At 36.7% G+C, this 144,179-nt stretch overlaps 7 protein-coding genes and 5 long non-coding RNA genes across 15 annotated transcripts in view; 3 read left to right on the top strand and 9 right to left on the bottom strand.

Annotated features, from left to right (window-relative positions):
• Positions 1-11,612: 11,612 nt before the first annotated feature.
• On the bottom strand, positions 11,613-14,489 carry LOC310731707. The gene is made up of 4 exons (XR_014535280.1): positions 14,325-14,489; positions 13,632-13,829; positions 12,869-13,086; positions 11,613-12,738 (listed from the first exon to the last, which is right to left on the bottom strand). It is a non-coding gene; the product is annotated as an uncharacterized lncRNA (long non-coding RNA).
• A 2,879-nt stretch (positions 14,490-17,368) lies between these two features.
• On the bottom strand, positions 17,369-26,101 carry LOC310730625. The gene is made up of 4 exons (XR_014534869.1): positions 26,014-26,101; positions 24,294-24,491; positions 19,667-19,866; positions 17,369-19,529 (listed from the first exon to the last, which is right to left on the bottom strand). It is a non-coding gene; the product is annotated as an uncharacterized lncRNA (long non-coding RNA).
• A 7,547-nt stretch (positions 26,102-33,648) lies between these two features.
• Positions 33,649-39,877, bottom strand: LOC310731388. The gene is made up of 3 exons (XR_014535177.1): positions 39,738-39,877; positions 34,729-34,929; positions 33,649-34,120 (listed from the first exon to the last, which is right to left on the bottom strand). It is a non-coding gene; the product is annotated as an uncharacterized lncRNA (long non-coding RNA).
• A 10,685-nt stretch (positions 39,878-50,562) lies between these two features.
• Positions 50,563-60,420, bottom strand: LOC310731385. Its single transcript, XR_014535173.1, has 4 exons — positions 60,337-60,420; positions 52,122-52,322; positions 51,727-51,941; positions 50,563-51,586 (listed from the first exon to the last, which is right to left on the bottom strand). It is a non-coding gene; the product is annotated as an uncharacterized lncRNA (long non-coding RNA).
• Positions 60,421-63,396: 2,976 nt separating this feature from the next.
• LOC310731708 (uncharacterized protein) lies at positions 63,397-68,952 on the bottom strand. Its single transcript, XM_083551517.1, has 4 exons — positions 68,846-68,952; positions 64,545-64,745; positions 64,032-64,246; positions 63,397-63,892 (listed from the first exon to the last, which is right to left on the bottom strand). The coding sequence occupies exons 1-4, from the start codon at positions 68,853-68,855 to the stop codon at positions 63,704-63,706; spliced, it is 615 nt and encodes a 204-aa protein (XP_083407643.1). The 5' UTR covers positions 68,856-68,952; the 3' UTR covers positions 63,397-63,703.
• Positions 68,953-78,627: 9,675 nt separating this feature from the next.
• Positions 78,628-81,197, bottom strand: LOC310731383. The gene is made up of 4 exons (XR_014535171.1): positions 81,061-81,197; positions 79,777-79,977; positions 78,955-79,169; positions 78,628-78,809 (listed from the first exon to the last, which is right to left on the bottom strand). It is a non-coding gene; the product is annotated as an uncharacterized lncRNA (long non-coding RNA).
• Positions 81,198-82,724: 1,527 nt separating this feature from the next.
• On the bottom strand, positions 82,725-85,318 carry LOC310731360 (uncharacterized protein). Of its 4 annotated transcripts, XM_083550958.1 has the most exons (8): positions 85,028-85,318; positions 84,758-84,787; positions 84,426-84,455; positions 84,123-84,152; positions 83,896-84,024; positions 83,484-83,547; positions 83,199-83,399; positions 82,725-83,069 (listed from the first exon to the last, which is right to left on the bottom strand). In XM_083550958.1, exons 1-8 carry the CDS (start codon positions 85,151-85,153, stop codon positions 82,849-82,851), a joined length of 831 nt encoding a protein of 276 aa, XP_083407084.1. In that variant the 5' UTR covers positions 85,154-85,318; the 3' UTR covers positions 82,725-82,848. The 4 variants fall into 4 exon arrangements, 1 of the variants encoding a protein (XP_083407084.1); XR_014535157.1 differs by lacking the exons at positions 83,896-84,024; positions 84,123-84,152; positions 84,758-84,787 and having other exon boundaries at positions 85,028-85,289; XR_014535158.1 differs by lacking the exons at positions 83,896-84,024; positions 84,123-84,152; positions 84,758-84,787; positions 85,028-85,318 and having other exon boundaries at positions 84,426-84,748.
• Positions 85,319-86,637: 1,319 nt separating this feature from the next.
• On the top strand, positions 86,638-97,803 carry dnaja2a (DnaJ heat shock protein family (Hsp40) member A2a). Its single transcript, XM_083550259.1, has 9 exons — positions 86,638-88,296; positions 90,503-90,562; positions 90,996-91,222; positions 91,416-91,496; positions 91,964-92,097; positions 92,255-92,451; positions 93,390-93,534; positions 93,620-93,747; positions 96,771-97,803. The coding sequence occupies exons 1-9, from the start codon at positions 88,219-88,221 to the stop codon at positions 96,957-96,959; spliced, it is 1,239 nt and encodes a 412-aa protein (XP_083406385.1). The 5' UTR covers positions 86,638-88,218; the 3' UTR covers positions 96,960-97,803.
• Positions 97,804-100,046: 2,243 nt separating this feature from the next.
• On the bottom strand, positions 100,047-103,043 carry cdca9 (cell division cycle associated 9). Its single transcript, XM_083550260.1, has 10 exons — positions 102,884-103,043; positions 102,650-102,781; positions 102,526-102,566; positions 102,350-102,401; positions 101,418-101,485; positions 101,277-101,326; positions 100,551-100,637; positions 100,398-100,470; positions 100,233-100,319; positions 100,047-100,154 (listed from the first exon to the last, which is right to left on the bottom strand). Exons 1-10 carry the CDS (start codon positions 102,999-103,001, stop codon positions 100,104-100,106), a joined length of 759 nt encoding a protein of 252 aa, XP_083406386.1. The 5' UTR covers positions 103,002-103,043; the 3' UTR covers positions 100,047-100,103.
• A 1,008-nt stretch (positions 103,044-104,051) lies between these two features.
• On the bottom strand, positions 104,052-116,471 carry gpt2 (glutamic pyruvate transaminase (alanine aminotransferase) 2). The gene is made up of 11 exons (XM_083550900.1): positions 115,756-116,471; positions 113,192-113,281; positions 111,792-111,900; positions 111,152-111,285; positions 110,261-110,504; positions 109,643-109,722; positions 109,317-109,453; positions 108,193-108,367; positions 106,792-106,947; positions 106,451-106,563; positions 104,052-105,793 (listed from the first exon to the last, which is right to left on the bottom strand). The coding sequence occupies exons 1-11, from the start codon at positions 116,044-116,046 to the stop codon at positions 105,685-105,687; spliced, it is 1,638 nt and encodes a 545-aa protein (XP_083407026.1). The 5' UTR covers positions 116,047-116,471; the 3' UTR covers positions 104,052-105,684.
• Positions 116,472-119,052: 2,581 nt separating this feature from the next.
• cUnh16orf87 (chromosome Un C16orf87 homolog) lies at positions 119,053-137,360 on the top strand. The gene is made up of 4 exons (XM_083550990.1): positions 119,053-119,485; positions 121,255-121,333; positions 129,002-129,181; positions 134,983-137,360. Exons 1-4 carry the CDS (start codon positions 119,291-119,293, stop codon positions 135,099-135,101), a joined length of 573 nt encoding a protein of 190 aa, XP_083407116.1. The 5' UTR covers positions 119,053-119,290; the 3' UTR covers positions 135,102-137,360.
• Positions 137,361-142,642: 5,282 nt separating this feature from the next.
• mylk3 (myosin light chain kinase 3) overlaps positions 142,643-144,179 on the top strand; it is a 37,595-nt gene continuing 36,058 nt past the window's right edge. The window contains exon 1 of the mRNA XM_083550866.1: positions 142,643-142,852. Within this exon, the coding sequence (XP_083406992.1) occupies positions 142,775-142,852 (78 nt within the window). The 5' untranslated portion in view covers positions 142,643-142,774. The remainder of the gene's footprint in view (positions 142,853-144,179) is intronic.

The following is a 144,179-nucleotide window of genomic DNA, read 5'->3' as shown; positions in this document are numbered from 1 at the left end:
GAGCACTTCCAATTTGTGGATGGTATGTCTTACATGCTCATAGATGGGCTTTGCACATTTAGAGCACACAAAGGAGACTCTGTACTAAAATAAAAGCACTTGAAATCACCACAGAAAGGCTACAGCTGAGTGCCACGTAAACAAATTAGCAAAAAAAAGAGAAGTGAAAATCCTTCATGATTCAGGTATGGTAAAAAGTAACCATGCTGGATGCTGGTTAAAGAGAACAAGTGCAGAAAATGTAATAATAAAGGACACATATAGAAAATGTGGAAATCAGAACCAAATGAAAAGAAGAAAAGAACTTCTACAAAGAGAAATACGAAGGTTAATGAATGCAATTATTTGATGCCTGAAAACTCTGATATGGCAGTCTTTAACATTGAGCTCCATTTCCATTTTCATTCCCATTTTAAAATAAATCGCAAAATGGTCTGGGTGACTCCTAATATTAAAGCAGTAAAATTGAAGATGGAGCTTGACACAGGATCAGCGTATCAAAAATATAATATAATATATAAGATTTACAAAAAAAAATGTTTTGGACAAACTCAAATCAAAATGCTTCGGTAATGCTCACAACCTGTTCAGGTGAGAGCATTACAAGTTTCAAAAACAAAAATTGTGTCTTGGATCTTTATGTACTGTAAAATTTGGACATGAATGTCTCAGGGGCTTCCAGCTCAAGTGGCAGTCCATAAAAGCCATACAAGTTTTACCCAAGGTAACCTTGCGCTCTGTGCAGGACAAACTAGTTCATGTGCTGAAGAAAAGCAAGTTTTCCAAAATGGTATTGGAACACTAAAACACAGAAGGCACACCTTGTACCATATTCGGTGTGTCCGAAGGTGGATGCTGAGCTAAAGCGATTAAAGGACCAAGGGATCCTGTCTAAAGTAGGCTGGACTAACAGGGCTAAACAGTTTCAAATGTCAAGAAAAATACATTTGTATTTAAATTTGCATTTATCAGACACCCTTGTCCAGAGCGACGTACAATAGTGCTTTGACTCTCGAAGCAATAAATAAATATACACTGTAACGTGCAACTTTAGATTGAGCACATCTTTGCATCACTATCAGGTGGGCAGCACCTTTCAAAAATGTATATTTCCCAGGCGTTCCTACAAAAGGAGATGAAAGAATCTAATAAATAGTACCTGACAATAAATAGACTTGTTGTTAGGTTGTTGTCAAATCCAGCGGTATAGATCACCCAAATGGAACCTTTATTGGTCAAAGGTGCTCGAACCCAAAGGGAGAGATTCTGTATTCTCCAAAGTATGATCCACTAGCAGCTTCTGTAACACAATGATGTGTCATCTGGGGCACCAGAGATGTTGTGCCATACAAGCTATAGGCCAAGGTACTCACTGCCTTACGTGAAGTATATTTAGGCAGAGTTAAAAAGAGTACTCAAATATTCTACTCAAGAAATTATATGTTCTCAAGGAACATTTCAAATTCTTTGATCGACCCTAGTGAGGCCTGTTATATTATAGGCCATCTTTGTGGAGAGCAGCACTTTTTATAATGTTGAAAATTCAGTTGTCAGTATGAGAGAATTGTATGTAAAGCACCAAATTTAAACTGCTTTAACACAAGATACACAAATTGAATAAAGTGCAGAGGTGGCAAAAGTACACACATCCTTTACTTAAGTAGAAGTACAGATACTCATGTTTTAAAATACTCGGGTAAAAGTTGAAGTACTGATTAAACTTTTTTACTTAGTAAAGAAGTCTTTTTAAAGTAAAGATGTCTTGGCTCTGACATGTATTTAAGTAAAAAGTAGTTATTACTGCTACCTGTTTTAGCTGTTAACTGGACCTCACATCATGATAGATAGATAGATAGATAGATAGATAGATAGATAGATAGATAGATCGATAGATGTGATAGCCTAGTGGGTTAATGTTAGTATCCCCACAAGGATGAGTTTGAGAGTTTGATTCCTGGTCGAGCTGCTTGCTGTGTTGGTAAATAAAACTTCTGGACCTTGTCCACTCTGAAAACATTTCAATTCTGTCCTTTCTGTGTTGGATTAATTTCTTGATTTCCTGGTTATTTAATAAAAGATAACTCCATCAAAAAAAAGGCACTTCTGTGGTAGCTCAGTGGGTTAAGGCTTGTGCCTGAACATGGTCCTTAATATAGTCCACGCTGGTGATAAGATTTTAAAGCCAGTCCTACATGCCTTCTTTCTTACTGCGCTGGCATGAAACAAAGTATGAACCATCCAAAAAGCACACATGCTTTTCAGCAGCGGTCGCTCAGTGGTTTAAGGCTTGTGCCTCATCTAAACATGCTTCCCAGTCTGATCTCTTCCATGGTTCATTGGGTTAAGGTTGGTGCCTCACTAATGGTAAGGCTCAGGGTTTGAATCCTGCTAGTTTATAGGTTATATTCCTGCTTCCTAAATCTTTCTTTAGCTTTATATTCTTGTGTTGATGGTTTAAAGGTAGATAGACCTGCTCTAAACAACCTTCCTGGCCTGTCTTCCCTGCTGGTTCAGTGGGTTAAATCAAGTTTCTTGCTTCTTGGGGTTCAGGGTTCGAATCCTGCTTTCTGTCTACCAGTCACGATCAGGATTCACTTCCTACATCTTTCTTTAGCGATATATTTTTGTTTTTAATGGGTTGAAAAGAAAGATAGACCTGCTCTAAATAAGCTTCCTAACCTGTCCTCACCAATGGTTCAATGAGTTAGGGTTAGTATCTTGCTGGTGGTGGGGATCATGGTTTGAATCCTGCTTTCTTCCTGTTATTTACAATGTGGGTTCAACTTGTGCTACTTACATCTGTATTCGCCTCCTACATCTTTCTTTACCGTTAAATTCTTGTGTTGGTGGTTTGAAAAGAATGATAGACCTGCTCTAATCAAGCTTCCCATTCAGTTTTTTTCTGATGGCTTAGTGGGTTAAGGCTGGTACGTTGCTAATGTTGGTGGTCAGGGTTCAAACCTGGCTTTCTGTCTGCTAGTCATGAGGTAGGTTAAATTCCTGATTCCTACATCTTCATATTCTTGTTTTGATGGGGTAAAAAGAAAGACATACCTGCTCTAAACATGCTTCTCAGCTTGTCCTTCCTGATAGTTTAGTGGGTTAATGCTGGTCCCTTGCTAATGGTGTGAATCAAGGTTCGAATCCTGCTTGTCCCTGCTAGTCACATTATGATTTTGCTTCCTATGTCTGTCTTTAGCATTATACTTTTGTGTCCTTCCCGATGGTTCAGTGGGTTAAGACTGGTATTTTGCTGTTGGGCTTCAGGGTTCGAATCCTGCTTTCTGTGTTTCTGTCTGGTCTGAATTTCTTGCTTTGAAGCATGAAACAAACGATAACCCCCCCCCCCCCCCCCCCCCCCCAAAAAAAAAAGAAGGTGTGTTGTGGGACTTGATGGCTTTGTGATAAAAAATGCCCGGATATTGCCCCCCTATTTCAGGATACGCCCTCCGAAACCACATCCAACCTTCCACACAGCCATTTCTGACACCTTCCTTACTACCGCCATCGGAACCTTTCACACTCTTAACTTTGAGCCCTGGCCAGGGTTTGAACCGGCAACCTCTCAACCCAGAGGTAAACTCTTCCAATTGAGCCACAGGATTTCCTGCAAGAACCTGATTTTTAGGACCTTTTTTGGTTCTTTTAAAAAAAAATTTAAACAATTTAAAGGAAAGCTAAGGGGTAGGAATTGAACCGGATGAGTCAGATAGCAAGGACCACTTCACTGACTATTACACCAACACAGGAGAAGCAAACAAGCCTTTGCTTATTGGACTCTTGGCTTTCCTATAGTAAGGAGACCAGTGTTTTCTCTTAGATCATGATGGTAGAGGGTCAAAACTTCTCCTTCCTGTACATTCTCTCAGTAACTTGAAGTCTATGAGAAGTGACTCAGGTACAAGAACCACATCTCCAACACCTGCACCACTGATATACCATGATTTGTCAGCAACCAATTTTAATGATATTTCATTGTTCTGTTTTTAAAAACTTCTTATAATGTTCAATATGAAACTAGAGGTACGAAAAGGGAAGTCTTTCATCATAGATCACTAATGGCATTACTTCAAAACTCAAAACTTTATTAGACATGTAAATAAGCAGGAAAGACAGAGACAAAGACAAAGAGACACAGACACAATTAGATAGAGAAAATAGAGAGACAAAGATAGCGAGATATAGCCACTTCCTGTTGGAAGTGTTTATCCCGAGTGACTCTTAATGATCTCATTTACTAAATGGGCAGTGGTGAGTTAAGGGCTTGCTCAGGTGCCCAAAACTGGCAGCTTGGAGTTGTTAAACATGTATCATATGTACAGCATGTGATATATATGTAAGCATATGTACAGTGATTAAATATAAAGGCTATATCAGTGCAGAGACTTGTGGACATCATTTAGAGCCTTTGCTATGTTTCCACACGGACAGTTAATGAGGTGATACCAGAGAAAATGCACCTCTTCAAGTCAAGTCAGGAAGCTTTTATATATATATATATATATATATATATATATATATATATATATATATATATATATATATATATATATATATATATATAAAATTTTAGACATTTTACAGATTTGAATGATGTATTGTTTTTATCTGTACGATTAATAAAGACAGTAATTTAAGTTTGTGTCGCCATTATGAGGGAAAAACCCACAAAACGCCACCCAGAGGGTTAATTGTGAGAATCATGGCGGATTTTGGTGTTTGATTTGAGACTCAGAAATAAAACAAAAGTTTACTAATTAAAAATATTTGTATCTGAAGTTAATTTATTTATTTTATATCTAAGTAAGGAAAGGAAAAAATTTTGTGCCGTTTAAAATAATTTTAATTTTGACAGCCATATATATATATATATATATTAATACAAAACTAATTAAAAATGTTGTAACCTAATGAATGTGTCCAGGCTGAAGATCCACATATAGAACACAAGCAGAGAAAAGATGATGATGATCAGGAATGTGTCTGTTCTCAGTCATGTTTACATCACTGACTCCCTCTGTCTCATCCACATTAACCCCAAACTTCTTACTGCCTTCTGTGGTGAGTGAGGGTCAGGACTTTATACACCAGTGGATTGAACGCGCAATGACAGGAAATCGGTTGTTCGGCAGAAATCGGGACGCAGTGAAAATAAAAAAATAATATTTCACCAAATCATAGGATTAAAACTAAAGTAACGAGTCTGTTTTGAAAATGTAAGAAGTAAAAAGTACAAATATTTGTGTAAAAATGTAATGAGTAAAAGTAAAAAGTTGTCTGAAAAAAAAATAGTGGAGTAAAGTACTGATACCGAAAAAATCTACTTAAGTACAGTAACGAAGTATTTGCACTCCGTTACTTCCCACCTCTGATGAAGTGGACAACTAAATAATCAATAAACTGAACATGATAAATACGACATTTACCAAGCTTTGCATGGTTAAACAACGTATTTACTTTTGTTGCCAGCTATTTTGACAATAATGGCTGTATGCTAAGTTATTTTCAGAGGACAATAAATCTAAACTTCTATACAAGCAGCACAATGACTACTTCGGTGACTAAATCCAAGTTTAATTTTTATACTATCATCCCTCGAGAAGATATACAGTCGAACCCACTTATCTCGACCTCGGTTAACTCGCCAACCCTATTAAGTCAACGTTTTTAAAGTGGAACCGCCAAATTCTCGCTTTGTCTTAGCATTTTTTAATCAGTGTCGATTTTTTTTATGTCGCTGAACCCAAATATCTCGAGCACAAGGGGGGGCAAATTTGCCACTTAACGTCGGTTATGTCAGGAATCCCCCTGCCACGCCCCCTTCGGCGGCGGCATTCCCCGAAGCACCCTGCTTCTTCTCCCGTGCGCTCCTCGCAGTCATGCTGATCACACACACCTGACTCTCATTCACTCACTCGTCCCATCTCCTATTTAAGCTCCTCACCTCCACACACTCGCGATTCGTTATTGTTTGTGCATGATCGTATGTGTTGGTTCATGGCGGTCTGTGTAATCGCGTATACGTATCCCGCTACGTACCCTTCTTCTCGGACTCCACATTCTCTCAACGGCACCCCGGATTACCCCGATCCTGCTGTTTTCCATGTTCACGCTGTCTGCACCACGTTTATTTGTTGCTGCCCAGCGCTGCGCTTTTCATAGCGCGGATCTGTGGATTCTCTACACCAGACATGCCCAAAGTCCGGCCCGCGGGCCAAATCCGGCCCGTGTCTAAATTTAGACCGGCCCGAAGCCTCGTGTCATAAAATCAATAATATGTGGCCCGCCAGCAGTTTCCCACAGTAAACACAAACACACACACACACACACACACACACACATACACACACACAAAAAGTAATTTTATTTTTCGCCCACATAACGTGAGTCCTGTGTGAACTTTCACCCCTGTGGTATTGGTATTTTTTAACGCATTTCTGAAATGACGACTGGAGCGAAAAACAGTAAAAAGAGGAAAGTTGACAACGAGGGCCGCCGTTTCCACGACAAGTGGAAATCGGAGTACTTTTTCACTGAAATACGAAACAACTGTGTCTGCCTTATTTGCCAAGAGACTGTGGCTGTTTTCAAAGAGTTCAATATTAAGAGGCACTACCAGACGAAACATGCTAACTACGACAAGCTAACGGCGAGCGAACGCACCGAAAAACTGAAGCAACTGGAAAGCTGCTTTGATAGCACAGCAGAGTTTTTTCACAATAGCCCGTGACTCAAATGAAAATTCTACAAAGGCAAGTTACGAGGTGGCAATGCTGATTGCTACGCACTGCAAACCTTTTACCGAGGGTGAATTTATTAAAGACTGTGTGATGCAAATGGTGGAGAAAATTTGTCCTGAAAAAAAGCAAGAATTTGCCAATGTTAGCCTGGGTCGTAGCACTGTTGCACGGAGGATTGAAGAAATTTCAGCTGATATCAAGAGACAGTTAGAGGCAAAGGGAGTGGAGTTTCACTTTTTTTCCGTTAGCCTGCGACGAAAGCATGGATGCGTCTGACACCGCTCAGTTACTGATTTTTTTGAGAGGAGTGGTCAATGACATGAACGTGGGTGAAGAGCTTCTTGACTTTCAGAGCCTTAAGGATCAAATGAGAGGGATCGATTTGTTTGCTTCTGTTTGTTCTGCCGTAGATTACATGAAACTACAATGGAATAAAATCACTGGGATTATTACGGACGGCGCACCTGCCATGCTTGGTGAGCAAAGTGGGCTATCAACGCTAGTCTGCAAAAAAGTCAGCGAAGAAGGAGGCAAAGCCATAAAACTCCACTGAATCATCCACCAGCAAGTTCTGTGTGCCAAACATCTGAAATATGATCACGTTATGAAACCCGTGATAAAGGCTATTAATTACATTCGCTCCAGAGCCCTGTGCCACCGACAGTTTCAGCAGTTTCTCCTCGACACCCACGCTGAATATGGAGATGTTGTGTATCACAATGACATAAGATGGCTCAGTCGGGGGTTTCTACTCCCTCAGAAATGAGATCGGACAATTCCTGACACAAAAGGGTGTCCGATGCCGGAAATCTCTGAAACTGTTTGGCTGGCTGATTTTGGATTTCTAGTTGACATAACACGACATCTGAACGCGCTGAACACGAGCCTTCAGGGGCAAAATGCCATGGTAAGCCAACTGTATTCCTACATTAAAGCTTTCGGGACAAAGCTACTACTTTTCCAAAGCCACTTGACACAAACACGGCCCGATACCACACATTTCCCATCACTGCAGGAAATTATGACCAGTTTTCCAGAGAACAATATTCGTGCGCAAATTAGGAGGTATGCGGAAAGCATTTCATCTCTGAATGAGGAGTTTCAGCAGCGTTTCAGGGATTTTGCAGCTATTGAAAAGGAGATAATACTTTTTTCCTCCCCTTTTTCCGTGGATGCTGCTGACGCTCCAGACCACCTGCAACTGGAGCTTATTGAGCTGCAGTGTGACGCGCAGTGTCACAATCACTACCAACAACTCCCTCTCGTCAACTTTTACCGCCAGCTGGACAAAGACAGGTTCCAAGAGATTCGGACATTTGCGAAGAAAATGCTGAGCTTGTTTGGCTCGACATACTTGTGCGAGAAGACGTTCTCGGTTATGAACATTAACAAGAACCGCGTGAGGATAAGACTAAGTGACTCTCACCTGATCTTGCGCACCTGATCTTGCGCATCAAAACCACTGCTTTTGAGCCTGACCTGGCCTGTTTACTGCAGTCAAAACACCAATATCACCCTTCTCATTAATGCAGGTATTTTTTTTATTATGAGGAGAATAAACTCCGAAGTCTCAGTGAAATGATTTTTTGTGGATCAGAGCACATTTTTGTCAAATTTCTGCTATCTGATTTGACTTACTATTCTTTGTCAAAATGCACTGATTTGTGATTTTTTAAAACAAAATCAACTTTCATAAAATCGTTCATTTGTATTTAATTTATCATTATTAAAATCTTTAACCATCCTGGTAATGCAATTGACAACAGATTCTCATTTGCAATATCAAACTATCTGCAGACAGCAAAGTCATATAGTTACATATTTACAAGTGAATTTACAATGGTAATGGTTCGAGGAATGTCAGACCGAATGGTCGGCCCCCATACACTTTCATCTGACCAAATCTGGCCCTCTCTGCAAAAACTTTGGACACCCCTGCTCTACACGAACTGTCTCTGCTTTCACAGAACTTCGTGGACTGCGCTCCCGGAGCACACCACTGGATATTACTGTTTTGGCCAACCTTTCAAATGGCCAACCTCACGCTTTTCTTGTAAAGTCTGTCTTGTAAATGTCCTTGTAAGTATATCTGTGACCAAAAGAATTTCCTCTGTCAGTCTTTTTAAAAAGGAAAAACAGCTATTAAATCCACATGTATATGTGTAAGCTATCACACGCTCTAAACATCCTATCAAAGTTGTGAAATTGCTGATGTGTTCAGCCTGTTAGATGGCTTCGGAGTGACCAAATCGCAGTCTGATTGATAAAATGGACAGCTTCAGGCAACATACTACAGTATAGACTTTATGGTTAAAAATGCCCAAATAGATGTCAAAATTGATTTTTTTGATTAATTGAATAAAAATGTCAAATAGATAGCTAATAAAAATCAGCAAGGTGTGGTTTAATGATAACATTTTAGTAAATGTGATTTTTTTTTTGTGTGTGTGTGTGTGTGTGTGTGTGTGTTGTGTATGGTTTCCTTAAGGTTCCCTGGTGGTCTAGTGGTTAGGATGTGGCGCTCTCACTGCTGCGGCCCAAGTTCGATCCCCTGTCAGGGAACCAACCCCAGCCATTAGGGCTGCACATGCCAGTGCACTCTTAGTGCCGGTCCCAAGCCCGGATAAATGGGGAGGGTTGCGTTAGGAAGGGCATCCAGCGTAAAACGTGCCAAATCAAACATATGGATGATCCGCTGTGGAACCCCTAATGGAAGAAGCCGAAAGAAAGTTTTTTTTTTTTTGTGTATAGTTTCCTTTATTTAAAACAGTATTATTTGCAAGCTTTTTACGTGTTTCTAATAATTAACTCCCAAGGGTAACAAGCCAGATGGTATCTTTCCTCTTTAGTCTGAAGGACGTTGTGTCCATTGTTTCCTAAATGAAATTACAATTTAGATTCTTCTGACCAAAGAACAGTTTTTTACTTTGCCTCAGTACATTTTAAATGAGCTTTGGCCTAGAGAGGATTTCATTGTTTCTGGTTCATGTTCATGCATCCCTTCTTTGCATGATAGAGCATTAGTCTACATTTGTGGATGACATGGGAAACTTTGTTCACAGACAATGATATTTGGGGGTGTTAATGAGCCCATTCAGTTATTTCCATTACACAATCATGACTGTTTTAAATGCAGTGCAATAAGGGCCTGAAGATTATGGGCATCCAATATTAATTTTTGCCAGAGGCTTTTCCAGGTTCTTTAAAACATTTTTTAATAATATTATGTATTTAAACGATGAGATAGGGTTTGAGATAAGATCTAACCTTTTGGACACATGTTGCAGCAATCAAATTCAATATTACCTTATTTTTCCTTTAAATAGTACACTACCTCAGTTTACACATGATATATTTTATATATTCTATTGTGAATAAAATATAGTTTTATAATATTTGCAAATCATTGCATACTGTTCCTATTTACATTTTACACAGTGTCCATGTATTAAACATGGCCTTGTTTAAAAAAATGTTGAGATGTGTTGTGGCCATCAAATAAAAAATATTTACCTTATTTTTTACCTTAAAACAGTGCATTTACTCAGTTTAACATTTTTAATTTTTTTTTCAATGTACTATTGTGCATAAAATATGGGTTTCTTTTTTGTTTTAATAAATATTATTATAGTTTATTTTTATATTTATCTTTTTCAAAAATATTGTGAATGTGGGATTATATTTGCCTTATTTTAAATTATGTTTATTTCTGTATACTGCAATAAATATTGTAACTTATGCAAAATATTTAATTTAAAAAAGCAATTAAAAGAAAGATTTGTGGGGGGCTTTTTATGTTTTTTTATGCAGTTACAGTTTGATTAGGTTTTTTGTGTAGTTACAGTTACAGTATGTTAGGCCAACATGTAGTTACAGTTACATTGCTGTGCAGATACATTTTTTATTCTGCTATGTTGTTAGTTAGTAGATGTTATTCTGTTACTGTATGTAATGTAAGTTCTATCTATCTATCTATCTATCTATCTATCTATCTATCTATCTATCTATCTATCTATCTATCTATCTATCTATCTATCTATCTATCTATCTATCTATCTATCTAATACTGCTATGTGTAGTGTCAGTTATGTTCAACATACAAATAATTACAGCTATATTAGGCTACTGTGTGGACAATTATACTTGGTCTGCCTGTATTTACTAGTAGATTAGGAAGCTCTGTGGCATTTACATCAACAAAGTAAATGTAATTTGTTACTGTACTTACAGTAGGTAGCTTTTTTGTGTATCTATACTTTTCTGAAGTATTTCTATTTGGGGAGACTTACTTTTTACTCACTTTTTACATACATTTTGCAAAATTTGTCATTCCTTTTTATTAATGAGTGGGTCAAACAAGCATCAAGTCACCAATCAGGGTAGAAAATTTTTTTCATGGTACTTCATCATCTATAACTTTTTATACATATCAACTTTGAATAATGGACAGTAAAGTTCAAAGTGTCTTCTTTTTAAAGATATTTAAATTGTGTATGTAGCCACTTTTATCAGGAACTGCTAACATTTGAAATTAGGTAGGGCATTTTCAGCTGTCTTCCCGTGGGCTCACCACCTGCAGGAGGGACCGTAAGAGACGGTGCTGTGAGGATTGGGCAACAGTCGAAGGCGGGGGTCTGCTTAGACTGCTGCCCCCGCGACCCGAATTACGGATAAGCGGGAGAAAATGAATGAATGAATGAATGAATTTTCAGCTGTAAGTCTTAAAATCTGTGCCGAAGGATAAAAGGTTAACTTGTTTTGATTGCCGCTTGGTGGTATCTTTTAGCACGAATATACAGTTCAGCGTCAGTTCAACAGCAAGCAGAACATTTTAAGAGGGAAAAAATGATGGATGAAACGTCTGACTCTAAATTGTTGTAACACTTGTGGCTTTAATATGCACAATTTCTTTGCAGTAGTTGGTTATGGACTCATGACAATTTTATTACATTTCAATCAGTGTTTGAATCATTAACATCATTCTATTAATAGATGTGTGTGCAATGAGTAACATTAGAGACTTTTCACATAAACTGAGTTGGGTAAGCTAGAGTCTTTTGACAAAAATGATAATAGGACATTATAGCCATAATAAATCATAGTAATGTATTTTGCATTATTAAGTGTATTTAAAGGCTTTCACTTTTGTAATATTACTCAAGTGAAGGTTTAAAGGCAGCACTTTTAATTAAGTAATATTTTACCTACTGTATCTCTACATGGTTTGTGTACTTTGTCCACCACTGTTCTATGGTAACTGTTATGTTAAGTCATCATGAAGTTACAGTAATATTAGGCTGGTGTGTAGTTATAATTATATTAGGCTTCTGTGCAATAATATTATGTTAGGCTGTTGTGTTACTGTTGTACGCAGTTACAGTTAATGTTAAGCATCCACATAATTACAGCTACATGTATACTATTCTGCTGTGTAGTTACAGCTATATGAGGCTGATTTGTAGTTAATGTTATTTTAGATACATATAATCACACTTATGTTAAGATCCTGTGTAGTTAAAGTTATGTTAAGCCTCCATGTAGTTACAGTAATGTTAGACTGCTTAATGTTAAGCATCCACATAATTACAGGCTGCTAACATAAGGCTGATGTGTAGTTAGTTATATTAGGTCTCTGTGTATTTACTGCTATATTAAGATGCACAGTAATATTTTATGCTGTTGGATAGTTAAAGCCATGCAAGGCTGCAATGCAGTTACAGTTGTTAGCATTTATGAAGTAACAGCTATGTTAGGCTATTTTTGAGCTGATTAAGTTAGGCCCCTGTGTAGCTGCAGTTATGTTAGGCTGTTGTGTAGTTGCAGTTGTGTTTGTCTGTTGTGTAGATAAAGGTATAGGTATAAATGTAGTTGGAGTGCCATTTTGGCCTTCCCTGGAAATAACTAGAAAGTAAATACAAACAGTCAACAAAACAGCCAAAACAAAAACAGCCACACAGATCCGAATTCTTCTCCGTGGTCGTGGATTAACTGGTATAAGCTGTGGGAAAACAGGAAAGTACAATGAAACACAAAAAGTCACTCTAAACATAAATGAAGAGAAGAATACTCAGATAATATAATAAATAATATAATTTTAAATCAAGGAAATTGACTACTAATTAACTTACTATGTTTCCAAGACCTTCCGAGATATTGGGTGATAGATGTTTAGCGATGGATTCCAGTGCCTTATTATTGGCCAAGCATCTCAGCAGTCCAAAATCTTCATACCAGAGCAAGTCTCCAGCAAATACACCATTCCTATTTACACAAATTTTGCTCTCAGGAGCAACGTAATTTTCATCAAATGTGTGATGAAGTGCAACTAGGACAACAGGATAAGTTGCTGGGAAAGTAAGAGAGTAAAAAAAAAAAAAGAGAAAGAGAGAGAGAGAGAGAGAGAGAGAGAGAGAGAGAGAGAGAGAGTTAATATGTTGCTGTGTTATGACACGATTTGCTCAGTAACCATCAGATCTAAGGTGGGAAAATAAAATGGTCAGCCATAAGATTTGTAAACTGCCATTCATTTAAAATGAAATATTAGTTGTTTTGATTTTTATATAATTATGAATATTGATTTAGTGCAATTATTTAAATATATACAGTGCAGATGCAAAAGTCTGAAAATACTAGTCAAAATGTCTTTGACGCACCCATTGTTTTATGTTATTTAAATAAACACAAAATGCAAATAAGATTGCTTATGCCTCAATAAATATATTGTGCAAAGCTATGTTCCAAACTGCATAGTGCAATTCCAGATACAATCTCAGAACTGTATTTGACCTAAATATGGGAACAGATGCTGGCATTCTATTCTGTCTATTTTATTTAAAACAGTAGTGAGTGATATTGAATATGACATTTTGGTTAACTGAGAAAATGTCTTACTTGGAATGTTTTTAAGAGCAGCTTCAATGTCTGTTCCAGCTCGAGACATAACTGGAACAAAAGCGATGATGGCATCACATTCATTTGCTGAATTTACTTGTTGAAACCTGATGTGTTTTTTTAGAAGCTCTATAAACTCATGTTGTGCATCCAAGGATTTCCCACTTTCATTCATTAAGAACACCATATTTTTTGATCCTGGAGACAAAATGACACACATTTAGTCGAAATGTGTTTTCAATACTGTCAACTTATTAGTTGCAGTCAATCTTTATCTTTGCAGTCATTGGATGATATATTTATTTTGTATCTGCAGTTAAAATGTATAACCTTTCATTTTGAACAAAATAATTGTCATAAGAAAATAAATAGTTTCCAAACTCTTCAGCAATTCTCAATGGGTTATATATGCAATCAATAATTTTAATAATGAATATAGAAAATTCTGAATGTAAAATGTGAATTTCTGTTCACATTGAATTTTTGTTTGTGCTTATCTGAACATTTCATCTGAACTGTTTTCCTAATTTCTTATATTTTGTCACAAATAGAATTACACTTCCCAGATAAAAAAACTCAGAACTTCTGTTATAAAGTGACAGTAAAACACATTATCAGAAATCAATAAATTATTCATAGCTGTAGTCTGATTATCTTATTTATGATAAACATGAAAGAAAGAAATGAACAAACCTTGTAACATTTTTATGGTAGCCTGTACGAGCCTTTCAGAATTGTTGTGGTCTTGTGCTTCTCTCTTTCAAGGAGACTTTCCCTGAAGAATGCTAACAGGCATACTGTAAGCACCAGTTTCACTTTTGTTTATACACACACACACACACACACACACACACACACACACACACACACACACACACACACACACATTGTCTTTGTCTTTCTTGCCTTTGTCCATGTCAAATTTGTTTTGATTTGAGCTCAGATTTGTCATGAATTGCAATTAGAAACATGATCAAACTATACTACACAATACTATACTGTATTACAAACCTTTTTGTTCTGTTCTTATGCTTTTTGTTGCAAAAATCTGCCAATGTAACAAACACAAATATAGCAATATTTTTGTATATACAACATTCACCAAATTTATAATTGATTACATACAGGGAATAATAATTGATGTCATTTATGTTATTATTGATACTAATTATTTATTTCAATATCTGTTATCTAAATGTATGCATATTTAGACACTAGTATATTCTTGTCTTATTTAGCATTGTACTACACTTAGCATAGGTCCATATGGTCCATAGGTACCATAACAAATAAGAAAAATGTATTTTCTAAACGGATTCAAAATGGATTTTTAGCCTTGTTTAAGAAAATATCCATTGCACTTATTCGGCTATATTTAGCTATATATTTAGCTAGATTTGTTATTGGACTCCAGTAGCCAATTCTTTTGTAAATTGCATATTACTTTTATCATCAGTTTAATTCAGTTTGTCACTTTAAGTTTTTTTCCATTCATTTCATTATTTGATATTAATGACAGTAGAGTATAATTTTGTACGATCCCACCGGGCACACCGGGGTTACATGAAAACAGAACATGGCTGAGCTTCCTGTTTTTAACTTTCCATACTTTAAACTTTACAGTTTTCTATCCTTTTTCCTTTTAAATAATCATGAACTATTGTCTTTTATCTTACTGAATTGTTGTGCTTGTAGCTTTTTAGCCCGTCTACCACTAGTGTAGATTGCATTGCCTCACACAGTTTATCTTAACTCTACCCGCTATTATAAGCACTATGTTGGTTGCAAAGATGCAAGCAGAGTAATATAGAATACGGCCATTAAAGAGCAAGATACATTAATATTAGTCAGGGATTCAGATTTAAATCATTCGAAGTGTTTGTTCTTCATGTTGTATTTTCCGACATACAAAGAAACCCCTACTGTCTCTTGGGCTAGCCATTGTGTATAGACCCACAGGGCCCATGTATTTCTCCAAGAGTTTGCTAATTTTCTTTCTGAACTCTTGGTCAGTTTTGATAGTGCTGTTTGTAGGAGATTTTAATATTCATGTAGATGATACAAATATGCCCTATTAATATCATTTGTGGCCTTTCTAAACTCTTTTGAAGTTAAATAAAACATCACTTGACTGCCTCATAATTTTAATCAACACTAAACTTAATAATATCCCACTGAGCAGATGTCACTGATATAGATATTTTACCTCAAGGTGATGATATCACAGACCATTATCTCATACTGTACACACTACCGGTAGAGCAGATTAGCTGTGTCTCACCACATTATTGACTTGGTAAGACTAATGCTCTGACCATTAAGGACAACCTGCCTGATCTGTCTTAACATCTTACTAAACTAAACCTTACTAATGATCTTGACAAAAAGCCTAAAAACATAAACACTATCCTTACTAGCACATTAGACGCTGTTGCCCCCATCTGATTTAAAAAGGTGAAAAAAAACACCTGAAAAAATTGAAGTAAAAACTAAATTAGAGGTTTTTAGAATTGTGTACAAAGACAGTATGCTCAGCTACAGACAGGTGCTAACACTGCTAGTGCTGAGCACCTGAGCAAATTCATAGCAACCAACAAAACAATTCCAGGTTCCATTTTAGTACAGTGGCTAGATTAACAACAGATATCTGATCAGAATTTGGTGTGACACCGGCATGCCATCACTTCATCCTGTGCTACTATGACTTTATTTTCATAGTGCTCTGACTTTATTTTCGTAATTCATGATTTTTTATTTTAATTATTATTTTTTTTTTACATAACACTAAATAGCCATTGTTTTATTCTGGCCATTTCAAAACTTCTAACCTAAGCTATAACTCGAGTCATAAGTTTGCAGAAAGAGTTTAGCTGGTTGGATAGCTGTAGCTACTATGCTACAGTGAAAACATCCACAGCCTCTAAGCATGTATTTCCTTTAATGCTTCAGCAGATTTCACAATTGTGTCCCAGTGAACCTAATTAGTTACTATTGTGTCCACCTCTGCACCATAAGCCCCAGTTTATATTAGTTGCAGCTTATGTCTGTTCCTGGCTTGGCTTTGTATTGCCTACCCCTGCTTTTTTTTTGTTTCACTATCTGTCCAAATACTTTGCATCTTTAGTTTGTTATTTTGTAGCTTATTTTTCTCAAAAAAGATTTTTAGGTTTTTAGATTAAAAAAACTTTCTTTCGGCTTCTCCCATTAGGGGTCGCCATAGCGGATCCTCCGCACGTTTTATTTGGCACTTGTTTTTACGCCAGATGCCCCTACTAACGCAACCCTCCCTATTTATCCGGGCTTAGGACAGGCACTGAAAGTGGCTGAGGTTTGTTCCCTGACCGGGGTTTTTAGATTAGATTGTTTAAAAGTTTCTACAATTTTTCTTCTGCATTTTTCCCTTTTTCTGCTAGAAAGCACATCTCACATGCAGTCAATACAGGTTCTAACCCTGGTAAACATGTCTGCTAAACATGTTAAATCATTTAAAGTGAAAGTTAAAGTTTTAAAAAGTATAACATTTTACTACTAGAAAAAATGGAAACCCCATTTTAAAATTAACTGACATAGCACAGTTCTTTGTCTATAGAAAACATTTATAACCATTTCAGGTTTTACTTATAAAAGTATCCTTTACAATATTTTTATTGTGATAATGAATGAAATTAATACTGTGATGTTTTTCGAAAATTTATTATAATATTTGTGAGATTACATCTTATAATGAAACAGTTATACATAGGTTTGCCTTTATTTTATTAGTTTTATTTGAACAACAGATTACATTTTAATTTAAGCACATTTAATTTCATTTCAATAATCACAACTAAAGCATTTAATTGATTAGAAACATTCATAAAATCTTGGAATACAGATTTCGGTTTATTTTGTTTCAACATTCTTGTATCAGATGCAAATGGGACAACATTTCTTCCCCAAAACTCCAGCAATTTAATATGCTATGTTATTTGTATGTTTGTAGGTTTTGTGTAGTTAAAACTAAGCTTCCATATGGAATTAATGTTAGCTCTTTGTGTAGCAACAGCATTGATGGCGGTCAGGGCCAGCAAGTCCTTCTTTGCTGGCATAAACAATTTCAGAATCAATAACTAAGTTTTATATTTAAAAAAAATTTAATATCTGAAAATGGCCTTGTAACTATATGTGACCACATCAACTTCTTCTCCTCTGTCAGCCATTGTGAAAGAAAAAAAAAAAAAGTTATTAAGTATACATGAATATATTTGAGAATGTGCAGTTTGCTACAGGTGCAGCTTGTGAGCTCTGACTAGTTTGCAGTGGTGGGCCGTCAGGGCCAGCAAAGCCTTCTCTGCTGGCCTAAACACTATCAGAAGCACTGACCTACATTTACAACCTAAATTCTAATATTTGTTCCATGAAATTGTAATTATCTATTCCCAACAGTTTATGTTCTTCATTTTGTAGCATTTCTCTTGGCTGCACTGCTTCCAGTACGTGTATGTGGATGTTAGATTTTTTGTTAAATCAGATTTCAAACTCTATGTGCTGCCATGTCAATCTAATCTGCCCGGGTATTCCGAAGTCTGTACTGCTGGCCTTTTTTACCTTAGTCTCTATTAGCAATTGGTCTGTTTCTTTAACCAATCAGATTTCAAAATTGGCCTCACAGGGCCAGCTAGCTGGCCAGAATAGCGTCAGCATTTTTCCGTCCTCTGATTGGTTGGTCAGAGGGAACCTGTTACAGCCAAGTTGAAATGTGAAAATGAGCCGTACCACTGGCTTACAGCTTTTAAGGAGCGGTGCAAATTATGAGTATGCTTAGCTGGTCAGTAGGTTGTATTTTATTAACATCTTTTATGTTTTTGTCATGTTATTAGACAAATATTGATTCTGAACTGCTCCAGTAAAAATGGTATTCACCCTCCCTATGCCTCTCTCTCTGTAATGCCATGCGTTGTTATATTGTGTTTTTGTATAGTATCGATGGTTTCTATATTTGCAACATGATAGTGGTGGTGGTGTTAAAAGGTGGATTAAGTTGGGCAAGACCCCACTGAAGGCCGATGTACCAAATGCACGGCCCACTACTGCTAATTTGCTGTCTGACTATTCAATTCACAGGACACGGAAATGCTGAAGTTATTGTATGCCTGCTCGATGCGCCCCAATGTAGCGAACTTGAACTCTGATTAGGCAACAGCCTTCAAGCCATATCCATTCTTATCTACAGGCTCCAGCACTGTTGATTCTAAAGACCTCACAGCAGATTCCTTTGACTCTGGCAACACGTGTTTGCTGAAATATGATTGAATGGAAACTCTTAAACGATATAAACAGATACTCCTGGAAGCAGCACATCTGAGAGAAAAGCTATGAAATTATATTCATGGACAAAAATATATTAAAATGTAAGTCAGTGATTTTGATACAGTATAGGTCAGCAGAGAAGGTCTTGCTGACACTGATGTCCGACACTGCTATTATGTTATGTTAGTCACACTTATGTTAGGTTGCTGTGTAATTACACTTATGCTAGAACTGTGTAGGTACTGTTATTTTATGCAGTTAGGTATTTGTTATTTTAGGCTGTGGGGCAGTTACAGTTTTGTTAAGCAGTTATGTAGTAACAGCTATGTAAGGCTACTGTTTAGTTATTTATGTTAGGCCTCTGTGTAGCTGCAGTTATGTTAGCTGTTGTGTAGTTACAGTTATGTTAGGCCTCCATGTAATTGCAGTTGTGTTTGGCTGTTTTGTGCTTACAGTTAAAGGTATCAATGTAGTTGGAGTGCCATTTTGTCCTTCCCTTGGCTGAATTAGAAAATAAATAAATAAAACAGTTAACAAAACAACCAATAAAATAAAGACAACCACAAGGATCCAAATTCTTCTCCGTGGTTGTGGATGGACTGGTATAAGCTGTTGGAAAAACGGAAAGTACAATGAAACACAAATGTCACTCCAAACAAATCAAGAGAATACTCTAATTAGACAATCGTTGAGCCATTTTAATTGAAGAAAATTGACCTAGTTAGAACTGTGTGTTCAACACCTACTGGGATATTGGGTGATAGATACTCAGTGATGGTTTTCAGTGCCACATCATTAGCCAAGCATCTTAGCAGTCCAATGTCTTCATACCAGCACAAGTCTGCAGCAAATGCATCATCCCTATTTACACAAACGTTGCTATCTGGAGCAAGGTAATTTTTATCAAACGTGTGGTGGAGCACAATGAGGACAACAGGACGAATTGCTGTGAGAGAGAGAGAGAGAGAGAGAGAGAGAGAGAGAGAGAGAGAGAGAGAGAGAGAGAGAGAGAAAGAGAGGATAATACTATGTTAATATATTGTTGTATTATATCCCAAGGCAGGCCTGAGGCTGACATGAGATTATTTAAACTGACATTAATGCACAATGAAAGATTGGTTCTTCTGGCTTTAATTTTATATTATTATTCAAGTCAAAATTATTTTCCTTCTTTTCTAATTAAATTTTCATAATAAACTGTTATTGTTGAAAATTTTTGTGAAAAGACTTCCATGTACATTTCCATACATACACATCCATACATTTAAATTCTTACTCTGTGAATCATCCAAGCAGCCTATGACAAATTTAGGATGCAAGAAAACAAGACAAAAGACATAAATTACAAATGGAAAAAGTTATTAGTGCAAATGCAAGAAGTATGTGTATGTTCAAATTTGGCAGTGTGCAAAGTAAACATCATAGAAAGTTTTGTGTAAATACCTGCAGAGGTAGATCCATGTTGGTATTTCCATCGTATGTGTGTGTGTACTATGTAGTCAGTGTTGATATTTGCACTGTGGTGGTGGTGTGAGTTTATAAGAAGGATTGGTTAGTAGACAACTCTCAGGTTTTAAGGGAATGTAAAATATTTACATGAAATAGTGTATTTGTTGCACCCATTTACATTTACATTGTGTTCGGGGCTCAGACACACTCTCCCAGTTTAAGTGCAGATTAAAAAACATATCTTTTTAGCAAAGCCTACACATAACATTCGTCTCACATCATAACCTTGTTCTCCAGAACATCTGATCACATGTACATTATTAAATTGTGCTGTTAATAATCATGAACAGCAGCTATGCTAATTTCTCTCCACTGCTTCTCTTTCTCTCCTCATCCCGAGGCATCCTGAGGTTGGCCAGCTCCAGTCGCGTCCCACCTCATGAAGATTATGGACCTTTGAAGAATTAGATGCTGAACTCACAAACATCACGAACCATCTAGAGACGTACCAGTGCCAATTGGATCCCACTACATGTGTGGAGTTTTGACATTGGACCTCCTGAAATGTGTTAAAGGCTCTGGCATGGAGAAGCTGATGCTGGATCTGTGATGATCACAAATGTTGAGCTCAGTAGCTCCTAGTTTTATAACCTAAAGACTGTATAAGACTGTAGAAAGATCATTACTTATAATCTTATACTCCAGTGCTCATGTTAGTTCTCACTCTCCAGTGTTCTGTATTGTTGAAAGATTTATGATCAAATTGATGTCACCCAAATGAGGATAAGTTCCCCTTTTGAGTCTGGTTCCTCTCAAGGTTTCTTCCTCATGACATCTAAGGAAGTTTTTCCTTGCCACAGTCGCCACAGCTTGCTCATCAGGGATAAATGCACACCGTTCACCTTGACTGTTGATTTCTGTAAAGCTGCTTTGAGACAATGTCTGTTGACTTGACTTGACTTGACATTAGCGGCATTTAGCAGACGCCCTTATCCAGAGCGACGTACAAAAGTGCTTTGAGTCTCTAGCAATGAATAAATCTACACTGGTACACAAACTTAATATAAATATAACTCTTGAATTCTACAAAGCAAACTGGAAAAGTGCTAATTTAAGTTTTTCAGGAAGAGGTAGGTCTTCAATCATTGCTTGAAGATAGGCAGGGACTCCGCTGTACGGACATCTAGGGGAAGTTCATTCCACCACCTTGGTGCCAGAACAGAGAAGAGCCTTGAAGTATACTTACCTCTCATTCTGAGAGAAGGTGGTACCAGTCGAGCAGTGCTGGAGGATCTCAAACAATGTGGTGCAGTGTGAGATGTGATGAGGTCTCTGAGGTAAGATGGTGCTGGTCCATTTTTGGCCTTGTAGGCAAGCATCAGTGATTTAAATTGGATACGTGCAGCTACTGGAAGCCAGTGAAGGAAGCGCAGCAGTTGGGTAGTGTGGGCGAATTTGGGCAGATTGAACACAAGTCATGCAGCTGTGGTTTGGATAATTTGCAGTGGACAAATAGCATTCAGGGAAAGACCTGCCGGCAGAGAGCTGCAGTAATCGAGTCTTGAGATGACAAGAGACTGAACAAGCACCTGGGCAGCCTGTGTGGACAGAAATGGTTGAATTCTTTGGATGTTGTAGAGAAGAAATCGACCGGAACGAGCAACATGTGGGAAGAAGGACAGTTAATTGTTCATAGTTACCCCAGAGCAGTGGCTGAAGGGAGAGCAGAGAGTCATGAAGAGTTATTCGGAGATCTTGACCTGGAGATGAATCACCTGGAATGACAAGCAGTTCTGTTTTACTGGGGTTGATTTTAGTTGATGATCACTCATTCATAAAGATATGTCTGTCAAGCATGCCGAGATCCGAGCGGAAGCTGTGTTATCTGATAAAGGGAAAGAAAAGATTTGTTGAGTGTCATCGGTATAGCAGTGGTAAGAAAACCCATGTGAGAATATGACTTCACCAATGGAGTGGGTATAGAGGAAGAAAAGGAGTGGATAAAGTGCTGACACCAGTGATATCGTAGATATCTTGGATTAATTCATCCAGACCATCAGAGGGACACCAGTGGTAAGTCTGCATGGGGCAGATATGGATCCCCTCCATGTTACCTCGTATGAGCGACCTTCCAGGTAGGAAGCAAACCATTCCCATGCTGTTCCACGGATACCGAGGCTCTTGAGGGTGGACAAGAGAGTCTTGTGGTTGACTGTTTTAAATGCTGCTGAAAGGTCAAGGAAGTTAAGTACAGATGACAGCTTGGCTGATCGAGCAGCATGCAGTTTCTCAGAAACAGCTAAAAGGGGCCGTCTTTGTGGAATGTGCCGCTTTGAACCCAGACTGGTTCAGAGGTTGTTCTGTGAGAGATAGACAGACAGTTGGTTAAAAACAGTGCTTTCCAGAGATTTAGAAAGAAAGGAGAATAGTGATACCGGTCTGTAGTTGTCGATGCCTGATGGGTCCAGAGCAGGTTTCTTTAAGATGGGAATGACCCTTGCTTGCTTGAAGGTAGTTGGCACATAGCCAGATGCTAAGGACCCATTGATGATTCTGGACCGTTGTTGCTTTCATAACAGGATATCGTAGATATCTTGGATTAATTCATCCAGACCATCAGAGGTCACCCCTTGTTATTTTTGTCTCTGACTATTCCTCTCTAGGCCTCCAGAGCACACCATAGTGTACATTTTTTAATTTTGTCTTTGTTGTTACTGCCATTATCCCAGTTACATTACTTAAGCTTCTTCTTAGATAATGTAAGTAAGTGATTTTTCCTTTGACTTGGAATATGTCATCTTGTTTTCTTATTCCAGTTTCCTAGGCTTAGCGTAGCCCAGGGGTCTGCAACCTTTGTGAGCAAAAGAGCCATTTTGGCCCCCTCTCCTACCAAATATAATTTGCCTGGAGCCGCAAAACATACTTGATATTTAAATAAATATAACACAAATTGTTTTAACAGGTGTAATGTAGTTGCCTAGTGTGATTTCTATTGTATTTGTGCTTTATTTAGAAATGTTGTTTACGTTACTTTTTTGTTGTTTGGCAATTTCTCACTACATATCACGCATGCCAGTAGGGTAGCATAAATGCCAGTAAAAGCAAATAAATCTGTCCATGCAAAAGTAAACTGTCTGTTTTCTTTTGAGATTTTTTCTTCTTTTAGATATTTTTTCACAGTTAGCTTACAAAAGCAAGGGTCTGGACCTCAATATCAGCTACTCATGGGCCAAGGTGTGGAAAGTAGACAGTCAGACACTTATGGTTTGATCAATAAAATATTAAAACTTTTTTACGTTATCTCGAACACCAAGATAAAGGTTGGTTCCATCTGAAACACTGTTCACTGTGTAACATAAAATAAAATTAATATAAAAAAAAAAAATCTTTATTTACAAGTTATTTTGTCAAGGCTGCAGGGAACCACAGCAGGGTGGCTGAAGAGCTGTATTCATCTGCAGACCCATGGGTTGCCGGACCTCAGCCTAGCCCTTCCTTCCCATTGTTGTTTTTATTTTATTTTTGTAAGCTCTGCATTTGCTGACTTGGACAAGTATATCAGACAGTGGCAGGAGAAGTCCCCAAGTCCCGATCAAGGCTGTCATGTCCAACCCTATCCAGCTTATGACCCTATCCATGTCCAGCTCCCCCGGTATGTCATGTATATCTTGAATATTTTCCCTCCAAATAAAACTGTTACTGTTTTTATTCCAACATTCATGTCTGTTTACACCTCATTTAGAATATTGCTTAAAGCTATGTTTCAAACTGCATACTGCAATGCCGGATACAATGTCCAAAACTGTATTTCACCTAAATATGGGAACATATGCTGGTATATGCCTCTATTTGGACTACTTTATTGATAAAATAACAGTAGTGAGTAATATTGAATATGGCATATTGGTTAGCTGAATTTCTTACTTGGAATGTTTTTAAGAGCAGCTTCAATGTCTGTTCCAACTCGAGTCACAACTGTAACAAAAGCGATGATGACATGACACAGATCCACTGAATTCACTTGTTGAAGCTTAATGCGTTTTTTAAGACGCTTCATAAACTCATGTTGGACAGCCAAGGATTTCCCACTTTCATTCATTACGAACACCAGTGTTTTTGATCCTGGAAACAAAATGACACACATTTTAGTCAAAATGTTGTTTGATTACTGTCAGTGTATGAGTAACATTGAATCAGTGGTTGAAAAAACAGAAAGAATTAGTGATTGCATTATGACCATTTGCAGTCAATCTTTAACCTCAGACATCACATTATACATTCTTTCATCATATATCCTGTATCTGCATCCAAAAAGAAAGTTATACTGTATATTGTGTATAAGTCTGTATGTTAAATAAAAACAAATATAAATGAGGAAGATTCCAAGTGCTTAATCAACTCTCATTATTATTATTATTATTATTATTATTATTATTATTAGTAGTAGTAGTAGTAGTAGTAGTAGTAGTAGTAGTATTATATTCCCAACACACCTTAACAGGTTATAGGAATAAGTCAAGTAAATAATATAGTACATTTTGATTTAAAAATATTAATTTATCTTCACACAAAATGTTTGTTGTTTATGCTGTCTGATAGGAACTGTTCATCTGAACTGTTGTCTTTATTTGTTATATTTTGGCACAAATAGTATTTCAGTTTCTGGATCATAAACAGAGAACTTCTGCTATAAAATGACTGTAAAATGCAATGCAAACAATAATGTCTATGACGCAATTCTGGATTTGCTTTTTTATTTTGCTTTGTGGTCTGAATGTGGGTAAATAGTACCACATGAAAGGAAATGAAATCATTATCGCACAAAAACAATATGCAGCAAAGCTTTATTTGGTTTTAAAATATAATACTCCATATTATGATGCAGAAATATTACACAATTTTTAAACTCTACTAAAATCAGCCAAATGGAATCTAATTTTTAAAAGCTAGAATGAACATAAACAAATAAAAATACCTTGAAACATTTTTGAGTTAGCTTGTATGAGCCTTTTAGAATTGTTGTGCTGTTTTGTACTTCTAAAGGAAGACTTGTGACTTTCTTTTAAGACTGCTAACAAGCTTTATCACCCGTCTCACAAATTACACACACACACACACACACACACACACACACACACACACACACACACACACACACTGTGTAAACAGTAGATCATAAGGCTAAAGGTACTTCTATAACCAGCGAAATCTCACATGCTGATATCAAATTACTCAGGTAATATTGTTCTGTTTATGTATTTATATATCAGGACTGTCACGTGTCTCCACGTGTCACACAGAAGACCCAACAACCAGCAACACAAATGCAACAGCTTGTACACTCAGTGCCGTGTCGAAGACAAATAATATGGGAGTGTTGCATTAGGAACAGTATCCGGTGCAGCTGAACAGGGAAAAGGGTTACTGTACACAATGTACACTTTATTTAATTGTGCCCCTTGGAGTTCAGATTTTCATTGAAAATGATACACACTTGATACACACGATCAAATTATACTATACAATATTATTAAAAACTTTTTCATTTGTCCTTTTACTAAAATGCTGCATAAAGGTACCCAGATTACTAACCAAAAAATAGATTTATTATTGGTCTACAATAATTAATAAGGATTTTACATACCTCGCGACATCTTGAATAGAGAGATATTTAAGACACAGTTGCTGCACAGATTAGCTGCGTATGTACGCAAGAAACAGTTTCATTTTCGATTTCGATTACACGTCACTCGACTCACAATGACTCAGCAAAACTGCATACAGTACCTTCTTCTATTGTTTTAGGGGAAAAAAAACAATACACACATTCGGCTATAATTCTCATCACATCTTACTTATTGATATATTATCACTAGCTTTGAAAGCCTTTGTTGTAATTATTAAAAACTTAAACGCTTTTCAATACGTTTTTTTTTTTTTTTTTTTGGGGGGGGGGGGGGCAACAATCTATACATGGCCCCCAGAAGCCATATAAATCAATAAATAAACTCAAATATTACATAAGTAAACTACAGCACTGATAATACTAACCATATTAAATAGATTAACCCCCACACGAATAATCACAATTTTCTCATCTTTGTGTCATTCCAAATAAATATTGCTTTCTTTTTTCTTGTTCAAAATATATGTTAAAGTATATTTTAGTCCATATAATAAAAATCTGTGTTTTCTTAAATATGGTGGCAGAGAAGTGCAAAACATAACAAATCCGAAAAAAAACATGAACAATCCAGAAAACACTAACAAATCCAAAAACAAAATAACAAATCTGAAACCAAAATAACAAATCTGAAACCAAAATAACAAATGCAAAAACAAATGAACAAATCTAAAACCAAAATAACAAATAAAAAAACAAATTACGTTTACATTTACATTTGCGGCATTTAGCAGACGCCCTTATCCAGAGCGACGTACAAAAGTGCTTTTTAAATTAACAAATCCGAAAACAAAATAACAAATCCAAAAACACAAGAAAATAGCAGAAGTATACATTGAAAAGCAAGGAGAAATGGAATTAATTAAATGCTACCTTGAGGAAGCACATTCATATGCAGTGATTTTCCAGATGCTGACAGCATATCATGACATAAAGATTGTGCCCTCTAAAAACAAACCTGAAGGATGCAGGTATGTTTCAAAGACAAAAATATTCCCCATTAAACAATGTGTGGAATGCTATAAGAGCAGAGCTGCACGGACCAGGACAGTTGTTTGGTTAACGGACAACGTGGTTAGCACTTCAGCAAAAACACAAGTTGCGTGTTTAACATGATGTTATGCGGTTGCTACAAAAACTTCACCCAATTGGGACAGAGCAAAGGAGACATAATAGATTTGTTCGACATACTGATCGCTGAATGGGACCAAACTATCAGTGGCATGTGGATGCTTATGATAAACCATTCGGTTTCAGTATATCCGGATGCATTGGCAGTTTTTCAAGATGTGTCGTGTGGCTTAATTGTGGGCCGACTAACAATGATCCAGCTGTTTTTGCACACAAATTCATTGCCTGTGTACAATGCCTATGAGACTACAAATGACTGTGGAAAAGAAAATGTTGGCAGCAGTAGAATTAAATTTAATTCATTTTTATTTGTATAGCGCTTTTACAAATAAACATTGTCTCAAAGCAGCTTTACAAAGATAAAGCAGTGATAAAGAATGAATAAGAATGTTCTTTATAAGTGTAAGTTTGTCCCTAATGAACAAGCCGGTAGCGACTGTGGAATAAGGTTTGCTTACGGCATTGCTGCGGATTTGCTTACTGGCACGGCTGCTTTGCTCTCGACTTCACTGCTGTTTCTTATGGAAATTCTTGCTGCTGCGCTCCACCGCTGGTTTCCTTGTGGGTATTGCTACTGATTTATTTCCGATGTTACTGCTCTTTGGCTTATGGACACTTCTTTATTTTATTTTTATCTTATGTCATTAAAATGTAGAGAGTTGCACATGGACCATGTTGTGTAGAAAAGGCATATGAATTTGTCACTCATACTGTACTACTGTATATTCTACAGATAATTCAACACAGGCCAGATATTGTTTGTGGGGACACCATGACCATACTACTGACTTGGAACCAGCACCTCAGATTCCTCAACTGAAACAAGGTCCAAACTCAAATGTGTCACAAGTATTGTCTTATAAATAATGTGGCTTTGTATGGGTTATGTGTACCATCGATGAGTTGCATCTATGCAGTAATTATATTGAAATTAGTTTCTGTTTGAAACAAAAGGAATGAATTATAATGTAAGAACTGTTAGAAAGTGATGGGTGATAGGGCACTCGCCTTGGCAGAGATGTGCATTCTGTAAATGCCCCTCTAGATATAGATCTGCTTTTTTTTCTGATGGGTCAGAGGAAGAGCTCCTTTATAAAGAAGCAACTATCTCCAGAGAACAGTCTGCTTTTTTCCGATGTCCTTCATTTGGAGAATCAAGGAACAGCTCTTGAAGACCTCCTCAAATTGTTTAATGAGCATTTTCCAGGATCAGTGACAGCTAATTCTTACCTGTATCATAAAGCTTATGGACAGTTAATTCTGTTAACTTCATTTGTTGATGAGCTTCAAGATCTGGATAAAAATGGAATACAGTGGGCAGCCAATTAAACTCAGCAACCTTCACCTAAGGCTCATGCCTTTATCAGTGGTTTGTCCACAAATTCTAAACACAAAACAAAGTGTTTTTTAATTTACTAAAATGTTATTTTAAGTATTTATTCCAAGTACTAGAACAATCAAATTACATGTTGATTTAAAATTATAATACTAAAGTTAATAACTTAATATTTTACTAGAAGTTGATTGCTTAATATATTTATAACATTAGAAGTCGGTACATTTTTAAACAAATTTTATATTTATAATATATATGTGAATGAATTAATATACTTTATAAAATATATTAAACATTTTTTTTTTTTTAGGATTTCTTCCTTTTGAAAAGCAGGCAAAAGCACATGTACATTACACAAATCATTAAAATATATTGCAGTATGTCTACATGGTTTACATGTAAGATACATATACTTTAAACCCACCTAAAGCTGAATCATTTTGCTAAATTCTTGCACAAAGTAAACATATAAAATACGTTAAGAGTAAAACAAGTATGTGATCTGTAAATACACTAAAATGTCTAAGTATATGTTTTAGCATATTTCTTTAAAATGCAACTAAGAGTATATATATTGCCAATGTAATCCTAGTAAGTTATAAAATATATTATAATTAAATACTGTACATTTTAATGCATTTGAATTAAGCATGTTTTAAATACTATATAAATTTATTTTCTGTTTTCTTTTTTAACTTGTATACAAGTGAATGTTTGTCCCTAGACAACAAAAGACATTTAACTGCATGTCTTGCTGTGTATTTTTGTATGTCCGAGCAATACACATTTACATTTAATTGTTAACTTTCATAAGGTTTATTGTTATTATTATTATTAATAGTAGTATTGTTTACATTTACAAAAAAGTAAATACAAAAAAGAAACTTTCTTACCATTTGAACATAATGTATTATGTATTAAATAATAATCTTCTTCTTCTTCTTTCAGCTGCTCCCACACCAAGTACTTTTCTAGCTGCCTCCCTCATCACTCCTGCAGTAGTTTAAATTAGATTAGATTAGATTAGATTAAACTTTATTGTCATTACACATGTACAAGTACAAGGCAACGAAATGCAGTTTGGGTCTAACCAGAGTGCAATAACTGCAAGTGCAGGATATAGTTTTTACATGAATTTACATAGTTCCTGGGAAGGTGTTCCGGGCGCGTTCCACTGGGAGGAGACCCCGGGGAAGACCTAGGACACGTATATACCTAGGACACATATATATATATATATATATATATATATATATATATATATATATATATATATATATATATATATATATATATATATATATATATATATATATATATATATATATGTATTGTGAACATGATATACAGATGCCTATTACTATAAACAAAGAACGGGTATTTATACAATAGTGATAAGTTAATGGTGAGCAGCAGTACAAAAAAGAGCAGTGTGCAAATGAGCAAAGGTTTGTGTAAACAATCCGTGCAATAACAAAGTGTGAGGTGAGACTGATCAGTGTCTTGGTGAGCATAAGTTTTTGTTTAGACAGTCCATTAGCAAATTGATGAAGTGTGAGGTGTGGGGGGAAATGTGGTAGTGTATCAGTGAGTGTCAGAGTTCACTAAAGAGACAGCTCTAGGAAAAAAAGCTGTTCTTTAGTCTGCTGGTACTGGTCTGGAGGCACCTGTAACACCTGCCGGAGGGCAAAGGGTGAACAGTCTATGGGCGGGATGAGAGGAGTCCTTAAGAATGCTGCGAGCTCGACGCAGACAGCGTTTCTTTTGGATGTCCTCCATGGCTGGGAGTGGAGTCCCTGTGATGCGCTGGGCAGTTTTCACCACCCGCTGCAGTGCCTTACGCTCTGCAACAGAGCAGCTCCCATACCAGACTGTGACACAGCCGGTCAGGATGCTTTCTATTGCGCAGTGGTAGAAGTTCACCAGGATATCCGAGGAGAGCTGATTTTTCTTAAGTGTCCTCAGGAAAAAGAGGCGCTGGTGAGCCTTCTTGACCAGGCTGGAGGTGTTGATGTTACAGGACAGGTCCGCCAAGTTGTGGATCCCCAGGAACTTGAAACTGGAGATGCGTTTAACAGCCATCCCATTGATGTGGGTGGTGTCATGTGAGCCTCTTGCCTCCTTCCTGAAGTCCACAATGAGCTCCTTTGTCTTGGAGGTGTAAAGGAGCAGGTTATTGTTATTGCACCATGTGGCTAGGTGCTGAAACTCCTCCCTGTAGGCAGTCTCATCATTGTTGGTGATGAGAACGATCACGGTAGTGTCATCTGCAAACTTGATGATGGAGTTAGATCCATTCACAGGCCTGCACACGGAGGTGAAGAGGGAGTAGATGAAGGGGCTCAGCACACAGCCCTGTGGTACACCAGTGTTGAGTGTGATGGTGTTGGAGCAGATGAAGCCAGATCGAACCTGCTGGGGTCTGTTGGTCAGAAAGTCCATGACCCATTTGCAGGTGGAGGTGTTAATGCCCAGATCTAGAAGTTTGGCTATTAACTTGGATGGAATGATGGTACTGAATGCTGAGCTGAAGTCAACAAACAGCATACGTGCATAGGTGTTCTTATTGTCTAAGTGTGTGAGCACAGGGTGCAGTGCCATGGAACCTGCATCTTCTGTGCTTCTATTGCTTCGGTAGGCAAATTGGTGAGAGTCTAATGTCTAATGTAGTTACCCAATCATCCAGCACCTTTTCACCACCACCGAGCCCCTGTCTGACCTCTTCCCTGAACCTCACACTACAGTCTTCCTCCTTCAGTTTCCACCATCTTATTCTTCCTATAGTCCTCACTCTCCTCCTCTTCTTCTTCGCCTCCAAAACCATCCTACAGACCACCACCTGAAGCTGTCTAGCTACACTGTCCCCTACCAACATCTTACAGTCTCCAATCTCCTTCAGGTTGCATCTCCTACATAGAACATAGTCCACCTGTGTGCACCTTCCCTCACTCTTATAGGTCACCCAGAGTGTCTAACCAGAGTGCAATATCAGCAAGTGAAGTATATACAGTGTTTACATAACTTTCTTTCGGCTTCTCCCGTTAGGGGTCGCCACAGCGGACCATCCGCATGTTTGATTTGGCACATGTTTTTACGCTGGATGCCCTTTCTAACGCAACCCTCCCCATTTATCCGGGATTGGGTCCGGCACTATGGCTTGTGCAACCCTAATCGCCGCATCCTAACCACTAGGCCACCAGGGAACCATATACAGTGTTTAAATGAGTTACATAAATTAAATAAAATGGTATTACATCTGTAAACAGTAATTTACAGATGTGTATGTTCTATGTACATAATATACAGATGAATATATATGTACTATGAACATAATATACAGATGAAAATATAGGTACTATGAGCATAATTTACAGATGAATATATATGTACTATGAACATAATATACATATGGCTATTACTATAAACTGAAGTTTACAGAAGGATATGTGCTATACACAAAATATGGCTTTTACTATAAACAGAAATTTACAGAAGGATATGTACTATGAACATAATATATTGATATTACTATAAACATAAAACAGGTATATATACACTGGTAAGTTAGGCAATGGTGAGCAGCAATGCAAAAAAAGAGCAAGTGTGCAAATGAACATAGTTTTGTGTAGACAGTCCATTAGTGCAATAACAAAGTGTGAGGTGAGAAATGAGCAAGTGTACAAGTGAGCATAAGTTTTGTGTAGACAGTTCATTAGCGCAATAACGAAGTGTGAGGTGTGGGGGGGAAATGTAGCAGCGTATGAAGGGCAGTGGGATCAGCGAGTTCAATTTAACAGGCTGCATTTAAGGAAAACATCCTAAAATTAACAAATGTTCAGATCAAGCAGTGTGAGTTGTTTTGCAAGAAAATACTCAGAAATAATAAATAAAAAAATTGACAAATATTGACGCATTTTGAAGTGAGATAGCTCTGAACCATCTTTATTTTATTTTATTTTTACACATCAGTAAAATTTATGTAATACAGTGCACAGCAAATGTATTCAAATGATTTTTTTATTTTGATCTTTTGAATGTACTCACTCCTGTTTCGTTTTTTATTTCCACAAACAAAATTCTTATTTAAAACATTGTGTAGCATAGACATGTGGCAACATAATGCTAGTTAGAGATAAAGCATCAATTGTAAATAGAAACATTATATATACAGTTATGCAATATATATTTATGGTTATTACTGAATTTAAATTGGGCATCAGACGTCATGTTGTCTTTAATATATATTTAATGTGCATTAAATAAAGTACAAAATTACAGTAAATCAAAAATGTAAAGATAAACACTGAGGATAGTCTTGGGGGAAAACAATTTTTTTAATTATAACGTAATAAAGCATTTTTAGCAAATAGAAAATAACTGCATCTACATGTACATGATGTAAAATAAGGAAGAGAATTATTCAGAATAAAAGTGCAGTGTTTAAAAGAGGAAATATGTTTTAAATCAACTATTAGCTAGGATTATTTGTACCACTTACAAATAATTATTTGAATACACTTACAAATATCTTTTATCACTGTCCAATAATGTATTTTCATAATTAAACCTAAACCTAAAGTAAACTTAATGCATTTGTCGTAATTATTTTAATATTGTTTTATTTAACTTTCCTGCTCAAGGGGTAAGTAAAGCTATTAGCCAATAGTTGCCAGCAGAATATTGCGCTAAGAAAATCTTTAGTCTTTCTTTCAAAAAATTTATAAGTTGCATGATGATTGTATTTGTGACCTTGATTAAAAATAATATATTACATTTCTTGGTTCATTATATGGTTTATGTTTATATTAGGGGGAGTGGTGGCTCCAGCGGTTAACGCGCTGGGTTGCCGATCGGAAGGTCTGGGGTTCAAGCCCCGGTATCGCCAAGCTGCCGCTCTTGGGCCCTTGAGCAAAGCCCTTAACCCTCTATGCTCCAGGGGTCCCTTATGAGGGAAATATCAAGGTCCGTGACGTGGGGCCACCTTCCCGTGGGCTCACCACCTGCAGGAGGGACCGTAAGGGACGGTGCTGTGAGTATTGGGCAGCAGTCGAAGGCGGGGGTCTGCTTAGACTGCTGCCCCCGTGACACGAATTACGGATAAGCAGGAGAAAATGAATGAATGAATGTTTATATTAGGTTGCTGCATAGTTACCATTTACAAGAAATATCACAATTTAATCAAACAACAACAACAACAGTACAGACAACAAAAACTAGGACAATCAGTGCAATGTGACATTTCCCTGACATTTGCTGGTTCAGACTGGAAAAAAAAACTAAGAATTAGTTTGGTACTGTAAATCTGTGTAATTTTTGTGCTGAGTGTCATAATGGAAAAATAAATTAGATAATAGTGAAAATGCTAATTCGTTGCTAGCAATTCCAAACACACCAAGATATCTGGTGAAGCACACACAGACTTTTTGAAAATAACTGGTGGATTTCAGTGCCATGTCATTGTGTAGGCATCTTAGCAGTCCTATATCCTTATGAAAAAGAATGTCCACAACAAACACATCTTCACAAACCATCTGATGTCTGGAGCAATGAAATTTGAATCAAAGGTGTGGTGAAATACCACAAGGAGAATAGGCTTACTCGCTGAAAGAAAGAGCGGTAAATAAGGGTAAAAGAGATTATGTTGAGTTAATAATATTAATACAGAATTGTCAGGATAACATTTAATTTAGTTGCTAAATCAAACCCCATATCAACATGCTGTAAGGCAGGGGTGTCCAAACTTTTTCCTGAAGGTCACATACAGAAAAATATACAAAGGACTGGGCCACTCACTAGACGTGAGGTATACTGCCTCACTTTTCATGCATTAATATTGGTAAAATCAATCAAATGCAGGTAAAAAATTGTTTGATAATTGAACATGTTCGAAGAAAAAAAGCCTCCATCACAGCTCTCCATTAGTAGATTTTCATTTTATTCTCTACAAAAAGGTTGGCAGGTCATTCTCTCAGTGACAGCCTCAAATTGGTTCTTAGGATGGCATGTCTCTTTGGTTCCACTATTTTTGGTGACCCTGAAACTAAAAAGTGCAATACATTTAAACGCAAATATTATGTGAGGCCATAGACCATTATATTTTTAGACTTTGATAAGGGTCAATTAAAAATGGATGGTTTGCTGTAAGGTTTAATATATAGTGGTGTTTAATTATTTTGATCACTAATATAGTAATGTAAATCACTCTGTACTTTCTGTAATCTTCTGAAGTGCAGTTTCAATGTCCTTTCCCGACCGAGACACAAAAGGGCCAAAAGCAAACATGACGTCACACTCTTCCTCTGAATAAACTTTACAGAGATTACAACGTTTTTTCAGCAGCTCTAAGAAGTTAACTTGGACTCCAAAAGCATTCCCAACCATTTTAATGTAAAACGTAATTTCATTTGATCCTGGAAAATAAAATTACAAGTTTTAAGATCAGTGTTTAAGTGGTACTTATACATTTAATAATCCTGTAAACTCTGTATTTAAATATATTTTGGGTTGAACACATATTTATGTATTATTGGAAGATGATGGTTTCAGACACCAAAATAAGAAAGCCTCTAGACAAAGAGGAAATTAACTCTGCAGTTTTATTTTACCCTATGACAAACATCTGATTAAGAGATTATCATACTACACACTATAATTGCATGATATACATCTGACCTAATATGACATGGTATTTATTAATTTACTCATTTACTCATTTATTCAAAGAGTGTTATGGCTAATAAAATAGTAATAAGAATAGCCAGACTATAAATGCCACTGTTACATTAATAACCATTCTTTTTGAGACCAGAAAAGTATTTTTAGAACACACAACAATTAAAGGTTCCACTCATATCAGCGAAAAGAAACAATCTGCCTAGGTGATGTCTCTATACACAGTGGTTGTAAATGAGTAGTTATTTGAGTTACAGTAGCCTCCACAATGGTTTTTTCCACAATATTCTGAAGAAAAGCAGTTTGAAATTCTCAAACAAGCAACAAGGATTCTGTAGTAAAAATTATATTGATCATAATTCCCCCATTCTCATTGTGGCAGGATAAGAGATTTTAATCTTTGGCTTGGGAGGGGTGTAATTGGTGGCCCAATTACGGGTTCCGGTTTTTCACTTCCTGCTGTGTTCTGTAACGTTCCCATTGGCATCAGGTATGATTATATTCTGCCTATGGCTAAATGGTGCTAATGACTAACGTCTGGTTAACCGCTTCCGTAAACATGTTGATGTCATCAGAGCTGCGTCTGAACATGTCCCAGTCTGCATCATCTAAAGCATCCTGCAGAGGGGCCACCATTGGTCAGTTCATGGTGCGTCCTCCCTCTGACCTGGAGCTTCCTGTTTCTGCCTTTGTTTGTATACAGGCATAAGGAAGATGGCGGCTTGGTCCGATTTCCCAAACGGTAGGTGTGATTGTGCTTTGTAGCTGTTCTTGAATGGTGTGTAACAGTGGTCCAGTGTCCTTTCGCCCCTGGTAGGGCAGGTGATGTGCTGCTGAAAGTTCGGTAGTGCACACTGGTTGGCACTGTTAAAGTCTCCCACCACAATGAGCCCAGCATCCCGATGCTGTGTTTGGTGTAGTTTTGGTGTCTTGTCTCGGTGAAGCAGAGAAGGTTGCAGTCCCGAATATGTGAGCATGCCCTCAGCCTGTTCCTGATGCCGGCTCGTTTCCCTCATGGACACCAGTATGGGTCACGTCTTTTGTTCTTCCTCAGGATCTCGCTCGGCCAGCATGGTTCCGGGTTTAAAAAAGGCGAAGGGTGAGTGGATTGGACACTAATAGATATAAGAGTGGCTTTGTCATATCTAATGATGACCATCTTGTATAAATAGAACTGTAAATAGAACAACTGCACCTTGTTTGGCATCCCAAAGTGCATCCATTCTGATCAGGGCAAAGTAGACTGAGCTTTGTGTCTTCCACAAGTGCTGTTTTGCTATAACACTATAACACTAACTAATTTGCATCACTTAGCATGGGCTGTTGGTGGATGCATGAGAACTTCTAAGTGCTCCCTATAATAGGATTTCTGTTTGGATTAGTCTGGGGAACACTAAAGGAATAGTAAATAGGTACGAGTTCTTGAGTTATCATCGGGGAGCCAAAAAGAAAATAGGGGGTAGGATGTGGGTGTGGTGTAATTGTTGGCCCAATGAGGTGAAAGCAGCCACACTATTTAAAGGCTTTATTTTGGTGAGTGGTGACATGGCAGATGGATTCTGGTTTTTCAATTCCTAGCGTCTCATGTTCCATTCCAATTGGCGTTAGGTATGATAATATTTTGCCCATGGCGTAATTGTGTGAATGAAAAAGCTAATATATATAACCTATAGTTTACACCTTGGTGTTTGTTCAATCTAAGTAAGTGTCTCGCTCACTTTTGCTATTCATTCAAGGTGTAATAGTTTGTGTAATGTTTAGATCTTTTTTTGTATTAACAGTGAGATAGAACATGATACACTGCAAGCCTAGGCCTAGCTAAAAAGGATATGTGACGCAGCTGCTGCTTTGTCCCCTAATGCTGGTTTCTTTCTTATGGAAATTGCTGCTGCATTGCTCACTATTTCACCGCTTGTTTGTTTCCGATGTTGCTGCTCTTTGGCTTATGGACACTAATGCTGCTTTGCTTTTGAATTTACTGCCCGGGGTAGGGAGCTACAAGCCACGTGTCGGCTAAGCAGTGCATTCATTTTATTTGTATTATTTTACATACATTCCCACAGGTTTCTGTTTAATTTATATTTTGTACTGGATTGTCCTTGGCACTAATTTTTGTTTTTATTTTAAATGTTTACCTTATTTTATTCTTTTTTTATTATTATTATTATTTGTTAGCTGTTTTTTTTTTTTTTGTTTTCCCTACCTTGTTTATTTTACTTTTTCTTTTTCCAGTGTAAAGTATTTTTATGGATCCCTGGCTAACCGGTTTATTTATTTTTGTAGATTGTATTAAGGACATACACGACACCAGGACAGTTTTATAAGATAGAACACATTTTTTATTTTCTCCTTCTTGTTTCTCTCTGTCTGTCTGCTTCCTTCTATGTCTCACCTAAACTCCTGAAACCCCGCCTACTCCTTAAAGGGCTATACCACATTTAACCACTTTACAAATCTATTTATTTTTTCCCCCTCTTCTTTAGGAGCTAGTATGGAACAGGGAAGGCCAGCTGTTTCATTCGAGAGAATGTTAGTGTGAATTGGGTTGGTTTGGACCACCTCTCAGCCTGCCTTAATCCTGCTAAGCCTGGCAAGGAGAGGCATCTGTATTTTGTGTTTGAAGGGGAAAGTGTTCTATTGATAGTGATGTTTTTCTGTCTTTTTTTATAATAAATTTTTGTTTGTTTGTTTGTTTTTGTTTTTTTTATAAAGATATCCACGCCTCATTTTTATTGTTCTTTGCCCACGATTGGTAAAACTTACTCATTTGTCTCTATTTAGAGTATTTCCCTGGTGCTCCACCAGGGGGGTGTAGTTGGATTAAATCAATTAAAGTCTTTTGTTTCTCTATCAAAGTTCTTGCTGTCTTTTTTTTTTTTTTTTTGACCAGCCACATTATGTACATCACATTTGATGGTAACATTATCCAAAGCTTGACCTTTATTTGCATGCTTTGCTGCATTGCGCTGCTGCTAGATGACAGAGTCGATTTAACTTAACTGTTTAACTGCTTAAATATACACACAAACAAAAAAATAATAATTGAGAACACTTTAAAATAATAAGACCTACAACACTCTGATTGTGTAAGTCAGCACATCCTTTCATAAAGGGAGCTCTAACTGTCCTAGGAATTAACCATTAACATTTAAAATGAGGCCTGTAAGCAAATGGCATACACCTGCCATCACAAAGTTATTCTAATTAAAACCAGATAATCAACTTAATTGTTGAAAGGTGTCTGAAGAGGGATATGAACTAATATCAAGAGCATTAAATGGAGAAAATGTATCAGGGAGGCTACCAAGAGGCCAACAGCAACAAAGGAGGAACAACAGGAATTTATGGCAGGAACTGGCAGAGGTAGAAAGAGTAATAAAATTACTCTATTCAAGTAAATGAACTGTTACTTCAATACATTTTTACTTAAGTACAAGTAACGTTACCAGCGTAATATAATCAAATATACTCACGTAGAAGTAAAAATTGGCTAATTTTAAATTTACTCTGAGTAAAAGATTTTTTTAACAGGAGGGGTGGGATGCAGTGGGGGGATTCTAGTGTAAATTAAGATATAAATCTCAAACGAATTGTTTTTTTTTATTGAAGGAACACCTTTACAAATTAAAAAAGCTATTTTGAGATAAACTAAACATGTAGACAGCAACAAAGGTTTGAGCTGCAGGTTTGATGAAGAGATTTTATAAGCTGCCAGTTAAGACACCTTCGGCAAACACAGCTTACACTGCATAATAAATCTGTTGCCCCCTGGCTAATTTGCACTTTAGGCCCCAAGCCTAACCCCCCATTATTTGATCCTTTTGTTGCATATAACAACAATCAGTATCAATAAGCATAACAACTGTGTATTCAGTAAGAAAATAATAAAGAACTACATTTGAAAAGTTTATTTAACAAAAATTATGCAAACTGTATACAGTATAGCACCACTGTATGATCTCTCTGCATTGCTACACTTATTTTATTATAATTTTGATTGATTCCTTACAGAAAGCTGTTCCAAGGCTTTCTAAATGTTTACACATCACTAATTCATTTGCCACTAGGTGATTTTCCATCTTTTCTAAAGCTCAGGGCTGTTCCATTACTATTGCTCGATTGCATGGAAAAAAAATCCTTTTTGGAAATACTGTTTCAACCGCCAGTAAATAAACATCAAGGTGAGTAAATGATAGAATGTATATTTTATGCTAATTAAAGCAGCTTCATAGGAGCTAGCTTCAGGATCATAACACAAAACAGGGCACATAAATCACCTTTTTTTTTTTTTCTTGGTGACTATATGACTTTCCTGTTTTGCTCTCTATTTTTTCCACTCTTTACTTTTCCACTCATCACAATTACTATGAATTAAATTCAAGTTATTAACAGTCATGTAAAAGACACATAGACACATTATAGACACACCCTGAAAAAAGTGTACATGGCATAAAGGAGGCTTGGCCTGGTGCTGAAAAAAAATGCCTGCATCATAGTTTTTCAAATTGGACATGAGACCGTGGAAATGAGAAAAGAACTGACAAACCTGCAAACATCTTTAGGCATGTCGAATCTCCAATATTCAAGTGTGTGCACTTCTTTTTTTTTTTGACTGCAGATTAATTTATACTTTCACTTGTGGATTTATTCAAAGCTCTGCCCCTCATATCCTTCTAAAACATAATAGAAATACATTTTTTTTAAAATAAAAAAAAAAAAAATTCAGTTTGTTCAAATTAAATTTAGATTCTAAAAAATACAAAAATAAAAAATCGGAAAAAAAGAATTCAAAGGTTGGATCTTCTTTTGATAGAGTATACAAACATCTGATGGTTTATGTAATGTCTCTTGTATGTGTAAAAGGCATTACTAATATGGATTCTCACATCTCTATCACAGTGGTTTTATGGCCTCTTTCAGCTTCCTGCTACTAGTTCCTGTTTATCACTGTACCCAGGACCTGTCTATGTGCTTTAGCATTGATATAAATCTAGCAAGGCAGACACCATTGATTCAACATCTAAATTACTCTATATGTGTTGCTGTAAAAACACCAACTAAAGCATGTGGTCTTCATAGAGTACAATGTCTATAAACACAAACCACTCTCTCATTTATAATTGTCATGTTATCTAGAGAAAAGCTGTTTTCTTCTTTCTAAAATAGTTTGAGTTTGAAAACACAAATGCAATGTTTAAATAAAAAGGAAAACAAAATCTGGGGTTTCCACTAGGATTTATTGTAATAAACAGATCCAATATTGCTGAAAACATTATCGAATGATATCCATCACAAGTAGTTGCTGGCTTTCGAGAAATTATTCTTTAAAACAATAAAACATACAATGTAAATAGCATTTAAACCTAATTTAAATAAAGGCCAATTAAATAGCAGAATAGTAACCCAGCTATTACGGTTGCAGAAGCCAGTGCACTCTTAGTGCCGGTCCCAAGCCCAGATAAATTAGGAAGGGCATCCAGCGTAAAACATGTGCCAAATCAAATATGCAGATCACGAATAAGAATTTCATTTCAACGGATCGGTCGAGCCCAGTTACCAACGACTGCCACAGGTATTGTTAGCCAAAGGGGGTATCGGTGGAAAATGGGCTACTGTTGGCTGAAGAAAGAGAAGGAGAGGAGGAAGACATCTACAGAGACAGCAGGAAAAGGAGAAGTGTAGGAGAGTTGAGGTTATGGTTGGTACTTTAAATGTGGGTACCATGACTGGTAAAAAGAGAGAGTAAGCTGATGTGATTAAACTGTTCTATCATGGTGTGGATGGAAAGAGAAATGGTGTAGGGGCGATTCTGAAGAAAGAGTACAGTAAGAGTGTAGTGGAGGTGAAGAGAGTTTCTGATAGGGTTATGAACGTGAAGCTGGAAGTTGAAGGGGTTATGATAAATGTCATCAGTGCTTATGCTCCACAAGTGGGCTGTGAGATGGAGGAGAAGGAAAAATTCTGGACTGAGTTAGATTAAGTGGTAGATGGTGTATCTAGGAATGAACGATTGGTGATTGGGGCAGACTTTATTGGGCATGTAGGTAAAGGGAACAGAGATGAGGAGAAGGTGATAGGTAGATATGGCCTTAAGGAGAGGAACGTGGAAGGGCAGATGGTGGTAGATTTTGCTAAAAGGATGGAAATGGCAGTGGTGAATACTCATTTTAAGAAGGAGGATCATAGGATGACATATAAGAGTGGAGGAAGGTGCACACAGGGACTATGTTCTATGTAGGAAATGCAACCTGAAGGATATTGGAGACTGTATGGTGTAGGGGACAGTGTAGCTAGACGACATCGTATGGTGGTCTATAGGATGGTTTTGTAGGTGAAGAAGAAGAGGAGCAGAGTGAGGACTGAAAGAAGAATAAGATGGTAAAAACTAAAGGAGGAAGACTGTAGTATGAGATTCAGGGAAGAAGTCAGACTGGGGCTCGGTGGTGGTGAAGAGGTGCTGGACGATTGGGCAACTACTGCAGAAGTGATAAGGGAGACAGCTAAAAAGATACTTGGTGTGAGAACTGGTAAGAGAAAGAAAGACAAAGAGACATAGTGGTGGAACACGGAAATGCAGGAAAGCATAAGGAGAAAGAGGTTGGCAAAACAGAATTGGGACCGACAGAGTGATGAGAAAAGTAGGCAGGAGTACAAGGAGATGCGGCAGCAGGTGAAGATGGATGTGGCGAAAGCCAAGGAAAAGGCATAGGAGGAGCTGTATGAGAAATTGGTTCTAAGGAAGGAAAAAAGGATTTATACCAATTGGCCAGGCAGAAAGACCAAGCTGGGGAGGATGTGCTGCAAATTAGAGCAATAAAGGATGGAGATGGAAATTTGTTGACTAGTGAGGAGAGTGTGTTAAGAAGATGGAGGAAGTACTTTGAGCAGCTGATGAATGAGGAAAATGATATTGAGAGAAGGTTGGATGGTGTGGAGATGGTAAAGGAGGAAGTGGATAGGATTAGTAAGGAGGAAGTGAGAGCATCGATTAAGAGGATAAAGAGTGGAAAGTCGGTTGGACCAGATGACATACCCGTAGAAGCATGGAGATATTTAGGAGAGATGGCAGTGGAGTTTTTAACCATGTTGTTCAACAAGATTCTGAAAGGTGAGAGGATGCCTGAGGAATGGAGAAGGAGTGTGCTGGTACCAATCTTTAAATAATAAGTGAGATGTGCAGACCTGCAGTAACTACAGGGGAATTAAGTTGATCAGGCATACCATGAAGTTATGGGAAAGAGTAGTGGAAGCCAGGCTGAGAGAAGAGGTGACCATCTGTGAGCAACAATATGATTTCATGCCAAGGAAGAGCACCGCAGGTGGATTATTTGCTTTGAGAATGTTTATGGAGAAGTATTTAGAAGGTCAAAAGGAATTGCATTGTGTGTTTGTGGATTTAGAGAAAGCGTACTACAGGGTGCAGAGAGAGGAGTTGTGGTATTGTATGAGAAAGTCAGGTGTGTCAGAAGTATGTGAGGGTGGTGCAGGACATGTCTGAAAGTGTGACAGCAGTAAAGTGTGCAGTAGGAACGACAGACTGGTTCAAGGTGGAGGTTGAGCTGCATCAAGGATTGGCTCTGAGCCCTTTCCTGTTTGCAGTGGTGATGGACAGGTTGACGGACGAGGTCAGACAGGAGCCTCCCTGGACTATGATGTTTGCAGATGATATTGTGATTTGTGGGGAGAATAGTGAGCAGGTTGAGAAAAGCCTGGAGTGGTGAAGGTTTGCACAGAGTACATATGTGTGAATGAGAGGGAGGGCAGTGGAAAAGGTGGAGGAGTTCAGGTACCTGGGGTCAACAGTGCAAAGTAATGGAGAGTGTGTTAGAGAAGTAAAGAAAAGAGTGCAGGCAGGGTGAAATGGGTGAAGAAAGGTGGCAGGAGTGATTTGTGATAAAAGGGTATCTGCAAGAGTGAAAGGGAAAGTTTATAGGACTGTGGTGAGACCTGATATATAGCATGGTTTAGAGACAGTGGCATTGAGTAAAAGACAGGAGGTGGAGCTGGAGGTAGCAGATAAAGATGTTAAGGTTTGCGTTGGTAGTGACTAGCATGGACAGGATCAGAAACAAGTTTATTAGAGGAACAGTGCATGTAGGACGTTTTGGAGACAAGGTGAGGGAGTCAAGATTGAGATGGTTTGGACATGTGCAGAGAAGGGACATGGGTTATATTGGTAGGAGAATGCTGAGGATGGAGCCGCCAGAAAGAAGGAAAAGAGAAAGACCAAGGAGAAGGTTTATGGATGTGCTGAGAAAAGACATGCAGGTAGTTGGTTTTGACAGGGGGGTATGGAGACGGATGTTCCGCTGTGGTGACCGCTAATGAGAGAAGCCAAAAGAAGAAGAAAAAGAGGAAGATGATAAGTGCACTTATATGGCTTATGGGTATAGCCAATTAGTCTTATGGGTATAGTCTTTTTTTAAACCTTATGAAAACCTGTGTGCTATTTCCAGTGCGAATCACCTTTATTTTTTTTTATATTGCTTAGGATGTTATGTATACTGTGGATATTTTTTCCCCTCCAGACCACCAGAGCGCACCCCTTGTCATACATGTCGCTGACTATTCTCTCCAAGACCCAAGAGCACAGCCTTTTGCACACATTTGACTTTCTTCTTTTGTTACTTTGACTTCCTGAGTTAACCTTGAACACGTGTTTTGTTTTAGTCAATTGTCACATTATTTAAGGTCCTTGTTTTCTACAGTTTTTTTATGGAGGCATTATCTTACCAAATACTATAGAAGAAATTGCTTTCCCTTCTTACCTTCACCACATAGTTCTTGTCTTTTTTATTCCCCTAGGGTTTCTTCTTTCCCAGTGTTTGTTTACTTCTTGTTTATTTTAAATAAAGTTCTGCATTTTCAGTGTGCCACCTACATCATCTAGAGCAATTCAGAAACAATATTGGAAGATTATGAGGTTGCTTGTCTTTTAGCGGAGGACTTGAAGGAATACGAAGAGTATACTATCCTCCCTACTAATCTTTCATCCAGGCCTGGCAGTGCTATGGCTGAACCCCCCTCCCCCATGCCAGGGGAGCTGGACCTTATTGAGATGTGTAGGAGGGCAGCTACCAAGCTCTCTATTGACTGGCCATCAGAGGAATTTATAAGAGGCTACCATCACTCACTTCCCCAGTCAAGCAGTTCTGAGACAAACCCTTTTCACATAGGGTACCTGTTAAGGGTTTCTCTAGACTGGAAGTGCACAATATGGAGGAATTCGGGATGTCATTCCCCCCACTGTAAACAGTGGTAAATCACCTCCACCACAATCAGTGGGCAGCCCTATCTTTCTCCACCTCTCCACTGATGGGATGGACAGAGAGTCTGTCTGCTTCCTGGCAGATTGATGCTGAGTCACCCTTGTGGGAATAGATTTGTGTCATTGCAGTTCTTAACCTGCGCTCATTGAGGGGAGCATGGATCTGGCCATGGTGGGTGAGAGAGCACTCTGATTGTGCCAGTTGGGCTTATCAGAGAAGTTTATCATTGCCCCAGTGGAGCCAAAAGCCCTTTTCGGGGCTGCAGTGTAAAATATGCATCAGCAGTGCAACTTACACAAGATATATGGGGAAGCTTATATGCTCGACCAGGAAGTGTGGACATTCGGTGCAACCCAGATGAGGATGGGTTCCCTCTTGAGTCTGGTTCCTCTCAAGGTTTTTTCCTTATGCCATCTAGGGGAGTTTTTCCTTGCCACAGTCGCCACTGGCCCGTGCCTCAGCAGTCAATGCTGGGGGAAGTTCATCCAAAACAGACCCAGCCTAAAGGCAAGTCATCATTTGCAGCAGCAGCAGCTTAACATCACCCAGTTGACTTTCAGGGAGGGGAAAAAGGGACAAACTTTTGGGTCAAAAGTGGGGCTACAGCACTCACAGAGTTTCTGTAGCACCCCTCTACAGGAGTCTTGTTCCCTCCTCTCTACAAAAAAGTGTCAGGGTAAGAATGTGCAAAAAAATTAGGTTCTCTGGTTGGAGTGTTGGCACCAGTTAACCCAGTGCCCCACATGTTGTTTCTCAATTATCCACCTGCAGGGTTATACAAGAGATAGGGCAGAGGTTTACGCAAGCATTTTCACACAAAATAAATAAAAATGTTTCTGTGCATCCAGGCAGTGGGCCGAGGGCACAGACGTGTGAAAAGATTAACAAAACACATAATACACCATTGAGTATCATCCACAAAAACTTGGGATATCGACTGCAGTTTGCTTTAAAACTGCAACAGCAGACGGGGAGTCAGCTCAGATTTTATAAGAAGTAATAGCCTCCTTTTTGAGGTTTTTACTCATGGTAATTTATTTTTCCCAAAAAGGGGGGGTCTCCGTTCCATTCTGGATTTGTGGAACCTCAAAGAACACTTCAGAAAATACAAGTTCAAAATGCTCACAATAAAAACATTAAATATAAACTATGCTATTCGTCCAAGAGACTGGTTTACATCAGTAGATCTGAAGGATGCTTACTTTTACTTTTTTTTTTTTTTTTTACTTTACTTTTAGTATTTCTTGGGCACACAAAAAAATTCTTCAGCTTTGCTTATCAGGGCACAGCCTACTAATTTCCGTTTGGGCTGGCATTAACCCCAAGGGTATTTACTTAATGTGTTGAAGGCGGCACTAACACCGCTGAGATCAGCGTGTCTCAGAGTGCCAGATTATTTGGATGATCTCCTCCTCTGCTTTCCATTACAGTGGCAGGAAGAGATGGTTATGAATCTGCTTGTGACAAAAAGCTGCTAAATGCCCACACAGGAAATAATGTACCTGGGTCTCAGGCTGAACTCAGACCCAGGTGACTAGGTGAGTGAGGACCCAAATGCAGGATGCACTCAGGGAGTAAGGAAAATACAGGCTTTAATGGGGCAAAAGCAAAACATAAACCAAAAACAGTCCAGAGTTCAAACCAGAAGCAGAGCAGAACAGGGTCAGGTTTAGGAGCTCGGTGGGACTCTGGAGCGACGGGCCCTGGGCACTGCTCAGTGGAGCAGTGCCCTCAGTGGGACTCTGGAGCAGAGCGGTGCCCTCGGCGGGACTCTGGAGAAGAGCGCCGCCCTCGGTGGGACTCTGGCTTGGGGGCATGTTTGGCAGGGAAGACAGTAATAGAGGTCATTTTGGCAGGTCGGAAGAGCGGGCGGAAAGTGGGAGAGGGAGTACGGAAAATACAGGCTTTAATTGGGCAAAGGCAAAAACAAAGTCCAAAAAACAGTCCAGGGTCTTAACATAGGTGAACAGGGTAATGCAGGGAGAGAACCAAAACCAAAAACGGAAACAGTCTAAAAAATCCATAAACCAGCAAACTGAGCAATAGAGGGGAGAGCAAAACATAAACCATAAACAGTCCAGAGTTCAAACCAGAAGCAGAGCAAAACAGGGGTCCTCAGGAGCAGGAGCAGGTATCCAGAGCAGGCAGAGTGACAAGACTCATTACAGGGGCTAAGGAGCCAGGAAAATAATTTGGCCCAGAGCTAAAATCTCATGTATCCTTAAATTCGGGGAGGCGTGGGGAAGAAGTGCGTGCCGTGAAACCGGAAGTGCACACCGCATGCCCGGTAGATCCTGACAGAGAGAGTTTTAGTGTTGGGTAGCAGCACAGTGCTTATGTCTGAAGCACCACCTCAACCACAAGGTGGTAATGTCATCATTAACATTTACATTTGCACCATGTAGCAGACGCCCCTTGTCCAGAGCACGGACAAAAGTGCTTTGAGTCTCTAGCAATGAATAAATCTACACTGGAACACTAGATTACAAACATTAAGATAAATCAGCCTACAACTCTGTTAAGTGTTTTTTATTTATTTAAACAAAGCAAACTTGGAAAGTGTTTGTGTTTCATGAAGAGGAAGGTCTTCACCCATCACTTGCCAGGGACTCCGCTGTTCGGACATCTAGGGGAAGTTCATGCCAGAATAGAGAAGAACCTTGATGTACAGTATATTTACCTCTTATTCTAAAGAAAGGTGGTACCAGTCGAGCAGTGCCCAAGGATCTCAGACAGCATGGTGCAGTGCGAGGTGTGCTGAGGTCTCGTAGGTAATAGGGTGCTGGTCCATTTTTGGCATAATTTTGCTTGCGCTGGAGAAATCACACTTTTCTCAAATCAGGGACCCCACTGGGAGCTGTTTCTCGGAGAACGATGGATGTCATCACTCACAGATTGGGGTGCAGTGTTTGCGAAGGTAGAATAGTGAAAGAAAAATTTAACCCAGGCTTCTCCCGTTGCACAGGGGTCTCCTCTTTTTTTACTCGGCACTGGACAAAGTAGCTCTCTGGGCCTGGTGTTACAGGTTTGCCTCTGAAGGTGATTGAAACAATCCAAAATGCAAGAGCAGCTTTTATGTGTTTTGCATATGATGGAAATCATAAGAGCCATGGTGCGCACAAAGGCAAATTGTCCCTTTTCACTGTTCAGTGGCAGAGGTGTTATGTTTTCTGCAAGATTTTTTATATAAGAACAGAGCCTTCTCGACCGTTAAGGTTTATCTTGTTTATATTACTACATAGGTCAACACCCGGTTGTGTGCAGGTTTATGAGGGCTGTGCAGCATCTGAATAGGGTTTCAAATCTGCTGATTCTGCAGTATGATCTGTCTGTGGTCCTTAGCACACTCTCTTAGCCTCCTTTTGAGCTGATAGATAATATTGATTTAAAGTTAAATCATAAATCCTTTTTGCAGCTATGCAGCTATGGAATTTATGGAATTCTCAAGACTAATCTAGCCTTTGTCTCAAAAGTAAGTGAGTCAGCTTTCACCTGTGGACAGGTAGAGTTACTGGCTTTTCATCCGCCACTATTTTCCTCATTGGAAAGTTATTTGTGCGTTGCATAACTACATGGACAGGACGAAGGGATTGAGGATTAATCAGCTATATGTTTCATGGGCTGGTTTTACCCCCACCACCTGTACCATTGGTTAGTGGAAGCTAGTATATTAGTTTACAATAGCATGCATTTTAGTTTTCTATAGGGCCTGAGGGCTTATAGTAACTAAGGGGTGGTCATTGTATAAGAACGTTTCAATTCAAGACATTTGTGTGGCAGCAAGTTAGGCTTTGCCACACATTTTTGTTAGATTTTATATGCTGGATGTTACAGAGCCTCAGTAAAATTGTTGGCTCAGTAAAATTGCCCAACATTGGACAGCAATACAGGTGTTGTCTATATATCATAGTAAGATACCAAACAAATGTTTAAAAGGGAGAACTTTTGGTTACTTTGGTAACCCTGGTTCTCTGGTAACAGGAGTGAGGCATCTCACCACACTTCCCTCCTTGCAATAGCACAGAGAAGAGATATGCTGAGAATGAGGTATGGACCGTCAGCAGCAGTGTACATAGGGAGGCGGGACTCCTGCATCACTGTCGTGATAGGTCTGTCAACAAACAGACATGGTGAAATTGCTGCTTCCAGGATTGGACACGCCTGAGGTGATTCCCATAGTGAGGTACCTCACTCCTGTTATCAGAGAACAGGGGTTACAAAAGTTTTATCAGTTTCTCCAATCCATTAAAATAAACAGACTGAAACAATGTATTATTACAACAATCTAAATATTATTAGTATAATAATTATATCATAAAAATTTGGATTGATTCCATACAGAAAGCAGTTCCAATCCTTTCCAAATGTTTATACATTACTAGTTTTATTGCCGCTAGGTGATTTTACATCCTTTCTGAAGCTCAATGCTGTTTCAAAGATAGATTTTTGGAAATACTGTTTTAGTGGATAAACATCAGGGTGAGTAACTAATATAATTTATATTTTATGTTAACCAAAACAGCTTCATACTGGCTAGGTTTAGAATCTTACAAAACCGGGAACATAAATTAGAAATGACAAATTAGAACTTCTGGGCCACTCTGTGAACCAGTGTGGACGTTCAGTAGTTCCCAGGTGCGTTTTTTTTTCCCCTCGCATTATTATTTTTTTTCTTTTTTTACTACAAAAAGGATATGATTTAGAATGTAGTGAAGTACCATACTTAAAAAAAAATACTTAAGTAAAATTAAAATTACAAATGTAAAAAACTGCTGTAAAAATACAAAAAAACTACTTTCCACATCTGATTACACACACTAGGGCCATATATTGAAAACAAATACAAATAGGCCTTATTTAACACACCCGTTGTCCTTAAAACAGGTACTATATTCAAAGGTTATCTCTAAAAACCCTTAAGCATTCCTTGTTGTACTTAGCTAGTGGTTTGTCTTGTTAATTCAATTTGTTCAGATACAGCTACTTTTGAACCTTTTTAAAGCTGTTAAAATAAATGTGCATTTTAATATACCAATCTCTGATTCACCTACAAGCAGTAGTTGTAGGGTTTTATCATATTAACATGTGATTAACCTTTCTTTTGGCTTCTCCCATTAGGGGTCGCCACAGCGGATCACCCGCATGTTTGTTGTGCTGGTTTAAGCAGGGGAACCTTCCGTGCCATGCATGATTTCAAACCATGACGTCTTAGTGTATTACCAACAGTAAGCTTGGAAACGGTGGTCCCAGCTCTTTTCAGGTCATTGACCAGCTCCTCCCGTGTAGGCTGATTTCTCACCTTCCTTAGGATCATTGAGACCCCACGAGGTGAGATCTTGCATGGAGCCCCAGTCCGAGGGAGATTGACAGTCATGTTTAGCTTCTTTCATTTTCTAATGATTGCTCCAACAGTGGACCTTTTTTCACCAAGCTGCTTGGCAATTTCCTCGTAGCCCTTTCCAGGCTTGTGGAGGTGTAAAATTTTGTCTCTAGTGTTTTTGGACAGCTCTTTGGTCTTGGCCATGTTAGTAGTTGGATTCTCACTGATTGTATGGGGTGGACAGGTGTCTTTATGCAGCTAACGACCTCAAACAGGTGCATCTAATTTAGGATAATAAATGTAGTGGAGGTGGACATTTTAAAGGCAGACTAACAGGTCTTTGAGGGTCAGAATTCTAGCTGATAGACAGGTGTTTAAATACGTATTTGCAGCTGTATCATACAAATAAATAGTTTAAAAATCATATATTGTGAATTTTTGGATTTATTTTTTTAGAATATGTCTCTCACAGTGGACATGCACCTACGATGACAATTTCAGAGCCCTCCATGATTTCTAAGTGGGAGAACTTGCAAAATAGCAGGGTGTTAAATACTTATTTTCCTCACTGTGTATATATATATATATATATATATATATATATATATATATATATATATATATATATATATAAAACATTAATAAAATATATATTTAGGGGTATTATTTAATTAAAATTAAATGTATATTTAATGTGCATTAAATATTGTAAACAAAATAAAATCTGAAATCTAAAGACAAAAACTTTGATAGTTTTGGGGAAAAAACTCGTGTTACTTTAATTTTGTCAAAAGAAATTAAACATTTGCTGTACATAGAATATAGCTGAAGCTACATAAATGTGATGTAGAAGAATGGAAGATGATAATTTAGAAGAAAGTGCAGTGTTTACAAAAGGTAAAGAAACAGTTTAAAACCAAATATTAGCTAGTATATCATATAGATGTTAAATATTATACAACATATACTATATAAATACAATATCTAGCCAATGCTGCTGGTCAAATGGGTAATATAATTTAATTTGAATTGAAATAGTATATTATATTACAATAAACCTATTTTTTTAGACAAACAGCAAATTTTGGATTATAAAGGAAAATTGAAAAAACAAAACAAAAAATAATAGTTTTCTGTTAAGTATTTGTGCTCCTTATTTAGAAACAGATCTCATTATCATTCCTTCAGCTTTACTTAAGATACTTACTTATAGAGGGATGAGAAAATATGAGATAAATACTGGATATTCAAGCAACTTAACACATGTTACTTAATTTAACATTATTTATGTTAAACTTAATAATGCTAGATAGCTAACTGATTAGCTAGCTGAAACAGCAGGAAAAAAAAAACTTGGTAAGAGCCTGCTATGAGGTTCATATTTGCATGGTCTATTTTTTTTTTATCTGATTCAATTCATATTCTCGCTAATATTATCATCCTAACTCTATACTGTGAGCTGTACATAAAGGCTCAGATTTTTATTCTATGCTGTAGAACATTCCTTCTCAAACACTGGCTAGAGCCAAAAGCTATTAGCCAATAGTTGCCAGCAGAATATTTATGCTAATTTGCTTATGAACTCTTTAGTTTTGTTTTGTTTTTTGTTGTTTGTAATTGTGACCTTGATTATGAAAAAATATTACATTTGTTGGTTCATCATGTGGTTTACAGTCAGTTTACAGTTTCAGCATGGTTCCGATTTCCCAAAAATATCACAAATACCTAAAAACAATAAGGCAAACAACAACATTTAGCAAAACACTCAGTCCAATAGGTCATTTCCTGGATGTTTGTTGGTTCAGGCTGCCAGAGAAGGAGAGAAGTTAATGTAGTATTGTAGATCTGCTCTTATTTGGCATAATGCTTGTTTTGAGTGTCATAATGAAAACATTTATTAAATAATAGTGTAAATAATGATTCTTTGCTAGCTGTTACAAACCTACCAAGATATCTGGTGGCGCACGCACAGACGTTAGAAAATCATTGGTATATTTCAGCACCATGTCATTGTGTAGGCATCTTAACAGTCCTTCATCTTCAAAAAACAGGATGTCCACAGCAAACACACCTTCCCTCTTCACAGACCATCTGCTGTCTGGAGCAATGTAATTTGGATCAAAAGTGTGGTGAAATGCCACAAGGATAATAGGCTTACTCGCTGTAAGAAAGAGAGGTAAATGAGGTAAAAGAGATTATGTTGTGTTAATAATATTAATACAGAATTGCCAGGATGCCTTAAACCCCATACCACCATGCTGTAAGAGTTACAAAATGGTAGTATTTTATTTTAAATATGATCACTTATATATTAATGCATAATAAGGACATCACTCTGTACTCTCTGTAATCTTCTGAAGAGCATTTTCAATGTCTGTTCCAGCCCGAGATGCAATAGGCACAAAAGCAAAAATAACATCACAATCTTCCTCTGAATAAACTTGACGGAGATGACGACGTTGTTTCTGTCGCTCTATAAAGTTGATTTGAGCTCCCAAAGCATTCCCAACTTCTTTTATGTAAAATGTAAAATCATCTGGTTCTGAAAAAAAAAGATAAAGTTTACGATCAGTGTTAATTCTGTATTATAAGCTATTTTGAGTTGAAGACATATTTACAATGCAAGATGATGGTTTTAGACACCAAAATTGTCAAGACTGAAATTTATTCTGCACAATTCTATTTTGCACAGGGACAAACACTTTATTAGGAAATCTTCATACTATATACTATAACCCAATGTTGTACACATGACATTCTTGATATTGTGAAATTGTTTATTTATTTATTTATTTATTTATTTATTTATTTATTTATATTTTTATAGAGTAGTATAGGCAGTGGTGGACAGAAATTAAATAAATGTAATTTGTTACTGTACTTTAGTAGTTTTTTCATGTATCTGTACTTTACTCATGTATTTCCATATTTGTAGACTTAAGTAATAGTCTCACCAAACAGGGAGCTCTGTTTTAAACTTGTTTTGATTGCCACTTGGCATTGGCAGATTTAAGAGAAGGTGACATGGGCCACCGCACATGGTGGTATCTTGTGAGGGGTTGCACAGGGCATCCACGCAAAAAAAATGACTCATTTGCACATTTGCGTCAGTTATTATATTATGTCATAGTCAATGAACTAGGTCGGGACTCGGGAGTGTGCACACCACCGCCCAGAGAAGTTTCCTCACTCATACACTCAGAAAGAAGAAGCAGGGGTTGGGTGACGTCACCTCAGCCTTCAGGGATTCCCGTGGGATCCAGAACTAACAAGACCTGAAGTGACGTCAGTGGTGGTGTCCACTTAGCATGACCATACAGTTTATTATCAGTTCAACATCAAGCAGAACATTTCAAGAGTAATAAATAATGAAAGAAACTCCTGACTGTAACATGCCACCCAACATCTGTGGCCTTATTGTAATTTTTCTAACTAGTTGTTCCCCATTCGGGAACTTTGAGCTGCGTCACAACGCTTTGGAAATGCCCCCGCGTTGTCCGCGCTCTGAACGACGTGTGAAATCTGGCCAATAGGCAAGTTGTGACGTCATCGGTGGGCGACGTCGCGATGACCAGGAACTATAAGATGGCTGTGCGGTGGTAGCGACGATGGCTTCTGCTTGTTCAGGTAAGCGCTTTGTGTGTAAACTGTCCAAGCATGGCTGGCAAGCAGTGCCAAATATCGCAAGTGCGTTCTTCTGTGTCCCCGTTTCATTACAGCGAAGGATTCGCATGATCGGTGCGTTGTTTGCCTGGGAGTGGAGCATGCTCAATTGGCTCTCGAGGGAGTCGATTGTCCACATTGTAGCCACACGGCTGCAGGGCACTGCTCCAGCCATTTGGGGACAGAAGAACCAAGCAGTTTGGCATTTAGATGTTCTCGCCTGCATGAAGGAACTGGGGCTAAGACTGAACGCCGGGAAAAGTGTACTTTCTCCAGCGCTGAGAACCACTTTTCTGGGCGTAGTGTGGGACTTGACCAGGTTGCACGGTTGTCTCCCACCCAGATTGAAGTCATCCTCACTGCAGTCAGGAGAGTAAGTGAAGGCCAGTTACTCACTGTGAAGCAGTTCCAGAGGCTGCTGGGTCTCATGTCAGCAGCGTCCAGTGTGATTCCACTCGGCCTCCTCCATATGAGACCCCTCCAGTGGTGGCTCACCATATCCATATCGTACCATCAAGGTCTCGCGGCATGCCCTTCGAGCCTTAGATGTGTGGAAGGAACTGACGTTTCTATCCTGAGGCCCCTGTCTTAGGGACTCCTTGTTGTTGCATAATGCTAACAATGGATGCTTCTCTCACGGGGTGGGGAGCGGTCATGAGTGGCTGCGCCACCCAAGGTCTGTGGAGCGGGCCACGTCTCTCATGGCACATAAATTGGCTGGAGATGATGGGCATGTTTTTGGGGATAAAACACTTCCTCCCGGACCTGAGAGGTCACCATGTGTTGGTCCGCATGGACCATACAGTGGTGGTCTCTTATATCAACCACCAGGGGAGTCTCATGTCTCACCCCTTGTACAAGCTGGCACAAGAGATCCTCCTGTGGTCCCAGGACAAACTCCTCTCGCTGAGAGCTGTTGAATTACGTTAGAGCTGGATGCCATGGTAAAGATGTGGCCGAGGCTACGCCCTGTAGGCCTTCCCTCCGATCACGCTGTTGTTTGCGGACCTGGTGTCCCTTATCGAGGGCCCTTCTTTGGAAATTCCTCCCATGAGGGATCTTCTCTCACAGGCGGGTGGAACCCTGGTTCAGCCCTGCCCGGATTTGTGGAAGCTGTGGCTGTGGCCCCTGAGGGGGCACAGTTCGTAGCAGCTGGTCTCTCTACCGAGGTAGTGGAGACCCTACCCCAATCCAGAGCTCCCCCCATTCCAGAGTCTGCTTTGGCCCTAACAGGAAAGGATTCCCGGCTAATAAGCCGACATTAATATCATTCTATTAATAGGCTGGTGTGCTGAGAGTAAAATTAGTTGATTAAGCAAGAGTCTTGTGATAAAAATGACATTATAGCCATTAATTAGTATTGGATACTTAAGTAAATTTGAAGACAAATACTTTTGTACTTTTACTCAAGTGAAAATTTAAAGGGAGCACTTTTCCTTTCATTGGATTAATATTTTACCTACTGTATCTCTTTTCCTGAAGTAGATGCTTGGTGAACTTCATTCACCACTGAGTATAGCTAATAAAATGGCAAAAAGTACAGCCAGACTAAAATGCCATTACAACTACTATAACCACTCTTTACAAATGCAGTGAGCAGAAAAGTGTTTTTAGAACATACAACAATTAAAGAAGACCACATATGGTACCACTTGTGGCTGCCAAAAAAGAAAGAAACTGAGGTGATGTTTCTATACACATGGTTGTAAAAAAAAAAAGTGGTTAGTTGAGTTACAGTTGCATCGTTTCCTGTCTTAGGTTTTTTCAGTTATTTTCCCATAACCTTCTGAAGAACAGCAGTTTCTGAAATTCTAAAAATTCTAAAAAGAGCAACAAAGAAGCTGTAGTCAAAAGCTTAGATATCACATTTTCCCATTCTCATGTTTGATAGTAACATGAAATACAGCTTAACTATTTTTGCTTGGTTTTATGCATTTTACTATTGCTACATGAATGGTTGAGTTGAAAACTCAAAAATACATAATAATAAAAATTGATTATCAGTGTTTGGGGTAACGCGTTACAAGTAACATGCGTTACGTAATAATATTACTTTTCTGGAGTAACGAGTAAAGTAGCGTGTTACTTTATAAATTTATACATTAATATCTGAGATGGCAAACCAGGGCATTACATTACTGCGATGGAAGTGTAATAGTCGAGGAAAAGGAGAAAGGAATAATGGTTAAGTGTAGATTATGTGTTAGTGAAAAGCTCTTGTCAACTGCAAAAAATACCACTTAAAAATAAAAATAAAATTTGCATGCAAAGCACAGCAATACAGATGTGTGTGTGTGTGTGTGTGTGTGTGTGTGTGTGTGTGTGTGTAATGTTGAATATACGCAACATTATGCAATGTTGCATATATGGAAATGGAGACAGAAATATAGAAAACTTTTGATGACTTTCCACCACTGCAGATCTATTGACTGCTCAGAATAAAAGTTTTCCATGGGAGACACATGTACGATGCCATCGCAGTGGAGAAAGAGAGCAAATTCACAGCTCATTTGCTCTTTGTGGGAAGATAAACTGCCACGGTCACTGATAATAGCGCGAACTTTGTAAAAGCGTTCAGAATGTTTCAAGCTAATGATGAAGCAGAGAATGATGTAGACGAGGACGAGGTCATATTTACGGAATGTTGTTTGTTTTACGAGATGACAGCGAAAAGTATGTTCTTCCTCCACATAACTGGTGTGCAGCCCACACCCTTAACCTTATATACATGAACGATAGTTACATTCCTCACGTCAAAGGCAGATTGCAAAACAGTGTACAGAAGAGCGACTGAAAAGTGTTCAGCCTTGTGGTCAAAAGTTAGTCGATCATCTTATTGTTCTCTAAGAAGTTATTAAGCATTTTAAATGTTTAAGAAATGTCTTTTGCCCTAATATAACATTTCTTAATGGCAATTATCTATATTACACCTGTTACACCTGTAAGGGGTGAAAGAGATACAAGTAACGCAAAAGTAACGCAAAAGAAATATAACGCATTACTTTCCCAGCCATTAGGGGGGCACAAGCCAGTGTACTCTTAGTGCCGGTCCCAAGCCTGGGTAAATGGGGAGGGTTGCGTTAGGAAGGGCATCCAGCGTAAAACATGTGCCAAATCAAATATGCGGATCACAAATGAGAATTTCATACCGGATCGGTCGAGGCCCGGGTTAACAACGACCGCCACAGGTATCATTAGCCGACAGGGTACCGGTGGAAATTGGGCTACTGTTTGGCCGAAGGAGGAGAAGGAGAGGAGGAAGGCGTCTACAGAGACGGCAGGAAAAGGAGCAGTGTAGGAGAGTAGAGGTTCGGGTTGGTACTTTAAATGTTGGTACTATGACGGGTAAGAGAGGAGAAAGGTAGATGTGTTGTGTGTTCAGGAGACCAAGTGGAAAGGGAGTAAGGCCAGGAACATTGGAGGTGGGTTTAAACTGTTATCATGGTGTGGATGGGAAGAGAAATGGTGTAGGGGTGATTCTGAAGGAAGCGTACAGTAAGAGTGTAGTGGAGGTGAAGAGAGTTTCTGATAGGGTGATGATCGTGAAGGTGGAAGTTGAAGGGATGATGATAAATGTCATCAGTGCCTATGCTTCACAAGTTGGCTGTGAGTTGGAGGAGAAAGAAAGATTCTGGAGTGAATTAGATGAAGTGGTAGATGGTGTACCTAGGAAAGAACGATTGGTGATTGGGGCAGACTTTAATGGGCATGTAGGTGAAGGGAACAGAGGTGATGAGGAGGTGATGGGTAGGTATGGTTTTAAGGAGAGGAATGTGGAAGGGCAGATGGTGGTAGATTTTGCTAAAAGGATGGAAATGGCAGTGGTGAACACGTATTTTAAGAAGAAGGAGGATCATAGGGTGACGTATAAGAGTGGAGGAAGGTGCACACAGGTGGATTATCTTCTGTGTAGGAGATGCAACCTGAAGGAGATTGGAGACTGTAAGGTGTTGGCGGGGGACAGTGAAGCTAGACAGCATCGGATGGTGGTCTGTAGGATGGTTTTGGAGGCGAAGAAGAAGAGGAGGAAAGTAAGGTTTGAAAGAAGAATAAGATGGTGGAAACTGAAGGAGGAAGAGTGTAGTGTGAGGTTCAGGGAAGAGGTCAGACAGGGGCTTGGTGGTGGTGAAGAGGTGCCGGATGATTGGGCAACTACTGCAGGAGTGATGAGGGAGGCAGCTAGAAAAGTACTTGGTGTGACATCTGGAAATAGAAAGCAAGACAAGGAGACGTGGTGGTGGAATGAGGAAGTGCAGGAGAGCATTAGGGGAAAGAGGTTGGCAAAACAGAAGTGGGATCGACAGAGTGATGAGAAAAGTAGGCAGGAGTACAAGGAGATGCGGCAGCAGGTTAAAAGGGATGTGGCGAAAGCCAAGGAAAAGGCATATGAGGAACTGTATGAGGTTGGACACTAAGGAAGGAGAAAAGGATTTATACCGATTGGCCAAGCAGAGGGACCGAGCTGGGAAGGATGTACTGCAAGTTAGAGCAATAAAGGATGGAGAGGGAAATGTGTTGACTAGTGAGGAGAGTGTGTTGAGAAGATGGAGGGAGTATTTTGAGCAGCTGATGAATGAGGAAAATCAGAGAAAGAGAAGGTTGGAGGATGTGGAGTTGGTGAAGCAGGATGTAGATAGGATTAGTAAGGAGGAAGTGAGAGCAGCGATTAAGAGGATGAAGAATGGAAAGTCGGTTGGACCAGATGACATACCGGTAGAAGCGTGGAGATGTTTAGGAGAGATGGCAGTGGATTTTTTAACCAGATTGTTTAACAGGATTCTGGAAGGGGAGAGGATGCCTGAGGAATGGAGAAGGAGTGTGCTGGTACCGATCTTTAAGCATAAGGGAGATGTGCAGACCTGCAGTAACTACAGGGGAATGAAGTTGATCAGTCACACCATGAAGTTATGGGAAAGAGTAGTGGAAGCCAGGCTGAGAGAAGAGGTGACCATCTGTGAGCAACAGTATGGTTTCATGCCGAGGAAGAGCACCACAGATGCCTTATTTGCTTTGAGGATGTTGATGGAGAAGTATAGAGAAGGACAGAAGGAGCTGCATTGTGTATTTGTGGATTTAGAGAAAGCTTACGACAGGGTGCCGAGAGAGGAGTTGTGGTATTGTATGAGTAAGTCAGGTGTGTCAGAGAAGTATGTGAGGGTGGTGCAGGACATGTATGAGGACAGTGTGACGGCAGTAAAGTGTGCAGTAGGTACGACAGACTGGTTCAGGGTGAAGGTTGGACTGCATCAAGGATCGGCCCTGAGCCCTTTCCTGTTTGCAGTGGTGATGGACAGGTTGACGGACGAGGTCAGACAGGAGTCTCCCTGGACTATGATGTTTGCAGATGATATTGTGATTTGTGGTGAGAGTAGAGAGCAGGTTGAGAAGAGCCTGGAGAGGTGGAGATATGCGCTGGAGAGAAGGGGAATGAAAATCAGTAGGAGTAAGACAGAGTACATGTGTGTGAATGAGAGGGAGGGCAGTGGAGTGATGCGGTTGCAGGGAGAAGAGGTGGAGAAGGTGGAGGAGTTCAGGTACCTGGGGTCAACAGTGCAAAGTAATGGAGAGTGTGTTAGGGAAGTAAAGAAAAGAGTGCAGGCAGGGTGGAGTGGGTGGAAAAGAGTGACAGGAGTGATTTGTGATAGAAGAGTATCTGCAAGAATGAAAGGGAAAGTTTATAGGACTGTGGTGAGACCTGCGATGTTGTATGGATTAGAGACAGGGGCATTGAGTAAAAGACAGGAGGTGGAGCTGGAGGTAGCAGAGCTGAAGATGTTGAGGTTTTCGTTGGGAGTGACGAGGATGGACAAGATTAGAAATGAGTTTATTAGAGGGACAGCACATGTAGGATGTTTTGGTGACAAGGTGAGGGAGGCGAGATTGAGATGGTTTGGACATGTGCAGAGAAGGGACATGAATTATATTGGTAGAAAAATGCTGAAGATGGAGCCACCAGGTAGGAGGAAAAGAGGAAGGCCAAGGAGGAGGTTCATGGATGTGGTGAGGGAAGACATGCAGGTAGTTGGTGTAAAAGAGGCAGATATAGAGGACAGGGTGGTATGGAGACGGATGATCCGCTGTGGCGACCCCTAATGGGAGCAGCCGAAAGAAGAAGAAGAAGAAGACTTTCCATAAAAAGTTACTAAGTAATGTAATTAGTTACTTTTTTGGGGAGTAACTTAATATTGTAATGCATTACTTTTAAAAGTAATGTTGCCCAACACTGGTGATTATGGCCTTTTGTAGTTCTTGTCTGTGTTACTAAAATAAATAATTTAGGTTTGTAAATGTATGTATTTATATTTAATGAATATAATAAAAGCAGCCATTATTTAATTATTTGCCTTTTATTTGAACTTTTTTAGTATCAAAATCTTCCCAAAATTAAATATGTTAGTTTATATATATATATATATATATATATATATATATATATATATATATATATATATATATATATATATATATTTATTTATTTTTATTTATTGAATTTTTTTTCTCCAGTTTCAGGTGTGTGGGTGTATGTGTGTACTAAAGAGCACTTCTGTGTAGTGAAGAACAAAATTTGTGAAACCAATAGGATGTGTTTTTTTTTTCATATAGTTGATTAAATAATAACTATTAATAATAATAATAATAATAATAATAATAATAATAATAAAGTATTATTTCACAATATGATAAGGTATATTTACATTTTACTTTTGCTCTCTTATCAATTGTCATGGATTGAATTTAAGATGTTAACAGTCACCTAAAAGACATGTGTATTATAGAAACCCCCTCAAAAATGTCTACATGCTGCAAAAGAGGCTTAGTCTGGTGTTAAAAAAAAGCCTGCAGTAAAAGTAGAAGCCAGACAGTGGAAATGAGAAAAAAACAGATTGACCAACCTTCAAACATATTTAGAGAAGTCCACTACTCAAATTTCTTACAAGTTTACTTCCTTGATTCTTAACTGCAGATGGTAAATTGATTCTTTCACTTTTGGTTTTACACAAAGCCCTGCCTACATATCCCTCTTAAAAACGCATTAGAAATGAAGATGTAAAATCTTAAAGATCTATTCCAGTTTATTCAAATTGCACTTATGTTAATGTTGCCATTATTTATTATTATATTTATGTATTAAAGATTTATATTTATTTATCCTGATATATAATTGATAAACTAACAATGTAGTTATGCTTTGATAAAAATATAAAAATAAATTTATGAAGCACTAGCTTTGCAGGTAGTTTAAGTGTCTTGCAGACACAGTGCTTCTGGATCTAGTCTGTCTCAATGTTTCCCTCTTTCTTCATGTAATAACAAATATAATAATGTTAAGACCAAATCTCGGTGTGGGGCACTTATTACATCACATAAAATTAAAGAGAACATGCAACTTACTGTACAGTATTGTAATCACTTTGCACTTATTTGTATATTTGACAGAATGTCAGCAGAGACATGATTAAAAAGATAGCTTCACCAATCATATAATGAGAATTGTTGTACTAAGTAGCACTGCAGGAGAGGAAGATGCCAACATAGCTGACATTGTCATTAAGGGAACTGAGGTGCTTTTGGAATGTAAGAATCTCACAAATGCATGACTTCTGCTCATGAGCTTCATTTATCCCTGAATTTAAGCTATCTCCTAAAGCTGAGAAACACATTTGAAGTCTTTCAGAAAATCTTTCTTCTGAATGCTTTACATTTTGAAGTCATTTAAAGTCTTTCAGAAAATCATTCTTCTGAATGCTTACATTTTTTTTCCAAAAGGTTAGTTCTTTGCATAGAAAGCTACTAATGTAAGTCTGCTAGTTGGCCATTTTGTTTGACACCTAAACTTACTTTTTGAATTTGCTCATTTGTTCTACAAGTGAGAATGTTCTAAAAAGGTTTGTAAATGTAAATTAGAGCAAAGTTTTTACTATACTGTACAGTTTAGCAGAAACATTGTAATGCAGTTTAATGTAAGTAATGCAATGCTGCTAAAAAAGAAAAACAGAAGCAGAGGTTTATTTGTTTCCTCACCGTGCTGTATGTTAGATCACAGTTAAGCATCTCACATTAAATTGTTGTCCTATGCTATATACACACACAAAAAAAATAAACATTTTGGACATATTTTTGGCCAACAGCATTTAATCTTAATGATTGTGTCAATTTTTTTCATTCCCTTTGTTTAGTCTGCTTTTCAAGAGTTTAATAAAAATATAACTACTCAATGAAAATGTCTGTCAGTAGAAATATATTACAAATTATATTAAGTAATTTTTTAAATAATAATTTAAGTAATAACTAAAATAATATAGTAAATAATTAAGTAATAACTCAAAATAACTAAAAAATTATAACTAGGACTCTTTTGTAAAAAAAAAAAAAAAAAAAAACAATAAATCATAACATATTTATAAGCAAAATTAAGTAAAATTTACGAACAAAAGTAAAAATATTACTGGGAATTCCCAAGTAAACATAAAATAATTCTAATTAAAGTTACTAATTCTTATTGACAGGTTTTTACTTTTTTATATTTTACATTTATTAGCATTTTCTGGGTGAAAATTGTTTCCAAACATTTTTCAAGTAAATCCTACTCCAAAACACTTTCAGTGTAATTACAGCAGTTATTGAATTTTGGCTTTGGTCTAAAATCATGAAGTATTTATTATACATGTTGATGCTGGTGCTTGTTTGTGCCTGTATAAATTACCTTTACCTGTTTTCCATACTGTGGACTGCTGGGACACTTCAGGATCACTGCAGGGAATGAAAGCACCACAATAAACCCTCTAGGGACTTCAGCTTTTTCATTGCGTTAAGCTCTTTGGAGGCATTGCTGAAGAAGAGAAGCATTTTTGGGGGGACATGTTGAAGACCTATATGCTATGGAGCCATATCCATATCCAACATCAAGTTAAAGCCACCAGCTCATTTTAATGTTACATTTTAGTTACAATCAGATTTGTTTAAACTTATTCAGTCCAATTTAGTGAACTGTTAATTTAATGTGAAGAATGTTTCTTTAGTCTAAAGAATCATATTTTACTACTAAGAACCCTTTGCATGATGGTAAAACTCTATGGATGTTAAAGGTTCATCGAAGAACTATATACCATGACAAAGAATCATTTAGGAACCTTTAGTTTTTTTTAAGTGTGTACCCTGAACGCCAACAGAGAGAAGGAGGAGGAGGTTTTTTTGTCACAGACTATCCAGGCCCTCAAACTAAGACTAACAAGCAGCCTCAAACTTTGATTTGTATGAGCACACATTCTATGTCCTCAGTGAAACTAGATAGAATACTGCATAGTTATTAGGAGCAAGAAAGCAAAGCCAAAGCAATTAATGTCCCAAGCAGGGCAGGAGGGTGGTAGATGGTTAATGTAGGGTTGACAGGCCCCTCCACAAAAATATTTCCCTGAATGTGTGTTCATGTTGCTCCCATAACAGGTGGAAAAAAAAAAACACCTGTATCCATTTTAGTTCTGCAGCTGTTCTGTTACATTATAAGGCCAGGGTGGATGCTAGTGAAATTTATTTTAATTTTGCAAACTTGAGACAAAAAAAAGGACTAAGTTCAAAAAATTATTTAATCTGAGCATGTTGGCAAATATGCTCAGGTTAAAGAATTTCTTGAACGTGAGCATGTTGGCAAACAACCATTAAAAGGCAAATGTGAGACAAAGAGTGTTATAACAGGTGAGGCTGTCTACAGGTGCTAATTAAGAGTAAGGCAGGTATGGACAGTATGTGAAATGACGCATGAGGGTGCAGTGGCTGATGGAACATGTAGTTTCTGTCTATAATCCTGAGATTGTACTGGCTTGTGTGTCAATGAATTCTCATTTTATTAAAACAAATTTAAATAACATGGGGTGTTGTGACCTTATGTGTTATCTAATGTATATTTTGTAAATATCTGATTATGCAGAAAAATCCATACAAGACATAATATATTGTTTATTTAACACCTGTTTTATTTTAACCTTAAAATTAAATAAAAAAAAACATATTGTAGTATAAAGCCAAAAAGAATTTATATATCTGGCAGTTTAACATTCATATGATTTTGCTTTGCCTTTTCATTTTTACATTATTATTTCATACATTACATTTAACAATTACTATAAAGCTAACAATGCAAATGGTTTGTGCAGATAAGTCTTAATATTACATTAGAATTGATTGTACACTACTTGTTAAAATAGTCCCTTATTTACAAAAATCATTTGGACAGGTAAAGTTTCTACAGTAATCAAAGTATAGCTAATTTACATTGTTTACATGTGTATCATTTGTAGTAGTATTAGGTTGCAGTGTAGGTACAGTGTGCTCTGGCCATTTCTGTACATAAATGTTAAAGCAAATGACTATCACTATTGCAATAACAAAAATGAAAGTGATGATGATGATTGACAAAGAACTGCATTGATTATGTGATCTGGTTGTTTCTTGCTGTTGGGGAAAAAAGATACTGAGACAAAATATTTAATATATGTATAATTTTTTGAAAGTGCTGGTTTATGTTGATAGCATTGTGTAAAACAAATATGATTAGATAATTGTTAAAAAAAAAAGAAATGCTATTGTTTACCTGGATATTGGGTGAACCTCCAATAGACATCAGATAATCAGTAATGACTTTCAGTGCCTCATCATTGTGAAGGGACCTGAGCAGTCCAAGGTCTTCATAACAGAGCAAGTCCACAGCACACACATTACTCCTGTTTATGGTCAATTTGCTCTGAGGAGCAATGTAATTCTCATCAAATGTGATGTGGAGCCCCATTAGAACAACAGGCTTATCCGCTAAATAAAAATGAAAGGTCAACAAAGCAACATTGTGTTAATAAATGACACTCTATCTGATCTAAAAACACCATAGATGGAGGATTGTTTGTTTCAGAAAAAAAAATGGTCAAATGTACAAATCAGTCAATTGTGAGTCTGCTTAAAGATGCCTAAAAACAGCTGTGTGATTATCTTACTTTTTATTTTGTTAAGGTGACATAAATCAGATTATTATTATGTGTATGATAAGAAATCTATTTCAGAAAAAAAAATTAAACAATTTCAGAAGAATTTCTCTGATTGAATTACTTCTTACTTATAGGGATTTTCTGAAGACCAGCTTCAATGTCCGTCCCTGCCCGAGACACAATTGGGACAAAAGCGAAGATAACATCACAGTTGTCCATTGCATATGCTTGTTTTAGCTGAAGACGTTGTGTCAGCCGCTGTAAAACCTCCTGATGGATATTCATGGTGTTTCCAAGTACCATTGGGAAGAACATCAGTGTTTGTGATTCTGAAAACATAATAGCACACAGCTGTAAATCTTTCAGTATAATGGTGTGCCAAATGTCTGCAATGGTTCAACAATCAATGCAATGCAACAGTACACAAGGCTTTTTTTTTACTTATATATATATATATATATATATATATATATATATATATATATATATATATATATATATATATATATATATATATATCATGTTGCCATTATAGAAATCAATGCTATACAAAAAGCGTAATGTAACAAAGCGTGGCATTAAAAAGAGAGGGGCATTTCGCAAATCAGAATCAGAATCAGGTTTATTGGTTAAGTGTGTTGACACACACAAGGAATTTGGTTCCAGATGTTAGTGACTCTCAAAGTACAGACATAAATAAAACTATAAATTCAGCTTGGAATATACAAGACAAAAACAGACTATACAAGACAATACAGACAATGTGAGACAATATAGACAGTGAGTATTAAATGGGGATACAGATTATATGACAGATCATTAAAGTACATAAAGTGTGAAAATGCATGGTAGTGCAAAAAACAGTATTGTGCGATCAGGTACGAAGAGTTTACTTTACAGCTTTGTACATGATTTAGCAGCAATAGTGTGTGTAACATATACAGATAATTTAATGACTAGCAGTTCTGATAGATATGATATGAAGCAGGGAATATATGTATGGTGAGTTGTTAATGAGGCTGATTGCCTGGGGAAAGAAACTGTGTCTGTCAGTTTTGGTGAACAAAGTTCTGTAGAGCCTGCCCGAAAGGAGGAGCTGAGAGATGTGTCCAGGGTGCGAAAGATAAGTAGTGATTTTTCCTGCCCGGTTTCTGGTTCTTGTATGGTACAAGTCCTGGAGAGTGGGCAGGGGAGCACCAATTATATTTTCTGCTGTTTTAACTGTGTGTTGCTGCTCCAAACCAGATGGTGATTGATGAGCACAGGACAGATTTTGTGGCGAGCCGTACTTTAATTGGTGTAGAAAGTACATCCTCTTTTGGGCCTATTTGGGAATGGAGTTTATGTTGGATTCCCATTTCAGGTCTTGGGAAATGGCAGTGCTCAGAAACTTTAAGTTCTCCACAGATGACACTGGGCCGTTGGATATTGTGAGGGGGAGTAGTGTTGAAGGGTGTTTCCTAAAGTCCACTATCATCTCCACAGTTTTGAGTGTGTTTAGCTCTAGGAGGGTGAATACCATTTAGCTAAAGCAAGCTCCAAGCCTCTACACTACAACTGCAACTGTGCCACCTACATCCTCTGGAGCAGTTCAGAACCAATATTTGTCTAATTACATGACAAAAACATAAAAATTAAAATAAAATACAACCTACTCAACAGAGATGCATACTCAAAATTTGCACGGCTCCTCAGAGGCTGTAAGCCAGTGGTACGCTCGTATTCACTGGTCTGGATGTGGCAAACAAACCCTTTCCCGGGCTGAGACAAGCTAGCTAGCTTCGGGGTTGGCCGACCTCTCCTCACAGTGTCTAGCTTTTATTGAAAATAGATTTTTAAGTATGTCCGAGAACAAATTAATTTCTCTTCCTCCATAGGCATAAAAAGGTCTAACTCAGATGCATTATTGTGTGCAGAACGTTACAGATGTGTTTTGCCAGTCGAGTGCAGTTACTTGGCTGTAACAGTTTCCCCCTGACTAACCAATCAGACAGAAAAATGCTGATGCTATTCTGGGCCAGCTAGCTGGCCCTGTGAGGTGAATTTTAAATCTGATTGGTTTAGACTAAACAGACTCATTTCTAATAGAAACTAAGGTAAAAAGACCAGCAGTACTGAATCTGAAGGCCCTGGGCAAATTAGATTGACATTGCAACACATAGAGGCTAAAATCTAATTTGACAAAAAAATCTAACATCCAGACTGTGGGGAATAAATACAATTACAATTACAATAAATAAATACAATTTCATGTAACAAATATTAGAATTTAGGTTGTAAATGTTGGTCAGTGCTTCTGATAGTGTTTAGGCCAGCAGAGAAGGCCTTATAATTATCAATAATATATAATCCAGGCAACATTTTAACACAAAACACTAGGCCTATATACTGAAAACAATTACAGACAGGCTTTGTTTAACATACCATCTGTACCCTGCAACAGGTATTATGTTCAGAGGTGAGCTCTAAACTCCTTAAGCATCTTTTGTTTTTTGGGGGTTTTTTCATGCTTTGTCCTGTTAATTAAATTAGTTTAGTTGTTTGTGATAGAATTCACAAATCTAACTTTTGAGCCTTCGGTAAAGCTGTTAAAAATCAATGTGCATTCATCAGAAAAACAGCAGCCCCTTTTTTTCAGGTATATGTGTGATTTATAGGTGAAATAATGAAAAAATTTGAAAAAAAATTGATGTGTCAAAAGACATTTGCCACCATGAACCTTCTTATGAGTTGAGAATAATTCCTGAGTACAGGTTTTAAGTTAACTTTTTAATTGTTCAGCATATCAGGGCTTTTATTGACCAATATTTTGTGAACATGTGAAGGTTTCTTGCTATCACACTAGTAATTCATAATAAGTCTGTGTATTTATTCTGGCTATTTAATGTCTTGTTTTAATGTGTTATTAAAGCTCAACTCTTAATCCACCCCTCCATCCACTCTTTTATCCTTTATCTCCAATATTGTTTAATGTAGTTTTTTTGAGTCTGAAGTATGCATTGCTTATTGTGTCATGGCAGAAGAACATATGTTCTGTATATTTACGTTCTGAAATCTGGCTGTTTGTAGAATCCAAGTGTGTGGTCTGTAAGTTGAGTTTAAATTCCAGAATGGATAAACCACTGAGTAAAGCTTTATCCTTCAACAACTCATCTCTATGCTTATACATGTAAAAAAACAAAAACATCTGCTATTGTCTAAATAAGAAATTTTGTCTGTCTACTGTGTAATATTTCTGCATTTTAATTTTCTTTATCTATTATAAATATTTAGCATATTAATACACAATACTTTCAATTAGAACTAAAAAATGTTATGAGCATGACCACTTTTAAAAACTACTAATAGTTATTATTGAGAGTAGATTCTTCTCTCTGGAGTGGTGAGTGCTACCACTCGCTGAAAAAAAAACAGAGAGAAGCAGGTTGAGCTTCTTAGAACAACTCATGGGCCTCAAACCCAGTTTTATGTGAACTATGTGAGCAACTCCCACATTAATGACAGTATTTTAATGAACACACCTGTTTTTCTTTTTTTTTATTCTATATATAGATACAATTATATAGATGATATATTTATTTTAAAAACTTTATTTTTAACACTAAATGTTGTTTCTAGGTCACTAAACAGCAAAATGCATTTAACTGCATGTCATGCTGTGTATTTCCTATGTGTGAGCAATTAAAAATGTAATGCAAATCTAATTTATAAATGTTAAATGTAAAGTATTATTATTTTTATTATTGTTGTTGGTATTCATTTTTCTTTAGTTTTAATATATTTAATTTTAAGGTTTAGTATAATTCATGTTTATTTTTGCTGCCTGAATCTTGAGGAATGCATGCACACCTGTTTAACATGCATGAACATGTTTTGCCTGTTCCCTATATTGTTCATAAAAATGGTGTAACCTTTCAACTCCCCTGTTATTGTTTGTACTTTAAATAACATAATAGAATTTAATATAATATAATATATTTAATTCTATTATGTTATATATAAAAGTTACATACATAATATATTACATAACATTGACATCTCTAACAGCCCTTCTCACCAGTTGAACATGATAATGTATTATAATATGCATCACATCAAAATATATCTATCTATCTATCTATCTATCTATCTATCTATCTATCTATCTATCTATCTATCTATCTATCTATATAATATACATATATAATATATGTATATATATGTATATATATATATATATATGTATATATATGTATATATATGCATAAAATAAGAATATCTATGTTATGTTTAACATTAAGTCTGTTTTACTTAAAACCACATTTGTTAAGTAAATATGATCAATATAATTTATATAATGTATGAATATTAAGTCTAGATGCCTGCAGAATACCCAGAAGTTTAAAAGCTCTATCTGATTATGAAATTAATAAAAAAACCATTGACAAACCTTGAGGCATTTTAAAGCAAGATAGATCACAGAAAACAAAACATGTAGCAGCTTCTCAGTGTCTCTGAACCAGGTTTAGTTTATTTTCTTTTTACACATCATCATAACACGTGACTTGATGGGAGTGTCAAAGCACATCAACACCAATCAGATCTCAAGCTGTGATAATGTAATTAGAGATATCTTAATCATAGAAATGACTAATGGTAATAATACATAATAATAACAGCAGATTACATATAAATCTTCTTCTTCTTTCGGCTGCTCCCATTAGGGGTCGCCACAGCGGATCATCCGTCTCCATACCACCCTGTCCTCTATATCTGCCTCTTTTACACCAACTACCTGCATGTCTTCCCTCACCACATCCATGAACCTCCTCCTTGGCCTTCCTCTTTTCCTCCTACCTGGTGGCTCCATCTTTAGCATTTTTCTACCAATATAATTCATGTCCCTTCTCTGCACATGTCCAAACCATCTCAATCTCGCCTCCCTCACCTTGTCACCAAAACATCCTACATGTGCTGTCCCTCTAATAAACTAATTTCTAATCTTGTCCATCTTCGTCACTCCCAACGAAAACCTCAACATCTTCAGCTCTGCTACCTCCAGCTCCACCTCCTGTCTTTTACTCAATGCCACTGTCTCTAATCCATACAACATCACAGGTCTCACCACAGTCCTATAAACTTTTCCTTTCATTCTTGCAGATACTCTTCTATCACAAATCACTCCTGTCACTCTTCTCCACCCACTCCACCCTGCCTGCACTCTTTTCTTTACTTCCCTAACACACTCTCCATTACTTTGCACTGTTGACCCCAGGTACCTGAACTCCTCCACCTTCTTCACCTCTTCTCCCTGCAACCGCATCACTCCACTGCCCTCCCTCTCATTCACACACATGTACTCTGTCTTACTCCTACTGACTTTCATTCCCCTTCTCTCCAGCGCATACCTTCACCTCTTCAGGCTCTTCTCAACCTGCTCTCTACTCTCACCACAAATCACAATATTATCTGCAAACATCATAGTCCAGGGAGACTCCTGTCTGACCTCGTCCGTCAACCTGTCCATCACCACTGCAAACAGGAAAGGGCTCAGGGCCGATCCTTGATGCAGTCCAACCTTCACCCTGAACCAGTCTGTCGTACCTACTGCACACTTTACTGCCGTCACACTGTCCTCATACATGTCCTGCACCACCCTCACATACTTCTCTGACACACCTGACTTACTCATACAATACCACAACTCCTCTCTCGGCACCCTGTCGTACGCTTTCTCTAAATCCACAAATACACAATGCAGCTCCTTCTGTCCTTCTCTATACTTCTCCATCAACATCCTCAAAGCAAATAAGGCATCTGTGGTGCTCTTCCTCGGCATGAAACCATACTGTTGCTCACAGATGGTCACCTCTTCTCTCAGCCTGGCTTCCACTACTCTTTCCCATAACTTCATGGTGTGACTGATCAACTTAATTCCCCTGTAGTTACTGCAGGTCTGCACATCTCCCTTATGCTTAAAGATCGGTACCAGCACACTCCTTCTCCATTCCTCAGGCATCCTTTCCCCTTCCAGAATCCTGTTAAACAATCTGGTTAAAAACTCCACTGCCATCTCTCCTAAACATCTCCACGCTTCTACCGGTATGTCATCTGGTCCAACCGACTTTCCATTCTTCATCCTCTTAATCGCTGCTCTCACTTCCTCCTTACTAATCCTATCTACATCCTGCTTCACCAACTCCACATCCTCCAACCTTCTCTTTCTCTGATTTTCCTCATTCATCAGCTGCTCAAAATACTCCCTCCATCTTCTCAACACACTCTCCTCACTAGTCAACACATTTCCCTCTCCATCCTTTATTGCTCTAACTTGCAGTACATCCTTCCCAGCTCGGTCCCTCTGCTTGGCCAATCGGTATAAATCCTTTTCTCCTTCCTTAGTGTCCAACCTCATACAGTTCCTCATATGCCTTTTCCTTGGCTTTCGCCACATCCCTTTTAACCTGCTGCCGCATCTCCTTGTACTCCTGCCTACTTTTCTCATCACTCTGTCGATCCCACTTCTGTTTTGCCAACCTCTTTCCCCTAATGCTCTCCTGCACTTCCTCATTCCACCACCACGTCTCCTTGTCTTGCTTTCTATTTCCAGATGTCACACCAAGTACTTTTCTAGCTGCCTCCCTCATCACTCCTGCAGTAGTTGCCCAATCATCCGGCACCTCTTCACCACCACCAAGCCCCTGTCTGACCTCTTCCCTGAACCTCACACTACACTCTTCCTCCTTCAGTGTCCACCATCTTATTCTTCTTTCAAACCTTACTTTCCTCCTCTTCTTCTTCGCCTCCAAAACCATCCTACAGACCACCATCCGATGCTGTCTAGCTACACTGTCCCCCGCCAACACCTTACAGTCTCCAATCTCCTTCAGGTTGCATCTCCTACACAGAAGATAATCCACCTGTGTGCACCTTCCTCCACTCTTATACGTCACCCTATGATCCTCCTTCTTCTTAAAATACGTGTTCACCACTGCCATTTCCATCCTTTTAGCAAAATCTACCACCATCTGCCCTTCCACATTCCTCTCCTTAAAACCATACCTACCCATCACCTCCTCATCACCTCTGTTCCCTTCACCTACATGCCCATTAAAGTCTGCCCCAATCACCAATCGTTCTTTCCTAGGTACACCATCTACCACTTCATCTAATTCACTCCAGAATCTTTCTTTCTCCTCCATCTCACAGCCAACTTGTGGAGCATAGGCACTAATGACATTTATCATCATCCCTTCAACTTCCAACTTCACGATCATCACCCTATCAGAAACTCTCTTCACCTCCACTACACTCTTACTGTACGCTTCCTTCAGAATCACCCCTACACCATTTCTCTTCCCATCCACACCATGATAAAACAGTTTAAACCCACCTCCAATGTTCCTGGCCTTACTCCCTTTCCACTTGGTCTCCTGAACACACAACACATCTACCTTTCTCCTCTCCATCATATCAGCTATCTCTCTCCCTTTACCCGTCATAGTACCAACATTTAAAGTACCAACCCGAACCTCTACTCTCCTACACTGCTCCTTTTCCTGCCGTCTCTGTAGACGCCTTCCTCCTCTCCTTCTCCTCCTTCGGCCAACAGTAGCCCAATTTCCACCGATACCCTGTCGGCTAACGATACCTGTGGCGGTCGTTGTTAACCCGGGCCTCGACCGATCCGGTATGAAATTCTCATTTGTGATCCGCATATTTGATTTGGCACATGTTTTACGCTGGATGCCCTTCCTAACGCAACCCTCCCCATTTACCTTGGGACCGGCACTAAGAGTACACTGGCTTGTGCCCCCCCTAATGGCTGGGTTGCAGATTACATATAAATATAATATAATAATGTTTTAAAGCTCTATTTTGCGATTTAATCCACCCCACATTTCTTATCATCGTCATGTATTGTTCCCTGACTTTCACTTTAAGGCACTTCAATTTTATTTCCACAAACAAACTGACATTAAACTTATTGTGTGGCATAGACATTTAACATACTGTACTATCATTTAGCAATAAAAAGAAAGATTTATATACAGTTTTGTAATACATAGGGTTATCATTGAATTAAAATGTTACTTATCAGTATATTAAATAAAGAAAAAATATTAAAAGTAAAAAAATAATGAAATCTGAAGATAAACACTTTGTTGCTATTGTTGACAAATTTAACATTTGCAGTAATTAGAAAATATCTAAAGCCTTGTTCAAAGATTTTTCAAATCAAATATTACCTGGAATTAACATAGAGCTGTGTTTATGGTAAACATTATACAACATGGTAAAAGCAATATCTTACAAATGATGGTGGTGAAATGGATCATTATGAAATTTATTATAAAATAGTGACTGAAATTGTTATTTTACAAATGGATTAAAAAATGTAAGTTTTTAATCCAGTTAAAAAAGATCACATTCACATTCTCTCAGGTTTCCTTCAAATATTTACATATAGATGTCACTAATTGTGATGGGGGCATTCTTATTGTTTATAAATGTTGTACTTTTAAAAGAAATCCTGGATATTCAAATCAACATGTTACATTATGTTTGGTAAACTTAATAATGCTAAATAGCTAACTGATTAGCTAGCTGAAACACAACAGTAGAACAAATCTTGTTGGGAACCTGGTATGTGTTTCATTGTATGCATAATTGTATGGTCTATTTTAATATTGAATGCATAATTGTGTGTGTGTGTGTGTTTATATTCATATTATTGTATTTAAGTTAACTCTTCAAACACTGGTTGTTGAGTAAAGCTATTAGCCAATTATGCTAATTTAAAGAAAAGCTATTAGCCAATTATGCTTATTTACCAATAAACAGTTTAGTCTCTCCTTCTATTTTTCAGGAGTTGTAATTGTGACCTTGACTATTAAAAAGTAAAAAAAAAAAAAAAGATACTACCTTTGTTGGTTCATTATTTTATGTGGTTTAGTCAGATTAAGCTTATTTTACTCTATGAAAGACATATGATTAGGAGACCTTATACACACTACATACCAAAAGTACATGCTACTTGACAGACCTGATATAAAGTTGCATGTTAATTAAGCTATTTAATAGAAAAATATCCACAGCAAAAATGCTATTGTAATTACAATATCTGGTTGTAAAAGTGTTGTTATTTAAGTTACTGTACCCTGCTTTTCTGAAACCTTTTTTCCCCACACATTCTGAAAAACAGTGGTTTCTGAAATTCTGAAACTAGCAACAAGGATGCTGTAGATGAAATGATAAAGATCACATTATCCCCCATTCTCATGTTTGATGGTAAACTGAAGCTTGACCTTGAACTTTATTTGCATTATTTTATGCATTGTGCTGCTACATGACTGGTTGAATCAATAACTGTTTAAAAATACACACCAAAAAGGGATTATGTAGTTCTTATCTGTGTTACTACAATAAATAAAATAGGTTTGTTAATGTATTTCTATTTAAAAAATTTGATATAAACCTGTCATTGTTGCGCTACTCGCCTTTTTTCAATGTATAAATGTTCCTAACAAAATGGTGGGTGAGTGTAAATGTGTGTAGTGAAGAACTTGATTCGAGAAAACAACAGGATGTGGGTTATTTTCATCTAGATTTTTACATAATTGTAGTATTATTTAAAAGTGTTAAAGTAAAATTACATTTTATTTGCCACTCATATCACAATTATCATGAATTGAAGATGTAACGGTCACGTAAAAGACAGCGCATATTTACCACACACACACTCAGAAATGTCTACGTAGTGCAATAGTGGCTTAGTCTGGTGTTGAAAAACATCCTGCATCATAGTTTTGAAAAGTGTACACGAGACAGTGGAAATGAGAAAAGAACAGACTGACTTACCTGCATACATCTTTAGGGAAGTGGAATCTCCAATATTCAAATGTCTCACCAGTGTTCGCGTCTTTATTTCTTAACTGCAAGATGTTAATCAATACTTTCACTTTTGGTTTTACACAATGCACCACCCCCCTTCCCCTCCCCATAAGCTTCCTGAATGTATAAATTAAAAATATCCTTAACAGTTCAAATGAAAATACTGAAAATAAAAAATGAAAATGAATAAGATGCTCCACGTCACAATATACATGCTTCCGTTAGGAAATATTATTAGAAGGCATGGAATTAGCTTCCATTGTTATGCTGATGATACCCAGCTATATATATTTCATCCAAACCAGGCGATACAGCTCAATTAGCTCGCATAACTGAGTGTGTTGAAGAAATAAGAGATTGGATGACCCATAACTTTCTGCTATTAAATTCTGATAAAACGGAGATTTTGCTCATCGGCCCAAAAAATAGTACACAGAAGCTCCAGCATCTCAGCCTGCATTTAGACGGTTGTTCTGTAACTACTAGTTCAACGGTAAAAGACCTGGGAGTTATTTTAGACAGCAACTTATCTTTTAAAAATCACATCAATCAAGTTACAAAAACAGCCTTCTTTCACCTTAGAAATATTTCTAAGCTAAGAAATATGTTATCTATATCTGATGCAGAGAAGCTCGTCCATGCGTTTATGACCTCTAGAATAGACTACTGTAATGCATTACTAGGTGGATGTCCTGCATCATTAATAAACAAGCTTCAGTTAGTTCAGAATGCCGCAGCAAGAGTTCTTACTAGGTCAAGAAAATACGATCATATAACCCCAATCTTATCGTCCCTACATTGGCTTTCTGGTTCCTCTCAAGGTTTCTTCCTCATATCATCTAAGGGAGTTTTTCCTTGCTACTGTCGCCACGGCTTGCTCATCAGGGACAAACGCACACCATTCACCTTCACTGTTGTTTTCTGTAAAGCTGCTTTGAGACAATGTCTGTTGTGAAAAGCGCTATACAAATAAACTTGACTTGACATCCCACGACATTAACCTATACTTGTATGTATCTCCTTTATTGTTTATAGTTGTACGGTAAAGATCCTATTAATGTAACTCTATAAATGTGTCTTCTATTAATGCTTAATTGACTTAAAATTATCTGTTCTTTACTTTTCTGACAAGGGTGCATTTCATTTAATCAGAATACGACATTGTACTAACATCCGTTATACGCTAAGTACTGGTCCCAGCACGTTAACGTATACCTGTTCTAATGCTGTATGTCCTTTTAAGGCCTGATGTCAGAATTTATACAAAATTATCTGCTCGTCACTTTCCTAATGAAAGTGCATTTTGTTTTGTGTTTTCATTTTTTTTATCAAAACATAATGTCGTAGTAACATTAGTTACACTTTGACTACTGATCAATGTATGTAATGTACCTCTACCGTTATGCCGTCAATCCTCTTGTGTTTAGTATCCAAATGACCACAAAATTATCTGTAACTTACTTTTCAAACAATGGTACATTTTATTGGATCACGTAAGTCACCATACCGTCTTAATACACTTCAGATTAAACTTTATAGTTCCATAGTCCAAACCATGCCCACAAACACATGAAACAAAGGGGAGATTTCCCTCCAAAATCTCAACCCTTAGTATTGGCCGTTCCCCCAAAGATGGGTGAAGTTCGAGACCTTTAAAATGTCACAAACACCAACAATCGTTGGTCAGACGTACGAAACAGCTTGGAAACGACTCACTCTTTCTTCAAGATCTTCAGGCAAGCTTCACTTCCAAGAACAACCACTGCTCTGATCTTCAGGAGAACCTGGAAGAACATCTGACCCCACCCGAACTGGCTCTTCAAAGATTTCCTTTTCGCATCCGGACTCTTGTGCAACAAGCCAATGCAAGTAACCGTTTCCTTTACCAACGAAATTAGTTGCGTACTTTAAGTCTTAGTGAATCTTAAGGTGAATTTTAATTCCTGTGACGATTTCCCAGTTAGGGTGTGCTTAATTTTGAAGCTTAAGCATTTCCATCCCTCCTCTTTCCATTCTCTCTTTCTTCTTTTTCCTTTCTCTTCCTCCTTTCCTAGTTTTAACCTTTGTTTATTTTATTTTTGTTTTCTTTATTTCTTTGTTTGTTCGTGTAGCTAGTTCTATGTGTGTTTGTCTCATTTATTAAACACCATATTTTTCACAAGTAGTTGTCTCTGAGTACGTTCGCAAATGCAAAGTTTCTGCAACATCAGGTTTGAACTACATGCTCTTTAATTTAATTTACGGTATAAAGTAAAAGGGGGTTACGTCTTTCTTGGCCAGGGAGATACCTCTTTTATAGAATTAATATAAAATTATACAGTCTGTTTGGCGGACGAACAGACAAATAAGTGTAATGTTAATTCCATTACCGTCAATTCAACTTTACTTAAATATTTATAATTACCATAAATATTTAGCTTTCTTTGCGAGCTAAATTCGCTACACTTGACTATGTACTGCAGCATGGTGTCGGCGAGCTCTCCAAAGGTACTTGGTATGGACCGAAGGGCTTGAATGACCGCCATACCATCAAAGAGAATAGCACCATCTGAGGTCACGGTTCTTCTGAGGTCCCAGTAACTGTTGCAGTAGACTACGTCAAGAACCTGGTGTACTGTCTGTAACAGGACTTGTGGTATCGCACCTCCAGAGAGACGCAGTCTTTGTCTTGAATATGCACAAGAATGCTAGTGTCTTCCTTCATCGCAGCAGCTTTCAGCAACTGGCCTGTAAATAAATAAATATATATTATACATTACAAATTGAGATTGTAAATAAAAAACATTATACAAAAAATTTTAACCATTAAACAATAGAGTATTTTGGTTGTAGCTGTATGAAAAACAATAAATAATTTGTAACATACATATATTATGTAAATGTAATTTAAATTTAGCCATGGTATCCAGCATATAGCATAAAACTTAAAACTTGTGTGTGTGTGTGTGTGTGTGTGTGTGTGTGTGTGTGTGTGTGTGTGTGTGTGTGTGAACCCACCTGCACACAACGTTTCTGCCTGTGAAAGATGGTCCTTCTGTCGTTTGCCTGCCACAGTAATGTACTTTTCCGTTTTCTTACAAATTATGCACAAGGCAGGAAGCACAGGACCTGCACAAGCTACTGGCAGGTCCGCCATGTTTCTTTTTAGGACATTCAGTTGTTTAGGTACTACTACTCGATGACACAGACTGGTCTTTATGAGCATCTTGAATTTCAGGATGCTGTATGACACGTTTCTCTGCCGCATCCAGGCGCTTTTTGTCAATGAAACGCCTGTAGCAAGTGGAATGAAACCCAGCGTCTTCGGGAACATTTTCAAATTCAATTTCTAGACAATGTTTGTATGTTTCTGCTATTCTCTGATTCTCACCATGCAAACCAAGCCACTGCTTGACGCCATTTCTGTATGTATCCCATCGTATGTGTGTGTAAAATCCTTCGTTTCTTCTTTCTTAATGGACGCGAGATGCATATAGCATTGTTTATAATCCTTTTTACGGAGTTTATAATAAGGTCTGACCGTGATTTCCTCTTCTTCGCTACTCGATGTTGACAACAAGGGCGCAGACATCTTGGATTCATTGTTCCAAAAAGAGGCCACCTTATTGGTTGTGCTTCCTACACGTGACGCAAAGCCGAATCACTCATGATCAAAATATTATTACGCGATGAAGGAACTATTGCCGACTTTAAACACTAATAGATATAAACTGCAGGATAACATGGAGAACTGTTATTTTCTCGCTCAAAACCAATAGCTCTTTCTATTAAAATGAAAAGAATTTAGTGCCTCATATATGGGATGAAACTAAAAACGTCTTCACCTTACGGCCTAATAGGATAGTATTATTACTCCATAATGCTGTCCTCTGAAGTTGAACTGCAGTGAGGAGAGATATTACAAATCTTAGAATTTTAGGTGATTAGAGTTTCATGACTTAGAATGAAAGTGAAACCATCTCAACCACTGCATGATCTGCTATAATAACAGTCCCAAATGACATTATAAAAATATTGCACCGCAGTGTCTAGCATACGATAAATAAATTATGTGTATTATAGGTAATAGGTCTTCTAGTGTGTGTGTGTGTGTGTGTGTGTGTGTGTGTGTGTGTGTGTGTGTGTGTTTATATTTATCTAAATTTATTTAACTTTACTCTTCAAACACTGGCTGGTGAGTAAAGCTATTAGCCAATAGTTGCCAGCGGAATATTTATACTAATGTGCCAATAAACACTTAAGATTTTTCTTTTAGTCTTATACTTTTAGTCTTTTTAGGAGTTGTATGATTGTAAATGTGACCTTGATTATTAAAAAAGAAGAAAAAAAGATACTACCTTTGTTGGTTTATTATTTTATGTGGTTTACTGTCAGATTAAGTTCCTACATAGTTAAACGTTCTTATAATAAAGAAAAAACACTTCAACAACAATAATACAAACCACCACAAATAAGGTCAAGGCTACAATCAGTGCAATTTTAAAATCACAACATTTTCTGGAAATGTTTGTTTGTTCAGGCTGCCAGGGAAAAAAAAAACAAGAATTATTGTGGTATTGTAAATCTGTTCTTTTTCTTGGTGTAATTCTTGTGATTAGTGTCATAAATGAAACATAAAATAAATTATTAAATTTATTGATTCTTAGCTAGCTATTACCAACTTACCAAGATATCTGGTGGCGCACGCACAGACGTTAGATAATCCGTGGCAGATTTCAGTACCATGTCATTGCGTGGGCATCTTAGCAGTCCTTCATCTTCATGAAAAAGGACGTCCACAGCAAACACATCTTTTCTTTTCACAAACCATCTGCTGTCTGGAGCAATGTAATTTTGATAAAAAGTGTGGTGAAATACCACAAGGAGAATAGGCTTACTCGCTGGAAGAAAGAGAGGTAAATAAGGGTAAAAGAGATTATGTTGAGTTAATAATATTAATACAGAAATGTCAGGGTAACATTTTATTTTGTTTGCTAAATCAAACCCTATACAACCATTCTGTAAGCTCAGGGGTGTCCAAACTTTTTCCTGAAGGTCACATACAAAAAAATATACGAAGGACTGGGCCACTCACTAGAAGTGAGGTATACTGCCTCACTTTTCATGCATTAATATTGGTAAAATCAATCAAATGAACATGTTTGAAGAAAAAAGGCCTCTATCACAGCTCTCCATTAGTAGATTTTCATTTTAGTTTCTACAAAAAGGTTGGCAGGTAATTCTCTCAGTGAGCCTCAGATTAGTTATTAGGATGGCACGTGTTTTTGGTTCCACCATTTCTGGTGAACCTGAGCTCCAGCTAGTGTTGAAACTAAGAAGTGCAACACATTTAAACTCGTGTGAGGGCCATAGACCATTATATTTTAATACTTTAATGAGGGTCAATTAAAAATGGATGGTTTGGACACCCTTGCTGTAAGGTTTCATATATGGTGGTGTTTAATTATAATTTTGATCACTAATATAGTAATGTAAATCACTCTGTACTCTCTGTAATCTTCTTAAGTGCAGTTTCAATGTCCGTTCCAGCTCGAGATGCAATAGGGACAAAAGCAAAAATGACGTCGCATTCTTCCTCTGAATAAACTTGACGGAGATGACGCCGTTGTTTCAGACGCTCTATAAAGTCAAGTTGGGCTCCCAAAGTATTCCCAGATTGTTTAATGTAAAATGTCAGTTTATCTGATTCTGGAAAAAAAGATGACAAGGTTTAATATCAGTGTTTAAGTTAGTGGTACATATGCATTTAATAATCCTGTAAACTCTGTATTATAAGCTATTTTGGGTTGAAGACTTATTTATATCTTAATGGAGGGTTAATGCTTGGTTTTAGACATGAAAATCCTAAAGACTCTACACCAAGAGGAAGTTAATTCTACACAAATTTATTTTGCTCTATGAAAGACATATGATTAGGAGACATCATACACACTACATACCAAAAGTACATGCTACTTGACAGACCTGATATAAAGTTGCATTTGTTAATTAAGCTATTTAATACAACAATATCCAGAGCAAAAATGCTATTGTAATTACAATATCTGGTTGTAAAAGTGTTGTTATTTAAGTTACTGTAGCCTCCTTTTCTGAGTCTTTTTTTCCCCACACATTCTGAAAAACAGTGGTTTCTGAAATTCCAAAACTAGCAACAAGGATGCTGTGGATGAAATTATAGAGATCACATTATGACCCATTCTCATGTTTGATGGTAAACTGAAGCTTGACCTTGAACTTTATTTGCATTATTTTATGCATTGTGCTGCTACATGACTGGTTGAATCAATAACTGTTTAAAAATACACACTAAAAAGTAATTGTTCTTGTCTGTGTTACTACAATAAATAAATTCGGTTTGTTAATGTATTTCTATTTAATGAATTTGATATAAACCTGTCATTGTTGCGCTACTCGCCTGTTTTCAATGTATAAATGTTCCTAACAAAATGGTGGGTGAGTGTAAATGTGTGTAGTGAAGAACTTGATTCGAGAAAACAACAGGATGTGGGTTATTTTCATCTAGATTTTTACATAATAATTGTAGTATTATTTAAAAGTGTTAAAGCAAAATTACATTTTATTTGCCACTCATATCACATGAATTGAAGATGTTGACAGTTACGTAAAAGACAGCGCATATTTACCACACACACTCAGAAATGTCTACGTAGTGCAACAGTGGCTTAGTCTGGTGTTGAAAAACATCCTGCATCATAGTTTTAAAAAGTGTACACGAGACAGTGGAAATGAGAAAAGAACAGACTGACTTACCTGCATACATCTTTAGGGAAGTGGAATCTCCAATATTCAAATGTCTCACCAGTGTTCGCGTCTTTATTTCTTAACTGCAAGATGTTAATCAATACTTTCACTTTTGGTTTTACACGAATTCCCCCCCCCTCCTCCCACTCTCCATATGCTTCCTGAATGTAAAAATCTGAAATATCTTTAACAGTTTATTCAAATTTAAAGTTAGATTAAAGTTGGCATTTAAGATGTATGTGTAAAAGGCATTATTAAGATAAATTATCACATCTGCATTGCAGGGGTTTCATGGTTTCTTCCTGCTACTTGATTCTAGTTACTGTTTTTCACTGCACCCAGGACCTGTCTATGTGCTTTAGCATTGATATTAATCTAAGATGGCAGCCAACTCTAACTCAGCATCTAAAATTATGTGTTGCTGTAAAAAAACTAAAGCATGTGCCTTTCATATAATGTGTATGAACTCATACCACTCTGTCATTTATAATTGCCATGTAATGCAAGTTCATCTATTAAAGAAGGGGTTCTTTTGAGTTCCCTGCTTTAGTGTTTGGAAACACAGAAAACTAAATCAAAATTTAAGGTTGTCAATGTGAGTTATTTTAATAAACATGTCCAATATTGCCAAAAAAAAAATATGATAAGATGTAGAAATGATATCCATCACAAGTAATCTCTGGCTTTAAAAAAAAATAATAAAAATAATAAAAAAAAAAAAATATATATATATATATATATATATATATATATATATATATATATATATATATATATATATATACGTATATATATATATATATATATATATATATATATATATATATATATATATATATATATATATATATATATATACGTATATATATATATATATATATATATATATATATATATATATATATATATATATATATATATATATATATATATATATATAATTTTTTTTTTATTATTAAACCTCTGCTGCAAAAAACATTTTAATTTTAATGTTTGTGTGTGTGTGTGTGTGTGTGTGTGTGTGTGTGTGTGTGTGTGTGTGTGTGTGTGTATGTGTGTGTGTGTGTGTGTGTGTGTGTGTTTTAGCAGAATTACTTTTTTAAAAATCATTAACATTTTAATATTCACATTTAGAGCTATCACACCTTATCGCAGACTAAAGAAAATATGTTTAATTTTTAGCATAAAAATACACTATATGGCCAAGCATATCTGTATCCCTGATCATCACACAAGTATACAGTTCTTTCCCCAACTCTTTTCACAATGCTGGAAGCTTTCATTGTTGTATTGCATTCTGTGAATTTCCCTTCACTTGAACTGGGAGACCCAAACCTGTTCCAGTATAACCATGCTCCTGTACATAATGCCAGTTCCAATAAAGACATATGATTTGGCAAGGATTATGAGCTTTGGGGTGAACAATAGAATAGAATAGAATAGAATAGAATAGAATAGAATAGAATAGAATAGAATAGAATAGAATTTTTTTTTCTATATGCATCCATTTTGTTTTACTACTATGCTTTCTAAAAAGAGATGTTAATTTTATGTATTTCTCCTCTTTGGATATAAATTATAGCAAAAATAATAATAAATTTGGTGATTTTAAATAATTAAACTGAAGAGATGCAGTACAGTGTAAGCTAGCACAATCTGTATGACAAAGTACATTTTTATCTAGAGTTCTTTTTTACTATTAATTATTCGTACATATATACAGTCATACCTTTCATAAGAAACGTTAATTTAGACATCAAGGGCTACAGACTTTATGGTCTGCTGAAACAGTAATAATTAACAGTCTTCTTGTAATTCACCTTGATGTCTCATAAAATACTTTGTTGTTGCTTCTAGTGCCTTTGTGTTATGATGACATTTCAACAGTCCCTGGTCCTCATGATAGAGACAGTCCACAGTCCATATGTTCTTCTTGCTAACATATCGTCTACTCTCTGGAACAATGCTATCCGGATCAAATGTGTGATGGAGCACCACCAAAACAACAGGCTGGTTTTCTAGGATGAAAAATAGAATGATCCATATATGATACAGTAATATTTTCATTTTCAGAAAAAATAGTTGTTTATTTTTATAACAATTGCTATGAAAAAAGGTTACACTCTCTTCTTCACGTGAACATTTACCTGGTATATACTTAAGAGCAGCTTCAATGTCAGTTCCAGCACGAGAGACAATGACGACGAATGCAATAATGACATCACTCTGATCCACCGACAACACTTCATTTTGGGGATTAATACCCAAACTTCTCAAAAAATCCTGGTGGCTGTTCATGTCGTTACCAATGACCATTTTGTGGAATCTGATTGCCTTTGACTTTTCATCTGAAACATAATTGACAGTGTAGGTCTGTATTTGTTTTTAATTTATACAGTATAATCACCAATACATCATTACAGAAAGCCTACCTTTTTGGGAAAGAATGCGCACCAATGCATCCCATACAAATTTTGCCACTTTAGTCAGACATCTCTAAGGGAAGAAGAGTTTAGGGTGTTATGTTTACATTTAGTGTGATATCAGCATTGACTGTCATAAGATTATTACTGATGAAAATGATCTAATATCGCTTAAAGAAAAATAGCTGGACTTTTTATTGTAAACACATAACAATTATACTAAAACACTGTCTTTGGTTTCAGGCTAAAATTGTACTGAATCCAAAGACCACTGTGAAGCTCATGACCTCACATCTCTGTGACAGAACAAACCCATCTACATAAATAGTTGGTTATAAGCAAAAAAAAAAGAACAGTGTATCATTATATGATATGATATAGGGTCCCTGGTGGTCTAGTGGTTAGGATGTGGTGCTCTCACCGCTCCAACCCCAGCCACTCGTAGTGCCGGTCCCAAGCCCGGATAAATAGGGAGGGTTGCATTAGGAAGGGCATCCAGAGTAAAAACATGTGCCAAATCAAACATGCGGAGGATCCGCTGTGGCGACCCCTAACGGAAAAAGCCGAAAGAAAGTTAGTGTATCATTATATGATATGATTTATATGATATCATTATATTTTAAATGACATAACAATGAAATTACTCACACAAATGAATCCGGGTATGCCGTAGATAATCTGTATTAGTAAATATAAAAAGTAAATCTAAGACAATCTAATACGTATCACATTTCTGTAAACACATGACAATTATAGTAAAACATTGTCTTCAGTTTCCGGCTGAAACTGTACTGAATCCAGGGACCACTGTGAAGCTCATGACCTCACATCTCTGTGACAGCACACGCCCATCATCATAAATGTATTTTATAAACATAAAAAGAAATGACAGTGTCTCCTGGTAGTAATACTTCTTAATTTTTCAACTAATATAACAATGAGATTACTCACGGAAATTAATGTGGGTATGCTGCAGAAACTCTGAAATAGTAAATAGGAAGCAAATTAATAGAAATTGTGTCCCCATATTATGCACCCATGTAATAAACATGTCACAAGAAAAATCTATAATACTGTCCTCTGAACTTTAACTGCAAAAAGGAGAGATATTATGGATCATCTTAGGTTATTACAAAACAATTACTCAGAATGAAAGTGTAACGATTTCAACGACTTTATGGTCTGCTGAAACAGTAATAATTAACAGTCTACTGGTAATTAATCGTGATGTCTCGTAAATACTTTGTTGTTGCTTTTAGTGACTCTGTGTTAAATTTACTCACAGACATGAATCCGGGTATGTTGTAGATAATCTGCAATAGTAAATATAAAGAAAATCTAAGACAATCCGATACATATCCTATTTCTGTAAACACATGGCATTACTCTAAACATATAACAATTATATTAAAACATTGTCTTGACCTCACATCTCTGTGACAGAACACCCCGTCCACATAAATAGTCGGTTATTAGCACAATAAGAAAGTACAGTGTATCATGGTAATGACACGTCTTTGTCTTTCAAATAATATAACAATAAAATTACTCACTGAAATCAATCTGAGTGTGACATAGAAAATCTGTGATATTAAATCTAAGGCAAGTTTAAGACAATATGAAACGTTTACACAAATTTTACGTGCCCAAGTAATAATGCTATCCCGAGATAAATCCATAATGCTGTCCTCTGAATTTAAACTGCAGTGAGGAAAGATATTACAAATCTTTAGGTGATCAGAGTTTCATGACTTAGAATGAAAGTGAAACCATCTTAACCACTGAATGGTCTGCTATAATAACAGTCCCATATTATAAAAATATTAATTGCACCCCAGTGTCTAGGATACGATTGATAAATTATGTGTATTATAGTCAATAGGTCTTCTTGTGTAAGTTAAATATGTTGTATAAAATGGTTAGTTTAATTCAGTATTAAAGACCGGAACATAAAAAAAGCTGGTCATGTGTGGTATTGCACTGTGAAGTCCATTACTATGAACACAAGTTCTACATTATACTCTGTTATCGTTCTTGTTAGTAGTAGTAGCAGTGGTTACTGATTTAATGGCCCATACGCCTCACATGAGGTTCTACATGTCTAATAATATTCTACGGTGTTTGTTATTCATATTGAATTTTTTCCGGGTTAAAATATGTCTAACAACCTACACAAAATGTGACGCTAGCGGGGAAAACTGAGGGGAAATCATAAAGTGAATCATCAAGGAAACATTATGGTGCATTCATGATCTCCTACGATTTACTGTGGAGTTGTAATTAAAAGTCAAGTCAAAAAGCTTTTATTGCCATTAAAGCTTTTATATATATTCAACCATATATATCTGACGCAGTACACAGTGAAAATGAGACAGTGTTTCTCCAGAACAGTGGTGCTACATCACAAAACACAGAACTAGGACTAAAGTAAATTGTCCTCGCCACAGAAAGTGCATCGTCTGCAACCGAGTCCAAACAGTGCAAGACAAAAGACAATACAAGTGCAAACAGACAATACAAGACAGTGTGGGACAAATACACAAAACACATCATATCACCGACCAGTAAACCTACTGTATATCTTATACAGTACAAAAGAGAACTATAATTAATTCATTATTGAATTAGTTATTAAAATCTAATAATAAAATATATAAATAACTAAATAGTGCATAATTCGGCAGCAGTAATAGAAGCAAGCTTAAGATTGTAAGCTTGTGGGTTAATCACTGACTAATATTACTTAGGTAAATAATTTTTTTAATTAGTGATTAAAAATGCAATGCTTTTTCAGTTTCACATTGTGAATAATGTTTAATGTGCATTTCAAGTTATGAGCATTGGGAAATCTAGTAAGCAAGTAAAAAAAAAGAACTGGAGTCTCTCAGATAGTTGCATTAAACAGTTTAATAGCACAGTATGTCGTCCATTAATAAATATATAATTGTAGTTAGTGAATATATCATATGAGTATAAATGTGTATTTGAATGTGTCAAATGCTGTTTCAGCAGGTGAAGGAGTGCAGCTCCTTTAATTTCTGTGTCCTTGGTTTCGGTTGCTGTAAGGCGCTATACAAATAAAGCTTGATTGATTGAATAATTATTATGGTAATTTCTGCAGAGATTGAAGGGTAAAACATAACTAGAAAGTGTCGAATTTCTGATATGCATTAGTTATTTACTGTTGGCTTGTTTTAGAAAAATATTTCCTGCTTTAATTCAATACACCAGAAACTGGACTTGAGCTTTCTTTCTGAACATAGTAAGTGTGTGTTCCTTCAATCTTATCGTCCCTACACTGGCTACCTGTCAAGTTTCGAATCGACTACAAACAACGATACTCCTTACTTATAACACTAAACGGTTTTGCTCCCATGTATCTATCCAGTCTTTTAACATGCTACAAACCGTCACGTTCGCTGAGATCTCAAAACTCTGGACATCTAGTAGTTCCTAGAACAGCAAAATCCACTAAAGGCGGTAGATCATTCTCACATTTAGCTCCTAAACTTTGAAATGGTCTTCCTGACAGTGTTCGGGGCTCAGACACACTCTCCCAGTTTAAGTGCAGATTAAAAACTTATCTTTTTAGCAAAGCCTACACATAACATACGTCTCACATCATAAACTTGTGCTCCAAAACATCTGATCACATGCACATTATTAACTTGTGCTGTTAATATCATGAACAGCAGCTACGCTAATTTCTCTCCACTGCTTCTCTTTCTCTCCCTATCCCGAGGCATCCTGAGGTTTGGCCAGCTCCAGTCAGGTCCCACCTCATGAAGATTATGGACCTTTAAAGAAGTAGATGCCAAACTCGCAAACATCCCGAACCATCTAGAGACGTACCAGTGCCAATTGGATCCCACTACATGTGTGGAGTTTTGACATTGGACCTCCTGAAGTGTTTAAAGGCTCTGGCAGGGAGAAGCTGGTGTTGGATCTGTGATGATCACAAATGTTGTGCTATTTTATGAGTTGCTCAGTAGCTCCTAGTTTTATAACCACAATGACTGTATAAGACTGTAAAAAGAACATTATTTGTAATCTTACACTCCAGTGCTCATGTTAGTTCTCTCTCTCCAGTGTTCTGTACTGTTTAAAGACTATAATCACACTCTTGATGTCACCCAAATAAGGATGGGTTCCCCTTTTTGAGTCTGGTTCCTCTCAAGGTTTCTTCCTCATAACATCTAAGCGAGTTTTACCTTGCCACAGTCGCCACGGCTGCTTATTAGGGATAAATGCACACCATTCACCTTGACTGCTGATTTCTACAAAGCTGCTTTGAGACAATGTCTCTTGTGAAAAGCGCTATAGAAATAAACTTGACGTGTTTAAAGTTGTAACAGCATTTATAGCCAATCATTTGCAGGAAAAAAATGCAGTGATTGTTCCACTCACTTTGGTCCTGTATACCTGACATGTGTTTATTGCCTTCGTATTTATTGTTGTTTTTTTTTGCACTTGTCACACTCATATGAGCACTTTATGTCGTCCTGTCTACTGTATTCCTTATGTGTTGCATCATTTTCCTCAGCTTTATATTAAAAATTCACGGCATCTTCGGCTCAAATAATTCGGAAACGCGTTTCACCATAACCAAGGAGTACCTTGAAGGAAGCCCGACATGCTAAACAATGCGCATGCGCGTTAGGCTTCTACCGCCCCAGGAGGTTAAAGTAGTCCCATTGCGCATGCGTCTGTTTTCTCTCTTCACCTCCCTGCGCTGAGCTTCACCATGGCGAACGTTGCTGACACAAAACTCTACGACATTCTCGGCGTGTCTCCTTCAGCGTCCGAAAATGAGCTTAAGAAGGTAAATAAAAGTAGCAGAAATCGTTCGTTGTTAGTTAGCCATCGAGTAACGTTGCCGAAACACTTTATTCCACACCTCAATCTGACACCGGCGTGTGGCCACCAGAAGCAGGAAGGACGGATTAGCCACATAGCTAATTTGCTAACAGGCGTAGGGGTCGTGTCCCAAATTGCTGAGTCGTTCCTGTTGGGGACCACTAGATAGGCGCTGACAGTATTGGCATGTGTGCACTATGTAGGGGTCGAGAAAGCTATTTGGGATTTGTCTGTTAGTATTGCCGTATGGCTGTGCAACGAGGCCTAGTCGGTAGATTTAGCCGGTACCCGATGTTAATATATAAATACACCTATAAAGTTCTGATTTTATTTTAATATAAATTTTTCTTCATGTGCTATTTGTATGTTTGTTTTTAACGAATTTTACTGCCCAAATTTAGCTGTAAGGTTATTTTTCACTAGCTTTACTATCGCTAGCCTGATTAGCACGTTGTTGTTAAACCGGCCTGTTCACCGGCTTGTGCTAGCAAACCGCTTTCTGTCTTATTAATTTACACACAAAGCGAACTTGGTCGTAATTACTACAACCTTTCACGTGTTTACACGAGTAATTCATTATTTTTGTGATCATTTAATAAACGGCAAGGGATCATTTGTAATCAAACAGAAACGAGGTCAACTCACACGCAGTTAGGATTTAACTGACAAAGTGTTGTTTATTAATTATACAAAAACATATTTATTTGACAACCTTTTATTTTGGTATGTTTATATCCTGTTGAATTGTGTACGGAGCAGTACAACATGTTTATATTTTATTTAAAAGCATGGGGTTGCAGTTAGCTAGCTAGCTAGCTCTGTGTGCTTTAGCGGGCCTTGTTTCGTTGTCTTTCCACGTAACCGTCATGGTTACCAAGAAAAACGTGCAAAATAACTGATTACGCAGAATGTGTCGCTCTGCCAGCATTGCCTGTGTGGAGCGAACAAAAGTTGTTCATAATGAAAAGATGAAATTGCGCAACTGTGGTCAGATCCCGCAGTTAGTCCAATAGCGTTTTCCTTTTCTGTGTGTGGTTTTGAACATCATTCAATATTTTTTATTTTATTTACGCTCGAACTGAGCAATTAGAAAACCCCCATATTATGGTTAAACTATAATCAATATTATAATTAAGTAGTGATGCCCAGGGATCATCCGGGGTCTAAACTGTAGGAATACAGGCATTAGTGGTGGTGACTTTTTCAGTGAAAGTCGCTGTGTGACGTTATATAGATTCGCCTGTTCACATAGATAGATGAATAGGTGAGTAGATTGATGGATAGATGGGTTGTCGGTATATAAATTGATTGATTGGTGTAAGTTTGTTATTGCATAGTAAATGTGTAAAAAATTAACATTTTGCATCTACCAGAAGTGCAAACAGTTGCATTGTACTAACTGACAATATAAATACACACACACACACACACACACATAGGTTGGAGCTGAACTGCTGCATAATGGTTACTGGAAGTAAACTCGGTAAATCATTATTTGAGCCTGCAGTGTAGAGTTGATGGTTGCTGCAAATGCATATATGAGATGATTTTATAGGATTTGATTAAGGTAACTTTTATTCATGGAACCTCTGTGAGAATTGAGGTTGTGGTAGAGAGGAGTCAAGGAAACATTTACTCATGAAGAAGCTCACTTCTTTTTAATGTTGATGATTTAGACACTAGCCAACTTTTCCCTTTTGAATCAAATGTAAAGCTAGAAACCAGAATAGAGGTCTTCCATCTTATCAAAGGACCGATGTAACTGCAGGCTTTTATTCCTGTTAAATAAGAAGTCTTACTTAATTTAACAAGTGGAAAAGGGCGTGAATCCCGTTTGGCTGGAATGAAAGCCTGCAGACATAGTGACTCTTTCTGAATAAGACTAAAGACCCCTGTACTAAGATCCACAATTTGTCACACAACTATAAATGTATGGTGTAGTAATATTACTGTTCAGACTAGAGTAGACCATCTTATTGACCTTGTTCTGTTATTTTAGTCTGACCTTGTTAAAGCAATTGTCTTAAGTGTGTATTCTGACAAGTCTGGAATTGAATACAACTTACACATTTGCTATATTCCTTAATGTCCATATTAGGATACCTTTCATTGTTTAGAAATCCCTACCTGGTAGAATCTGTGTAACTATTTATAACATTCATTTATTTCAGGCCTACCGCAAATTAGCAAAGGAGTATCACCCTGACAAGAACCCAAATGCTGGAGACAAGGTAAATATTTAAGTTCTGGTAGAACTACAATCTTTTGTTGTAATTCAGATGATCCCAAAATATTACTCCAGTTGTACCTTAGTTCTGAGGAATGTACTAGTATTTATCTTTAAATCACTTTTAGAGACATATGTTTAAGGTTCTCAGGATCTATATCATTGTGTAACTCCACAACTAAGTTAATGGAAATAAGAAAGTTAGGTTTTTGCAAGTTTTATGTAATTAGTTTTCAGGAAACAATTAAAAGAAAATTATCTTAATTTGAATGATGCAGTTGTACGGCTATAAGCATTAATTAATGGTCTGATGTTTTTTTTTTTTATAGTAATGTGTTAATGCTTAGATTGCACTCTTCTGTGCTGTAATCATACTTAATCTTGGAGATAAGTAAGCAGATATGATCAAATAATTGAGAGCTGTCATTTTAATTCAGTTCAAAGAGATCAGCTTTGCGTATGAAGTGCTAACTAACCCAGAGAAGAAGGAGCTGTACGACCGTTATGGAGAACAAGGACTGCGAGAAGGGGGCGGAGGAGGACCCGGCATGGACGACATCTTCTCTCACATTTTCGGTGGTGGCCTCTTTGGCTTTATGGGTGGTCAGGGACGCAGCCGAAACGGTGGCCGGCGGAGAGGGGAGGACATGGTTCACCCTCTTAAGTAAGTCTTTGTATTTTCAGCAGTTTAGAAGCATGTAGAAATAGAAATCGACATAGATTATTCGTCCTCGACTTCAGTTGCCATATTACTTTATTTACATGTAGTGCTGATCATTTTCTTAATAGCACAGTACATTTGTGTGTTTATTATAATACATTTTTGTGTTTGTGATATCTTTGTTTTTTATTTCTAGGGTATCACTTGAAGATCTATATAATGGCAAAACAACTAAATTACAACTGAGCAAGAATGTTCTTTGTAGCACTTGTAATGGGTAAGTATTTGAAACCAGATGATTTATCTAGTTGGTGATATTACCAAATATTAGCAATGTTAAAAAAAATAAAAAATCAGATCTATGAAGCTGTTGGAAAACCTGGTCATAGCTTTACTCCTGAAAAGTGCTAACACTGGAGACTCCTTTCATACATGTTAAATAAAGACATTTATCTTTTATAGAAATTAGTTTTTAAAAGGTTTATAGGCATTATATATGCGTTTGTGGAACATCCATCATCCTGAGAATGAGCTCCTAACATATATAATATTAGAACAACTGCTTTAATATGTACATAATTCTGTGGGTTTTCTTAACAGCATTTCTGTCACAGCTGCTGTTGTAGAGAATTAACACCTTCAGACCAATCAGATTGTAGACTCCTCCAGTGCTGTGTAAAGTGCAGTAGCATTTATCTTTTTGTTAGAATTATTAAATTGAAAAACTTTGTTCGATGTTTGCAGCCAGGGGGGGAAGACTGGTGCAGTGCAGAAGTGTGTGACTTGCCGGGGACGTGGTATGCGCATTATGATCAGACAGTTGGCTCCTGGAATGGTCCAACAGATGCAGTCTGTCTGCACTGACTGCAATGGTGAAGGTAAGTAGGAAGGCTAGATCCCAGACCTGCAAATCTTTTATTTTATTTTTATTTTTTTTTATATATTATTCAACAGCAGTAACTGGTAATGTTTGTGCATTGGACCATTGTATCAGCAGCGAATGTGTGTAAAACCATTAGAATCGTGTGTTTGTAGGTGAGGTGATCAGTGAGAAAGACCGCTGTAAAAAGTGTGAGGGGAAAAAGGTGGTGAAGGATGTAAAGATCCTGGAGGTGCATGTGGACAAAGGCATGAAACACGGCCAGAAGATTACTTTTGGTGGAGAAGCGGATCAGGCACCTGGTGTGGAACCTGGAGACATTGTCCTCGTTCTGCAGGAGAAGGAGCATGAGGTATGCAATTCATCTCCCTATAATAAAAGGGTACAATAAAAAGAGCATTTGGTTCTTTGATTGGATTTTTGAGTGCTTCTCAGGGGCATTGTCATTCTTTAATTGGTTTGGGTCTCTTGGTACCAGTGGATGGTCATTGTAATGCCACAGACTACAGAGACATTCTAGAACATTCTGTGGTTGTATAGTGTATCATGTCTTTACTGGTTGAATGGAACTGCAGGTTGGAGCCTAATTTACTGCAAACTCTCTTAATTGTGTGGGTTAGCAACACCGATTGCAGCGACTGAGTGTCATGACCAATTTGTCTGTTATCTAGAGCTCACCCATCATTAGTTTCTGTTCACCAGCACTCAATCGGGAGAAAACACCTGGCATCTGAGCTGTTGGATTGTGATGAGTGCATTTGATTTTTGTAAAGCTTTATTCTTCCTGATGTAGCTCGCAAAAGTTCTTGGGAGATTTTATAGAGTTCCAGTGGCAGATTTATATCTTATGGCAATGATTTATTTATATTTTTTCTTTGAGTTCAGTTGTTTTATACGGATGTCGGCAGCTCTTTGTTTGACTTGTAGCCGTAGCCCCTCTGTTCCTGTCACGTCCAGGCCTAGAAGCTTCTGAAGCCCTTTTCAAAATAGCCTGGCAGATCATACTGACAAGCTTTCATGGAGACAGATGAGAGAGGGTTAAGGGGAAGTGCTATTTTAGCATAGGCTTTTTTTGTTGTTGGATATTTTAAAGGCATCTTGAATGTAATTGGTTCTCTGATAGTCACATGTGTGCTAAAGATAGAGTTTTTTTTTTTTTTATGCAAATTGTTTTCTTGACAATGTAGAAGTGAAGTGACGATTGATTGTTCAAGCCGTGGTCACAGCACATTTTGTATTAAGCAGTGGAGCATAGCTGTAATCCTCTTTGTGTTTGTCTTCTTTTTCTAGACATATAAAAGAGATGGACATGACCTGCATATGACTCACAAGATCGGCCTGGCTGAAGCGCTTTGTGGATTTCAGTTTGTCCTGAAGCATCTGGATGGCAGACAGATTGTGGTGAAATATCCAGCTGGCAAAGTCATCGAGCCAGGTGAGTGATGTGCACACAAGATGCTCTGTCTGGTTATAAGCAGTTTATCATGTCATGCAAATGGATTATAAAAATTGTGTTGCAGGTTCTTCCAGAGTTGTGAGAGGTGAGGGGATGCCACATTACCGCAACCCCTTTGAGAAAGGAGATCTATTCATCAAATTCGATGTTCAGTTTCCAGAAAACAACTGGATCAGTCCAAAGAAATTATCGGTGAGCATAATGATACACAATTGCAGATCCTTTGAGTAAAGCACCTCTTTCTAAATGTGGGAATTAAATGATTTATGTAAGAAATCTGACTACCGTCATTTCCAGACTATTAAACGCACCCGAATATAAGCCGCACCCACTGAATTTGACACAGATTTTTATTTTGAACATAAATAAGCCGCACCTGTTTATAAGCCGCATGTTTCGTGTCTACACTGAAACTAATGAACTTTACACAGGATTTAACAAAAGACAGTGTCTGTTACACGGCTTGTATCTAAACAGTAGCCTATCAAGAAAGTAATTGTTCACTGTCTTCCTCCTTCCTTTCACAATTTCTCTCGTTTTTTTTTTGTTTTTGTTTTTTGCATCGTCGTGCGTTTAAAAATCACCATCGGTGAATCTTTTCTCCCGATGCCGTGCAGCTCAGAACACAGGTGAAGTGCGTTTTTTTTCATGCCCGGTTGTTTTCAGCGTGACGATTTCCTGTAGACAGTCCGAGTGAGCGGCAGGTCAAACGTCAGAGGAACCTCGTCCATATTTATGATGTGGTGCGGCCCGATTCAGTGAGGGCGCATCTGATTTAATAATCCATAAATTAGCCGCTTCATTGTTTAAGCCGCGGGGTTTAAAGCGTGGGGGAAAAAGTAGCGGCTTATAGTCCGGAAAATACGGTACATGCAGAATTTGAGAAGCTGTGAGTACAGAGGTGTAGAAGAGAGATTTAAACACTCTCGATGTAGTGGTTTTTTGGGAAAAAGAGCATGTTCAAGTGTTCAGGACCATCAGAATCAAGTCTTTTTTGTCTCTAATGTAAAGATGTTTTACTTTAGATGATGTATCTAGTTCAGTTTAAATTTGTATGTGTAAGTCATGTGACTTGCTGTTATCTGTGTGTGTGTGTGTGTGTGTGTGTGTGTATATATATATATATATATATATATATATATATATATATATATATATATATATATATATATATATATATATATATATATATTATACACACACACACACACAGTGGGTACGGAAAGTATTCAGACCCCCTTAAATTTTTCACTTTGTTATATTGCAGCCATTTGCTAAAATCATTTAGGTTCATTCTTCTTCCTCATGAATGTACACATAGCACCCCATACTGAAAGAAAAACACAGAATTGTTGACATTGTTTTAGATTTATTAAATAGGAAAAACTGAAATATCTCATTGTCCTAAGTATTCAGACCCTTTGCTCAGTATTTAGTAGAAGCACCCTATTGATCTAATACAGCCAGGAGTCTTTTTGGGAAAGATGCAACAAGTCTTTCACACCTGGATTTGGGGATCCTCTGCCATTCCTCCTTGCAGGTCCTCTCCAGTTCTGTCAGGTTGGATGGTAAACGTTGGTGGACAGCCATTTTTAGGTCTCTCCAGAGATGCTCCATTCAAGAACAGTCACGGAATTGTTGTGAAGCCACTCCTTCGTTATTTTAGCTGTGTGCTTAGGGTCATTGTCTTGTTGGAAGGTAAACCTTCGGCCCAGTCTGAGGTCCAGAGCACTCTGGAGAAGGTTTTTGTCCAGGATATCCCTGTACTTGGCCGCATTCATCTTTCCCTCGATTGCAACCAGTCGTCCTGTCCCTGCAGCTGAAAAACACGCCCACAGCATGATGATGATGCCACCACCATGCTTCACTGTTGGGACTGTATTGGACAGGTGATGAGCAGTGCCTGGTTTTCTCCACACATACCGCTTAGAATTAAGGCCAAAAAGTTCTATTTTGGTCTCATCAGACCAGAGAATCTTATTTCTCACCATCTTGGAGTCCTTCAGGTGTTTTTTAGCAAACTCCATGCGGGCTTTCATGTGTCTTACACTGAGGAGAGGCTTCCGTCGGGCCACTCTGCCATAAAGCCCCGACTGGTGGAGGGCTGCAGTGATGGTTGACTTTCTACAACTTTCTCCCATCTCCTGACTGCCTCTCTGGAGCTCAGCCACAGTGATCTTTGGGTTCTTCTTTACCTCTCTCACCAAGGCTCTTCTCCCCCGATAGCTCAGTTTGGCCGGACGGCCAGCTCTAGGAAGGGTTCTGGTCGTCCCAAACGTCTTCCATTTGAGGATTATGGAGGCCACTGTGCTCTTAGGAACCTTAAGTGCAGCAGAAATCTTTTTGTAACCTTGGCCAGATCTGTGCCTTGCCACAATTCTGTCTCTGAGCTCTTCGGGCAGTTCCTTTGACCTCATGATTCTCATTTGCTCTGACATGCATTGTGATCTGGAAGGTCTTATATAGACAGGTGTGTGGCTTTCCTAATCAAGTCCAATCAGTATAATCAAACACAGCTGGACTCAAATGAAGGTGTAGAACCATCTCAAGGATGATCAGAAGAAATGGAAAGCACCTGAGTTAAATATGAGTGTCACAGCAAAGGGTCTGAATACTTAGGACCATGTGATATTTCAGTTTTTCTTTTTTAATAAATCTGCAACAATGTCAACAATTCTGTGTTTTTCTGTCAATATGGGGAGCTGTGTGTACATTCATGAGGAAGAAGAATGAACTTAAATGATTTTAGGAAATGGCTGCAATATAACAGAGTGAAAAATTTAAGGGGGTCTGAATACTTTCCGTACCCTGTGTGTGTGTGTGTGTGTGTGTGTGTGTGTATATATATATATATATATATATATATATATATATATATATATATATATATATATATATATATATATATATATATATATATATAATGAACAAAACTTCACATATCTTAATGCTGGTGTGGTGTTCAGAATAATTATATGAATTGACAAGTATTTTAGGGGCTTAGTTATTTATTTATTTATTTTTTTTAGAAGATTTTGGTAAGAGCAGTTTTGCTCAGCAGGTCTTTTACTGGGTAGTTTTACCAGCAAGTCAGATTAGTGAATTAATCAGCTTTTAGGAATTTAGACTGAAGAACCTTCACAAAACGTTATTACCCCAAGCTAGAGGTCGTGCCCTGTTTGTTTTTGAGCTTTAAATAATCTTTTCACCCACAGGAATTGGAGGATCTGCTGCCCTCACGTTCTGAGGCTCCTGTAATCTCCGGTGAGACAGAGGAAGTGGACCTGCAGGAATTTGACATGAGCCAAAGCTCATCTGGCAGCCATCGGCGTGAAGCCTACAATGACAGTTCTGACGAAGAGGGTGGCCATCATGGCCCAGGGGTGCAGTGCGCCCATCAGTAATCATGACTACCACAACCTGTCTGGATCCAGAGAAGGAAAATGTTCTAGTTGCACAACAGCAGAACAACAAAGGTGTGGGTGTTTTTTAATTTTTTTTTTCTTCTGTCTGATTTAGTGTTTACCTCAAACAGCGAGTACACTGCTTTCCTCAGCGAACGCACATATGAGCCTGTAGATCCTCCCCCCTTTCCTCTGTTCTGCCCTGCCCTTCTAGTTTCATATACAGGTGACCTAATATCAGACAGAGAAGAAGAAAAAAAAAGGTCGTTTCTCTTTTACTTGGTGTGTAATTTGCATTTTTGTTGCTGCTGTCAGCATAGTATTTAGAGTTAATTTAAAACTAATACCAATGTGCAGTTCTGGCCTTGGATTCGAGCCTCTTTATTTGTAAGAGTGTTTGTGTGAAAGTAAGTGAGAGAGAGAATGAGACTGTAAAAGAGAAAAGTCCTTGAAAAAATACACACACCTTTGGGACATAATATTCATCACATTTTTAGGTTGGTTTGTATGCATTTGTGCTTGATTGATTTTTACCACTTTACTTTGTAGATTTTTACTTTTTTGTTTTGTTTCTTTTCTGTTATATTTTAAGATCTGGAACAAGAGTCTACAGCATTGTGTAAAGAATTAAAGTGTTGTCATTTAAGCTTTATGAGCTGCAGTTATCTAGATTAAATAAAACCTTCACTTGCCTGTATCTGTCTTCAGCCCAGGTGCATGCTGGGAAAGCACTGAAACATCCAAAAAATCGTATAATGAAACTGGGTGAAAAGCAGCTGTAGGTGTATACCTTCTGTGGAAAAATGTTTATGAAATTGTTAAATAAAAACAATATCTCTCCAAACAGTTTAAACATTTCTTCCTTTTGGGAAATTTTGATTTTGTTTACATGACATGCTAAAGCATTGAATGAAGCTTTTCATCTTGTGCTCATGTTCTATGTTAATTGAATCAGGCGAACAGTTTCAGCAGCTAAAAGTACATGCAGCTCATAATTAAGCAGATATTTTTACTTTGAGATGAAGCTGTATCAACACACAGGCCCACTTTCTGACAGTATTTAAGACAACTCCCTTAAATTCAATGTGCAGGATGAATGTTGTGGACTCTCCAGAGTAATAACCATGACATGTTTTTTCTCTCCAGTTACATTTAATGGTTAAGTGAATACTTTCTGGGGAAATTCAGCTGGTCACCTATGAAAGTATATTTGTGTGATTGAAAGTACACGCTTTTGGGAGTTAATGGTTTTACATATCAGTACAATCATGTGGTCTGCCAGGTTTTAAATTAGGTAAATACAAGTTCAGATAATTCACCCTATTAATTGTACAAAGTCAAAATTGAAGAGGGGGAATTATACACTGGCGATCAAAATTAGAACAATTTAAACAATTAAACAATTCTGAAATGTCATCTTCACTGCTCAACAGTTGGAGTTTTTGTCCTGTCTATACCATGCTACCAGAACACCTTCTCCACAAAATAACTAACGCATTTCCAAAAAAAACATTTTGCAGAAAACACACTGATCAAAATTAGAGAACAATGACTGTAGCATGGAAAAAGATTACAACCATATTTTTCTAAAGGTTACAACAGTCAGCAATTAGTAGGAAGTGTACAGGCCTCTGCTCTGAATGGATCTGTGGCCACAGGACAGCACTAGTCTCTCACACTGCTCTCGTGTGATTTTGGTCCACTCTTCTTCCAGTCTCCTCCACAGTTTGGTGACTGTAGTGGGTTTCTTGGCCATAACTTTGTCACCAAGGATTTTCCAGAGGTTCTCTATTGGGTTGAGATCAGGACTCCGGGCAGGCCATGTCATTATTTCAATGTTTTCAGTTTCAAGCAACTGCTTTACCCGTTTTGCTGTGTGACATGGAGCGTTGTCCTGCAGGAACACTGCGGGCTGATTGGGTGATGAACGCAGGGAAGGAACCATCTGTTGTTGAAGGTTCTGATAAACATTTGCATTCACTCTGCCATGTAGCTGTATAAGAGGCCCAACTCCTGCAGAAAACCTGCCCCAAACCATGACACTTCCTCCTCCACTTTTCACTGACTTCTTTACACACTTTGGGTTCAGTCTTTCTCCAGTTTGTCGCCAAACAATGTTTCCCATCGGACCCAAATAAATTAAACTTGCTTTCATCACTGAAGTGAACTTTGGACCAGTTCTCTGTCCACACAACATGCTCCTCAGCGAAGCTTAGTGTAGCCTTTTGATTCTTTCTGCTAATGAGAGGTTTGGTCACTGCAGAGTCGGCTTTCAGTCCAAATGCTCTTAAACGTCGAGACACTGTATGACGAGATGGATCCTTACCCTGTTCAGCGCTGAACTGGTCAGAAATTCAGCTGCAGTGTGGAAACGCTTGCCCATTGAGATCCTTTGCAGTATCCTGTCCCCTCTTGTATTTGTCTTCCGTGGACGACCAGCCTTCTTGGCGGACTTGGAGTTTGTGATGTAAAGATTCAATATTCTTGAAATCACAGATTTGGAACGACCCACTTGTCTTGCTATGGCTGATAGGGTCATCCCTTTGGCCTTCATCTGGTCAACCTGCTGCCGGAGGCTGTCACTTTAGAACAGCCCACCATCTTGGAGAGTCAGTGAAACTGGAAGTTAGGCAGCCAGTTAAATAGGGTTTGACAGATAATCAAGGAAATTAGCACCAGGTACCAGATTAACACCAATAACTGGGAGGTAGCTGAAAGTGTGCTCTAATTTTGATCAGTATGTTTTCTGCAAATTTTTATTTATTTATTTTTAAAATGCCCTAGTTATTTTGTGGAAAAGGTGTTCTGGTAGCATGGTATAGACAGGACAAAAAGTCCCTTAACTATTGAGCAGTGAAGATAACTATTTCAGAAATGTTCAATTGTTTAGAAATTGTTCTAATTTTTATCTCCAGTGTATATCCTTAGTGTGTCAGGGGCTGCTAATTACATTCTACTGACTAATTGATCAAGTTATTCCACAATTTGCTGCCTTTTTTTATTTAAAAATGCACCTGTTAATACATCTGTTAGTGATTTAAATCTAATCTGAAAAGCAATATGTCATTTGTTCAGTAATGCACAACGTTTTTAAATATTTATTATTTTAATATTTAAAATTAAAACAAGTATTAAATTGAGATTTTAGGGAGCATTTTTCAGCTTGACTTTGTTGCACAGGTACTCCATCAGCTCCTGCAAACAAACAGACATCAGACAAATAAAAACATAATACCAAACCGCAGCATTAGACAGAATTTGCATGTTTCTCACCTTAATCTTTTGCATCTGGCATAAAGCCAGCTCATCCAACAGTTCAAGTTTAACTTCATCTTTAGTCTCCTCTGACAGGAACAAGGTCTAGCAATCGACACAAAAGCCAGACATTTTAGGCACATTAAATTTCTTCAAGGTCAAACCCAAGGTAGCCGCTCTTACCTCTCCAAGAGAGGTTGTGATCGTGGCAGTAGCAAGTCCTGAGAGATCATCACTTAATGACCGACTTTGAAATCTGCAGAAAACAAAACGTACAAGAGATTTGCTTTCGCTTTAGAAGATGTATCCTGGGTTTTTCCAATATTGAAGTCTTACCTTATATTACCACCTAGCAGAAGAGTTTGGTCACTCAGCTTCATCACACGACCTTGAGTTCTTTTAGCACTGATTGTTGAGACACATCTGGGCAGGAGGGGAAAAGAAAAAAATAAAAATGAAAAATTTACAGGCTTTAAATGCTGTCTCAAAATAATTCCTGTTACTTTGGTTTCAAACAGTAATTAACCATAGTTTGAGTTAATGCCAACATTACAGCACAACTAAACTAAAATCAGTGCATGTGAATCATTAATACATTTGAAATAAGTAGAATTCTACTTTTAAAAAGCAGTATAACGCACTAGCAGTTAAAATGTGTACTGTACAACATTGACTTCGTTTCAAAGCTTTTGAGAAAGGTCATTTTCATATTAAACATTGCAATTTTGACCTCACTTAGGGTGTAGTCACATTTTCTGCCAGTTTAGACTTCTTTTTAGAGGACAGTAAATACACTGCTTTACAAGCTACACGGTGACTGAAAATATATTTGTTTCATTTCTATAGTATTGTCCTTTGAGAAGATACTAAAATGGTTGCTGAAATGCGAGTGGTGTAATCACTTTTGTGAGATATGCATGTAAAATTCCCCTACATTTCATTAACCATTCACACATACACAAACTTTTGTTTGAATTTGTTTAACATTTAAACATAGTAGACATCCATTTTGTAAATTACAAAAGTAATGTATTGATGCAAGACTGATCCTATCGACTTTACCTTAAATTCCCAGTGCTGTTACTGGCCTGCATTTTCTTCTTGGTCCTTTTCTATATTTTGTTAAAAAAAAAAAAAAAAGGGAAAAAACTTCAAATAACAAATTAATTAATATAAATTACAGGTCATGTGAAAGATTCATACCTTATTATCATCAGTCTTGAGACCTGTAGATCTTTGGGCTGCTACTGTCGTTGTGGTACTTGACTTACCTTAAGAATGGCAAACAGGACAGAGGGACACAGTAAGAATGGACAAATACGATGTGATTGTGTCTTTAGACATTTTAAACCTGAATAAAAATACCATGGATGAATGAATGAAATATATATATATATATATCTATCAAAGACTTCAACTTTAGTGGTTCCCAAGAATGAATAAATGATGCATACTTTCCCCATTTATTTACGTTTGGTACTGTACTAAATTCTATAAATTATACACTTGGACACAACCTGTTCTCTGATTGGTCAACTGTTTACCGTAACTTTCGTACAGAAGGCACCCACTTGGGTATTTAAAAATATTTACGGTAATTATAATTTATATTACCGGTATTATATAAATATAATTTTTAATAAATTATACTATGATTATATTACTATAATAAATATTTTAATATCTTATCATTTAATACATAGTGTGTATATTTAATACATATCTATGGCACTACCATAATGCCGGCAGACCATCTTAACTAGGGCTTATTTTCAGGGTAGGGCTTATTTTCAGCAACATATTTTGCATGACCAGTGTCAGAACTTTGTTGGTCATTCCACATCATGACTTGGTCAAAAAACAAAGCAAATAAACAGCACAATGTTTGCTTTTGATTGCACAAACAGCAACAAAACAAGCTCCAGTGCCATTAGTTTCTACTAGAGTTAAGTTTTAGTACTTTGGAGCGCATAGTTTTTCTATGTGCAATGATTTGGTGTACATATTTATAGTTTTTTTTTAAGCTTTTATGATATTTTGATCCATCCATCCATCCAACCATCCATCCACACACACACACACACACACGTTCTCAACACCTTTTTCTCTGACTCCTTAAAACTTATAAGTGTCACCTTTTTTGCTGGGCTTTCTGCTGAGTGGCTTGCTAATCTCCGGAGACACAGCCTGCGAGAAATTATACAACATTTTAAAGATAAACGTACACAAGAGAATAAAAGCAAAAAATAAAATAAAAAATAAACGCAGTTGTACAAACTGCCCACAAGGTGGAGACATCACTTAAACTCACCCCAATGGCCATTGTAACGTCCCCAACAGATGCATCCTGTGCTGAAAAACATATTTACGTTAACTAGGAAATGTACAAGTTGACATTTTATCTACTTAAAGCATTTTATTTGCTCTAATCCTACCACTCATTATATCTTTAATCAGCGTTGTATGAAGCGACTGAGGCAGTTTCATCATCTCTATTTTCACTGCTCTGTCCAGTGTCGCCATTAATTTATCCATTTTGGCCTCCATTTCATTTATTCTTTCCTGTGCTGTTACAAAAACACACATTCAGCCTTATAACACACATGGATTTGTTGACAATAAGCATGATATTAATAGAACTGTGGGGAAAGAAAAAAAAAAAAATCAACCTTCTTTCTCAAACTGCTGGATGAACAGTGCTTTCCTTTTCCTGAGTTTATCAGCTGCTTGGTCTCTCTGGAGACCTTCAGAGCTTTGACTTCCTTTACGAGTTCTTTTGGCAGCCATGTTCCCAAAAATCACACCTCACCACTGAACCTGGCTTTAAACTCATGGTTAGTGACTGACTTGATTAACAACAGGTGCAGCAACAATCAGACGGGATGAACTGCAACAATGAATGTGTTTGGCTAAATCTCAAATGTTTACCATTACTTGTATTCATATACTACTGATACTAGTAGGACTGTTAATGTATTTCTATTAAATTGGTTTATAAATCCATCTGGTAGAAGTTTCTTCAAAGGTTCTACTAGTGAAAACACACAAAAACAATTTACATCAGAATTCCTGTTTTTAAACAAATGTTTTATGGTTTCCAAATACTCTTTTCAATGCTATAGAGAACATATCTTAAACGGTCTTAAAATAGCTTAAATTCAGTGATAGATTATAGAACAAAAAATGATTTTAAATGTATAGATTGTCTGTACTTGACAGATCCACTGACGCACTGCTGTCTTATTTTGTGTGCATTTCTTGTTCAAATCAAGATAATGATGTTCTGAATTTAAGGTTTCTACCTCTTAGCAACATTCTACTGATTTATTCAAGGTACAAAAAAAATGTTATGCTCTTAATAAATAATTAAATAAAGAAAAGGACATTTAAGATGGTATAACTTAAGTCTTCATAAATTAACACTTTACCAGTGTGTTACTTATAGCTGCATGAAGCAGTTTCCCTGGTAAAGTGTTTTAATTAAATACATCATTGATCGTTATAACATGCTTTTATTTACATCCCTTATTGATAAAAATAAAGCTAAACCCTATATACAATACAAATCTAAAATTAAAATGTAAAACTAATTATTTTCTGTCAATTTGCCAATTTGATAGATAAAATAAAAGATAAAACTTTTACATGCATTATTTTGTAAATTGATTGCTAACAAACCTGGCAAATGCTTTAAATTTTATCTGATTGTTAACTAGATTCATTTTTAAGTTCCTATGGAAACAATCCAACAGATTCGTTAAAAGTAGAAAACCGTATATGTTTTTTTTTGCTCTGAATAAAAAAAGTTCAATAAAGAAATGAAACTCTACTACATGGTAATTTAACAGTCTTCATTTTAATTACAGCTTTAAATTTTGGCATTTAGATTCATTATTATTTACATTACTCAAGTTACACATTAATGAAGAAATGCAAAATGAGAGTAAACATACACAAAAATGTACCTTCAGATAAAAACAGTTTGGCTTTGTTAATTTGAACTTCACAATATGTAGGTCTACAAATAAGAGTCAAACTCACTGAAGTGAAAATAATTAATAAAAGGATATTCGTAACATGGACACTTCAAATTACAACAGGTTTGAAAGGAGACTGCATAGATAGGCGTTGTCTCTGTGCATTACATTTGTTGCTGTTCAAGAGTTTTCAGGAAAAGAATATTAATAAAATCTCCAGAATGCTTTCCAGAAAAAGCTATACTGGTTTTTCAGCAATGTCATTTAAAAAAAAAAGCTTTTAAGTGATAAATATTAGATATAGAGAAATGCCAAATCTGGTAACAGGTAATCATCAGCTTGTCTGAAATTACATTTTCACTTCAATTTTTACTTCAGGAAATTAGACATGTACATCAGTAAAAAAAAAAATGAAAATTAAAAAAAACACTGTAAAACAGTTTTTTTTTTTTAATAGCACATGAATGCAAAAACAACTAAACAAAGCAGCAAAAGAAAACAAGACACCAGAGACACTCCCCATTCTCTATTTAACTTTTAAATATATTCAGCACAAAAAGTAAAACAAAAAAAATAAAAAACACCTCGATCATAATGATGAACTGTGCGTTTATGAAACTACATCAACAATGTCCCAGTGTGCGTTACTTAAAGCTGCATGAAGCAGCAGTTTGGGAAATGTGTAAAAGTGTTTTTTAATAAATACAGTATCGATCATTATAGCACCTCTCTCTCTCTCTCTCTCTCTCTCTCTCTCAACATCCCTTATTAATAAAAATAAAGCAGAAAATATTTACAATACAAATCTGAAATTAATAAAATGTAAAACTCACATATTTGTTAGTTGCTGGCCAATTTTCATTAATTATAAACTATTAGCTAGTTTTCCAGCAAACCTGGCAAAAATAATAGTTAGATGAACATTAACTAGCTAGTCACTTTTTAAGTTAGAGAAACAGAATGCTAGTTTGCTAGCAAACCTGGCCAAATCTGGCTGCCTGGTATTAATTAAAAAAAAATTATCAGTTGAATGTTAGCTAGCTTATTAGCGACCCTGGCCAGAGTGCTGGCGACAAGTTTGAATTACATACATTTTAAGGCCACACGGTATATTTATTTATAAGAGATATATGTTGAGAAGCTTTGTATATCACAAACAAGGTCCAAATAAATACATTAATATTGTCATATTGACAAACCTAATTTTGTGATGTAAAAACATGTTTAATGAAGATGAACATGATGTGAATACGGAGAAAAACTGTCATTTCATGCCTCAGTGTAAGATCTTTTACAGGTAAACTATATTGACTCCCATTCATAATTATTTTATAGTAGCACAAAGGCACATGGCTCATGAAAGTGTGTCCTTTTTAGGGGAAATTGAATTTAAAGCAGAATATGAAGTTCCTTAACACAACTGCTACTTGTGGGTAATGTGTTAAGTATTATTTCATCCATGTTCTGTGGTCAGCATCTCATGCTCAAACACCTCACTGAGGCTCCTGAAGGTCCGAGTACTCCTTTAGAAACCCGATGTGGAAATCCCGCACCTTCTCCAGCAGTACCTTCAGCTTTTCGTGAGATGGGAGAATGGTCATTCTGAAATGAAACATTGAAAGAGAATTGTGTCACATTTCGGAGGAATGTGATAAAGTTCCTATCCTATGACCTGTACAACAACAAGAACAAGGCAATTATTTTTCTTGAGAATTTTAGCACATGCAAATCTAATGCATCGCTTCAAGTGTGAAACGGATTTTTCTTTTTGCATAATATGAAATGCTTTGCCCAAATACAAAAACAAGGTATTAACCTGAGGTGAAAAAAAAAACTTATTTTAAACTTTAATATACAGAGCATGATTTGTAAGACAAATATTAAAAATATGTACAATATCAGCAGAACAAAGTGCTGTTGAGACTTGTATGTTAGGACATATTTGTATACTGGGCCATCAAACATTCAGCATGTTTCAACATGAAGGTAAATACAAGCAACAGTAAATCAAGCAACGTTCAAACAACCTGAACAAACAAATAATGTTGTAACTTATGCATAATTGTGGACTATTATTTTGACTGCTGTTACCTGTAAACAAGACAGGTAATTAGTGGGTTGGGGTAATGGGTAATATGTTGCTTTTCTTAAAACAAGAACCATTTGAATAAATACACAAAATAAACATTATTTTGTGAATGTAGGATGGATAAAAAGACTGGGACTAAAGAGCACTGGGATATCTGGAAGTAAGATTACCTGAAATGGTATGTGCCTTCTCTTTGTCCGAAGCCACTGCCAGGCACCACACAGATTCCCGTTTCCTCCAGGAGCCGCAGGCAGTACAGCATGTCCGGCTGCATTCCCAAAGCCTGCACAAGGCCATCGGTGTAGAATGATGAAATCATAGTGAAGTTGTATGAGCAATGCATTTCAGCTGGTCACTACGAGTGGATTTTAAAATATAACAACACACTTGTCTTTTCGATTATCCTGGTTTACACGATTAAACATTCAAGTTACACCTTTTGTGCTTGTAATGTTAAAGTTAAAATCAGAGATTAATGTCAATGCTACAATATAAAGCAGTGAGAACATACCTTAGCTTCTTCCACTGCTTTTGGTGGAATGAAAATCTGTGGAAATGCATACATGGCCCCCTGCACAGGATTACACTTGATGCCAGGCACTGCATTGAGGATCTGCTCTGTTAATTTCGCTTTTTCTGCTAAAGCTCCGAGCACTGCTGCTTTTTCCTGAAATGCACATCAGTAAACATTTACAGTGCGTTCAAAAATGATCTCCGTAGCTGCTATGTAGACTAGTAGTGGTGCGTTGACACGCCCTTGTTTGGCGCCACCAGTCTGTTGTACGTATCCAAGGAGTTATTCGCCAGCCGTGTATTTTTGTGTGAAAATGTTAACCATCAAAGAAGTTTTTTTCCCCCTTTTTTTCCCCTCTAGTTTTATCCCCAAGTTGGCGATAAATACACGGATATGGATCGTGAAAAATTTCAAGCAGCTTTTTCGAAGACAAGAATACATCATGGCGATACAGTGCGAGATTTAATAACTATATTTCGAAGTACAGGTTCTGTGGCAGATGCACTGAGAAAAGATTGACCAAGTGTTAGTGTAAGGATAAACTTCTCGATATTTCTGATAAGATGACAAGTCCGATCAAGTCAATGAGGGAACTGGCACAGGAAACGGACATTAGTCTAGGAACGGCCCACACAGCTGTAAAGATTTAATTCGTTCAAATTAAAACCAATAAAACTTTCTTTTAGCTTCTCCCATTAGGGGTCGCCACAGCGGACCATCCGCATGTTTGATTTGGCACATGTTTTTACGCTGGATGCCCTTCCTAACGCAACCCTCCCCATTTATCCGGGCTTGGCTCTGGCACTAAGGGTTGTGCAACCCTAATGGCTGGGGTTCGTTAAAAAACCAATAGATTATGTTAAAAGACTGTGGCAATGTGAGTGGTTCAATAATTTCATACACCAAAATAAAACTGGCCTGGTTAGTGAAACTATCCTCACTGATGACACTACTCGAAGACGTCTTCAGGAATCATAAATTTCAAAGGGTTTCTGGCCTCCATGGTCACCTGACCTAACACCACCGGATTTTTACTTCTGAGGTGCAGCAAAAGGAGAGTTTATAAGGCCCCTCTAAAATCCACTCACGAACTGAAAACTGCCTTCTCCGCTTCACACTGCTTCCATTACAGAGGAAATGTTACGTGTCTTTGCCAATATGACAAAACAAACCGAATTATGCATTTAACAACAGGGACAGCACTTTCAGTACTTAATGTAAAGTGAATGACATTTATGATTTTAATAAATTAATACATGAGTGAGAATAATAATGAATTTCATTAAACTAATATTTTCCTATAACCTACACTACACGGCCACTGCGGAGGGACTTTTTGAACACACTCTATTTACCAAGGAATCATGATTCTGAGGCAAATTGCACAATATTACAAACCTTGTGGAATTTCATGAAGGACGGCTCGTCTGGATCAGGAGGATTTACGATCACGTCCATTGCGGCCTGGCCAGCCACGGTGGGGCACAGTCTGACCGAAAGCAGCTTCACCAGTTGGGCCTTGACGTCCGGGTCAAGGTTAACAATCTCCATATAGCCTCCCCTAAATCCACACCTAAGAAACACAGCTAGGAGTTAGATCATTTAGAGCATCCTGTCAGGATTTAAGCACTTCTGGATCATGTTAAACAACCTCATCAACAACCTGCATCAGTAAAGGATGAATTACCACAAGCATTTATTTGGCAAGTTTATCATAAAATGTTGTACCGAATATCTAGAAATACTAAATGTACATTTTAAGAATATAGTCATTTTAAACCATCAGAATAAAACTTTTTTTTCTGGCTTATATGTTTTGAGGTGTATATTGTGTATTGTAGAAATGTCAAGTATTGTGATATTTCTGTCAGGTGTCATCTGCATTTATTGTCAATTATTTAATTTCTTTTACACCATTTTAATATTATAAAATCTAAGACTAGGACATTTCTTGTTCAGAAATTTTAAGACTATTATAACTTGGAAGTGTCCTGTGAGTGAGTTGTTACTATAGAAACATGTAAGAACTTGCACAGCAGTATAAACCTATGATTTTGCAGCTGCATTGCTGTCAGAGCTGCTGTTTCACTGGCAGTTTAATAACAGGAAAAGAAGAATATATGGAGTAGCTATGCCTTTCCAGTCTTCACAGCAGTTTTCACAGCAATTGCCTCATTTGTCCTCTTTAGTGAAACTGAACTGAGCCAAATGTGCCAATTATTTATTCACAGTGTTGCACAGTGTTTACATGTTGATATTACTGCAGAAGTCAACATCTTAGCTCAGCTCTTTGTTAGCCATGCAATTATGCATATTCATTTCCTATTCCTTGCACTTAATGTTCCCTGGTGTAGTTTATATAAGTTCACTGTTCAGCACATGCTGTCCTGTTCGGTGTATGTGTATTTTAGTTTAAGCTGCAGTAAGCATTATTCTGCCTGCAGGATGAGGCAGCGTTATGTGTGAGCGTTTAAGTCTGGGTGGAATTTCAGAGGCGTGCTGACTCAGATTGCTGTACTTACTCTCCTGTGTAACCTTTGGAGGTGGAATGGAACGAGGCCAGCTCCACGCTGTTAAAGTACTCTGGTCCCATTTCATACAGCACCTTCTTGAATGAGTGAAACTGGCAGTCAGGAGCATACACGTTCTCCTGATACACCTGTAGGATTAAAATAAGGAATATTAAGGGCCAAACTGGTCACAAAATGCACAGGAAAAGTAATTATAAACAAAATTTTAGTGTTACCAAACATAACAGAACCCTTTTAGCCTCTCATCAAGTGCTTAAAAGCATGAAAGGCGCTAGTCAGGGAAAACAAACTGTCTATATCAGCTTTTACATCATTACCTCGTCAGCCATTACAAATAGGTTTTCCTCGTAGGCGAAGTGCAGGACGTCCTCGATGCACTTCTTGCTCTGAACCTGACCTATTTACACAGAGGGGAGGACAGAGATTAACAGTGACAGAACAGTATGCTCAGTGAAACAGAACAGTACACTTCGTACTATGAGGATAATGTAGCCAAAATGATTCATTTACTCAAATCCTTTGCTACATGGACAAAATCTGGACACAATTTAATGTGTTTTGTTCTTTTTTGATACAGAAAAGGACATTTGAAATAGGAAGCAGAAAAAAAACTGTACTTCTGCTTAATTACACCAACTCTATACTTGTTATTTTCTTACAACAGCACAGTTTTTTTTTTTTAACCATTCCAAAATATTTATTTGCACCTTTACTGGAACTAAGCATATCTGAGCAATTAATTTAGTCCATAGAATGCTGATTAGATGTTGCAGAAAAACAAATATATAAACTTGAAGTGCTTTTGAGAAAAATAACTGAGCTTAGTTATATTGTCAGTAATATATATTAATCAAACTCACTGAACAGAAAGGATGTGCATTTCAACCCTGCCTGCATTTCAAATATTAAGTCATTAAAAGAATGTGATGTCTCACCGGTAGGGTTTCCAGGGTTGATGATGCAAAGGACTCGGGGCTGACAGTGCTGTTTAGCAGCTTGGTATGCTCTGTGGAGCTCATTGACATCCAGTGCCCAGCAGTTGTCCTCATCTAGATAGTAATTTATCTGCACAGCACCCAGCTCAGTGATGGCAGCAGAATAAAGGGGGTACTGCGGGATGGGGATCATCACACCTGTACGGTTATGACCTTCACCTGACACCAGCAGTTTCAGAATGTTCTGAGGAACAAACACAAATGAACATATTAGTGTCTCAGTAACTGAATTGCACAGGGAGTTGCCTTAATACCACCACTAGGTTACTCTGGGATGACATTAAATGTTAACAAATATAGCCCATGTACTGTTTGGAACACGTTCAATATACCACAATATACTAATAAATGTGGGCACATTTATTAGTCATTGGAGGTTACAGCAAGGCATATGTGCCTAATACACATACTGAGTCACTGCAGGACTGCATGCTGGTATCTGACTCAATTTGTAGATGACTAACTCAATTTGTTGCTGTGTGTACACTGCAGAAATATAAATATAAAATCGATTCCCAAAATCCCTAGAAAACATATCGAATTTAAATAAGACAACTAACATTTCTATGGAAATGCTTCGAGCTTAGGGCTGATCTTGGGGCAAACTGGCTCATATTCATGGACCCTGCCTATTTATTACCTGTCTGCCTGGTCTCAACAAATAAAACATGTCAAAACAAGTAAAGTGACAAGAACTCCTTGACAATAAACAGGAACATTTTTGGTATTTTCACTCTGGTTTGGTAAAAATTTTAATCATGGTCATTAGTGTGTGCCTACCAAATGTTTAATATATGTTCTTTGAGCTTCAAGCTGGCTTAAGGATCATACCATGATGCCATCGCTGGCCCCAGTGGTGAGAAAGATGTTCTCCCAGTTAGCTGGTACACCCTCATCTCTTTGCTCGATGAAGGCTGCAATGTCCTCTCGGATACACTGCACCCCTTCACTGGCACTGTAGGAGCCTGCGACATGTCCATAAATATTCACACACACACACACACACACACACACACACACACACACACACACACACACACACACACACACACACACACACACACAAATAGAAATCAATTACTGTCACAAAACTACTGTCACTATTCAACGTCAGTGTAACCCACTGACTGAAACATCAGACCTTTTATTTTGATAAAAATGGAGCATTGTGGGTAATAAGCATTATGAAGTTGTGTATTTTAACCTTTCTGAATTAATACACTCTGTATATATAATTTTCTAGACATTTACAAACAACTTGTCAGTCTCTTTTTCCACTATTGTAAATTAATCTGTCTGTCTACCTCATTGTCTATGTGTCTTTCTAAAATAGTTTGTCTGGTTTTTTTTTTTTTTTTTGCCTGGCAACTGCTTATTTCTATTAAGTTCTGTCTCTCTTAGTTTCCACATTTTATATACATGGTCTGTTTTGCTACATGTCTATGTATGTCTGTTTCTCTTTCGCACATACCGATGCTTCGTCCTCCACAGCCCTTCAGGATGCGCTTGGCTCTCCACTTTGAATCCTCAGGGAAACTCGGGCTGTCCATGAGCTCAGGGAATGTGCAGAGAGCCACCACCTGCAGACATATTGTATATACTGCTATTCTAAAATGGGAACAATGGTTCATGTTTTGAGTTATCCTTTCATTGAAGCAAACGTGCTATGGAACCTCAGACTCATGCGAGAGTCAATACAGTGAAAACAACTAACATACTATTTGATATTTTTGGAACAACAATTCCAGCAGAGAATTAACATCAGTATTCAAAAAATGATGGATTTTTAGTACTTGGAGGATATAATTAATATTGCGTAATGAGGCTACCAGAAGCATTTTGGTAGTGCTGAATCATGCATATTGTCCATTGATGAAAAGTCCAAAAGCTTTAAGACAACAACTGGTGCATAAAATACCATAATGTTGTAACACAGATTTAAAAGGACTGAACGGCTCATTGAACACACAAAATTCTGGCAATTCACAGTTACACTGATGAACTGCTTTTTTAATTTAGCCTCCTATAGCTGAGAAATTATGCTTTTTCTGTAAAGTTATGTGCAACAACAATATCAGACTCTGTCTATCTGAGCTCAGCCTGTATGATATATTTACTCCCACAGCACCTGCTAGCTGCTTCACTACAGGACAATGTTGACAACACAATGGTTCACAGAGATTTAGAACCTGCTACAATCATACTCACGGTTAACACTGACAGTCTGACTCACACTGAGACTAAAACTACAGCCAGGGCATGAGCCAAAACTGGTTGTCAAATACTGCAGTTTTTAATACTCATTATTAGTGTACTAAAGAGATTTCAGGTGAGCCAAAAGCTGTATGACTGTAGACTAGAAGGTCACAGTTTAAGGTGAATTTATTTCAATGTCATTCCGAATAAAATGCCTAATTATCAGCCATGGGTGTTTAAATACAAACAGTGCAATTAAAAAAATTATTTAAAAAAAAAAGTGCCCTTATTTTTGTTTTGGAGTGTTGGATTAAATTTTTTATTAATACTAATATTTTTCTACAGTTTGAACAACTTCACCCCGGCTACTCTAAAACACTCATTCCATGCTGTCTGGATTTAACAGCTTTCCCTTCTGGTGCGACTCAATTCCTGAAGAATTTGTTCCAGCTGCTGCTCGGCTGTTTTTTAACTTTACACAGGAGCAGTAATGACAAATAAAACAGTACAGCAGTTTACCGTGTTTTGTTAATCAACAGTAGCCAAAGAAGCAACCATTTTCCCAGCGTCACGTAGTCAGTCCTTCTTTAGAGTAGAGTAACACACAGTCTGAGATTTAGAAACAAGAACATCCAAGTGTGGCGACATGTTTTTCACACCTTCACCTCATCTTACCTGTCTTAGGAATGTGATTGGTTGTTGTCCCATTGCATGAGCATCTCCAATGTTGGCTTTAATGACCTCGGTGAAGGGCTTCTTTCCTCCCTGTTAGTCAAACAGAGAGAAAATTCAGTTTAGATTTAACATTCCAGTGGGAATAAATGCTGTTTTCAGAGATTATAATGCGTTATAATTACTTTGCACCCAAATTACAAGATAACACCCAAAGTGGAAAAGAACAAATCAGACACTAGGCTTTTATTTGCCTGGTATACTTAATTAAAGTGCCACTTGGTACCATTATAACAACCCAATACCACAAACACATGCATTTAGGTCAACAACATGCACAAGAAAAATTTCATTTGTGTTTTTCACAGAGTTTAGAGAATTATTAATTATTTATAAAACACTTTTAGTTTGATTTTAGCACTTTCTAGAGCAGCAATATGATTTTGATCTTCCCAGTGATATAAACAAGCATGAATTATTCAATTAAATGATGTTGCTTTTCTATGGATACATCTTTGTTACACCTTTTGGAAGATATTACACCACAACACAGCTACATTCAGGAAGTTGGAAGAAGACGAAACTAAAAAAATTAACACAGGAAACAAGAGAAAAAAAAAGGAAAGACAAAATGTTTTAAGAAGTAATTTAGATGCTTGCTGCAATACAAAATAAAACAAAAACATTTGAAAAGACTGTTGCCTGAGTTTACCTGCCTCTATATTATACTGACTAAAGTCTGCATGAATGCTTATGTTCTATTTAACACACAGCAGGTCTCTTAATAAATTATATTTCTTAATTTTCTTTAAAGTGGCCAAATGTCTAAGTACACTTGTGCCCTTTAACTCTTAAATCATAAATTGTTAATATGACAGAAATGTCTTTCCAATTTAATCATAGTCAAAAGGGTCTTTCAGTCACATACATATAAACATCAAGTCAAGAAGCTTTTTATTGTAATTTCAACCATATATAGCTGATGCAGTACACAGTGAAATGAAACAACGTTCCTCCTGAACCCAGGTGCTACATACAACAACATAAAACAACAGTCACAGAACAGAAGAACACAGGGCCAAGAACTAAGATCATCGACACATAAAGTGCATGTGTGCAACTTGTGCAAACAGTGCAAAAGACAACACAAGACAGTGCAGGACAATACACAATACACAAAATATAAAAATAAGAAAAACAATAGCTCCGCCAGTAAAACCTGTCGTGACAATAAGGTTCACAGTAGCAGAAAAATGTAAACAGAAAAATGTAAACAGAAAAATGTAAACAGAATTGTGCAATTTAAGAGTTATCAGGAGAAATCAGGGGAAAGCATGGAAGATTTTCAACCTAACAACACTTCTCTCCGTCTCTCCTCAATCAATGCTACAACTCCTCAGTTAACGTGTCTTGTCAGGGTTTAAAATGTTTTGTATGAAACTATCAACCATTAGATGACTTTACTCAGCTTGTGATTTAATCCAGAGAGCAAGAGAGCTCTTGCATCACTGCTGGCAGTTTGGAGTGTATACACTGGACATCTGTGGGATTAAAAAGAGTATCCAGGGCTTGGGAAAGCACCTGTCTCAGCTGAGGGCTAAAATTAAATCTGTCTATTTGTCTATGCTAAGGTCAGCTTCTCCAAAGACAAATGTAGGAAAACTCAAGTGTGCAGTGTGTCTTACTAATTTATTTTCATACCGAGACTTTTTGAAGCAGTGCTGATGTGGTATTATTTTTCTAAAATAATATTGTTTAAAGACTATAATCACAGTCTTGATGTCACCCAAATGAGGATGGGTTCCCCTTTTGAGTCTGGTTCCTCTCAAGGGTTCTTCCTCATAACATCTAAGGGAGTTTTTGCCACAGGCTGCTCATCAGGGATAAATACACATCGTTCACCTTAACTGTTAAATTCTGTAAAGCTGCTTTGAGACAATGTCTGTTGTGAAAAAAAGCGCTATAGAAATAAACTTGACTTTCTGCAATGTCAAAATTCAACATGTATGTTATGAAGAGCTAAAGGAAATTCTGAAATGCAAATACACCAACGTGGTTATTATTGTTTTTAAAAGATGCCATTCCATTTATTTACCTTCAGTACTTTCATAAGTTTAAGGTATAAAAGATAACTTAGACCAGCAAATGAACAGGGAAATATGGCTTTGTACTTTCTGCTGAGTAGACATAAAATACATAGATCTTTCTTTTATTTTGAAAAATCTTTGGACTGACAAAACCAATGTCACGAAAGATGGACTATGCAGTTTGCACGAGAATGTGCAGGCAAAATCTTATTTTTACACATAGATGTAATCTGATTGTTTGGTTTCTGGTTTCCTTTAAACAGTTATATATTGATAGTGTTTATAAAGCAGACACAAGAAGCTCACGCGCACAGGTATGATAGAAGCTCCAGGCTGATCACACTAATACTCAGATCCGAGAGAGGTATTTTTCTGATGCATCTCTGATCTACACGGCCACGTTGACAGCTCGTTATTATATTAATAAGAGGAGTGTAAAAGCGAGACGGAGGAAACCGGAAGTCCGACCCCGAGTCTTACCTGCTGTATTACTTTCTCGATCTCTGCGGCTTTAATGACGATTGGTCCTCTCACCGCGTACTCAACGGCCTTCACATGCGGGTTCAGGTTCTCCATGCTCAGCGTCTTCTCTCTCGGCTTGGTCTTCTCCAGAGCAGCAGATGCTGCGGCCGCCTCGGCGGTGATGTACCGCTCACTCCCGCACCCCCATACCGGGTACCGCCATTTCTCAGACACGCGCCTTAATCCCGCACATTGACCAAAAGCCCCGGTGATTAAACCCCGGTTTGTTAGAGACCGAAATCTGTTCATTATTACTATTTTTATTATTAATTTACTATTAATATTATATGCTGATGTCAAAATCAAATGAATGAAGCGGGTTACTCTTCCGAAGCTCCTCTTCGAAGAACAATGCGCAATCGAAATATGAACCGATTTATAAAGTCTCAAAGAGAAGAAACCGAACTGTTTCCCAACAAAAATGTATCAATTTTATGCAATCAAGTATAAAACGATTGAACGTGTTCTGTCGACCGCCGCCTTTTATTTCCAAACCGCCGTCTACACTCTTTCATCAGCCGGCAACGCGTGCGTCCTTAATCATGGGAATTGTAGTTCTTCTCAGGTTTGGTTTCCTTTCGACTCGCGAAGGCGCAATTTCTAAAAACTAAAAATCCCAGAAAGGCTTTTGTTTACGGTGTACGTCAGCACCCAACCCCCCACTCTCTGCTTTCTGATTAGTCAGAACAAGACCCGCCTCCTTACGCAAAAGGAAACGGACACATTGGAGATTTTCCACACATTGTTCGTATTAGGCATATTATATATGTGCAACCTTAAACAGGTATGCAGTTCTTTAAGGAATAAGACATTTTCTAATAGAATCACAGTTTATAGATTTAACTATAGAAAGAACATAGAAAGTTACGCCATTTTGTTTTGTGAACTTTTTAATAAAAATAAACCACGTGACATCTCAAACGCCATCGTTACTATGGAGTAATTATTACAATAACGAGACGGTCATGTCTGCTGTCCAATCAAACGCCTGCTTTTGAGACAGCGTGAGGGGAGGCTGGACTTTCTTATCAGAATGACCCGACACTGCCACCTGCTGACCAGTTTGATGTCCTGCATTTACCGTTCTGCTCTTTGTATTGAGCATTGCTGACACGTGGCGCAGATTATCGCCTAATTGTATCTCCTCAATGTGTTTATATAAAATAAATAAAGTGGCGAAATGTGTTTCATGAGCACAGATTAATGCGTATTGTTGTCTTTATTGTCGGTATTTGTATATTATGTTTCATGGTGATTGAGAATTTATATTTTGATGGTGAGAAAAGTGTTATTACAGTGTGTGTGTGTGTAATATGGTAATTGTAATCATTAATTAAAAAATACAGTACAATTTTAACATATAGCATAATCAGTTAAAATAGATTTCTCATTTGCAGTCACGTGTTTAAAAAATATAAAATGTAAGTAATAAAAAGGTAGTGATGTTAAAGTTTGAGAAAACACAAATTAATTAAACAACACAAATACATCACCTTACTAAATAAAATATGTAAACAAATATATAAAAAATACATTAAAGTGTGTAATTTAAGATTATGTATTACAATAGACTAATTGACCAAGAGGCAATAAATAAACAAGGAAACAAATAAACCTAAAAACAACACAATCATATTATATTATATTATATTATATTATATTATATTATATTATATTATATTATATTATATTATATTGGTAAACAATGTAGAATTAATATAACTTCAATAGAAGAACAAGTCATTTTGTTTGCAATTATTTTGTCAAAATCAGTTATTTTAATTAACTAAAAGAAAAATACATAATAATGTCACAATATATAACATTTTATATTTATAAAACTGTTATAAGTGGTGTTATTAGATTATAATGAATTCAAAAAAATGTTAATACAAAAATAAATAAATTGTTTTCAATAATTGAATAATATTTAATACAATTTAAAATAAATAAAATAAAATAAAATGAAACACTGCTATCTGCTGGACAAATCAGATCATGACCTCTAAGACCTCATTATGGTTTTACATGTTAGAATACTTTTTTATTTTAATTACTCAAAACTTTGTCCCCATTAAAAAATAATTCTGTTTATTACAGTATTTTTCTGATAGATTCATCGGTTCGGTGCTGTGACAGATATCACATAATAACAACTTTCTCTTGTTAAAAAAACCCAAAAAGGACAATTTTACATTTCCTTGTTTGGCTTTGAAACATATACACAAAAGCTTGTGAATTGATCATGTTTCTACATGAAGAAAGCGTCCATCAGAGACAAGCAGAACTTTTTAAAGATGCCTTTGTCTGCTTGGCGATGGCAGATTTGTGGGAGAAGGGGAGGAAACACAGAGCTGCAGATATTTATCAGCCTTCGGTTTGAAAGCAGGAGAAACTACAGAGAGTATATGACTGTGTATTGATAAAAAAAACATCTGTGTTTACAAGTATTTGATGTTTAAATGATTTTCTGCTTGGCAGTGAAGACTGTAATTGTGACAGAAAGCTTACACAGACTTCTGCTAGTGTTCTGTTTGTGTTTTGAGTTTTTAAGAGCTACCAATTTCTGTATTTGTTTAGTGTAACGAAAGGAATAGGTGACATTTGGCCAGTTCCAGTGATAAAAATGAAATTAATGATATTATGATATGTAATTGACCATTTTTATCTCACAAAAATGAGGGCTGCAGTTTCTGTGCAGGATTTTTGGCAGGAAATTTCTGTTTACATAATAATTAAGGTTAAGGCTATAGGGCTTGGAGGTTAGATGATTTATATGTTAATATACAAGTCAGTGGAAAAACCCACAGAAATGTGTGTGTGTGTGTGTGTGTGTGTGTGTGTGTGTGTGTGTGTGTGTGTGTGTGTGTGTGTTGGGGGATGGGCTGTGAAAAAAGATTATTTGACCTTAACAATATAAAAAGTGTTGATTAAAAGCAAAAATAATAAATGAATAAAATAATACAGGATTGTATAAGATTGAAACATCAAATAATATTAGAATATATATATATTTTAAAAAATTCTGAGCCTCAAAAATATTCATTTCGCCGCCTTTAATATTTATAAAAAAAAAAAAAAAAAATATATATATATATATATATATATATATATATATATATATATATATATATATATATATATATATATATATATATATACATTTTAATCTACACACGTATATACAAGAAACAACTAAATGGTACATAATATAAGCTTTCAACCGGCTCTTCATTGTTTTCTGGGTCACGTGACCCGGTAGCGCCGAAGCGCGCATGCGCAGTGCGGGACACATAGAGACAGAGGAAATATCAACAGCATGTTCTTGGTTACTGTATCTTTTTTTAGTCGCACTGCGCATGTGCAGTGTGAATAATGTGGAAAATGAACTGTAGGTTTTTTTCTGGTAGGGTTTGGAGCTGATTGATGGTTTATGTATGTCTATGTGTGTGAGTGTGAGTGTGTGTGTGTGTTTGAATGTGTGTAAGACTGAATGCGCGCGCACGCGTGTGAGTGTGCGTGTGCGAGAGTGTGTGTGAAGTGGATGATATTACAGGCAAGGATCGACTTGATTATTCCGTCCTTCGCATTTTGGACTTTTTATTTTATTTTAATCACAATAATGTCCGCAAATAAAGTGAAGAAAGTGAAAATGGCAACCAAATCGTGTCCGGAATGTGACCAACAGGTGAGTGTTGATTTTATAACAGATGATATTATTATTATTTCATCTGGAAGTCTTCCTGATGTGGCGAGAGAGAGGAAGTTTGTCAATGCTGAAGTTGGTGCTTTTATTATTTAGCACTGGAGATGTTTTTATGGTGCTTTCAAGTGTGTGTGTGTGTGTGTGTGTGTGTGTGTGTGTGTGTGTGTGTGTGTGGTTTAAAAAACAAAAAAAAAAACTTCAGACAGGAAAAAGAAATATTGCTATTTCCGATTTCACTATTGATCGAATACAAATGCGCTCTTATATCATCATCAGCAACAACAACAAACAACAAAGAAATAAATAAATGATTGGCTATTATTTTCTCTGTGCCATCTGTGTGTGTGTGTGTGTGTGTGTGTGTGTGTGTGTGTGATCGCGAGGTCTAATATTCCATCTGGACTCTTCCTCATAATAGAAAATATGAAATATTTACTATTGTGTCATTTCACATGACTTTACTGTGGCTATTGAAAGACACTGCAGTGGAAACGGTGCATCTTCAGAGCCATTGTTGAAATATTTAAGCCATTAGAAATGATATCTGATTTTGATAATAATTTCTCAACAAAACATAACAGAAATAACAAAAGAGAGACATTTCCTAGTTGCATTGTTCACGATGCTCGTTTCAGATCAGGATCATTTCTGTGTTTTTTTTATTTATTTTATTTTTTATAATTGTTTGATTTAAAATAGATTGTGTGTAAAACTCTTATCATTCCTGCTTGTCTTTAATATTACATTATGACTCCTGTTTTCATTATGGTTTAATATGCTGTGTGCTCATTTGAGTCATTTCCTTTATTAATCAACCCCCCTCCCCAACACACACTCACACTCACATCTTATATTGCGTCTGATTTTAATTTCAGTCTGTTTTATATCTTAATTTCATATCATTCCTGCTAAAAAAAAACAGTCAGCGTAGAGATTTCTGCTTGCCAAGGCCAAGGCCACATTATTGGCTTTCTGCAGGGCAGGATGCCCAGATCATGGGCCACTTCTCATCATTTCCTTTTCACTGCTTTCATATTTCAACTGACTTGTAGGAATAAAAAAGTGGTTTGATTCTTTTAGTTTGGTTTTGATGAGAAAATTAAACAGCTAGTGTTAAAAAAATACTCCCTCGCATCAGGATTGCTGAGACTCCTTTATTCTCATTTTAAATCGTTAAAATTGCTAGGAATAAAAAGCTCAATATTTGAGCATATCAATAGTCATAGTATATAATAGTCATAATAATGTTTGCTGTTTTGAAATGTATAGTGTTATATTGTTAGAAATCAAATGCATGAGCCAGATTGTGAAGTGTTGCAGTAAGCAAGTTATATTTGCGATTTGTAACTTGGTAAAAGTGCTAGTGTGGCTTTTGTAACTAAATATTTATTTTAAATTAAGTTTGATAATTGAGTGTTTTTCAAAACAATCAAACATTTTTCTTTAATGTGCTTGAAAGGATAGGATGTGGTTGTAAAAGGTGGTTGTGATGGAGAGCAGGGTGTTTTTCCATTACAATCCACTTAACACACCAAAACCATCACGCTGAATAATTAAACAGGCACAAAGGTTGACATGATGGCGTTAATAATCAAGACCCGAGTAAATATCCGTTCTCTAACTGACGTGATACTGTTATCCTGTTAGCGTTGTGCAATCAGGACGTAAAAGCAATGGAGTATGTTATAAAAAGTGTAAACAGCATTGTTGTGTGTGTGTGTGTGTGTGTGTCTTTCTTCTTGGTTCTTCAGATCCCTGTGGCCTGTAAGTCGTGCCCTTGTGGTTATGTCTTCATCAGCCGAAAGCTGCTCAGAGAGCCACCTGCTATAGGTAACACCTTTTAAATGTTAATTTCCTAAAACAAATAATAATAATCTCGATGGTCTACTGGTACTGTACATCACATGTCTGGCATTTCATTCTCTCTTTATATAAAGTTGGACTGTGTGTTGTTTAAGATATTTTTATAGGAGCCTCAATCACATGTTTATGAAATATTGTCTATAAAATTTCTGTCAATTGGATTGTATAGATGGTGATTATTCTTTAAACAAAAATAGAGACAGATCTGTATCGATCCCAAAGGGCATGTTTTGTTTTTTATATTTATTTGAATTGAAATTTGATATTAAGAGGTAGAGTATGCACTTTTTCCACTTGTGTGGTGATAGTATTTACATCTGCTTATGTTTTGCAGTGAAACAGTTTAAACAAAGTCTAAAATCTAAATGTATACAATTTAGTTACACACCAAATCCAGCTCTAAGGCTAATGTTTCTAAGATAACAAGGGCTCCTCTAGCCGCCATTTTAGTATCATATCTCAATAATTGTAGAGTCATGTTGTTGACTCAAATGATTTCTGACAGTATGCTCTCTGCAGAGCTAAAATCAGTCAAGGAACTGAATCACTTTCCTTCACAGCCCACAGTTTGGCCTGAAGCATAGGGAGGCGTGGCCTAAAGTATGAATGGGGAAAATAGAAATTAGAAATAATTTGAATGATAATAGTCTGTTTGGTTTGTTTGTTTATTGAGTCAAACTGTTCTTTTTTTTTTATTTTTTTTTTAACACGTGTAGTTTTTATTTGACTCTAGCGCAACACTACAGATAAAATAGGACCAGGATTTTCAGGTTCTGTAGCTGAACTGTAGTTTAACCTCCAAACAAACATTGATCAAAACTAGAGTTATAATGTGTAATCTTATTCTGCTTGCTTTCCGATTATACGTGTAGTCTTACACAGTTGTAATGCCTCAGCTGTAAAAAAGATTAAAAATAAATAGCAGTTTATTGCAGAGCCGAGTAGCAGTGCTGCTGTTGTGCCTCTCCCTCTTTTATGAGCCATTTTAATCCGCACTGAAATGCTTCACAGGAAGTTTAAACAATGAATTGTTTAAAGCCTCTGGCAACACCGTTTTAGATGCTAAAGAGAAAACCTTTTGTTATACCAAAGATCCATCATTAAAGAAACATTAATCGTTTATTAATGTTAGAGCTAAGTAATATGTGGCTAACCTTTTTATATTGATTATATCTAAACTGTTCCAAAAGCAAGCTTTTCTGCCTGATCAGATCTGTGTGGGCGTGTCGGATTGCATAATGATTGTCAGCAGCGTCTTTAAGGCAGTGTCATTAACAACCCTGTCATAGATCCAGTGCCAGAAAAGCGTGTAGGAATGACAGTAGTTCTTACACAACGCTTTTGTTTTATTACATCATCCACTGCTTTGCTTATACAAGACATTCATGTTGCATTGGTGTATTTTGTACTTATTTCTAGTGAAGAATCAGCGTAGATTGCAGTATGTGTGTATTCTGATCAAATAGAAAATATTCTAATTCCAAGCAATTTAGATTACACTCAGGCACACAATTAATGAGAGAGCAGGAAAGAAGTTTTAGTTGCTGTAGTTTTTGGGGCAAAGGTGCAAAATGTGATTCACCTACTCGCCTACATGTCTCCTGTATAACTGCAGGATTTAAAAGCGATGAGCTCCATTTCTGCAGTAGGCACGACTGTTGTCGTTATACAGGTCAGAATTATTCAAATCCAAACACATTTACTATACTTGAAAATGCAAACAACTATTATTAAAAACAGAGCTTTTGTTAGGTCTAAAAACATGCACATGCAACACACCAAATGACTGCAGGATATGAATGGCAGCCATCTTACATACGTTTTTGCATATATAATAGCAAACAAAAAGGGCACCGATGTAAGCAGATGGTTAATAGTTTTTAAAACTTGTGTAGCACTGATGTCTACCAAATAAGTCCAGTCTACTTTAAATTATTTGAAAGAATGAAAAATGAAATGCATAACTCTCTTTTGCAGTCATAATTTCACTATTATTTGAAAATGTGAAATGTTTTGATAGGGACTTCCATAGACATTCACAAAACTGTTAAAAGATAATGAACATCTGAGCTTTTTGACTTCCAATAGTTGAAGAGGACGTTTTTGTTTTTAGGTATTTTATATATTGTAAGTTAATACTTAATAACACATTTGTATTAGCAATTATTAGGAAATATTTTTTTGGAATGAAGAAAAAGACTGGTTAATCAGTGGGCAAATATTAAAATAACAGCTATTAATTACTAAACTAGCAGAACTAGAAAAGCTAGTGGTGTTGCTCTTTGTAGCTTTTAACAATAAAAAGTCTAAATTTCATAGTCTAAAAGTCTTGATTATAATGTCTAACTTCTAAATGATGCATAAAACACAATTAGACTCTAAATTAAGCAAAATATTCTAATGCAACATGAGCAGTTAAACTACAGACAATGTATAAAGGAGCTCATTATAAAAAAAATAATAATACTTTTTTCAGAAGCCTAATTTTTGCTCCTGATTAACACACAGTTAATAGTGCAGTGATAGACTGTATTTGTTTCACTGTGTGAATTGAACACATGCGTAAGTGGGTGTAAATTGGAAGTATCCTGGTCAGAGGTGTAACTGCAGATTTTTGAGAGTCGCCGCAGTGCTTTAGTGACTTCTTGCTGAAATCGCTGTTCGCTTGAATGAGTAACGTGGAGTGGAAAAGGGGGGAAGGGTGAACTAATTCACTAATTCCTGCCTAAAAATGCTCCTTTCCCTTTACTCCCTCCTCCTCTGCAGCATGGAGTGTTTAGGCCTCATAAGCCTCATTAACTTCATTATGGCTTTAATAAAAAAAAAAATAAAAAAAAAAAGACAAGAACTCTGTCCTTTCTGGCTCGTTCAACTTCAGATTAGTGAGAGGTGATGACTTATTTAAGTTGCAGTGGACTGAAACTGTAAACGGTGAATCAGTCTATCTTTGTGCAGTTTTAACTTTTTAAAATGGATGACGTTAAACCAGTGTGGGAAGGTAGATGTTAGATGTGTTGTTTCCAGGAAAGTACTGACTGCAAATCTTTCCATTTTTGATGCAGTAGAGACACAAACATGGCTATATATATATATATATATATATATATGAGACATACAGCAGATTTGGCATATACTGATCTCCCGTTAGGGGTCGCCACAGCGGATCCTCCGCACGTTTGATTTGGCACATGTTTTACGCTGGATGCCCTTCCTAACGCAACCCTCCCCAATTTATCCGGGCTTGGGACCGGCACTAAGAGGGGCTGGGGATGGTTCCCTGACCGGGAATCGAACCCGGGTCGCAGCGGTGGGAGCGCTGCATCTTAACCACTAGACCACCAGTATGGCTATTATACTTTACATTAGTAATTGTAAGCGTTTTTTTTGTTTTACATGTTTTAACATGATATGGAATCATTTTTGTTACACGTTACCTTAGGTATGGTTAATTACTCACTAATTTAACATTATGCTGAAGTTCATGCTTTGTTAATGTTAACAAAGTAGTAAGTAGGGTTTAGAAATTGTTGCACGCATGTTGTTACAGAAAAAATAAACTACATGCCCTGTAGTGTTCTATAACCTTAAAAAACATCTGACTGTTTTAAAGAAAACATTTTGGATTTGGTAAAGCAGCCCTGTGAATGAGCTGTTACTATAGAAACAATAGTGTTAAAATTGGCATGTTAATTTAACAGTACATCAGTTTCATAAAGGAAAATATCAAATAAACGATATAGCAGCATTTTTGGTCTTTCTCTATTTTTTAAATATATAATTTATCTGCGTTATTTGATACGAGGTAGGATCTGTAGCCATTCGGTTGCATGTTAATAATGATTAAAAGATTCTTTTAAATGGTGCTTTCAAAGGATGTTTTATGATGGTTTAATTTAAATGAATGAAATAATATATGTATACTCGGCGTGTCTCGATTGTAATTTGTTTGTCTCATGATTAATTATCATGCAGATAATTAAGATGAATGATTTAATTGTATTTTTCATTAAAGCTATGCTGTAGATCGGGTCTCTTTTATGTCTAGAGAAGAAACAAAAAGATACTAAAGAGTAAAATGAATGAAAGCAGTCTTGTTGTGGAACTTACTAACTGCTTACTGAGATTTTAATGCCACTCTAAATGAGATATTTATTAAATGACTAAAGGAGAGTAAAGCAGTTCTGCATATGGAGAAATGACGATGCTTAAACTAAATGTGTTGTGAGAGATTTGACTGCATTCACATTATTACATTCTGTGGGGTTTTTGTGTTTGTATGGTGTTTTTTATTTATTTTTTTCTTGATCTTTTATATTCATAACAAGCAGTAAACACCCCTGTCCCTGCACATGCACATTTGCACATTGATTTCTTGGCCAATTGTTTCAAAATCTGCTCTGGTCAAGGTTCTTCTAGCTTGGTTTAATCAATATAAAAAACCCATGTATTAACTAAATCCCCAATTACCACTTTCTTTTGCTGGGTTTTCTGATGCTGCTGTAAATCCTCCATTATTGTTTTGTTGTTTTTTTTGCTGTTACAATGTTGGTGGATGATAACGTGCACACATTCGGGAATAACCCGACGTTCTGAAGTTCTTATTCATGTCACATCACAACATATTAGTTCCCTATCTGATCTAGGACCAGACAAATAAGTGACTCAGATCAGTAAAAAAATCTGATTAGTTTGTTTTGATTTAGGGCAGGAAACAATGATTTTGTGAACGTGAACACAGCCGTAAAGATTTCATGCTTTCCATCCCATTAGCTTGGTAAAGGATTGGAACAATGAAATAAAACAATAACATTGGATGCGTTATATAATTTTTTTTTATTTTTTTTGTATCTACCCCTTATGATAAATGAAGGCAATTAAATGGCAAATGTAATATTGAAACATTGCATATTAGCCAATATCAATACTGATCCAATATATCTAATACATTTTGTTTACAGTATATATTTTAAATAAATTGCTTGAAAACATGATGCCCAAAACTGTTTACAGTATATATTTTAAATAAATTGCTTGAAAATATGATGCCCAAAACTGTTTACAGTATATATTTTAAATAAATTGCTTGAAAATATGTTGCCCAAAACTGCAGCTTAGATTGTGTTTGTTTGTTACACAGAATGGTCAGATATTTCAAAGTCACTTCCATTGTAAATTTAATGAAGTAAAAATTATGAATATGTTATATGATCAAAATTAAGCTCAGTAATGTATTTTTATATTGGATAGAAATATGTCATTTAAACAATCAAGAAATATGTATATGTATAAACCTGATATATAATAAATAAAAATATATATACACGCACACAGATATTTTTTATTTAAAATAATATTTTTATAGCAGGTTTGGATTTTCCATGATACACATTGGAAATCAAGCATAAGAAAATATTGACTAAGAGACACAAAACACTCCTGCAGTCTGTGTTTCACATTAGAGAGTTTACTGTAGCAGCATATTTTTGGTGTTTCAGTGTGTAACCGCTGGCTGACGCTCAGCTCACAGTTATGAGTGGAATGTTAAACACAGGCCTCTTTGTAGCAGAGCTTTAAACTCCAATCAACTGCGTAATAAATTCTGCTCTTTGTTTTACATAATGCAATCCAGATAGTGAATTATACTGAAATCCCTGTACAGCAGAAGTTTAGCTTCACATGACTAGTGAAGGTTTTTTTTCTCTTCTGCAAGAGAGGAAGTGTGTACAGAGATATATTTTTTTTGCTTTGAGTGCTCAGGTTTCAGTGTTAGCTGCTTTTTCTCTAAGCAGGATGGACTATTTATACTGGGCTTATGCTAAGAATAACTACTCGATTTTCAAATAGGTCAGGATTTTATTTAGGCTGACCGACCAGCCTGTGCGAGACCATAAAGAGAGGATAAAGCATGGTTTTATTTATGGTTTTAAGTCTAAATTAGATTTGGATATTATTTTTTATGAATAAATATACAATTTTTTGATAGGTCTGCTAGTTAAACAGTGACGTGAGCACTGTAGAAGTGTTTCAGCAGGATTTCACCCTTAGCCCCACTCTGACACTGACAGAAACCAGTGTCAAGGAAGAAATAAATCAAACGAGCTGCAGAACAGTTCCTGTTAGGGCAGGTTATTGACATGATCAGGATTCCTGCAGTATTGTGTAGAAACGACACAGTACTGCAGTAAGACAGGGAGGAGACTTCCATATTTAACACACTGACACGCATAAAAATAATCTGCCAGATTGATTCTGTCCATGCAGCAATTCAAAATATGAATTGAAACAGAATTCACAATACGCATCATAATATTCAGGTTTTCTGACGGTGGCAACAGTAAAGCACTAAAAACAATCTTTTTTTTTTAATAATAAAAAGAAGATGCATACTATTAAAATTTTATTTATAATGTTCATATATCTTCTTCTTCTTCATGTAGCGGATGACCTGCTTCCATACCCCCCTGTCCTCTACATCTGCCTCTTTCAAACCAACTCCCTGCATGTCTTCCCTCACCACATCTCTCACCACACCTCCTCCTTGGTCTTCCTCTTTTCTTCCTTCGTGGTGGCTCCCTTCTCAGCACCCTCCTACCAATTTACCCCATGTTCCTTCTCTGCACATGTCCAAACCATCTCAATCGTGCTTCTCTCACTTTGTCTTCAAAACATCCTACATGCACTGTCCCTCTAATAAACTCCTTTTTAATCCTGTCCATTGTCGTCACTCCCAATGAAAATCTCAACATCTTCAGCTCTGCTACCTCCAGCTCCACCTCCTGTATTTACTCAATACCACTGTCTCTAAACCATACAACATCGCAGGAGTGATTTGTGATAGAAGAGTATCTGCAAGAGTAAAAGGGAAAGCTTATAGAACTGTGGTGAGACCTGCGATTACTCTTCTCCACCCACTTCACCCTGCCTGCACTCTTTTCTTCACTTCTCTAACACGCTCTCCATTACTTTGCACTGTTGACCCCAGGTACCTGAACTCCTCCACCTTCTTCACCTCTTCTCCCTGCAACCGCACCACTCCACTGCCCTCCCTCTCATTCACACACATGTACTCTGACTTACTCCTACTGACTTTCATTCCCCTTCTCTCCAGCGTGTACCTCCATCCTCCACTCTCTTCTCAAAACTGTTATTTACATATTTTATTGTTGTGGTTTACAATCATTTACTTTATATCATATTTTAAATAAGTAAATTAGACATTGTATTAAGTATTTCTGTAATGAAATAACATTGGAAATGAATGATTAGGTCTCAGTGAAACATGCAAGAGAAGAAAAGGTGTCTTGTCTTAAAGAAGGAGGAGCTGAAATATTAAATTGGTTGAATATTATCTTTTAAGTTTTAGCAAGCATCTATTTTACTACACGCTTTTTACTGCATACATATGTTCAACTGTAGTCTAATGAATGGGAAGCCATTTTGTATTTGATGGAAAGTCATAAAAAAAATGACTAAGCATTTTTGTGGGTAAATAAAAACTTTCTCTTTTTTTTTTTTTCTGCCTATACTGCACAAATTGTAGTTATAATCTTTATTTTTAATTGAAATTTCATTTAGCCCTTTTTTTATTTCTCATTATTGTGCATTTGATTCTGTTTCCCTCCAATGTCCTGTCAGACAAATCGGACGTGAAGAGAAGACGGCCAGAAAGAATAAGAAGGGAGAAAATCAATTTAACCTCCACCAATGATATGGAGAACAGAAGGCGGTCTCGCTCCAACAGCCAATCAGATACAATCCGAAGAGGACGGGGCAGGCCAAAGACCGTGGGCTTGAAGAAGCAGGAAGAGGAGAAAGGTGAGCTAGCTTCTGATGCTGTTTCTTCCAACCAGACTATTTTTTCCCTTATTGCATCTGCGACATTTTTATAAGCTTTGTACTTCATGTACTTCATTATTTTTGGTTCGACTTTAACTGAAGGCCGTTTTTATGAGAACGTGTAATGTCACACATTAAAAGAGAATTCTTTCTCCCCTGAGCATCAAACTGTCTTCATATCATAATACAATGTTTTTAGCCCAATCGTCCTGTTCCTATAACTGACAGCCTTGTGGAGATCTCACACGCTCTTATTATCTTTCTTTTATTGAGTCTCGCACACATCATCTGGACTCACACTCTTCCTCTCTCAATCTCTCTGTTTTTTATGGTCTCTCGCTTTATCTCCTTCACTTTCTTTAGCTTACAATTTCTCACACAATTTATTTTACTTACTGTCTCTTTCAATCTGGTACACTCCAAATCTCAGAGTGTGTCTCCCTCTATGTCTTGCTTTTTCCTACTGTCTTACTCTCTTACTGTCTCACTCTCTGTTACTGGCTTGCTTTTTGTATCAGTTTTCTTTCTCTAACTCTCAAGTTTTCACCTTTTTTTTAATGTCTCTCACTGTTTATGATCTCTCTGTTACTGTCTATGTCTATATTTGATCTCTCTTTTAAATGTCTTACTCTTTCACTCTCTCTGCACTTTTATTCTGTCGCTCACTTAATCTTAATTTTCTAAAATCTTCTTTACTGCTTTTTTTTAATATCCAATTTTTTTCTCTATCTCTTTAATATTCTCAAACAACATGTCTTAGCGTTCTTTTTGTTTTGTTGTTAAAATGAGAATTAACACCATTACACATAGTGAACATTTAATTTTTACACATGATGATGCTTTATTTCCTCCTTAACGTCTTTCTCTTTTACTGCAAACACCTTACTGAAACCACAGAAACCTAACAGTAGTGCTCGATAACAAGAAATAGTTTTATGTAAGATCAGCGACTTCTCAAGAACACAGAAGCTTCAGATCCTTATCATAGTTTTTTCTTTTTTTTTTTCTTTTATTAATCAGCTTTTTTTTTTTTTTTTTTTTTTTTTGCCTTTTTTCTTTATTTACATTTTAAACTGGAACAATCCTAGTTTCAATATGTTCTGTGAATATCAACACTCATTAGGCCATGAATATATATATATATATATATATATATATATATATATATATATATATATATATATATATATATATATATATATAATATTTATTAGGGCTGCAACAACTAATCGATAAAATAGATAAAAATAGATAATGAAATGCTGTTTTTGATTTGTTGGGCGGCTCAAGATATGGGTTAACGTGACGGCAAGATAACACAGCCGCTTGCAAAATGGCGGAGAGAATTGGCAATAGGAGCATTTTATATTAAAATGCTGTAAGACTGTAAAACCTGTAAGTTATGCAAAGCGGAGTTTGTGTGGGTTGGAAGTACCACAGTGATGCACTGGTATTGCTAAAGTGTAAACTGTTTGTTTGATCACTTCGGGACAGTCACACTGGATCTGTACTGGTTGCGCAATCACCTCGATCACGACATTGTGATAGATTAAATCAAAACGGTGCGAACAAACACTGAATCTAAAAGCAGCAACTAATAGCAGCAGTAAATGATTACTTTTTAGTCACTCTTGTGGTTTTCAGGAAATGATTTTGCATTTGTACACCAATGCTTTTTGTTTCCTTTTTTCACTCAAGCCTGTTAGCCTGCTACATTTCTCTATTAAATTCTCTTTTATAACATTTGTCTACTACAACAGTTAACTATCTGTTTTCAAACGTGATTTTTCTACTTTGAATTGTTTGTTTTCAATGTTTGTATATTCAATTCATACATATCATTTAATTATTATACACAATTAAATTAGTTATATATTTTACATGCTTATAAATAAACCAAAAATTGCCATAACAATGTTGTATTCTAATTTATATATTAACCATTTTTTTAAATGGTTGTCAACTTGCCATCTGCCAAATAGAACACAAATGATGATTTACACAATTTGCTTCACTGTTTTTTTTGTTTGTTTGTTTTTTTAACAAGAAGAAACAACCCAGCATGAGTGAATTTGGGAGAAATCCCGCATCCACTCCTCAAAAAGCAGCACTATAAGCTTTTAAATGTCTAAATGAAAGGTAGTTAAACTATGTGGCTTTTGCTTTTTTTAAAGTTTACTTTTATGCATAAATTTATACCCTAAATTAATACATAAATACATAAATTTATACCCTTTAGGGTATACATTTATACCCTTAAATTTATACCCTAAATTAAGGTTTTATATAGTTATAATAATCAAAACATCAATAAAAAAATGTCAGATTAATAATCGGAAAATAATCGTCCCATTATTCATTTTATCAAAATATTAATTGCAGCCCTAAGACAGATAGATAGATAGATAGATAGATAGATAGATAGATAGATAGATAGATAGATAGATAGATAGATAGATAGATAGATAGATAGATAGATAGATAGATAGGGGGGTGTATTAGGGCTGTCAATTGATTAAAATGTTTAGTCCTGATTAACTGCATGAGTCAACACATAATTAATCATAACTTAAACATTTGTAAGTTTTTAATACTCTAATCAACATGGACAAATATGGATGCTTAATGCAAATGTATGTTTATTATTAGTGAAACCAAACTCAACATAGAGCATGAACACAAAATAGTATTTTATTTGTTTTAAAGTAATAATGATGTTTTAAATTATGTAAATCATCAGGAAACCAAAATTAACTTTTGCTATGTTTCCACACGGACGGTTTTAATTGCTGGATTTGTGCATCATGGCTTATTTTGGTGCTTGATTTCAGACTTGGCAAATCAGTAAAACAATGTTTAGTGATTAAAAAAAAAAAATAATAATAAATTCGGTTGTCTTTTATTTTTATTATTTTTATTTAATTTTTTTTTTATTTATTGATATTTTTAACAAAAATGATCAAACAGAAATGCACACTGCATTAATCACGCGTCAATAAAATGTGTGCCGTTAAAATAAAATTTTGTTAACGTGTTAGACACACGTATATTTCTATATAATTCCAGTCATTCAGTCACCAATTCTAGACACCTTTTTATTAAAGCACATTTTGAACATTATCATTCTCCACTGACTGAATCATATGTTCATTGAATTAAATTTCTTCATTTTAAATCTATTCTTGGCTCAGCTGCAAAGTTTAATATGCACAAGAGGAAAACATTAGTCATTATTTTTACATTTGTCCACACTGAACTCACCTTCATTTGTCTTGCAAATTGTCTTACTCTGATAAGCAAAATAAGCCTTCAGGTTGTGTGTCTGTTGTTATTTTAGTTTTCAGCATTAAAATAGTGTTGAAGGTTGGATTAATTTGACTTTGATGATTAATTTGACTTTGATCATCTTCTTCTTCTTTCGGCTTCTCCCATTAGGGGTCGCCACAGCGGATCATCCATCTCCATACCCCCCCCCCCCCCCCCCGGTCCTCTACATCTGCCTCTTCAAACCAACTACCTGCATGTCTTCCCTCACCACATCCATAAACCTCCTCCTTGGTCTTCCTCTTTTCTACCTTCCTGGTGGCTCCATCCTCAACATTCTCTTACACGTGTCCAAACCATTTCATTTAATTTAATTTTATTTTATTTATTTGACAGGGACAATGCAACATACATACATAGACATACATACATAGTGTCAAAGCAAGCTTGTCACTGAAATGCTACATAAAAAGTTTATAGCAAATGCTAATTTTCAACTCCTGTCCCTGGTTGGGCTCTAAACACAGTACAATTTACAATTTACTAAAGTACTTCAATTTAAACAAATAACATGATATGGACAATTCCCGTCCCTAGTCATACACAATAAAATTTACCCATGAGATTTTCCCGTAAAGTTTACATACACACATATATCATATACAACTCTTACCTACTAGATAAAAATGAGTGCACCTTTGGTTTGTCTTTAACCAGTTTTTTAGCCTGGAAGTAAACACATTAAAGTCCAGTATAGTCTTAATGTCAGATGGTAATGAGTTCCAGAGTTTGGAGCTCTTCACAGAGAAGGTAGTTTGACCAAAACTGGTCCTACAGTATGGGATTTTACATTCATGATTTGTAAAACTCCTAGTGACTCGAATGCTGCTCTGTCTCTCAATAAATGAACTTAATGGCTCAGGTACTAAATGATTAATGCACTTGTAAATTAATTTAAGAAAGCAAAAATTGCTAAAACTCTCAAAATTCATTAAATTATATTTCTTAAAAATGGTACAGTGATGGTGTCGAATTGGTTTTTTGTCCATAATTTTTATTGCTCTGTTGTATACAGAACGTATGCATTTGGTTGCAGTAGGAGTGGCTTGAGCCCATGCTGTCATGTAGTACGATATATGAGAAAAGATCATAGCATGCATGTACAGCAGGGCTGCCTGATGCGGTATAAAACTTCTAATTAATTTAAAACAATTGAGATTACTTTGTATTGTTTTTAAAATGTTCTTTATGTGCTCATCTCAATTTCACCTTCCTCACCTTGTCTTCAAAACATTCTACATGTGCTGTCCCTCTAATAGACTCATTTCTAATCCTGTCCATCGTCGTCACTCCCAACGAAAACCTCAACATCTTCAGCTCTGCTACCTCCAGCTCCACCTCCTGTCTTTTACTCAATACCACTGTCTCTAAACCATACAACATCACAGGTCACACCACAGTCCTATAAACTTTCCCTTTCAAACTCTATCACAAATCACTCCTGTCACTCTTCTCCATCCACTCCACCCTGCCTGCATTTTTTTTCTCACTTCTCTAACACACTCTCCGTTACTTTGCACTGTTGACCCCAGGTACCTAAACTCCTCCAACTTCTCCACCTCTTCTTCCTGCAACCGCACCACCATGTACTCCGTCCTACTCCTACTGACTTTCATTCCCCTTCTCTCCAGCGTGTACCTCCACCTCTCCAGGCTCTTCTCAAACTGCTCACTACTCTGCATTAAAATAATTCACAAGTCACATTTTCCAATCAAAACAGCGTTTTCTTGATATTTCAATATAAAAATGTATTTTGGGTTCAGCTACATGATTGTCATTAAATAAGCACCATATATTCAGACCAATTACATGCTCATTTGGAGGATGTTAACATGGAACCTTGCCAGTTTTAGTATGTTGTAAGATATCTAGCATGTAAATGTAACTCATTTAGCTAGATTGATATAAACAGATGGTGTCTCTCATGGTAACATCCCTCTTTTGTCTAACCTGTGTTAGTGTTAGCTAGACAAATAGTCAAGTAACTATTGTTAGGCAGTATATTATCTTATTAGTGATGGCCGCAGGATATGTGGGTGTTTCTACTTTGCGTATTCATGCATATTCATAGATCCTGTGGTTTAATAAGCGTGAAGGAGTAAAGATTGTTTTTGTGGCATTTAAAAGCACATAAAAACAATTAATTGTTCTGCATAATCGTTTCTAATTGTATATTCAAGTCATTTTAAAAAATAAACCACAGAGATTAATTTATGGTTTTATTATGTTTTATTCGATCTTGATACATAATTCCTGAGTAGAATTAAATGTATAAAAAAGTATTTGTCTATATATTAACTGGCTTCAGACTTCAAACTTAAAAGATGTATTGTTCACAGTCTATTTATTCTTTATTTAAATATATATATTTTTTCTTCATAATAGTGCTTACTGGGCAAAAGTACAAAATAGAAATAATATAAAAATAATTATTTGTTTTGTTGTATGTTTTCCAGAAAAACAGGAGCGGGAGGTTGATATTTATGCCAATCTGTCAGACGAAAAGGCTTTTGTGTTCTCCGTGGCCTTAGCCGAGATCAACCGTAAGATATTGGGCCAGAGACTGATCCTGTAAGGGGAGAGAGCAACATATGATTGTCAGCTGAAAGTTTCGGACTCGTATTGCACAGATCTCTTGGTGACATGTATCCGGGAAGAATGCATTAAGTCAGGACTGATGAGCATTTCGCTCAGGAGGGCGACTATTTCAGGAGTCACACGAGGACAAGGGGACGGTGTCTGTGACGAATCTTTAAACATTATAAATATGGACGTGTAGGAATCTTCTCTATTTATCTTTAAAACAGATTTTATGAAATGTATTAAAGAAGGAGTGTTTTTTCCCCCTTTTATCCAAGTCAACACGATTCATGTTTTCTCATTCACACTTTAATACAATTCTTTAGTTTTTTTTGTTGTGTTTTTGTCAAGATAAAACATAAGAACATTTTCAAGGTTTTAATCACAAAATTCATCCAGCCAAGACTTGATGGAATACAAAGTTTGCTTCTCGTTCTTTGGGTAGATGTAACTAACAGTTAAGGGACATTTATAGCTACCAGTTTAGCACCATACATATTAAAAGTCATTGTTTAGCTCATCAGTGCCATTGACTGATACATCTGTATTAAATATATATAGGAAGGAAGTAATTTGGGTTTGAGTAGACTGTTTTTTTAGCTTTGCATTTTTCTATGGGACATTCATTTTATAAATAACAGTGTCATTCAATGTGTAAAAACACAATAACAAGTCTGAAGACTGATGATTTAGACATGCAGTTGCACAATGCTAAACTGGAGCCTATATGTTTCCATACTTTAGCTACATTAGCCAGTGTATATTTAAAGAAACAAATTTCATACACCAAACATGTCTTAGCTACTTGAATTTTTTTAATTATTGTTTTTTTTTTTTTTTTTTTTTTTTGCTGAATGTGAAATATTGAGATTACTTTAAAGGCCCTGTTTACATCTTGCATTACCAAGCATGTCTACTAATCCAGTTATGATTGTGCAGCATGTTGCAATGGTGAAAGCTCTGAACTTGCTTGTAGGTCCTTCAGAGGTTAGGTTGTTGTACTCAATAAATACCAGAACCCTCAAAGTGAATGAAGGGAGCCCAAAACTGAAAAGGGGGAACACCTGCTTGGACAGAATAAGCTCCACACTGGCCAGATGGGAACCTCAGTCTAGACACAGAGTACCCCTGCTTATGCAGAGGAAGCCCCACACCCCTCAAGTCCATCTTTACTGCTTGCTTTCACTGATTTCTGTTGCCCGGCATGAAACCTTTTCTGTTGACTGCGAATGAGTGTTGCTCACGCATCAGTTATGAATGTTAAATTAGAGGTGTAAACAAGGCCATAAAGGACTGAGTGCAAGTTAAGTGTTCTTCATCCAGGTCACAGATCCTAGACCTTTCCAAAGAGTGCTGATGGCTGGTGCTGTGTCTCAGAACGAGCCTGCCATAATCCGAGCAACTTTTTTTTTATTTTTCTTTTCTTTTTTTTTTTTTTTCTTTTTTTTTTATACATTCCAATGAGCCATTCTGCTTTGTAAATGCATTTGATCAAAAGAAGGGTGAGGGACTCTAAATCTAATGCTGGCGAACTTCCATTATTTATTGTTGCATCTTCTATTTTATAGACTTTTTTTTATTAACATTTATTTCACAAATGGTTAAATCTTACATGTGTAATAATCACCACAACCTATATTAAACATCAGAGGGAGAAAATGTGCAAATCTTACTGTTGTTTTTCAAAGGGAAGTTAATTATAACCATTCATCTCTCTCTCTCTCTCTCTCTCTCTCTCTCTCTCTCTCTCTCTCTCTCTCTCTCTCTCTCTCTCTCTCTCTCTCTCTCTCTCTCTCTCTCGTGTTTTGTGGAAGCTTTTGTTCCCTTTCTGTCTCACTCTCATAATCAGTCATCTCTTTCTCACTTACAGACTTTGTGTTTTCTCACTGCTTTATTTAGTACTAGACAAAGAACTATTTGTTTTATCATAGAACTACACAATGAAGACAAAGGTAATGGTGTAATTGTGCTAAGATATTTTGTGTTGTTCACAAAATGGCTTTACAGGCTACACCTACCTTTCTCTAAGATTTGTCTAAGAGAGTTTAAACTGCATTCAGATAAAAAGAATAACAACCAAGATTTGGAATTATATATAATCTGAAAAAGTCATTTTATTTATCTAAAATACACGTTTAGAAATCTTATGAAACATGCTTAATGTGAAGCATATGTTCATTTTTTTTTCTTTATTCAGAGATTATATTTATTATTGATTTAGATTATAACCCATGCTTTTTTATATATATATATATATATATATATATATATATATATATATATATATATATATATATATATATATATATATATATATATAAGGTTTTTGCCCTTCAATTGATCTACTTTCAGAATTTTTCTGCTTAATTTAGTGAAAATAATTGATTGCCTATAAATCTCAGGCACCATTTAACACATTTTGTGTGTGCAAAAACCTTAAACCTCACCTACTCTAGGTTTGGATTGGATTTTAAAAGCACTGAACTGTTAATCTTTGTCTCTTTTAGCAAAATTACAGTAATGTGACATTATCCCTGCCTGAGGCTAATTTGGTCTAGCAGCTCTAATGATAGCACTCTAATGATGCCGGCTGTGTTTAATAATGTAAAGCGAGGAACGGTTTGTATAATTTTTAATTTCGAAATGTGCTTACTGAGACCGCTTTATTGTCCCTATTTAAATTTTAACTGCAAGGAGAAGTACAAGGGGGGAGGTTTTTGTTGCATGGGCAGCAGATATTTTAATCAGAAAATATACATAAATATGTAAATAAAGTGCAAAAATATATATATTTTTCTATTTTGCAGTTATAAAAAATAAAACATTATTGTTAATGCTATTCAATAAGCCTCTATTTCATTAACAGTCGAGTCTGTAATGTAAACCATAACAAAATCATCCAAAGAGATAAAAAGATAGTGAGAGATCAATACAACTGTGAAAATCATTCAGAAATTGACACATCGAGAAACAAAAACAGGAAACTATTAAATATGATCATTACTTTGTCTTAAAGAACCTAATCCCCATAACCACAGTTTAAAGTCTAGTGAAAGCCTTCGGAGAAGAATAGAGCTTATTATTATATAACAAGTACATATGGGTGTGTCATGAATGCACAAACTTTTATATATATGTATTTAAACGAAACCATATTTTTGCACTTAAAGTATTTTTATGGAAAATTCTTTATTCAGTCATCGTCTGTAAGTGCTTTATCCTGGTCTGGGTTGTGTAGGAAAACATGGGGTGAGGCAGGAATACACCCTGTAAGGGAAACATTTACAAAACTTCACACAGAGAGAAACCTGAGCCAAGGATCAAAGTAATGACTGTGGAGCTGTAGGGCGGGAAACCTCGGTGCACCTCTCAGAATTATAAAATATGATGTATATCTATAGTATATAATTACACTTACTTCTGCATTAATCATTTGTCTAAAGATGTTTAGGGAAAAGAGTACATGTAACAGCAAGAGGCAAAGATGTACACTACAATTTGAATTTCAAATAATACGTATTACATCTAACATCAGTCACTATTAAATTAAGATAATCTCTGTTTTCATAAAACACTTGAGTCAATGAGGGTTGGAATAAGGGATTTTCCAACATGAGTCAATTCATTGTGTGTGTGTGTATGTTTTATATCTTGCCAGATAAAATATCTGACCGTTTTACCTTGTAAGGAAATTTGGTCCCCATGACTAAAAATTAAATGTAGCATACTGTTATATAATGCAAAAAGTACTTTAAAAAAGAGCAATTCAAACATGTTTTTCAGCACCCTTTATTTGCATATGGCTGTCACATCCATCAAAAGCACAGCAGGAGCTGAGAGACAGCCGTTACAAAGTCTGCACTCTTAACCCTTCTTTTCTATTCCAGTTCTAATATAACAATATTGTTTTTATTTGCAGTGTTAGCATTTTTGTTATGTATGTCCATTCAAATTTAAACTTCTCTGATGATCTTTATTTTCAAAAGTCATATTCATAATAGAGACTGTATATGTACCTAAATTGGTGTTAAAAATACATATGGATGGATGGATGGATTAATTAATTAATTAATTTATTTATTTATTTTATGGCTATCCTGCTTCCACTATTTCTTATTTCACTTCTTACCTGCTATGAAGAGAAGTCCTGTGCATGAGAAGGTCTAGCATTTACATCCGTATGTAAATATTGATCATCACTGTGATAAATAAATCATAGATTTGGTATTTTAGATTTTATTGTTATAAAATATAAAGCCTCTGCATTGGGAGATAGGGAAAATATGAGCATCTACCTCACACATTAATTGTAATAACTGAAACCCTCAAACCTGACTCATGGGAAATATTTCCCGGGATGACGTGACACACTTTGGTCCATGTGTATATTTTAGCCGGAAATGCTCTGATTTAAATTCATGGCTTTGCTCCAGAGAATCATCTGTATGAATAATGCGCATTCTCCTGCTCTGGGCCCTGGGGATGAGGCAGATAACACACACATACACACACCTATCTTAGCATGGATAATAAATCAAGCTGATTTAATTAAAACTAAGGTCATTTGACAGTTCTTTATGAATATAGCAATACATTTTAAAATGTGCTGTTTAAAAACTCCAGCATAACTTAACACAATCTATATGATATATGTTCAGAACTATTGGAAATGAGTTTGCTAGTTTATTTGCTCAGCACAGGAGTTTTTAAAACACCAAACCGAAAAAGATCATGCATATATATGATCTAACCTGAAAAAGTTTGTAATTTACTCAGTAAGACACCCCAAACGATTTTTACAAAATCTTTAGATCACATGTTTAACAAATTATATAAACTAACCCCTGCCAACTAACATAGGTCCAGCTATCCCAATTCAGTTACCAAAATAAATCTTAATCAGTTGGCTAACATGAGCCAACCTGATAAGATTTCAGAAAAGATCTTTTCATTCATATATTAATAAGCATCAATATACACTACTAACACTGGCCAGCTTTATAATATGAGCATTCTGTAGTTATGTGGGATATTAATAATATAAACTAGAACTCCAACCTGATACGACATTTAAGAGCAAATAACTCTTTACGTGTACGTATATAGCTGTGTTTATGTATGTTGCTTATATGTCAGAAATGCCCAAACCGAGGCCTGAGGTCCTTTGATTTTGGGGAGAAAATGCCAATTGGAAGAACTTGAAAAATAAGGACCAGCTTCATGTTTCTCATTAGAGATCACTGAATAGCTGCATTATATTGTACAATGAACTGGATTGTTTGTCATTGTACTATAATTTTCCCTGAACTACAACTTTGAAAATACATTTATATCAGTTAAGTGTTTACATTTTTGGTTGGATTTTGACGATACATATAATAAATATGCATTCAATAATACATGATTTCTTGATTGTGTACATTTCGGGGTAATAGGGCATTTTGTTCAAAACAATTCATATAATAACAAGGTATTTATTTAAGTTAAATTTCTGTATTTTTATCTATTTCGAAACTGTATTTGAGGGCAGGATCTGCTTAACTTTCCGTATTGTACAATGCAGTACAGCTATTCAGTGATCTCTAATGAGAGACATGTTTGTACCCACTAGATGGCAGTCAAATCTTACAGTTTATCTCTGGAAAATTCACCCGAGAATTTGTTTAATAAATGTTGTATGCAAGAGCCTTGTATGTTTATTACTTCTGTCTGAAGCTTATCTGAAAAAGAGCATAGGCTACCTATGATATAATCATATGCTTTGAATATATTTAGATAAATCAATATTAAGCATTTGTTGCTTGGGTCATTTTTTACCCAAGCAAATAAATTTTTTTCATGTGTGTGTACTGATATTAGTCCATCATTGGCGCACAGCCTCATAAACAGTCAGAAAGAACGAGTCACTGAAAGCCACTTTGCTTTCAGACAAATCACTCATGAAGGTGAATTGAAGGTGTAACTGCATTATGCGACTGAAAGCTCCCCTCTTTCTGCAATACATTTTTAAATAACTTTATATCCATTCTCCTCAATCTATCACCAACCAGCCCAATTTTTCTCTCCTTTGCAAATACTGTGCATATTGTTTCTTCTAGTATTTTTCTACAACCTCAGTTTTGCTCTGTTATAAGGTACAGTCCTGCATCTTCAGCCATAATAAGAACTCTAATCGCTCATTTGTCCTCTACAACCCACGATGTAATCCTCATCATTACATAATCATGTGCAAGATTAGCTCCCTGTTGTATATGATCCCTGAAAATGTGATTGTGGTACACCTGGAAAGCATACTGCTGCTCCAGTGTACCTGTTTTTCAAAAAGAAGTGCCCAGCAATATTTTAAGGGCAAATCGCTTTTGCTATTTTTGGTGACAGTTCTTATCACATCCATGCAAGCCTTAAACCACCAGTAGTCAAGACAAGGAGATATCTTTTAACAACTGTTAAACATGTTGACTGTGTACTCAGAAAACTCCACCTCTTGTGAGAGCAAACTGACATTCTAGCCTACAGGTTTCTGAATATAGATCTATACAAGAGGGTTTTTCTTTTCAAAATGGGTGTAGGCAAAAGATACAGTATATTATAAAAGCTAGACCTGTTAACCATGCCAAGAATCATTGATACACTTTCTCTTTCTTTTTGAGAAAGAAAAGAAAAATTTTTTGTGCTTAAATATTTAAATTCAATAATTGAGAAGATTCATACATTGAAATATTTGCAAAACACAACCATAATTTGTGAAAATGAAGATTGCGAAAAAATGATAAATGATGGAGCGCCTTTACAGGGCACAATAAAGACATTTACACGCTCGGTCTTTTGGATGTTCTGATTGCACTGTTTTGTCATCCCAACCAGGTCATGTCCTTTTCTGTCTTGTGTTTATTGTGTTCCTGGCACAGACTCCAGGTTGACCACAGACCTGACCAGGATAAAGCACTTACTGTATACACGTATATGAAAAAGAGGAAAAGCTAGAAGAAGGAGAAAAAGAAGCATTAAATGTTAGTCAGAACGTCGTCCCCTCTAATGACTGTATCTGTGTTGTTATCTGATATGTGAGTCTGATGCATCACATATCACAGCATGTTGACCAACATCGCGAAATAAATATTTGAACTTTGCACGAAGCTTTTATAATGAAAGACATCTGAGGGAGTTTGAGTTTCAAGGATATATAAAACACAAGCAACCATATCAATATAAAAAATTCTCAGATCTGTCCATAAGAAGCTGATGCCTCCACACTGCAGTGCTACTGACACACCAGGAGAGAAACCTATGAAAAAACATCCAGTCACTCTATCTGTATTCAGGACTAGAGTGTCCCTGTCTTTCCTATTCTGCCCTCTGATATAATAGTGGAGACAACACACAAACCTTCTCTAGGGACAGTTCCAATGTATAAAAACAAATCTGTACCCCGCTAACTAAACAGTACCCTGACAATTCCAGCATACCATACTAATCTCAGGCAGCTGTTATCTTTGTGCAGGAAGTGTTTTGGGCCTGGTGCCAAACTGAAGGGACTCTTGTGTCAGAAGAGCTGCAAACAGACAAAGGGGAACTGGGCTAGGAAGATAGAACTCCTTTACGGGGTCCACAACCATTGTGGCCCCTGAGAATCCAGATGTTGTGAACTTCAGTAAAAAACATTAAGACATGGGGACATCACTTTATAAATCTCTGCTTCTCAGCACCAGTGGGTTCAGCGTGTCCGACTACATCCGCAAATTCACGGTAACTGAATGCAATCTATTTTCTATTTTAATATAATTTGCATGATGGCATCGAGTACTTACTGTGTTTCATGCACATGGAGTCTTTTAGCACCAGATAATGGCAGAGCTTTATAAGAGAGTGCGCGGTTATTTTGAGGAATTCAGGTACTACACTGTGTGAATTCACATATATGCAAAAAGGAGGGCTGTGAAACATCGGGATTTGCATTTAAATAACAAACTGGCATTGGGAATAGAGAGGAACACTAACAAAGCTCTTCTTTTGTTTTGCGGTTAGATCGTTAATGAAAAAGTTCAATTTCAGGCAGATTATTGACATTTTTAAGATGCTGCGTCATGCGAAAGCCACAGTAGGAGAGAGGATTATGATATTCAGACTGGTGCTTTTGCTTTAACTGTCATTTAAAGTGTTATTTTTAGTATTATTTTTTTTCCCATCAATCTTGAGCTATGAATCATCCTCATATATATTTTCACATGGATGAGTAAATCTCCTTTTAGGAGAATGATCTTGGAATCAGCAAGCAACTTTATCCTAAAATGATTCATTGTTACTAAGGATAATTTTTTTATGCAACTTAATAGCAAGACCAAAATGCTAGCAATGACAAGTGAAATGTAATTAGTAAATTGATCTGAAGCTCAGGTCCTGGAGGAGCACATTCCACTGAGTGTGAGCTCTGCTGCAGTGTCCTGTCATGTCAAAGATCTCTGGATGGACAGAAGACCTTTGTAAACAGAGAAGGCAGTACAAACCGTCACCTCACATAGGTCAAGGCTAAATGTTGCTATGTACAAACAGTGGGACATGGTTCACGTCCTCCAGGACATGGAAAATCTCCTCCGTTTGACTCACAGCATATCGTTAGAGCAAAGTTTGGAGTGCAAATGGCTGTGACAAGATATGAACTTTCACACTAGTCATTTGTACTTTTGATTATAATGCATTCACGAGATACCGCACATGACTGACCTTTTGCATAATGCATGAACGTAATGCATTCTCTCTGCTAGGAATGTCAGTTTATTTTAGAAATATGTTGCTTACAATGGACACCATGTTGATCCTCATTAGTATAAAACCTCACAAAGCAGGTTTTACTGTATAGCTGTATTCTATTCTTAATTCTTTACTTAAGTATTCATAGGGCTACATAACATTTTCTGCCAAAATGAAACCCTACAGAAACATATAGGCAGGCTTCCCATAAAGCCTGCATTCATTCATTTTGATAACATCTGAATCCAGGGCCAGATTTAATTTTACATAAAGTCACGTTACATCTTCATCCAAACTTTAAATCAATTTACATAAGAATGTTATA

This window comes from Silurus aristotelis (genome assembly GCF_946808225.1).
Source record: "Silurus aristotelis genome assembly, chromosome: 9".
Taxonomy (NCBI): domain Eukaryota; kingdom Metazoa; phylum Chordata; class Actinopteri; order Siluriformes; family Siluridae; genus Silurus; species Silurus aristotelis.
Note: the sequence above shows the minus strand (reverse complement) of the source record. Positions and strands in the feature narration are given on the sequence as shown.

What these genes read in the sequence shown, in the direction of transcription:
- LOC310731708 (XM_083551517.1), bottom strand. An exon ending in TCTTCAGAAAATCCCTATAA is followed by an intron (nt 64,247 to 64,544) that starts GTAAGAAGTAAT and finishes ATTTTTATTTAG; the next exon opens with CGGATAAGCCTGTTGTTCTA. An exon ending in GAGGTTCACCCAATATCCAG is followed by an intron (nt 63,893 to 64,031) that starts GTAAACAATAGC and finishes TTTCCCCAACAG; the next exon opens with CAAGAAACAACCAGATCACA.
- LOC310731360 (XM_083550958.1), bottom strand. Translation starts at nt 85,153, where the DNA reads ATGGATTTATCTCGGGATAGCATTATTACTTGGGCACGTAAAATTTGT. An exon ending in ACATACCCGGATTCATGTCT is followed by an intron (nt 84,456 to 84,757) that starts GTGAGTAAATTT and finishes TTACTATTTCAG; the next exon opens with AGTTTCTGCAGCATACCCAC. An exon ending in GCATACCCGGATTCATTTGT is followed by an intron (nt 84,025 to 84,122) that starts GTGAGTAATTTC and finishes TTTTTCCGTTAG; the next exon opens with GGGTCGCCACAGCGGATCCT.
- dnaja2a (XM_083550259.1), top strand. Translation starts at nt 88,219, where the DNA reads ATGGCGAACGTTGCTGACACAAAACTCTACGACATTCTCGGCGTGTCT. An exon ending in ACCCAAATGCTGGAGACAAG is followed by an intron (nt 90,563 to 90,995) that starts GTAAATATTTAA and finishes ATTTTAATTCAG; the next exon opens with TTCAAAGAGATCAGCTTTGC. An exon ending in TCAGTCCAAAGAAATTATCG is followed by an intron (nt 93,748 to 96,770) that starts GTGAGCATAATG and finishes TTTCACCCACAG; the next exon opens with GAATTGGAGGATCTGCTGCC.
- cdca9 (XM_083550260.1), bottom strand. Translation starts at nt 103,001, where the DNA reads ATGGCTGCCAAAAGAACTCGTAAAGGAAGTCAAAGCTCTGAAGGTCTC. An exon ending in ACGTTACAATGGCCATTGGG is followed by an intron (nt 102,402 to 102,525) that starts GTGAGTTTAAGT and finishes AATTTCTCGCAG; the next exon opens with GCTGTGTCTCCGGAGATTAG. An exon ending in TCAAGACTGATGATAATAAG is followed by an intron (nt 101,327 to 101,417) that starts GTATGAATCTTT and finishes AACAAAATATAG; the next exon opens with AAAAGGACCAAGAAGAAAAT.
- gpt2 (XM_083550900.1), bottom strand. Translation starts at nt 116,046, where the DNA reads ATGAACAGATTTCGGTCTCTAACAAACCGGGGTTTAATCACCGGGGCT. An exon ending in CAATCACATTCCTAAGACAG is followed by an intron (nt 111,901 to 113,191) that starts GTAAGATGAGGT and finishes ATATGTCTGCAG; the next exon opens with GTGGTGGCTCTCTGCACATT. An exon ending in GAAGGCACATACCATTTCAG is followed by an intron (nt 105,794 to 106,450) that starts GTAATCTTACTT and finishes GTTTCATTTCAG; the next exon opens with AATGACCATTCTCCCATCTC.
- cUnh16orf87 (XM_083550990.1), top strand. Translation starts at nt 119,291, where the DNA reads ATGCGCGCGCACGCGTGTGAGTGTGCGTGTGCGAGAGTGTGTGTGAAG. An exon ending in GTCCGGAATGTGACCAACAG is followed by an intron (nt 119,486 to 121,254) that starts GTGAGTGTTGAT and finishes TTGGTTCTTCAG; the next exon opens with ATCCCTGTGGCCTGTAAGTC. An exon ending in GAAGCAGGAAGAGGAGAAAG is followed by an intron (nt 129,182 to 134,982) that starts GTGAGCTAGCTT and finishes TATGTTTTCCAG; the next exon opens with AAAAACAGGAGCGGGAGGTT.